Source organism: Cucumis melo, chromosome 2 (genome assembly GCF_025177605.1).
Source record: "Cucumis melo cultivar AY chromosome 2, USDA_Cmelo_AY_1.0, whole genome shotgun sequence".
Lineage (NCBI taxonomy): Eukaryota > Viridiplantae > Streptophyta > Magnoliopsida > Cucurbitales > Cucurbitaceae > Cucumis > Cucumis melo.
Window position 1 is genome coordinate 11,095,980 of NC_066858.1, and position 144,179 is coordinate 11,240,158.

At 33.8% G+C, this 144,179-nt stretch overlaps 6 protein-coding genes and 1 long non-coding RNA gene across 31 annotated transcripts; 4 read left to right on the forward strand and 3 right to left on the reverse strand.

Annotated features, from left to right (window-relative positions):
- The first annotated feature begins 27,879 nt into the window (after positions 1 to 27,879).
- Positions 27,880 to 40,228, forward strand: LOC103487238 (proteinaceous RNase P 1, chloroplastic/mitochondrial-like). 3 transcript variants are annotated; one of them, XM_051080653.1, is made up of 8 exons: positions 27,880 to 28,059; positions 28,769 to 30,070; positions 35,253 to 35,339; positions 35,451 to 35,632; positions 37,353 to 37,473; positions 39,515 to 39,583; positions 39,689 to 39,728; positions 39,935 to 40,228. In XM_051080653.1, the coding sequence occupies exons 2-8, from the start codon at positions 28,892 to 28,894 to the stop codon at positions 40,084 to 40,086; spliced, it is 1,830 nt and encodes a 609-aa protein (XP_050936610.1). In that variant the 5' UTR covers positions 27,880 to 28,059; positions 28,769 to 28,891; the 3' UTR covers positions 40,087 to 40,228. The 3 variants fall into 3 exon arrangements, with proteins under 3 accessions (XP_050936610.1, XP_008443714.2, XP_050936611.1); XM_008445492.3 differs by having other exon boundaries at positions 27,882 to 28,059; positions 39,689 to 39,813; positions 39,935 to 40,125; XM_051080654.1 differs by lacking the exon at positions 27,880 to 28,059 and adding an exon at positions 28,113 to 28,219.
- An 8,669-nt stretch (positions 40,229 to 48,897) lies between these two features.
- Positions 48,898 to 52,032, forward strand: LOC103487239 (receptor-like protein CLAVATA2). 2 transcript variants are annotated; one of them, XM_008445494.3, is made up of 2 exons: positions 48,898 to 49,338; positions 49,467 to 52,032. In XM_008445494.3, exon 2 carries the CDS (start codon positions 49,489 to 49,491, stop codon positions 51,751 to 51,753), a length of 2,265 nt encoding a protein of 754 aa, XP_008443716.1. In that variant the 5' UTR covers positions 48,898 to 49,338; positions 49,467 to 49,488; the 3' UTR covers positions 51,754 to 52,032. The 2 variants fall into 2 exon arrangements, with proteins under 2 accessions (XP_008443716.1, XP_008443715.1); XM_008445493.3 differs by having other exon boundaries at positions 48,899 to 49,338; positions 49,417 to 52,032.
- A 2,361-nt stretch (positions 52,033 to 54,393) lies between these two features.
- On the reverse strand, positions 54,394 to 73,403 carry LOC103487240 (protein TRIGALACTOSYLDIACYLGLYCEROL 3, chloroplastic). 2 transcript variants are annotated; one of them, XM_008445496.3, is made up of 10 exons: positions 72,712 to 73,403; positions 71,970 to 72,098; positions 64,243 to 64,338; positions 63,979 to 64,056; positions 58,425 to 58,486; positions 58,182 to 58,257; positions 57,839 to 57,946; positions 56,021 to 56,196; positions 55,835 to 55,919; positions 54,394 to 54,847 (listed from the first exon to the last, which is right to left on the reverse strand). In XM_008445496.3, exons 1-10 carry the CDS (start codon positions 72,907 to 72,909, stop codon positions 54,809 to 54,811), a joined length of 1,047 nt encoding a protein of 348 aa, XP_008443718.1. In that variant the 5' UTR covers positions 72,910 to 73,403; the 3' UTR covers positions 54,394 to 54,808. The 2 variants fall into 2 exon arrangements, with proteins under 2 accessions (XP_008443718.1, XP_008443719.1); XM_008445497.3 differs by lacking the exon at positions 71,970 to 72,098 and having other exon boundaries at positions 72,712 to 73,364.
- A 3,993-nt stretch (positions 73,404 to 77,396) lies between these two features.
- Positions 77,397 to 93,029, reverse strand: LOC103487241 (pentatricopeptide repeat-containing protein At4g32450, mitochondrial-like). Of its 20 annotated transcripts, none has more exons than XR_007819022.1 (5): positions 92,782 to 93,013; positions 89,899 to 92,173; positions 89,030 to 89,312; positions 86,021 to 86,115; positions 81,369 to 81,772 (listed from the first exon to the last, which is right to left on the reverse strand). XR_007819022.1 is itself a non-coding variant. In XM_051081466.1 (3 exons), the coding sequence occupies exon 2, from the start codon at positions 92,160 to 92,162 to the stop codon at positions 89,916 to 89,918; it is 2,247 nt and encodes a 748-aa protein (XP_050937423.1). In that variant the 5' UTR covers positions 92,163 to 92,173; positions 92,782 to 93,013; the 3' UTR covers positions 77,397 to 77,738; positions 89,899 to 89,915. The 20 variants fall into 20 exon arrangements, 9 of the variants coding, with proteins under 9 accessions (XP_050937423.1, XP_050937422.1, XP_050937425.1 ...); XR_007819019.1 differs by lacking the exon at positions 81,369 to 81,772 and adding an exon at positions 82,338 to 82,658; XR_007819020.1 differs by lacking the exon at positions 81,369 to 81,772 and adding an exon at positions 82,338 to 82,705.
- An 8,892-nt stretch (positions 93,030 to 101,921) lies between these two features.
- On the forward strand, positions 101,922 to 105,858 carry LOC103487243 (uncharacterized). 2 transcript variants are annotated; one of them, XM_051080796.1, is made up of 3 exons: positions 101,922 to 102,487; positions 103,614 to 103,993; positions 104,821 to 105,858. In XM_051080796.1, exons 2-3 carry the CDS (start codon positions 103,665 to 103,667, stop codon positions 105,473 to 105,475), a joined length of 984 nt encoding a protein of 327 aa, XP_050936753.1. In that variant the 5' UTR covers positions 101,922 to 102,487; positions 103,614 to 103,664; the 3' UTR covers positions 105,476 to 105,858. The 2 variants fall into 2 exon arrangements, with proteins under 2 accessions (XP_050936753.1, XP_008443725.1); XM_008445503.3 differs by having other exon boundaries at positions 103,652 to 103,993.
- A 15,390-nt stretch (positions 105,859 to 121,248) lies between these two features.
- On the reverse strand, positions 121,249 to 122,822 carry LOC127148152 (uncharacterized). The gene is made up of 2 exons (XR_007818908.1): positions 121,695 to 122,822; positions 121,249 to 121,567 (listed from the first exon to the last, which is right to left on the reverse strand). It is a non-coding gene; the product is annotated as an uncharacterized LOC127148152 (long non-coding RNA).
- Positions 122,823 to 128,963: 6,141 nt separating this feature from the next.
- On the forward strand, positions 128,964 to 132,497 carry LOC103487244 (glucan endo-1,3-beta-glucosidase, basic isoform-like). Its single transcript, XM_008445504.3, has 2 exons — positions 128,964 to 129,115; positions 131,420 to 132,497. Exons 1-2 carry the CDS (start codon positions 129,043 to 129,045, stop codon positions 132,364 to 132,366), a joined length of 1,020 nt encoding a protein of 339 aa, XP_008443726.1. The 5' UTR covers positions 128,964 to 129,042; the 3' UTR covers positions 132,367 to 132,497.
- The last annotated feature ends 11,682 nt before the right edge of the window (positions 132,498 to 144,179 follow it).

Consider the following 144,179-nt stretch of genomic DNA (forward strand, 5'->3'; position numbering starts at 1 on the left):
TCATGTTTATTGCTTCATCAAGTCTATCACAATAGACCACTCAAAAACTGAACTATGAAGACTTCACATCTAGTCTATCCCAAGACCAACTTCATCAAGTCTATCAAATACAAACTACTAAAAAACTAAACTATGAAAATTTTACAGCTATCCATCAAGTTCATACCAAAACCATCCAAAGAAAGGGCTATGGTATTCTAAAGGTTTTAGTTCTCCATAAAGTCCATATTAGGACCATCCAAATAAAGGGTTGTAGACCATCAAGTCTATCATAATAAACCACCCAGATAAATGGCTACAGACCATTTTAAAGGTTTGAGTTTCATACTTGTTGAAAATTCTAGAATTGATCTTCTTATTAGGCCTTAACTAAGAAGATCTGCTCAAGTCCTCTCAGATCTCACACATTTCAAGAAGATAATTCTCTCATTCAAAAGTTGTTTCATAGCTCCATGTCTTAGGCAAATAAGCCTTACTGTGCCATAACACACTGTTTTTGGCAATACCTCTGACAACATATGAAATCTAAATACATATTTACTTGTAGGAAAACAAATTAAGGGTAGATGCAACATAATTAACATAAATTTTTTTCTCTAACCCTTATAACGTAAACGAACCATGCAAAAATAATTAAATCATGAATAAACATACCTTTATGCCGAACTTATCTAGATCGAATTGCATCTGTTCTTGATAAGAACGATCCTCCAATTCGTATCACCAAAACGCTGCGAAATCACAAGCGTTCACTAACAGTATCCACACATAAACTGGAAATTTGACTCTTCGAATTTGGGTCTACTAGAACCTTATAAAGTGAGAATTTTGACTCTCTCTATTCTCTCTTTGTGTAGAACAAATTTTATGTCTTTTCTTGGATGTAAAATAGGATGCCTAAAGTCTTATTTATAGGCTTCCTGGGTTTCCTAATAAGCTTCCAATTTTCCAATTGGGCTTATTAAGTAAGTTTCCTAATAAGTTTCCAATGCTTTAATTGAATTTATTAATTACCTAGCCCAAACACAAATTCGACCCAGTTATTTTGTGTGTGACCCATTAGGTTAATTTAATATGGCAATGGACCCATAACTCGTTTTAGCAAGTCATAACTGGTCTCTAGCAAGACATTATGGCTACCCATATTAAATTAAGTTAGTGATCCAACATAACCTACTATTGTTTTAACCCTTTTATCATGCGATATCTATAATTGAATATAAGGCATGTACAAAGTCACCTTATCTAATTCAATTGCTTTCTCTATCAATAAGTATATTGAAATAATAAATGACATTAATGTCCTTATTAATTCATTTATAGTACGACCATGCATTTTCATAGTCACGCTTAATCAAGGAGCCCAAAGATATCTCTCCATAACAAGAGGGATAAATTCCATCTTGATTAATCATTGTCAACTACGTAATTCATAACATATTCGAGTACAACCTTTATAATTATCCGGTTAAAGATAACATTTAATTGCATCAGAATAGATTAATTTTTATGTTTGACACTATGATAATCTCAGGTCTAAGGATCAAAACAATCAATTATTTGAGATTATTTATGACACAATTTGAATATTATTATACAATAACATGCAAATGAATAATAACAAGAATAATAACTTTTATTAAATAATTAAACAATAAATCAATTATCCATAAAATTATTATAGAGCGCAATAAAAAATCAACAATACTGGTATAGAAGCCCCCGTAGTAGTACATCTCCTCATTAGATTTCTAAGTCATTCTTACCGATGCCTCACAACGATACATCACCCATAAGAACACATATCTACTAGTAAAGCTTACTTCGTCATTCTATGTTACCCGATTTGTATACATTACCCCTCTAAAATATGGCAGAAAGTTATTAACATGCAAACTTTTACCTTAATATACATTGCACTAGAAGAAATCTGGGCTTTAATGTTGGTTGGAAAAAATGAAAAATGAACATTAATGTCGATTTTGAAAAGGCGGATGTTGTTTAATGTCAGTTTAAAACCGACATTGAATGTCCTCCTTTTCAAAACTGACATCAATGCTCCTTTTTAATTTTAATTTTAATTATTTTTATTTTGTAAAAAGTAACTCTTTCTCTCTCATACTTTACTCTTTCTCAATGTGCACAATTTTTTCTCCCAATTTCTTCTTCTCCTCTCAATCACATCTCACTCTTTCCCTTTCTTCTTCGAATAACCATCGCTCCTTTCTTCTCCGAATAACCATCGCCATCACTATTTTGCTTGTCGCCACCATTGTGCTCGCCACCACCACTGTCGCTATGCTTGCCACCACCTTCTAAATAAACTCGCCCACGTCTCCCTCTCACATTCTCACCCGAGACTATTAATGTCGCTCCTACCTGAAACAGTCACAAGGTTTGCACCTACCTTCTAAACAAACTCGCCTACATCTCCCTCCCTCTCACATTCTCACCTCTTCGTGAAATCACAGTTACAAAGAACTTGTGAAATAAGGTTACAAAAAAACGTTCTCTTGATACTATAATGAATGAATCTCACAATAAGATTGGTTACATTTTTATCCTTGAAGGTGGGGCTATATCTTGGAAATCTTCCAAACAAACATGTGTAGCACGACCCACAATGAAAATCTGAATTTATAGCTTTAGATAAGGATGAAGAAGAAGTAGAATAACTTCGAATTTTTTTCGAAGATATTCCCAATTGGTTTCAATCAGTGCCTGCAATATGTATACATAGTGATAGCCAGACAACTATTGGAAGGGCACGAAATATTATGATAATGGTAAGTCTCGACATATACAACGGTGACATAATACAATCAAACAACTACTCTCTAGTGGAATTATCACAATTGACTTTGTGAGGTCAAAAGATAATATTGCGGATCCACTTACTAAAGGCCTAACTAGGGAGTTGGTTGAAAGTTCATAAAAAAAGAATGGGATTAAAGCCTATATTATGAAGTTACCCAGAGAGGCATCCGAACCTAGTTGACTAGAGATCCCAAGATTTAGGTTCAATGAAAAAATCGATCTCTAGATAACATAATGAGCACTGCATTAAAATCTTTCACCATGAGGTAGGGCTAGTATGGTTTTAGGGTAAACATCATGCTTTTAATAATTTCTGTAAGTAATAATTATTAATAAAAAAAGAGCATATACGATGTTCTATACAAGAATCACCTATGTGAGTGTGGTGAGAAGGGCCCGCTTATGTGAGAATTTTAAGGCGAATTCTCTAAAACACTCATGAGACCAGATGGTGTTCAAGGTCAAAATGAACACAATCATGAGAATAAACTTTATTATAATGAGAAGCTGTGTGATATCTGTGTTGTTTTAGTTTACTCTAGAACGGTTGACAGTTCAAGGCATCATGTCCACTGATTAACCAAGTAAACTCGATTGATGTTCACTAGGGAAAGTTCAAAGTTTATACTACTTATCCTCATGCAGGTTCTCCATTGGAAAATATCGAATGCTTATTTTCTTCCATTTGTCAACTTACCATTTATGGGGGGTTGTTGGAATAAATGGTTATTGTTTGTGTTTTTCATGAATGGATGCATCATGAGTTGATGCATCACTTCATGAAAACTAATAACTATTTGTGTTTCTTCATGAATGGATGCATCGTGAGTGGATGCATCACTTCATGAAAAGTACTATAGAAAAAGGACACAAACTTTTCGAATGACCACGGATAAGTCTATAAATACGGTCATTTTCTATTTGGTTGAAAGAGAGATCTATTTCCATAATCCTTTGTCTTCTTCCAAAAGATTTTCTCTCCATTATCCACAATCTTGACGTTCGGTAGATTCATAAAGTTTGTTCGCTCATCTTCTAGACGAGGTGCTACTCTTAAAAGAAAGGTGATATGTTCTATCATGAGAGACATTACTCTAAAAACTCAAGCATTAGGGTAGTAAATTTGTCTTAAGGAGATAGCGTGAATTCGTTGGGATCAGGTCTATGGTACATATATGTTTTCCTGTTTTCTAGTGTTGATAATTTTCATAACGTTTCCAACTTATGCGTACGCTCGTTGGAATAAGGAATGGAATCAAAGGAATTGTGCTTAGATAAAATTAAAAGTTTGGAAAAGAAGGAAAACCCCCGACACCAAAAAGATATTTTTAGTTCTAAATTTAATTTTAAATCTATAACGGCTAGCATATTAAAAACATAACATTATAACCATAAAGCGATTACAATATTTATAACCATCAAAATAATTATTATTATTAGTCTTATTATCATATTTTCAATTGTTGTAAATCATTATAATGATTGTCATTCTCAACAAAACTTCGAAAACAAAATCAAATTTCTAAAAAATACTTTCTTTTTTTAGTTTTTCAAAACTTATTTTGATTTAAACCATCACTAAACTTATTAAATGATAAATAACAAATCATGAAATTTCGAGGTGGAAGGGATTCAAAACATTTTTCTTATGATAGAAAGGTGGAAATGCTTACCCTTTCTCGTTACAAACGAATATTATAAGTAAATTTATATTTTAATATTATATTTTCCAAATTCAAACTAAATAGAGAAAACAAGGTCAAATTTGGATAGAAAAAAGAAAAATTGCCAACAATTTTTAAATATAGCAAAATGAATTAAAATATTTATAAACTATACCAAAATCTTTAGATTCTATCCATGATAAATAATGATAGACTTATATACACCGATAGAATTATATCATTGTCTATCACATTGGTTTTTTTTTTATTTGATATTTTGAGCATTCAAGTCAACTTACATACACCTCGACTAATCTTACGAGATAACTCGTTTGACCCTACAATATTTGGGTGTCAAGGAAGCTCGTAGGAAATTAGTTCCTAGGTACATGGACACCATAAATTGAACTCATGATCTAGTTATAGCTATATTGAGATTATGTCACCCTTTTTACCGCTAGGCCAACCCATATGATGGTTATATTTGGTAATTTTATTTATCAGTTTTTCATTTACAATAATTTCCTAATATTATTATTATTACTAGTAGTAAGACAACCGTCTAGATAGATATGATTGAACATTTCACCTATAAGATGAAGATGGTATCCAATATTATTAAACTAAACTCACCTTGAACATCTCTATTAATGAGCTTATAAAAATATATTTGAAGCACAAGGAGGATATAAATATAAAAATAATTAGATTTTTACATTATTTCGTATAGTTATTGACAAATTAAAACTTGCATTTGAATAATTTATTTCCCATTTTCTACGCGTTTTGTTGGCACAATGCTTTCAATAATTCAATGCGTAGAAAATTAAACAAAAGATATAATAATAAAAATTCAGAAAAAGTAAATTAAATGTGTTAGCAAAAATATATAAGTATATAATAATAATAATAATAATAATAATAATAATAATAATAATAATAATAATAATAATAATAATAATAATAATAATAATAATAATAATAATAATAATAATAATAATAATAATAATAATAATAATAATAATAATAATAAATAGATGCATTATAATGAGTCAAAACCTAACGGGCTCGCCCACCAAAAACATTAATATAATTCAAAAATAATTAATATATTGTAAGTTCTAAAACACAATCACTGCTGTCTTTTTATGATTTATTTATCAGTGGATACGTGCATATCACACACTAAATTGTATTTTGGTCGCAATCAACCGCAGATGTATGCAGGGGCAAACAAGATACATGCCTTCTCAAAATTATCGATTTTTATAGTTTAATATTAATTTTGAAGTATTATTTTATAATATATATCATAAAATGTGTCTTTTAAATCAATATTGTACATTAGAGTAGTGGTTGTGTTCCACTCTTCCAACACTCGAGATGTTTTGAATCTTATTACCCATGTAAAGGGCTCGAGGACATGTGTCTATAGTAGGATTGTTCTTTGTATAGATCCATACATTACATTCAACAAAATGATTGTTTGATTCATTGTTGTGAGGTCACACTTGAAAATATGGTATTTTTAACAAAATTATCATTTATCGTGTTTTCGGAGAATTTTTCCTCTAAAATTTTAAAAAGTTTTCAAACTTAGTTTCTCAACAACATTTTATTAAATAGGTGACCATATTTAGCATAATTTTCTATTGATATTAAAATTACGTTGTTATCAATGATATAAATTATAACATTTTGTAACCCAGAGGAAAGATTTTTTTTCCTTATATATAATTGTGCCTCCCCTCAACTTAGATTTCTAGATTTGCCATAAGTTGCAATCGTATATTTTTTTAGAATGTATCACTCATTGCCTTGTTTAACTAATTTTGGGTTGATTATAAGGTATATTTTAAGAATATAGAGTTTTTATAGTCTTCTTTAGTACCTTTTTGTAATGGTAGAGAAGGCATGGAAATGTAATACTACTCTATTATTATTACTATTATTAGAAAATTGAATATATAACACTAACTTTATCATTCATAATATCGTAGTTTATATATATAAGTAATAACCTGTAGTTAATGTAAGGTTACTTGGAGTTTTGATTTGAAAGAGTTCTGGACCACATAGATATATATATATATATATATATATATATATTGCATGCCCCTTGCTGGTCTGATGTTTTTCCAAATTAAGATCGGAACAAAAGCAAAGTCACTGAAGCATTAGCTATTAGGTGAAGGTCATCTTTGTATTTCCTCTATCATGTTCAACTTGTAATTATTGTTGAGTCAAATTGTTTGGAAGTTGTTAATTTGCTTAATACATGGGTTCTCTCAGGAAAGACTGCAAAGACTTGTTCTTGTTGTCAATTGAATCTTATTGAAGTCTTGTTCTTCATCAATGAAGCTAAGAAGCTAAGGCTCATACCCATACTAGGGCAACATTTCTTTTATCCATGTTTGTTGAATGAATAATGTCTTGGGCCATTCGTTGGCTTCTAGGTGTGGTTTCACTTTCTTCTTTTTTTTTGATATAATCCAAAAAAAAAAAAAAATTAAAAGCCAAAACGAACAAAACTTATGTTGATTGAAAAATTTGTTTGAAAAATTATATTAATACTTTATTTCAAGCTAACATTCCCAAGTTGTCAAAATTGCAATGTGGAAGTTCTTTTATATATCCATGTTTTAGGGTTTGAAGATATTTTGGATTTGTTGATATCTCCAACACACTGCTGTTCGTTCAGTCAAACTGGTGAGATTTTACATATACATACATACATATATATACATACATACATACATATACATACATACATACATACATATATATATATACACACACACACACATATATATATATATATCGACATTAAAGACCAGTTTTGTACTAGTATCGAGAGAAGGAATCAAGCGCTAATCGCCAATTGCTCGAGAAAGTAAGTAGCGAAGACCTTGCTAAACATGAGTAGAAGGGAGTTTGGAAACAAACTTCATTCTGGCATTTTTCCTCCAATCATTTGTGTCTCGAAAGGAGAACAAATGTGGTGTTTAAGCACTGATAGGTTGCTCGCCTTAAATAGAGAGGGAAAGTGAAGCTTATGAACAAGGAAACCTATATATATATATATATATCATTTGATTTATCTTTACCATTTGCGTCCCAAAAGGAGAACAAGTGTGGTGTTTAGACGTCGAGAGGTTGATCACCTTAAATATAAGATGGTTAAACGATCTATTTTGCATCAAGATGCATCTCACATGGCTTAAAGCACCTACAATGCAAAGATTGAAGGGATAAGAGCCCTACGCAGTGGAAAATTTAACATAGATCTTTAACTCAAATAAATTGGGAACTAAAAATGCCAATACATTGGAAATATTACATAAACAAATTTCTAAGGTTAAGCCTGCTATATAAAAAAAATTACAGAGTAGAGGAAAGAAGTACTCATTCTTGGTGTCGACTTTGTACCTGTCAATCACCAAATTAGGACCCACCACTTGGAAACCTTTCTATTCTCTAAGCGAGAGATCTTGGTTTGTAAGAACCAAAAATTGAAAGGAAAATTTTCTTTTGAGAGAAATCGCAAAGGCAAAGGTAGAGTATCAAAGAGAAAGCTCTGTCGATCTTTGCTATACTAATGACTCCCTTTTCTTGGAAGTTAGAGAAAATATGGGATCGTGGGAAAACCACTCAAGCTTCCTATTAATTTAATAAATTAAATTAATAGTATTGTTAAAATAAATAAATAAAGAAAACAATAGTTAAATTAATAATTAATTAAATCATATTAAATTAATATTTCATTTAAATCATATTTAAATGAATATTTCTTATATAAGGGGTTCTTTCAAAAATATAAAAAGGCGGCAAAGTATTTAAACTGTACAGAGTAATTCCGAAAATGGAAAAAGCCTAGAGACCCAACGTGTAAAATATCAAAAATGCCCCATCAACAATGTGCGTAATATATTTGGTAACGCGATTTAGTACACGGTCGTTTAGATTTGACTAATTTGTTACACGATCGTTTAATTAATTGGGTTACACAATCGTTTAGATATGGCTACACGATCGTTTAGATTTGGCTACCCAAATCTAAACCATTTTTTTTTCAAAATTTGGTATACGATCGTTTAGATTTGGCTACATGATCGTTTAGATTTGATGTTCCAAATCTAAACGATTTTTTTTTCAAAATTTGGTATACAATCGTTTAGATTTGGTATAAACGATTTTTTTGAATATTCTTTATACACAATCTTTTAGTTTTGGTTACCTAATTTAAATGTCTAACCAATTTTTTCAAGATTCTTATACACCATCAAATTTAGTTACCTAGTCTAAACGTTAAAAAAGAAAAGAAGAAAGACGATACAATGTATGCAGTGAATGAAAAAAAAAAAAAGAGGAAGAAAGACATGCACACATCTAAAAAAGAGAAATAAACAAGAAAGACGATAGAAAGAAGTAGATTTGGTTACCCAAATCTGAAAACAAAAAAAATGGAAGAAATTGCAGCTAAAAAGAAGAGTACAGAGGAAAAAAAAGATGGAAAGACAAATCTGGAATATTTAAAAAATGGCTAACTTTATGGGCTTTGTTACACGGGCCGTAAATATTTCAATAGTTTGTTATATTTAGAAAAGTTTCCTCTCATATAACCTATAGTTTTAATTTAATAAAATAAAGGAAATTTTCATAAATATAATAAACTGACTAAATATTTACGACCTGTGTAATAAAAGGAAAAAACTCATGAAGGTGGCCATTTTTTTAAATATTCCAGGTTTGCTCTTCTTTTTTATCGTCTTTCTTCTCTTCTTCCTCTGCGATTTTTTTTCTTTCCATCATCTTTTTTCTCTTCATCTTCTTGTTCTTTCAAACTGTTATTTGGTTCAATATCGTATATCAAGTATAAAATATCTATTTTTTTTATTTTCTTTTCAAACTATTATTTGGTTGTTCAAGATCGTGTAATAAATATGATATTGAAAAAAAACATCGTTTAGATTTGGGTAGTCAAATCTAAATGATCGTGTATCAAAGAATTTTTAAAAAATAGTTTAGATTTGAATAGTCAAATCTAAATGATTGTGTACAAAAAAAATAAACGATCATGTAGTTAAATCTAAACGAACGTGTACCAAAGAATCTTGAAAAAAATCGTTTAGATTTGGTTACCCAAATATAAACGATCAAATCTAAATGATCGTGTACCAAATCTAAACAATTAGGTACTAAATTAAACGATTGTGTATAAAGAATGTTGAAAAAAATCTTTTAGATTTGGGTATCCAAATCTAAACGATCAAATTTAAATGATCGTGTGCCAAAAAATAACCAAATCTAAACGATCGTATACCAAATACATTAAGCGCGTTATTGATAAGTCATTTTTTGAATTTTTCATTGTTCTATACAGTATAAATATTTTGCCGCTTTGTTATATTTTTTAAAAGAGCTCTAAAATTAAACTAAACTATTAATTAATTAATTGCTAAATTAAATATCTAGGTAAATTTTCATAAATATAACAAACAACCAAAATATTTACGGCCCTTGTAACAAACTGAAAAAGCTCATGAAGATTGCCATTTTTAAAATATTCTAGGTTTGTTCTTCCTTTTCATCGTCTTTCTTCTCTTCATGTTTTATGATTTTTTTCTTTTTATTGTCTTTCTTCTTTTCTTTTTCTTCTTTTTTTTCTCCAATTTTTTCCAAACTGTTATTTGGTTCAAGATCATGTACCAAATATAAAAGATCTATATTTTTTTTTTCAAACTATTACTAAAAACGTTGTTTAGATTTTGGGTAGCCAAATCTAAATGACCGCGTACAAAAATAGCCAAATATAAACGATCATGTACAAAAAATAGACAAATATAAACGATCGTGTACCAAATAATCTTAAAAAAAATCGTTTAGATTTGGGTAGCCAAATCTAAACAATCGTGTAGCCAAATGTAAATGATTATATACCAAAGGAATCTTGAAAAAAATTGTTTAGATAAATCTAAACGATCGAGCCAAATTTAAACGATCTAAAGAATCTAAACGATCGTGTACAAAGAAACTTAAAAAAATATTATTTACATTTAGCTACCTAAATCTAAACCATCAAATCTAAACGATCGTGTACAAAGAATCTTGAAAAAAATTATTTAGATTTGGGTTCTAAAAGATCAAATCTAAACGATCGTGTACCAAACAATAGCCAAATCTAAACGATCGTGTATCAAATATATACGCACGTTGTTGATGGGAGCATTTTTGGTATTTTTCATTGTGGGTTTGTGGGCTTTTTTTGTTTTCAAAATTGTTCTATAGAATGTAAATATTTTACCGCTTTGTTATATTTTTTAAAACATCCCTTTAATTTAATCCAAATTTCAATCATATTGAAATATAAATTTCTCACATAACCTATAGTTTTAATTGTATCATATACACATTAAATTTTAACCTATAGTTTTAATATGAATTTAATTTACATTAAATTAATATTTGGACTCATTCAAATATTTTATTCTTTGATAAATTAATTTTGAATCATATTCAAAATTAAATTTATATAATAAAGTTAATTAAAATATAAACTTTATATTGTAATGTATTACCATACATTATATTAATTCTCAAAGTAAATTTGAACATTTCAAATTACAACTGATACAAATAAATCTCATTACCCTTTACGAGCTAGGATGGGGACCTAATGAACTTACAAATTAGAAGTTACAATGATATGATATTAATTGGTTAAACTTAAAAACCACATTAATCAATATTTGTTAATTATGTGTACACTCTACTAAAAACTCACAGCTGAACTCTTCTCACTGTAGATACATTTTTGTGTCCACGAATATAGATCAATAATAATAAGTTAGTCATGTTCGTAGCACGAGCTGGGTCAAATTACCGTTTTACCTCTAGGTTACTTCTAGTCCTTAAATACCAGTGCTCTTTTATTAAATAACCTATTTATGGTCCAACCACTAATTAAACAGAAATCTCTCTCGTGCCATAAAGACGGTAGGACCCTTTGTTCAAGTTTCGAAGATACCATTTAAGGAAACACTCATCTAATTACCCTAAAGTCGGGAAGGAGTGAATTCCATCTTATGTGATTATGTTCCCAACTCCCTATTCAATCTTGTCCTCAAAATGATAAGCATGTAGAGATTCGATATCTGGCCACTCTCACTCATACAAATTAAAAGAAAATCTCTCGCAAACAGGAGTTCATAATACTCACGATTAAGACTAAGTTACATAGGTCATCCTAATGAAGTAAAAACTCATTTAATTAACAAAGTTACATCTATTGGTTACTATGCAAATTCATTGCATAGGATATCCTCACTTGTATATTACCTACACGAATGCGTTGGATCATTGCGTTTGTATCAAACACAAAGTGAGTCGTATCCATAGTGTTACCAGGATAAGATACCAACTTTATCTCTATACTATAGACCCTTTAAGCTGATCTCGAACATTGATCCCTGTATATCTCTATATACTGTTCAAGACTTATCAAATAACTTAGGATGTTAATTCGTTGGATTTAGGTTATTAAGACAAAACTAATAATATAATCAATAACGTTTATTAAAATTATAATAATAACACTTTATTAATAACGATCAATGGATTATATTTATTATCTACAAGTTTTAGAACATAAAACCCAATGAGACATCCTTTCATCTTTCTTAATAAAAGTTAGTTCACACTCCATGATTATCCCATTCCATCTTCTACAGAATCCTATGTGTAAATAGTAGGAATAGTATACTTTTACTTTTATACTTTATAGAATTATACCACCTGGAATTAGAAGTAGTCATTATCACTAAGTTTGATAGAAATTCTCTGAGTTCGACACTGGACTTACCAGCAAACTTTTTTCTCTGCTTACACTTGGGCGTGAAAGAGGAAAACTTATGTTTTAATCATATATCATGAAGTTAGCAACGCATATGTAGGACATGTATCTTTTACCGCATAACCCTAACCTCAATGCCGATTTAGTTGTATAATTAGAACCTTTCATGATACATCAACAAATGAATTTTGTAATGCAGAGTATGTAACAGAGCACAAGCATGCTTTTGACATTACATTGCACGAAACTACAAGACCAGTTTGTGGGCTTTTTCTTTTTTCAAAATTGTTCTATACGGTGTAAATATTTTTGCGCTTTGTTCTAATTTTGAAAAAAACCTCTTTATATATCATAAAACTAGTCTTACTTATCTACTAAGATTTAATTGACAATAAGCTATTATTAATTTATTTATAAATATAACTTATATTTAAAATTTTGATTAAATTGAAATTTTCATTTTTACAGTTTGAAAAATGTTAGAGTTTAACCTATAATTTAATAAAACCTCATATATAATCCTTATGATTTGTCAACCTTTATAAAATAGTTCTTACGAACGAGACTATTTCCTATAATTTTATCAAATCAAAAGAACTAAATTCTAGTTATAAACTATAAACGAAATTCTGTCGTTTTAAAACCATATGGTAAAGATATTACATGGTGACACAGTTGAATTGTATGTCTTGATTCCAAGATTCTTTGATAAATTGGTTGAATCTAATCCAGATATTATCAGTTTTGTATATCAAATTTAAATTGATTTGCAAATAGATGTGGTTAGACTAATATCACAGTCTATCTAGGTAGATCAATATTTGCATCTTTCATATTCTTTCTGTTCTTTTTTGTTTGTGCCGATAGAAATGTGTTTTTAATTATTATAGGTACATGCACTGCTTTAGAAATGGATGATAGTGGTAATTTCAAGTTTTGCTTTATGACTTTTGGTGCATCAATTGAGGGGTGGAAATATTGTAGACCTATTATTTCTGTTGATGGGACATTTTCGAAGTGTAAGTTTGGTAGCATTCTATTAACAGCCTCATCATAAGATGGTAACAATCAAATCTTTCCTCTTGCTTTTGCCATTATAGATTCTGAAAATGACGTATCATGGACATGGTTTTTTGAGAAGATATGAGGTAGTTTTTCAGAGCGAACTAATTTAGTCATTATTTCTGATAGATATCTTAGCATGATCCCCAAAGAAGTTTTAAGAGTATTTCCTTATGTTGAGTATTGTGTGTGCACAAAACATCTTTTAAATAACTTGAAACTCCATTTTAAGGATCCACTACTTGATAAGTATTTCTTTAGCTGTGCTTATGCCTACACTATTGAAGAATTTGAGTACCACATGAGATGCATGGAGTTTGTTTGTTCAAATATTAGAGATTATCTTAGTAGTGTTGGTTTTGAGAAGTGGTCTCGGGCATATTCACGTAGACAAAGGTATAGAATGATGACATCAAATTGTGCAAAAAGTGTAAATTCAGTGTTTAAAGATCTTAGAGAACTACCTGTGGCTACGATGCTTTGTTCAATTAGGGATGTATTGCAAAAGTGGTTTTATGAACGAAGTAAAGCTCCTTCTACAATGAAGAGTCGTTTGACTTCTTGGGATGAGAACGTTCTGCGTTTAGAACATGAAAAGTCGAGAAGATTATTGGTAAGATTTTTTTTTTATCTTGGACAATTAGAGATAGATTGCTATCTTAGTCTATCTAATAGATAAAGATATCAATTTATCTGTTCCTGCCTCAGATAGGCACTGACAGATTGATATCTATATATATATATATATCTAATGTATACAAAGATTGAAATCTATTTCTTCTTATTTTATTAATTGTTCTTATTTGTGTTATGTATTAGGTTGATCCAATAAGTACAACTTAATACCAAGTAACGGATGGAAATCAACAGTTTATTATGAAGTTAAATGTAAGATGATGTAGTTGCCGAGTATAGAATGTTGAAGAAATTCCTTGTGCACATGCTTTTGCTGTTCTACGAATGCTTAATTTAGATACCTATTCTTATGTATCTGAGTTTTATTATAGAGAAACATTATTAGCAACATACAATGGTTGTATTCAACCTGTTGGATCTCATTTTGATTGAAGAGTTGTAGATTACGTCATGAAAATATTACCTTCTGTCTTTAAACGACAGGCTGGAAGACCAAGAAAACAAAGAATTCCATTTGTTGGCGAATTTAGTAGTTCAATCAGATGTTTCAATTGTAATCGTAAAGGACATAATAGTAGGACTTGTAAGCAAGGCAAGGTTTGAACAATTAATGAAAATGTGTACTCTTTCTCATTCATTATTATGTATACACGTTTGATATTAAATTTGATGGAGAGTTGATATCGTTTAGACATTAGATATATAAACGATCACTTAATATTGTTTATGTGTATTAAGAAGATCATTTAGACTTTACTAAACGATCGCTTAAAAATATATGCATGATCTTTTACATTAGTGTGATATATATAAACGATTGCTTAATATTCTTCACATGTACGTTTAGGAAATCGCTTAATATTCTTTAGATATTAGTGTGGTTTATATAAATGATCGCTTAATATTGTTTATGTGTATTAAGAAGATCGTTTAGACTTTACTAAACGATCACTTAAAGATATATGCACGATGAACATTTCTCTACACGAATGTTTTTATATTTTTATACAATTTTTTTGTGATATCTATCAAAACGAATACAAACATTCAATCAAAAGTACAAGAACCAAATATATATTTATTTACTAAAAGTATTTATTTGCCCAAAGTTCCAGTACTTACTGTTGTCTAAACAATTTCATGTTTTCTACAGTTAGACAACCATGGTCAGCATTTGTTACAAGGCATTTAATAAATTTTGAACAAAAAATGCCACAATCTAATGAACACCCTTTTTGTAATGTTGTATTCGATCTGACTACTAGCCAAGGGCTATACTTAAAACGTTTTGAATAGAGATTCATTCCAATTGCAATTGCGAGAGAGGGGATGTATCGTAGAGGCATTTCAAGAGCTTTATCAATAAGTTTTTTCTCAACATATTTTGGCATTGAGTCGAACACGTAGATCTTGCATTTCCTCATATTAGCTGCAATAACCAACCAGTGTTCTCTTATGTTGATGCAACCAATCAAATAGTTGACATCTCCCCACCTTCTTTTTCTTGGAAATCACCAAGAGTTGTATTAAAATAGTATTCAAATCTAATTTTGTCCATAGCTCTAAGTGTGCTGTTGTGTCTGTCCATTCAGCTTTCTTATTGTTTGCTGTCAGCACATGATTATCAAAAAGTCGTTGTTTAACTATGCAGTGTAGTTTATTGATTCCAGTCTTAAAAAACAAGTAAAAAAATTTAGTCAAAATATAATTATGCAGTTTAACTTCTAAAGAAAAAAAAAATAAAGAATAACAACTTACTATAAATGTCGAATCTATTACTCTAAAAGTATACTTGCAAAGTTGCTTCATATGCAACATTTTTTTCTACAAGTGGGACAATAGCAAATCCATGGTCTACAAAAAAAATAACTAAGCGATCGTTTAGTGAATAAAAATGATAGTTTAAGCGACCGTTTAGCAAATACAAGTGATCATTTACTTACTAAGTGATTGTGTAATATATATAAACAATCGTTTAGTGAATAGAAGCGATACTTTAAGCGATCGTTTAGCAAATACAAGTGATCGTTTACAATATTCTTTTCCTTACTAAGCGATCGTTTAATATATATAAACGATCATTTGGTTAGATAAAGTATGTTGTACTCGATCGTGTAGTTTTATATATAAAATGAAATTTGGAAAGAGTACTTACGTCTCCTAGTATCCATGTGTTTTCTTCAAGCTTTTTGAAAAATTCTTTCTTTTTGGTTGTGGACACTACTTTCCTTTCTTCATGAGTTATTTTTTCGATCTTTTCCAAGATAAGTATGCCTTCCATAATTTTGGATCCACTTGCCACATGGGATCATATCTATCTACATCTCTGATTTCGACATCTAGGACAGGTATTGTAGGTTCTGATATGATCTCATAGATGTTGTGGGTGGAAAAACTTATTGATCTTGATCAGGTACCTTTTTATTTGTCATTTTACATAGTTTCCTTCTCTTCATTGGTTTTTGTTGTTCATTTATTCCCTATAATGTACAATGTTGTTAACTAAGAAAAAAATAAAAAATAATAATAATTGATGCAAAGTACTCCAGAGTTCTTTTATATACATATCAATATAGATTCAAAATCAATTGTATAACTTTCTTTCTCCGTAACTGCTTCATCATTTTTTTGAATCTCAACCTGTTGTTTTGGTCTTTCCTGTAATGTATGATATTAAACAAGTAACAAACTATTGATTTAAAGGACTACACATTTTGTTGTGTATACATACCAGTTGAGATTCTATTTTTTCAGTTGAGGTAGATTGTTGTACATTTTAAATTTTTTGATCCTCAATTACTTGTTCATTTTCATTTTATATCTCAACCAAAGTAACTGCTTGATCATTTTTTTTTTGTATTTCTTACAATGCATAATATTAAATAAGAAACAAACTCTTAATTCAAAAGACTACATAGTTGTTGTGTATACATACCAGTTGACATTCTTCATTTACAATTAAAATTGATGGTGACACTTCATGAATTTGTACAGTTTGATGCAATTAAGCCATTGCAAGTTGTTTGAGAGTACTACTTGATGATGGTAGTATCTCACAAAGTGGAAGAAGTTGGCTCATAAGTGGAAGGGTAGTAATCATTTCTGGCAAGTCTTTTTCTTTCTGACTTTGACCATTTATATTATCTGATAAATGTCTTATAGTCAAATAGAGCATCCATGTCGTCTATGCTAATATCACTACCTGATTCCTCTTAATGTTCCAGAAACAAAAAGAGAAAATAATGAGAATAAAAAAAATACAGTTACTTATTTAGAATGTAAGCAATTTTCAACAATATAAAGCAGTAAACAATGAATGAAATGTTAACCTTTGGGTTTCCTCTTGATCTTTAGTATGTTGTTCTTCAACATATGGTTGGTCATTGGTGATCATATCTTCTCTATTCTGCTGATCATCATTGTCATTCTAATGAGTATGATCATTCCCTTGATTTTGATTTCGATTCTAATAAACAAATAAAAACAAAAATAAAATTTAAAAAAACGGATTGTTAAACGATCGTTTATATAAAAGTAAACGATGATGTATCCTATTTAAACAATCGTGTAACTTTGATAAACGATCATTGAAATTTGATAAGCGATCGAATATTTTAGTTAAACAATCGTTTATTTAAACAACTGATAAACAAAATGCTTTTTAAAAACAAAGTTTACTTGGATCAATCTCTCCAGCATCAGCTTCATTTCAGACAGCTCTAATGACTGCTTTCTAATTGTGTCATCCATCCTAGAGACTATAGAAGTCAGTGTGAATAAATCCTTACGAACTTCTTTTGTTTCCTTCTTCAGTTTTTTGTAGGATTTCGAATGACTTTATTATTCTTTGTCATTGGACTTCTTTGATCTGCAACGTTTCTTGTTGGTGATTGGATGCATTTTAAACTGGTCAGCCACTATTTGACTTTGTTTTCTTCGTGGTGACAGTTGTGGAGATGAGTCTGATTGCTCCAATGGTTGATTGTTCATTGCATCATCAGGAGTATTGGTTTCACTGTTGTTAATATCTGGAATGGATTCATCATCCTCCAATTCCATGTTCTTATCCCCTCGAATTCGGCTCTCCATGAAAGCTTTCTCTTGGGTTGATAGCTTCAATTTAGGTTTAACAACAATTTGCAATGTTACAATCAAAGAATTGTTAATATAAACGATCATTTATAAAATAAAATGATACTATATATGGTATTCAATATAAACGATATTGTATTAAGCTAAACGATCGTATATGTTAAAATGTAAATGATCGTGTCATTGTATTAAACGATCGCTGACAAGTTTTACTTACATTTTTGTTGTCGAATATGTTCTTCTACAACATTCTGTAAGATGGAGCTTGTGTACAATTCCATCTTAATATCCCTTACTGTTTTTTTGTAGTCAGGTGCTCACTTGCAGTTGAGAGTACTTTATAAGCCCACACCTAAAAGATTTAAATATGTTAAACTTTGATGTTTAGTTTGTATTTAATTAAAGTATATAAATAAATAAAAATCACCTGAAAAGCAATTACGTAGCCTTTGATGATGTAGTATGCTACTGCTTTAGAACTTTTTGTCTTCTTTAACTCGTATGCTTCTTTTTTCCCTTGTAAACTTATATTTAAACTGTTAAGCAGACGAGTGTAGAAGAAAGTTGACCAATCAAAGTTCTTAAAAACTTCATCATCGTCAACTCTTCCCAAAATATCCATATCAAACTGTGTTTTCTTATCCTTTTCGACTATCATAGTTGCAATAAAGACGGCCAAGGCGAATTTCACAGCATCATGATCATTTGTAAACTCAAAATTCTTGAAAATTTCCTTAACTTCCAAGCATGTTATTATTTTCTGATCCGAATAGAAGGCTTTGTAGACGCTTATTATCATAATCTTTCTCCAAAGTTACATTTGTTGGCCACAATCCAGTTATGATGTTGAATTCCTTTTGGGTGAAACAAACGTTTTTCCCCAAAAGTGAAAAATAGATTCCATTTGTGTTGGCTTCTTCAGGTATCTGTCTCAACAAGAAATGATGGATCAACTGGCCGTTGAAGACATGTTGACATTCAGCAATGGGCCAAACATTATTTTGTCGAACATCTACAGCTGTTCCGTGGTCAGTTTATCCTTAATAAGATTGCCAATCTTGTGCACTTGGCATGAGATAGTGGCAGGGAAGTACTTGTCACTAGGTACAACCATCTTGAAAATAATGATCATAATATACTTTCATTATGTACACGATCGTTTATAAAACACTAAACCATAAACCCTAAAATTAAATTATTGTTTACTTGATCTAACAGATCGTTTAATCCAAACAGATAGACATTCATAATATAATTAATCGACAAGTAATGATAAATTGAAACATTTAACAATCTCTAGAATAGAAGTTTAAACAAATCTGAAAACCTAAATGCTTGAGAATAAGAATTTAAGAATAGAACGATAGTTTTCAAGACAAAAGTTGAAACGTTTGAAATATAAAGAAGACAAAGTGTAACGTTATAGTATGAAAAGTTCAACAAAATACCTTTGACGTTGAAGAGAAAAATGGAATAGGAAATCTTTGAGACGAAAAGCTGAGTGATCAATGCATTTGTGTATTGCAAAGTGACAGAAAACGAAGAAGGCGGTATGTATATATTGGTTGTTTTTACTAAATGGGAAATATTGTAAATTCGCGTGTTTTTTTTAAAATGTTGAATCGCATTCCTTACTGTTTAATATATATATATAAATGATCGTGTAATTAAATCAAAACGATCTTTTAAAAGATGTAATTGATCGCATTGTTAAACAATGGAAAAAACATATAAATGTTAAATGATGATGTTGTACAACTAAACGATCGTGTAGGATATCATTTATAAGATGTTGTTAAACGATGATATTGTACAATTTACACGATCGTGGAGTATATTATTTAAGCGACTATATATTTATATGATTAAATGATGGTATTGTTGAATATAAACGATCGTGGTAATAAATGTAATTGATCTCTTTATACATTTTACAAGATAGTGTAGGATATAAAGAGTGAAATGGAATACAGATTTCTCTAGATTAAAATAAAGAAATTTTCGAAAGTTAAATTTAAAGATTTGAAGCTTTACAAACACTATAAATCATCTCTAAAATATTGAGAAATTTGTAGGTCGAAGGATGGAGCAGTATCAATGTATTCTTTAGTTGACATTCTTCTTTCGTTTCTCTTACTGCTTTTTTCTATTGAGACTTTTGTCTTTTTTTGCTGACTAACATTATTTTCCTTTTGCATTTCTTTAATTTCTCTCTTGTTTCCTTTTGTTTCAACTTCTTGATGCATGCTCTTGACTGCTATCAGTGTCAATTTCTTCTTCCGTTTCAGTTTCAGTTTCATTATTATCAACCTTATCCTCTTCAATCAACTTTTGTTTTCCTTTTGTTGTATATTTTATATTTTCTTCCCCTTGTTTTTCTATTTTTTTCTTCAACGATTACAATATTTCTCAATTGAATCTGGCTTTGTTTTGTTTTGTCTTGTTGTCTCTTATTTTCAACTTCTTTTTGTTTTTCTCCATCTTTAAGTTCAATTATCTGATTGTAAAAAGATAATGTGCTGTCAAAATGATTGTGCAAGAAAATATAGACAGTCGTGCAATATAAAGATCGTTTAATATAATTAAACAATCGTGAAACCAGTTATATTAAACAAATTAAAACCTGTGTCAATACGTGTCTTTTTGGTGTTCTTAAACGAATAAACCAGTTGTTCTTTTCGTCTTCTTCATCTATCTACAAGCACATAAAGTAAGAATGTTCAGAGACATCATGAAGAAAACACATCCAGACAGATAAATTATATCTGTCTATACGAGTTATATTTTGGAATAGAGTTAAACCTGCGACAATATTTGTGTTTTGGGTGTTTCTAAATCTATAGTTTCTATTGTTTCTAAACTATTTTGTGTTTCCAAAACGGCAGTTTCCTGTAAAGAAAAAGAAACAACATAATCGTGATTTATTTGGAAATTGAGGAACATTAAACAAAACAAAGGAGTACATAATGAATAGGGCACTAACCGTAGGGCAATGCATTGTTGCATACTTCACCATTGTATTAACTTGTTCATCATCATCAAGAAGATCAAGGCTACAAGTAGGTGGTCTATTTTTCTCCACGACTTTTGTATATGCAATTTCTTTCTCATTCTATTGTTGTTGAAGTTTGGCTGATGGTGGTGAAACATTCAAGCTTGTCATAACCATTGTCAGCATGCTTTTTATTTCTTTTATTCCTTGCCTTAATAGTATTTGTTCTATTTCTATTTTTTCTTGATTTTTTCTGATTTCACTTATTTCATTTAAGATTTTATTTGTTTTATTGTTTTTTCCATTTCTTTCTCTCTTTTTTTTCCTGTTGCTTTGCTTTTTCTTTTCTTTCCCGCTTCTCAATATTTTTGAAATATCTCAAAATTGTTTGAGACTCTTCTTCTGATAAGTCTAGAGGTGTCATGGAGAACTACAAATAAAATGATATTAGATTATTAGTAAAAAAGTAGCAAAGGTATTGATAAACAGTGGTAGATTTATATCATCATTTATTCAAGATAGACATGGATAGAAAATCTTTCATGCTCTAAGTTTATTATGTCATATATAAAGCATGCTCTAAATTTACTTACATTCATGCTCTAGATAGACATATATAAAGCATGCTCTAAGTTTACTTACATTCTCAAATTAAAAAAATGTCGATGTTTAGAGTCCTTCAGTCACTTGTTTTCAAACATTCCCATGTTACAATTGGTGGCCCTTCTATTGCAAGCTTTCTTCCAAACCCAACATCTAAATTGGAAAATCTTGGTATTTTCTCAAGAGCCCAATAGACTAAAGCTAGGGGAAACCCTTGAAGGTATACAACATCCTTGTCATTGTAGGATGCTTTTTTCAAGAACTGATATGTTAGGATGTATGATAACCTTCCCCATGGATAGCCTTTGAAGATTTCTTCATTATTCAATATGTCTAGATGTAGGAGATTTATGTGGTTGTGTTGCAGCTTGTCATTGTAGGATGCTTTTTTCAAGAACTGATATGTTAGGATGTATGATAACTGTAACGACCCAACTTTCCGGACTAAGCTGAGGTCACTACCAAATACCAAAACTCGACCATTCGACATAAAATTTAAAACGGACCAGTTACGATTCATTAAAAGCATTAGAATCATTACAAAAAGACAGTTTCGGGCCCTATTTTAAATCAATCATAAAAGTCTCAAAAAAAAAACCCAAGTTATCAGTTCAAAACCACAAGTCAAATATTCTGACAAAATACATAGCGGAAGCGATAAGAAAACCAGACGCGTCCATATGGCCTTCACGCGTCCTTCCTGCCTTTCGTCGGTCTGCCCCTCGCCGTGCCCTTACCTGAAAAGTTTAAGAAGAGAAAAGGGTGAGTATAAACATACCCAGTAAGGGACCCACTACTGGGCCCGTTAGGGGACAACAGTTAACTTCCTATTCGGGGGTACCCTACATAACAGTCTAGTGGTCCCGTAGAACGCACATATCAGTCTAGTGCTCCCGAAGGATGCACATATCAGTCTAGTGCTCCCGAAGGTTGCACATATCAGTCTAGTGCTCCCGAAGGATGCACACATCAGTCTAGTGCTCCCGAAGGATGCACATATCAGTCTAGTGCTCCCGAAGGATGCACACACCAGTCTAGTGCTCCCGAAGGATGCACATATCAGTAAGGCACACTACCCCATAGATGAAGCTAACCGTTACCCCTCGGTCTATACTAAATCGTCTACCACAGTCATACCACAATCATCGATCATTTTACATTTTCCCTAAAGGCTTTACTGGCCAGGTAGTATAGGCTTAAACCATTACACCCTCAGTTGCTATACGCGTCAACTATTCGTATACCATTATGGAAGAGCCCCAAGACTCAAACAGCTAAATAACCAACTGAACTCACTGTCCTTCCCCGTCTAATCCCATGATCAACGTCCATCAATCTAAAATCTCAATCTACAATTAGCGGTTGCAGTTCAGTTACATCAGACAGAAACATAATAACAGTGCTCATCAGTCAACACAGATACACTTATTCAGTATAGTCACTAACGTGTAATCCCCTGTGGATTACTACGTTTCCGGCCTCGACCCGAGGTCCAGTAGTAGGAAAACCCTTACCTGATACTCGGTTATGCCCCTCGATCGAATCCACGCTCAACAGATCCACCTAAACGAAACACGAAGGTTTTAGTTGATGACTTTAGTAGAAGTCGTTTTAAAAGGTCAGAAGCGACATCCGTTGACTTACCCAAGGAAAGGAAAACTACCTCCAAACAAGCCTACCGCAAGACCCGAGAACTCAAGCGTCAACTCTGTACTACCTTCAAGGGAGAAAAGTAGGGCCATATCTTATTCCAATATTCAAACTCTAATCGGATGTAGCAACATTAGGGAATTCATCGAAAACAATCCTTACCGAAGACTCACCGTGACCCGGAGCGGAGGAAGGAAGGCTTAGGTGGCTTGGGGAAACAAGGAGCTCGGCTCGGCTTGAAGGCGTTCGGCTCGGCTCGGCTCGGCTCGGCTCCACCTCGGCTCGGCTCGGCTTGGCCTCGGCTCACAGCTCGACTTGTGGCTCGGCTCAACTCGGCTCGCGGCTCGGCTCAACTCGGCTCGCGGCTCGGTTCAGTGCGGCTCGCGGCTCGGCTCGCGGCTCGGCTCACTCGGCTCGCGGCTCGGCTCGTGGCTCGGCTCACTCGGCTCACTCGGCTCGGCTCACTCGGCTCACTCGGCTCGGCTCACCCGGCTCGGCTCACCCGGCTCGGCTCGGCTCACCCGGCTCACTCGGCTCCAGCCCGCGGCTTGCTCGAATCGGATCCGTGGCTCGGATCTGGTTTTTGCTCCACCCGACAACGCTCGAGTGAGAGACGTCGACGGCGGACGTGGGTGGCTCTCCTCGGCGTTCAGGGCTGCGTCGGGAACACAGACTGAAGTGGGGCCGTCGACGGTGACAGAGACGGAGGAAGAGGGAGAGCTATCGGCTGCCGGCGGTTGGAAGCGAATCGGAAATGGATGGGGAGCCGCGGCGGACGAACACGATGAAGCTGATGACGCTGGAGGCGGAAGGGAGACGGAACGTGGCGGGGCAGGTAGAGACGCGGCGTGCACGGAGAAGGGATGGTGGACGGCGGCGCTGAACGGAATAGAGAGAGAGAGATGGCTGCGGCGCGCGAGGATGGTGAAGACGAAAAGAAGAAGGGGGCTCGCGAGGGTTTCCCTTCTTTTTCTTTTTTTTTTTTCTTTTTTTTAAATATATATATATAAATTAAATAATAATAATAATTATTAAAAATAAAATATTAATATAATAATAATATATTAAATGAAATTAATTAAAGTTTATATTAAAATATTACTATTAAATAATTAATTATTAAATAATAATATTAGTATTTTAAATAAATAAGAAATAATAAATAAAATAAAAAAATTATCAATATTAAAATAAAATGATAAATTACCTAATGATAATAATATAAATAAATATTATATTATTATTTTATCGCTTACAAAAAAATCCTAAATTCCCGAAAAATTCACATAAAATACTAAAATTTTACCTCGATCTTCGGGGCGTTACATTAACCCTTGAAGGTATACAACATCCTTGTCATTGTAGGATGCTTTTTTCAAGAACTGATATGTTAGGATGTATGATAACCTTCCCCATGGATAGCCTTTGAAGATTTCTTCATTATTCAATATGTCTAGATGTAGGAGATTTATGTGGTTGTGTTGCAGCTTGTCATTGTAGGATGCTTTTTTCAAGAACTGATATGTTAGGATGTATGATAACCTTCCCCATGGATAGCCTTTGAAGATTTCTTCATTATTCAATATGTCTAGATGTAGGAGATTTATGTGGTTGTGTTGCAGCTTGGGAATTAAAAATGCTTCTAAGATATAGAGGTTAACTAGTTTTTCTTTCAATGAATCTTACTCGTTGCACAACGCTTTGAAAGTTCTTTCTACATCTCTTCTTGTTATAAAGTCATCATAACGGAAAAGTGCATTTTTCAGACCATTTTCTTTTCTTTCTCGTAGATTTAACTCAGGGAATTTGTGATCTTTTAATCCAGTCATAAAACAAAAGTCTTTCAGCCCAAATTCTGCTATATGTCCATTGAAGTTGAAAGCAAGGACATTAGTTTTTTTTTTGTATGACATTGTTTTCTTAATAGAAAATTTAGGAATTGTGTTGGTATTTTGGCCATTTTAATGTTAAGGAACTGGCCAAAAGGACTGTTTGTCAAAACTTGAGAAAGAATTCTTTTGATTATTTTTTACTTGATCTGATTCAATGTTTCTAAACTATAGTATACAGTAATTCTAAGGTTTTTTTTTCATCTTCCATAATAATATCATTTGGATAGTGTTTCACCTGTTGAATGACATAATAAATAATATGTTTCAAACAAATGTAAGTTTTAACAAATTTACAAATGCAGAGTGCTATAAAGAAAAAGATACATAAATATACAACGCTATACAGACAGATATTCATATTCTAGTTTGTTACCTTTACTCCTTTTTCTTTCTTCATTTTTCTTTCTTCTGTCTTTGCTTTACACCTTATTGATTTGCTACACGATGCTTGTTGGCTCTTGATCACCATCTATTTGTAAAAAAGAAGACTAATATAAATTATATTCAATGAAATATATACAATCAGTAAAGAAACAGACGTCTTTGTATGTGGGATAGATCGTGATAGATAATAGATTGATCGAAATTAATATAGATTAAGACCTCTTTGTATGCGATATAGATCGTGGTAGATATATGTAGATGATGGAGATAGATCGAAATGAATATAGACTCATACCTCGTATATGCGACATAAATCGTGGTAGATATATGTAGATGATGGAGATAGATCGAAATGAACATAGATTCAAACCTTTTTTTATGCAAGTCAGATCGTCGATCACGACAGTTCTGTTGAAGTAGTTACTAGGATATAAACGATTGACAAGGAAGATGATGAACGAAAAAGTTTGAGCAAGTTCCTTCACCTTTTTATAGCCCCTTCATTTTGATGGCATTTTTGTAATTATGAGTTATTGGAGTTTCTGTAAATGTTCGTTTATACTTATATAAATGATCGTTGAAATTTCTCTACATGATCGTGTATAATTAAACTTTTTCGTCATATTTTACTGTTTATTACCTTATCGTTTATATATATGATTATCGTTTATATAATCTGCAGAATCGTGTATTATTATCGTTTATATTTTCAATCATGATTAGACGCACATATGAGATAATTGTTAAAGATAATTTACGCGATCGTTAAAGATAATCGTTAAAGTATTTTATTATCATTTAGCTTTTATTTTTTATCGTTTATGTATTTTGTAATTTACAAGATCGTGTATCAATTTTATATTATTCTACACGATGCCGTCTAATAATCATTTATTAACATTAGTCGAGCGCGTGCGGACGATTAATCATGTGTTTATTGGGGTATTTTTGGTATTTCGCATTGTGGGCCTATAGGCTTTTTCCGTTTCTGAAATTGTTCTATAGAGCGTAAATAACTTGCCGCTTTGTTATATTATTGAAAAAACTCCTTTTTGATAAGTGAATTACAATTTATTAAGAGTCTTTTCAAAAATATAAAAAAGCGGCAAAATATTTACACTCTATAAAACAATTCCAAAAACGAAAAAAGCGCAGAGACCCACCGTGTAAAATACCAAAAATGCCCCATCAACCACGCGTCAACAACGCACGCGTAATATATTTGCGATCGTTTAGATTTGGTTATTATTTGATAAATGATCATCTTGGCTACAATTTATATGCGATTGTTTATATATGACTACAATTTATACGCAATCGTTTAGATATGGTTACAATTTATCTTTTCAATTCTATCGTTTAATTTTGTTACACAATCATTTAATTTGGTTACACGATCGTTTAGATTTGATCGTTTAGATTTAGGGACCCAAATCTAAAAGATTTTTTTTTAAAAAAAATTTGGTACACGATTTTTTTAATTCTTTTGGTACACGATCGTTTAGATTTCTTTATACGATCGTTTACTTTTTCTACATGATTGTTTATTTTTTTTTACATGATCGTTTACATTTGACTACTCCAATCTAAATGAATTTTTTTTCAAGATTATTTATATACAATCTTTTATTTTTTTACACGATCATCTACTCCAATCTAAATGATTTTTTTTAAGATTCTTTATACACAATCTTTTATTTTTTTACATGATTGTTTACTTTTTTACACAATAGTTTACATTTGGCTACTCCAATCTAAATGATTTTTTTTCAAGATTCTTTATACACGACTTAAAAAAGATAAAGAAGAAAGACGATGAAAAGAAATCGTAGAAGAAAGACGATGAAAAGAAATCGTAGCAAAAAAAGAAGAAAAAAAGTAGAAAGATGATGGAAAAGTGGAAAAAAAAGAGGCAAAGAAGAAAAACGATGAAAATATTAAACGACGTAAATAAAGAATTGAAAAATAAGAAAGATGATGGAAAGAAATTGCAGAGGAAAGAAGAAAGATGAAATCGCAAGAGGAAGACTATGAAAGAAATAGTAGGAGAAAGACGACGAAAGAAATAAGAGAAAGACGAATCATAAAGAAGAAAAAAGAGATGAAAGGGCAGACCTGAAATATTTAAAATAGTTTGGCGTTTTATTAAGTTTACAAAAATTTCCCATTTTATTATCTCAACGACTGAATTAAGCATTCCCTAAACGTTCTATACAAAAGTGTAAAATTTTGAAAAAAAATAAAATGCCACTTCTCCGAAAAAAAAAAAAATTATTTGTTTCCCTCCGCACTTTTGCTCGCTCCTTCTTCGCTGCTGCCGCATAACACCGGCAGTTCAAAATTTGTGTGTGTTTTTTTTTCCGACTCTCCAATTGTGAAGATTTTTTTTTCGTCTAAGTTTCTGAAGTTAAATATGTGAGTTCAGAAATTGGCTTTCCTGTTTCTCTGCCCACCTCATGATTTTTAGATGGTTTTCTATCTCTCTCTTTTCTCCTGTGAACTGGGTGTTGTACTTTTTGTCCATATGGATTCAGTATTGACATAATGGGTCAATGGAATGTAAAATATGGACCAGGTGTTCGTATTTGCATTTCAATTAATTTTTTTTATGATAGTGCTGCTCATATTTATATTTAAATTCTCGCTTTTGGAACTTGATATGATACCCTTGGATGAAATGCTAATATGCGAATGCTATGCTTCCTCAATTGGTTTTTCTTTTAAGCTTTTATATTCTGTTTTCTGCTGTGTGTGATTAGAGGAGGCTTTAAGTACATATAGCTTAGCTGTTTCTTGTAAACAAAGATTAAGTTTTGCAACGCAACAGTTTTGCAATTTCTTCTTTCATTTGCTTGTGGCTTTCTACAGTTTTTCGATTATGTTCACCTGTATAGTAATAGATTTATTTTATGATTTTACTATATATCTATCTGGCGGCCTGCATTACAAGATGAACTTTAGTTTTGTTATTTTATTAAAAGGTTGCTAGCTTACATTCTAAGTTTTTTTTCAAATTGTTTGTATAAGCCAACTGGAAATTCTGCAAATTAATTTGTATTTGTAATGTTCTATTTAAGGTATTGGGAGATTAATGATTATGCTTACCAGATTTTTATTTTGTTAGATTTTCAGATGAGCTTGGGCTATTCATCTGTTCTCGTTGATTCTAGTTATCAATTGTGAAGGAAAGTTCCATAAGAAATTTCTGGACTGCCGTATTTGAGTGACAATCTTAGCAAGTTCACTTATGTCTTCACTTGTTAAGACTTCTCCCTTCTTTTTATATTTCACTAAAATTCCGTGGGTATTTCCCTGCCAGAACACCCTTCGAGCTAGCCTCCAAACATATAGCTGCCGGTCTATTGTGTTTTCAAAAAATATACTGAAATACAGTTGCAACAGTTACTTCCCGATACACACAGTTCGATATTTATGTAATGTTGCTTCGGCTGCCACTTCATCTGTTCATGCATCCTCAACACCTTCTTCCAATAAAGGCTCCTACAAATTAAGGAAGAAATTAATGAAGAAAGACTCCAGGGATGCACCAGAGAATGTGCTTAGATATAAATTAGATATGTGCTCAAAATATGGACAAGTTGTCAAAGCACTTGAGCTTTATGATGAGGCACGAAGTGATGGCGTCCAGCTTATCCTACATCACTATAATGTATTGCTCTATTTGTGCTCTTCCCCTAGTTTGCTTGAAACAAGTGGGGCTAACAACTTATTAAGTGTGGTCCTCAGCAGGGGTCTTGAGATATATCAGCAAATGATTACTGATAAAGTATCCCCAAACGAGGCTACATTTACTAGTCTTGCAAGAATTGCAGGTGCAATGGATGATCCAGAAATGGCATTTTCTTTGGTGAAGCAGATGGAGGATTATCATATTGCACCAAGATTGAGGTCATATGGACCAGCGCTGTTTGGTTTCTGTAGGAAGCTAATGCCCGAAGGAGCTTATGAAGTTGATTCTCACATGCTTGCATCTGCGGTAGAACCTGAAGAACCTGAGCTTTCTGCTCTTCTAAAACTCAGTTCTGATGTGAAGAGGGCTGATAAAGTCTATGAGTTGTTGCATCGGTTAAGAAGAACAGTGAGGCAGGTTTCTGAACCTACTGCCAAAGTTATTGAAGATTGGTTCAATTCTGAAAGTGCATCAGAAGTTGGAAAGAAACATTGGGATGTGGACAAGGTTAGGGAAGGTATCGTTAGACGTGGTGGAGGGTGGCATGGAGAAGGTTGGCTGGGTAGTGGTAAGTGGAGGCTGGTGAGAACTGGAATTGATGATAATGGTGTTTGTCATTCATGTGCTCAAAAACTTGTTTGCATTGATATTGATCCAAAAGAAACTGAAGACTTTGCTTCCTCATTGACCAAGTTGGCTAACCAAAGAGTTAAAGATAATTTTGGTAAATTCCGGGTATGATATTTCTTTTGCCATCCCCAAAATCTATGATGTGAAGTTCATGGAGTGAATATTTTGCAATAGTTACCTGTTTGGGAACTTTTATGTAGCGCAATTAAGTATATATCTGAAATATTTGAGTGGGTAGATCAATTTTTTAAAATATTTTTAAATTTAACATTTTATTTTCGTGGAAAAAATTGATTTACCAATTTCTTGGAGCTACAAGGTATCTAACAGTGAGCTACAAGGTCTCAATTTTCGTTTCTTCTTCAACGGTTTTGTTGTCCACCATCAAGAGTCTCAACTCCTTGCTTTTGCACTTGTGTCCCACAATGAACTTCTCATCACATTTGAGATACAATGCATGTGCTCTTTCCTTAATTGGAGTTTAACGTGTGTCAACTCTTTGTAGGGATATTCTTTTAGAAAATTTTGATAATGACCTGCTAGTGTGATGGTTAGGATGAGATTGACTTCTACGGCCTTGGGCTGGTCCTTAACTAAACTATTAAGCCAAAATGTCAGCTGGCTGTTTTTTGGTGGCTTGATTGGGCCAGGGCTTGACTTTGATGCCACAGTCAGATTTATGCCTTCCACTTTTTGGTTTGCTTTCATAATCTGGCTGAAGCCCACCCGTTCAAGGCATACTCATTACTTTTGCTATCACATCTACGTCAAGGCCATTTAGAAACGTGCTCTCTAAGACTTCTTCTAACAAATGTGGAAGAGGTGCTGCCAGAGCCTTAAATCTGTCCATGAATTCTACTAATATCTGCTTTTGCAGCAGATGGAATCAGGTTCACATTTTCTCTTTCAAGTCAAACCATCCTTGAATGGGTAAAGGTGATCACTGCCATGGTCACTTTTTTGGTCTTCGAGAATTGATGGATACCAAAATAAATTTATGCCCTACGCAACCACGCGTCCAATTGCTCCCCTCAGTTGTTCTATGTTAAATTTCTAATGTTGCCTTTCTCTCCCTTCTCTTTCTTTATTATCCAACAAAGCTAGTTGCTCGTCTTGAGTCTTCCTTCTGTGTCCATTGCCTTGGTTATCTTTTAAGTGAATACGAACATTGCGAGCCATTTGGTTCTCTTCCATTATCTGTTGCGGATTTTCCATTTTTTCAAATATGCGTTCAATATGCTTTGCCATTTGCGCTATTGAGTTTTATAACTCTGTTATCTTTTACACGCCTTCTTTAACTTCTGCTAGATGCCTTTATGGAACTTCCGCCTTTCTTTGCATCTTTTTGGACATTTTCCTTGACTTTCCCATAACAATGGCTTTGGTATGAGTGTGGTATTTCATTCACAATATAATAAATTAACAAAGATACAAAGATATAGATACATAATACATCATTCCCATTAAGCTTTGGCTTCTGTTTTGCTTTGAAGGAATTAAACGCTTGTTACCGGTGGCATAGAGGTAATCACATGGTACTCTAGGATCTGAGGTCCTTGGGAATGACAAGTATAAACTTGGAACAAGGGCTATTGGGTCATCAGGGGGTATTCTAATTATGTGGAGCACGAGATTGTGTGTGGCCATGGAGGTGGTTAGGGGAAGTCACTATATTACTATCTCTTTTTTGTATAGTTAGAGTGAAGAATTTTGGGCCACAGGGGTGTATGGCCCCCCTAAGGATTAGGGGTAGGGATGCCTTTTGGGAAGAGTTGGGGGACCTCTGTGGTTATTGTGGTCCAAGATGGTGCGTGGTTGGGGATTTTAATGTTCGATCTTAGAAGAGATGGTGCGAGGTGGTAGAATCGCTAGGTCCATGAGAACGTTTAACAAATTCATTGATGGCAGTGATTTGTTTGAATCTCTTTAGTTGTTGGCAAATTCACTTAGGCCAACTGCAGGGTGGCTTTTAGAATCAATAAATTCTTACAGATCGAGGCTTGGATTGATCAATTTGGAAGTTCGAGGTAGGTGAGATCCTAGAGTTACTTCAGATCACTGCCCCATTTTTCTGACTTTAGGCTTATTGAACTGGGGTCCGAATCCTTTCCATTTGGGGAATATGTGGCTTGAACATCCCTCTTCTAAAGCTAATATTTCGTTCGGGTGGAATAGAGTGGTCCAAGGAAGGTGGGAAGGTTATCAGTTAATGGAAAAGTTGAGAGCTTTAAAAGGCAACATCAAAGTTTTGAATGGAGAAGTTTTTGGAGATATTCGCATAAAAAAGAAGGAAATCATTGCTAGGATTGACACTTTGGAGTTAGAAGTCCCTCTAGATATGGCTTTGAAAGGAGAAAGCGATAACTTAAAATGGGCTTTTGCTGATATCTAAGAAGCAAAGACACTTCATTGTTAGACACTTGGGGGACACAGATTCGTCCGGACATGTTGGGGACACGTGCCCAATATGCCAAATTCCGTGTGATTTTTTATTTTTATTTTTTTAATGCTGGACACGTCTTAGGCACGCTGAACACTAGTATTAGACACGTTGAAATTGTTGTTCAGAAAAATTTGTATTTTGATGGCCTCAAAATCTCAGCCAAAGCCCCCTTACTTTCTTATTAATAAAATATAAAAATATTAACACATTAAAAATCGAATCTTTCCTTGTCGTGCACTTCACAAAAAGCCCCTTCATCTCTCACTCACTTATTTCATCTCCATTTTGTTCAACTCTAACGGTAAAGACCCACACCCAAGTTCTCACCCACTCCTCGTCGGCCACCGTCAGATATCGGAGCCATCACCGGGATTTCATTTCTCGCTCACAGCTATTGCTTGCCTGCAATATTACACCAAATCAACTATCAAGTAGAAGTTATCCTTGCAAATTAGCAAAAGGAAAGAATCACAAAGAATACAAGAATGAATGCAAAAGACAGGTAAAAATATAACGCATAGAAAAAAGGGAAATTTGTACTTAAGTAAATAATTGAAACAAACAAGGGCATGTATAAAATTACAAAAGAGCAAAAATAATGGAACATACAAAAGGTAGGAAGACACCTGTGGTTGGAGTGGTGGGAATGGTGTTTCCAAGTTCGATGGGATGATAAGAGCTGGTACTTGTTGAACGAACATTGCGTGGTGTATTCCATTGAAGCTCGGAATTGCCTATCATGTCGCGCCCCTATTTGTCGCATCATCTTTGACTATGCAGGGACCTATGAAGTGAGATTTGAGACTGCGGATGACAATTGTTCTTGACCTGTCGCCATTGTGTCCAACTTCCCTTACTATTGGACTATTATCGTTTTGAGTTCAGTGTTTGCGGCTTGCAACTTTTCTACAATTTTGTTCGTCACCTCCAGTTGCTCGCTTTGAAACTTTTGCACAACCAGAACTTCTTCTAGATAATCAAATGTGGGCTTGCAAATAGTTGTAGATATCATTGCCATCGTTTTGCGCTATGGATTCTTGAGGTTCATCATGATGCGGCACAACGGAGCTTGCCTCGCTAGCTACTTTAGAGACTAGGTTGTTTTCTTTTGGGGAGTGGGTCATCAACATTAACTCCCTTCTCAATTTGTTGTTGCGACTTGTTCATGGTTGCCGCTTCCAATCGCATGCTGACCCCTTATGATATAACTACTATAGGGATGTCCTTCGCGCCCTTCGCAGAGGGAGGAATCACTTCATTGTTAGTAGCCTTTGGATAAGATAAAGGCTTGTTTAAGTCATGGCACAGTAGGTCTAGGTTATTATTGGGCGATATATGGGTTGGGGAATTGAGGACAGACGACTACAGAACTTCGTTGCCCTGGGGAGATGGTTGGAAGAGGTGGAATTTCTTCTTGGAAGAGGAGGGAATTAGATGGAGATGATTGACAGTACATATACACCTTGGGGTTACACTGTCTAGGCGAGATAGGGGAGTGAGTGGTAATGGGTAGAGGGGGATCATTTTAAGGTGGAGGAGGTGGAGTTCTTTCTTTTGGAGGAGGAGGAGTTTTATCTTTGTGAGGAGGGGAGGGGGATTTTTCTTTTGGATCAAGGGGAGGTGAAAGACTATCCTCGTGAGGTGGTTGTTGAGTGACCTTTATGTGAGGAGATTTCCCTGGGTAAAGTCTTTGGTCGTGTCAACCTTAGGTTTCTTTTTGGGTTGCATCGAGGTTGATGCAACCTTTCTTTTCGGGCGTGAGTGGAGGTATCTCTTAATTTTCCATTCCTTTGGGGTTTCTATCTTGACCCACAAAGTTATTTTGGTGAAGGGTTATGACTCTGTTCAACCCCGTCTGAGTGCACACCCCACATCGGATATCTTGTTGGGGGGGGGGGGGGGTACCTTGCTAGAGACGGAATGAATCGCAAACATAGTTTCTCCGCTGTTGAAGGGAAAGGCATGGCTCCTTTTGGAGTTTCCATCCATGCAAGCATGACACCTTTGATAATCTCGCCCAAAATTGATCGCCTTCTTCGTCATAATATAGTACAGTGTCATCGCATAATCCACTGAAACTGTACTATCATGTCGCATGGGGAGGATCTTCTTCTTTTTAAAAAGAACCACACATTCACCTCAGTAGTTCGCTGATGTGGGTATAACTGATATCTCCCCGTTGGCGTCACGTCCCATTCCGTGCCGAGCCATGCTATCACTTTCAACGCCTCCTTGGCTTGCCCCTTTGTTGGTTTTGTAATCCAGTGTTTGAAGCATATTAAATTCAAGATATTAGCCTTAATTGGCCGACGTTCTTATATGATTAGACGTTCTTAGTTTGTAGTTCTTATTTTGTTTTGGGGTATTTTGTTGTATTTTCAGACTCTAAGATCATATCATTGTTTTGTTTTGTTTTTTGCTTCTAGATGTATTGTTCCAACTGTATTTGATTGGATTTGGGTTTTCTTTTCTATCTAAGTCGGGATGTGATGAGACTGCTATAAGGGTTTCAACCTATAGTTGAGATGTCTGGTTGCACTTACTAATTTCATAGGCTTAGATCTCGTCTCTTTATTGTTCCCAGCATTACGTTGTGTATTTATTTTCTTAATGAAGAGGCTTGTTTCCTTAAAAGAAAAAAAGTATTTTGGTCTTTATTTATTCTCCAATGTAAAAGGTTATTATGTACTTTTGATTTATTTAATATATTATATAAAATTCTCAAGGAAGCTTCTCAACACGTTATACATTTCTCAGTCTTATCTTACATCTTTGCCTTAGTCATGTAGCATGTTAATTTGTATTAGGCAAAAATTTGACTGGTTTGAAGGTGAAATAATTCAGGTGTGGCTTGAAAAGCATGGTCCTTTTGATGCTGTAATTGATGGTGCCAATGTTGGTATAGAAAATGATCACTTCAGCTTTATCCAGGTGATATGTCTTTTTAATAAATTCATAGACAATGAGTTTCTTAGAGAGATTATTTTTTCTATGTTTGTTCATTAATGTGATTGGTACTGAAATGCTATCTTTTAATTGCAGCTCAAAAGGGCTGTATATCGAATGCGTGAACTGAGCCCTTCAAAAAAAATGCCACTCATAATTTTGCATACAAGACGTGTTACTGAAGGTCCTGCACGTTATCCTAATAATATGAAATTAATAGAGATATGGAAAAATTGTGGTGCACTCTATGCTACTCCTTATACGTCCAATGATGACTGGTATTTCATCTTTCTTGCAGTAATTGAGTTATTTGCTTGAATATTTGAAAACATCTCAAGGTTTCTGTAAGGCCCTGAGGTCAGCAACTAATAGGATTATTAGGAGAACATTAGTATGGTTATTACTTATTAGAAAGGGCATATTAGTAATTAAATAGGAAGTTTGTTAGAGCTTTTAGTTTAGAGGGAGTGGGATTTCCTTTGGAGATTTGGGAGAGGATTCTTAGGCCTCTTTTTTGTGTATACAACCACATCAGATCACTATTAGACGTAATATGAGAGAACTCATCATCATTCTATACATTGGAATTCAACATATGTAGGCATACATGGAAACCCTAAACTGAAAACAGTAGATTACAATAAAGGATATAAGGCTAATAATCTCCCATAGTTACATATATACTATAACACTCCCCCTCAAGTTGGATCATATGTGTTAGTCTTGCGTAGCTTGTTACATAAGTACTCTATATGAACTCCATTTAAAGCTTTCTTGAAAATATTGGCTAATTGTTTTCTTGTCTTCACATATTCAGTAGACACCAAACGATGTACTTTATTACGTGAACGAAATGACAATCAATTACATTTAAAGCTTCCTTTTTTATTTTTACCTTCATTTTTGTTTCAAAACTCGAGGACGAGTTTTTTTTTTTTTTTTTTATAGAATAGAATGACGTAGGATTATGGTATTATGGTCAAATTCCTAATTTATTAGGATTAGGATTAGGATTAGTTTCTTTGGTTTATTAGGATTAGGCTTAGTTTTTTTATTAATTAGGATTAGGATTAGTTTGCTTTTGCTACACATAGAGGACTTGTCTTCTTGTATTCACAACCTTTAAAACATTAATAAAATTATCTCGTTTGGTTTACATTGAGAACTAAGATTATCTTACTTTACACAAAAAATTGAAGCATTCTCCTTCCAAGAAATCAGTCTTAGTTGGGGCCCTCATTTTTCCTGATCATTAGCAGCCACCCATTTTTCCTGATCATTAGCTGCCACCTTTTTCATGGCTCGTGTTTTTGCAGCCATTGTTGAAAGTTTTTTGTCTTCGCTTGTTCAGATCATTCTTGACTCATTTGTGCTGTTTTTCTTGTTTCTTATTTTATTTGCTGTACAGTCACTGCTTGTTGTATTCTTGTTAGTCTTTATTATGTATCTTGGGTTGCATTTTTATTGGATATGATGAGAGCACTAAAGGGGTATCAACCTAGTTTAGATTGATCCTTTAGTCTCTTTTTGTTTCGGTCTTTGTATAAACCTTTTGTACTTTGAACTTTATTATTATTATCAATAAAGAGGTTGGTTTTCTTTTTTTAAAAGGACTAAGATTATCTTGCATCAGTTGGTTTTCGCCGATGGTGGCTAAGGTTACGTCACCACTCTTTAATACCATGTTTGACGCTAAAAAGATAACACTAGGTTGGAAAACCCTAGAATAAGGAAAAAAAACCATGGTAGAGAGTCACTTTTATTATTTTCACACACTAAAAGTTATAAGAGAAGACAACTTTATAGGCTCTAGCAAGCCCTAATACATAAAAGGAGATAAATTTAAGGTAAATTAAAATACTAAAAAATCCTTGGGGCTATAAACTATCAACAAAGCCCCTTATTTCGAACAATATATCCTGTTACGAGGATGAAACTGCAGACCTCCTTCTATAATGCCAAGGCATAAAGGAACCAGTGACTATTCTTTGTCTCCAGGTACTGGTTATATGCTGCTGTACGCTTTAAATGTTTGCTGCTGACAAACGATGAAATGAGGGACCACTTGTTTCAATTGCTTGGTAACACATTTTTTCCACAGTGGAAGGAAAAGCATCAGGTATTTTCGTCACTCTCTCTCCTCTTTCCATAGGCTTGGCATGTCTCTCTCTCACACATATGCATGTGCTAGTGTGGTATCATATAAACTGGTTTTCAAAAACAAACTTTTGAGGAATGGGGGAAATATGGATCCAGAACTTGGGTCTAATTTGGATCTTCTCTTGAGATTTGTTTGGCCTTCAATTGTGAATGCACATGCTATTTTTACTATCAGGTTAGTGGGATGTGGGTAGGTTGGTATATACGAGTAGTCAAGTAGGTTATTTTGGCAATAGAATAATGTTTCTAGGTTAGCCAACCTGAACATAGGTCTGCTGTTTTAGACATGTACCTTCAACCAAGAGGCTAGAAGTTTGAATCAACTTCAGATGTTGAACTAAAATTGTGTGTTTCTAAGGTGATGAGTTTACAAGCCCATGTTTGGTTTGTGTTTCCTTATGCTGTAATCATTGCTCTATTTCAGTGTAATAAAGAGTACGGTAGAATCCTTGCTTGCTTTTGGATACTTTCCATCCGTTCCATGATGTTTTGTGTGGAAGTAGACAAGAAAAATGGGCACGTTCTTTGAAATTGTTGATGTTTACAGATTAGGAACTCTCATTTTGGATGTATTTTCGAAACAAGGTTCTTTCCCGTAAATATACAGTGAAAAGGTAACACTCAAGGATTTATATTAATGTGGGAGTGGTTAGAAAAATATTTTAAAGTGACCTCTAAGAAGAGCATACGAAATAGCCAAGCCAAGTAAAATTTTTCAGCTCCTTCTCTTTTGCATCAATCACACTCTGATTTCTTCAGGTCAAACCCTCCATAAATCCTTGATTTAACTAGTCCAAAGAATTTTTGCTATCCTGCTCAAATTTTAACCACAAAAGAGCTGTTCTAAATTATGTAGGACTACTCCATACAAGTAGGGATTTGCATGATAGACTGAAAAATTGAGTTGACCAACCGAAACTAAAGATGGTCAGTCAAAGAAGAGGTAAGGCTTGGTTGGTGCTGGTTTGGAAAAAATCCAAACCGACAATTAAAAAAAAAAAAAAATCAAAGAACCGACAAAATCAGACTTGTACTCCTCGATGGTTTTGAGCATTTACTAAGCTGACCAAAGTCGGTTCGGTGATGGTTTGGTTGGAAAACCGACTCTAATAGACTGCTGCACACCCATACATACAAGAACTTAACTACAGCTAAGTGTTCAAAATGAGGCAAACTGACATTTCTGACCATATAAAACACACCAGTTTTGGTTGAGAATGAAATAGATAATTTTAATTGAACTTCTTTTTACTTGTATTGATTCCGTGAGGACATGATCCAAGTCAAAAGCTTAACTTTCTTTGGATCCCTTGGCAGATACTCTTATTAGATATTTCAAAAATAGGAAGTCAAAAAAAAAAAAAATAATTCACATGAACAGCGTAACCACCTTCTGGTATCTCTTCAATTTGCTTGTGCACTTCGTTAATTTCCCTTGCATCATTATGGCTTTTCGACTCTCCTCTTTGCAAAGGTTTCGCCTTGCATTTTAGAAGTAGAGGCTCCAAGCTGTCTGTTAAGGCCTTAGCCACAATTTTATTTATCAACTGTAAGGGAAGGATTTGAGAGCTCCCAATATCTCCACATTTCTCTAATGAGAGTTCTATACGAAAATCATTTAGCAAAAAGATACCCACCCCTCATCATTCAAGATACCTAAATAGGCAAATACTAAGAAAATTAACAAAATACTTGGTCCCACTCTAACAATCACTCCTAAGGGCCCACACAGAGAAAATTACTAACCAACTCTCAATCATTCTTTCTTCTTCCTACTTTTATCCCTACGTGAATACACCTTTACTATGGGGTCTATCACTGTCGTTTGAGATTTCTATAACTATGCTAAAGCTTTATTAGAAATTTATAAAAAAAGAATTATGATTTATTGTGATATCCCCCAATTTATCATTGATATTCAAATGTCAATCTAGAAGTGATCAAACGTCCTTGATTATATCAACCAGTCTCACTGTAAACCTCCATCCAATGTTTGGCAGGTTCGATGGTCGATATCGAGAAATGGATTGAAACTCCACATGCCTCCCCCTTATTCAATTGTCATTCAGGTGAGATGATTAACATGCTAAATCGTTCATTATCGAGTGAAAGCACAAATACGAACATTCAGATATTATTGTTTAGATTTTTTATGAATGTTGTATCTGTTACAGGAATCTGAAAATGGAAGTTTACACATTCCAACAACTACAGGTGATGATATAGAGACTCCAAAGCAATGGTTATGTGTCACCAGACCTACTAATACATCTAAGAGTGGTTTTGAATAATCATCATTGTAGGTCTCCATTCATTCACATGGAAAAAAGAACCTTTTCTTCCCCCCTTAGTAAACCATCTTGTTAATATCTATTGTTTCATGTCAAAACTGAAATTTAACCTTTTTAATTCATTGGCAGGCATCATTAAAACCCAAGCATCTGGAGCCCTATTAAAGCTCAGATTCATTGGAAGGCTAGCACTTTCAGAATTTGTTGTATTTGTAATTTTAGAAGCTTGTATGTCAAGTTTGTGTAAAAGTGAGAATAATCAAGGGATATCATTTTGTTAGTATTGACATATATGCTCTTTGTAGGATCGATTGAAGAAATCAATGGAAATGTTGAGTTCTTTTTTTTAAAAAAAGGAAATTATGAGAGGACGAGTGCGTCTCTTCCAAAAATATAAACAAAAAATCCACCATTTTTATCTAATTTGTTTTAAAACACTCCTTTTTCCTATTTTTGTTTTTTCAAAAGTGCCCTATTATCCAATTAACCCTTTGTATTTATTAAGTGATTATAAGCATATTTGTTTGTTTTTATATATTTAATTAATAATATTAGGTTATAACTTTATTAATAACTATCCATAGGTGAGACATGTTAATGATAAATTTTGATTACTAGATTAATGACAAAATTGCATGTAATGAAGTTCGGGCAAATTATAAGTTTAAGTATGTCTCGAATTAAAATTGAGGACAAAATAATTTGATCTAATTTGACGTTATTATTTGGGTTGAAAGTTCAATTGGGCCTAAAAAATAGGTTTAGCTTAATCCAAATGTCAAATAGGTTTCATGTTCAACTAATTGGGTCGTTAAGTTCTCAAAGTCTACTTGAGAACTCTATAAACAAGGGAGTGCTCTTTTCATTTGAAGGGTCAAGAAATACTCTACAATCAAGACTCCTCAATCCTAGAAGTTGATCACACTCGAAGACTTAAGTGTAAGTTACAATCATTCTTCTAATGCTTCTAAGATTTCAACTTCAAAATCATGCGTTTTGCCTTCTCAAATCAAGTGTATGCATTCAAGCAAGAAGAATAAAAGGATCAAGTACTATAAATTGAACTACTTCGTATCAAAATCAACATCAACACAAGTTTAACTTCATGAATCACGTTTTTTAGAAATCTCCTGCTAACTTTGAAATTCTTAGTTTTATTTTAGCTCACAAGAAAATCAAATGTTTAAAGGATTTTTATTAATGTTTGAATTGAATAGTTGTAAAAATTAAATAGGCAAAACATGAGCTTTTGAAATTTTAAAGGATAAATAACTTGTTTCTCTTTTGTTAAATGGCGATGATGTCTACTGTGTAGATGATACACGCATGAATGATGTCATTTGTTTGTATGACTTTATTTTTTATTGAATAGTTGTAATGAAGTAAAAGTTGTAACTATCCCTTTAAATATATTTTTACGGACTAAAAGGATGTGTTATTCATTCAATCGTATTAACACCATTCTTGAAATTTTGAATTTTGAGTTTAGTTATTTCTTAGTCAAAGTTTAAACAAAAAAGTCTAATAAACGTAACAAATAAAGAAATTTTTGGATAGAAGTTAGTATTTATAAGTTTAATTTTTAAAATTCGAAAAAGAAATAAAAAAATCTATCAAATAGGATATTTAGCCTTTAAATTTCTCTTTTTCTCTAAAAAGTTTACGTGCAAGGCCTTAATAATAAGCACATTATTCCTAATTCTCTTACCATCAAGGTTTGCATTTGGTTTTGTTTTTCTTTTCAAAACATTAAAATGGTTTTTTCTTATAAATATTATAACAATTGTGCTACATAGATGTTCATGATTAGTGTTCCAAATACATGTGTCATTTAACAAAAGGTTTATCTTAAGAAAATGTATCTTTATTGTCCACTTTCTTGCATTACATGCTTGTCAAATTACTAATAAGCAGTCGCGTTATGTGTATGGATCTTGTATTCGCACATTAATGAGAGAAAAGAAACAAATGATTGGTGAAATTTTAAAAAGTCTTTTTTTTTTATGAAAATTTGAAGCAAGAGGTTATTTATATGAACTTTTGTAAGTAAATTCCAACATCCAACCTAATTTCAACTCATCGTCATCTCTTTATACAAAGATTTCATGCAAAGCAATGTTATCAACCAACTGATAACTATATGATTGCGTTTGAGTGAGATTTTTGACATGTTCTGGTTCCAACATGAGACTTAAGCAATCCATGTAAATACATTAACCAATTTAAAATCGATGGATTTCCTAAATTCATTTATTAGATTAATTTTATAAGATCAATATAAATTAATTTTAAATAAAACTCATTTAATAAATTTAATTAAATGAACTCATTTAATATCAAATATTAAATCATTATTTTTTCTAACGAATCCCTACTTCTTTCAATCGCGATCATTTGTATACAATCCCTATTCATATAATCAATATTTAAATTAAATTTAAATATTTCCGATGCTCCTAATCATTCAGTACACAATTAAACAATCTTATGTTTATTATATTATATAAAATCAATTCTTACTCTCTAAAGTGACATTTCATCACACCGTACTAAGATTTATTTCGTCATAAGCTAGTAAGAGGTTTAATGACCCTAGAGATCAAGAGCTACAACTATATGAGACTATCTGTTTAAACTCTTTGACATAGTTAACCAGAATTTGTTAACTACCGAGACACTCAACTAAAACCCAATATCTACACTCTCTTCACTATAGATATATTTTTGTCCATAGATATAACAATGATTTGTAAGTCGATTATTTACATGTTGTTTGTAATTACATTTGGGTCAAAATTATCCTATTAGCCCCAAAATGACTTCTTGTACCTTAAGTTTCACTAATCCTCTAATGAACAATTTATTTGGTCCAACCACCAAACTGATAGTTCCTCTCGAGTCAATGAGAGAGTGAGGCCCTTTGTTTAAAGCCTGAGTCAGCACTTAAGGGAACAACTGTTCTTGTTCTATATATGTTCTTCTCTTCGCAGATCGCACGTGAGTTGGAGCATGCAAATTGGTTATCGCGGCTCTTATTCGCTTAATTATATTTTCTTTGATCTGATAGTTAAAGGTTCTACTACTGTGATTTGCAATGCGAGGAGACAAAGTTAGGGGATAAAAGGTGCTAACTTTGCGTCTAGGCGAGGATCAACATGCTATAATAGGTACACATCCTCGCCATATGTAGCTACTTCTCTAAGTTTGCGTTGAGTACAAGTTTTCCTCTTACTTGTCCAAGTGTAAGCGAACCGAGAGGTTTCCTGGATAAGCTAGGGTTGAACATAGGGAATTTCTTATCAATCTTATTTATAATACCTACTTTAACTTCAAGCAATATAAATCTATATAGTATAAAAGTAAAAGTATGCTAATTTTATTATTTACACTGAGAGTTTCTGTAGAAGATGGAATGGAATGGAATGATTATGGAATGTGAACTAAGTTGAATTATGAAAGATGTAGGAAAGTTTCTGCATTGTATATGATTTAGGCCATGTGAGATTCCCTTGATGCGACATAAATCGTTTAACCATCTTGTAATTAAGGCAGACAACCTCTCGGCTCCTAAACACCGTACTTGTACTCCTTTTGAGACATAAATATTAAAGATAAATCACGCGATTTATATCCAGGTTTTCTTTCTTATAAGCATCACATTTTCTCTCTAATTAAGGCGAGCAATCTCTCGCGGCTAAACATTACACTTGTTCTCCTATCGATACACAAATGATGGAGACAAAATACTAGAATGAAATTTTATTTCCAAACTTCTTTCCGTGCATGTTTAGCGAGGTCTTTGCTACTTTCTCTCTAGAGTAGTTGGTGAGCAATTCTTTATTCCTTCTCTCAAAGAGACTTAGGTGGTAGGATTAAGCTTAAACTAAACACGATGAGACTTACTTAAATAACCCTTATCAAGTTTACAACATAGGCTTAAACTACTTATAACACTTTAACAAGAGGAATGGTAAAGAGATGAGAAAATGGCAGTGAATAAATATTAATTGTATAGATTAATGTAGGCCTCTCAATCATGAGAATAATAACAGCCAAAGAATCCATTAAAAGATACAAAAATAGAAAGTAAAGAAGAGTGTCAAGTCGCTGAATGCATTGTTGTATATTCCTTGGCTCTTTTACAAGTTAGGGGAATGGTTGGTGAGTTTGTCCCTTTAATCTCTCTCTAAGCTCTCACTCAGAAGTTGATTGAAGAAGAGGTGAAGGTAGAGGAACTTCTATAGTTGGGAAATGATTATAAAACTTTCCTTCCGTTGGCCTTGGAAAAGGGTCCCCTTTGATTCTTTTACATGGTGAAGTGGAAGATATTTATAGGCATATTTGGGCGACAAAATATTGATGCTCTATTGCACAACTGTCCTTATCCTTTGCAAATGTTAGCGAGAAAGTAGCAGTGTCATGTCATATAAACTCCACCTACCACTTTTGTCTTTTGGCGAATCACCACGCATTATGAATTGTTGTCAGAATGCTACACGATGTGAATCCCAAGAAGCTTCTTATCACTAAGACTTTGAGTGCGTTCTTCTACGATTCGCTACTTCTCTTCTTTTCATCATCATGTGTATAAAAACACGTAAAAACATAGTTAATCAGGTGTTATGACTTATGTAAGCTACATTCTCTTAACCTTATAATTTTCTAATAAAAGCTATGCATTTTAGTCATTTATCTTGTACTTTGACTCTATTGTTTTACCTAAAAGGTCACAACAACTTGTACTTCTACAAGTTATCAACAACCTCTCCACTATTCCTAAAAACAGGTAGGAGTGAATTTCCTCTTTTGCACCCTATTTCCCCAGCCATCTACTTAGTCTTTGCTTGTTTCTTTATATGCAATGAGTTCTAAGCTATCATGGATATTGAATTCTGGTTCTAATTGTGCAGCTAGACTAGGCGAGTAAGCTAGGTCATGCAATAAAAGGGGTTAACGCCTAGTTATATGCGTTGATTAGGTCTAAGGATTTGTCAATTGCGTACAAGTTTTCCTTTTTCTTTTCCAAGTGTAAGCGAAAAGAGAGGTTTCCTAGATAAGCCAAGGTCGAACACAGGGAATTTATGCTACTCATGGTTATAACACGTAAGTTAATTTCATGCAGTGATTATATAATATTGATGTATTCACAGTATAAATTATTCTAAGTCTAACTATACTACATGTAAGGGGAACAAGATGGATGTGGATATGGTGGTTATGCATGATGTGAATTAAGTTCTATTTAGGCGAGATGGAGAAAGGAATGTCGGTGCAATTTTGATGTGTTACAAAGCTAAATAGTTGATTGAGGCGATACAAATTATTTTTTAATTTTAAATTTAGGATGAGCCTCCTCTCGGCATCTTTCCCATACTTGCTTACCTTTCGGAATGCAAATACTCAAAATCACCACACGCACTTGCATTTTTGATATATATGTTAAAAGAGAAATTTATTGACAAGATTGTATCTTCACAGTCTCTTTACCACATGTTTAATGAGGTCTAAGTCATTACTCTTTTGAGTGATTACACCCAATATTTCATTCTTTCTTTCAAATAGAATGATGTATTAAGTACAACACCTAACTAAGCAAGATAGATAATACCATCATCTAGATTCTTTCCTAACTATTCATACTTTACATTTTATCATGATTACAAAGAATGAATACTATTGAAAGGTAAAGAGATGAATGAGTGAAAGTAGTAATTCGATCTTGTTCAATCGAGAGAAAAGGCAGAGAAAGACCGGTCACTCTCACCCATACAAATCAAAGGACAATCCCTCGTGAAGAGAAGTTCATAACACACTTAGTATTAAGACTAAGTATTAAGACTAAGTTACCTAGGTCATCCTAATGAAATAGACACTTAACTAGTTAACGAAGTTACATCTAATGGTTACTATTTCACAATCTGGTCTTATGCAAACTCATTGCATAAGATATCCTCACTTGCATGTCACCTACACGAACACGTTGGATCATTGCGTTTGTATCAAATACAAAGTGAGTCGTATCTACAGTGTTAGCAGGATAAGGTACCCAGTCTTATCCCTATACTATAGACTCTTTAAGTTGATCTTGAACATTAATCTCTGTATGTCTCTACATACTGTTCAAGACTCATCAAACAACTTATGATGTTAGTTTATTGGATTTGGATTATTAAGACTAAACTAATAATATAATCAATAAAACTTATTGAAATTATAATAATAACACTTTATTAATAATAGCCAATGAATTATATTTACTATTTATGAGTTTTAAGACATAAAACCCAACAAATACAAGCTAGGGGGAGATGGGAATGAAATCTTCTTCACTCAAACCTCAAGCTCTCACTCTTAGATTGACCGAAGAAGATGAAATACTTTACAGACAGTGGAAAGATTATTCCTTCCAACCACTATCTAGGGTTCAATCCATTCAAGTTGGCTTTTAGTCTATTTGGGCCTCATTGGGTCCATTCAGACCTCTCCTTTTCCTTGATGGTGATGGAGTCCTTTATATAGGCAGATTTAGGTAGAAAATCTAATCTTCTGAGCATGTCAGCGTTGAAAGCTGCTTCTATGTTAAGTCATATCAACTTTATCTGTCACTTTTGTCTTCTAACGAATCTCTTCTCGCCTACTGATATGGTCTTCTCTCTTGGTATTCTCATGATCAGTTCCTCTATGTTCGTTAGTTTCTTTTTTTATTCATAATCCTGCTCTTTGACAGTAAAAATAGGGTGAAACAAGCATGAAAGCTTATGTAAAGTATGTTTCCAAATACTTGTGAATTTTTCATATACGCTACGCGTTTTGACACATTTGTTTTGCATTTTAATAACATTATTCTATCTAAAAGGCTAAAATAACTTGTATTTCCACAAGTTATCAATAAGCAATTTAGAATCGCATCGTTTTTATTAAATATAACGTGAGTTGTATCCATAGTGTCCGTAGAATAAGACACCTAACCTTATTCATATGTTATAGACCGTTTAAGCTATTGACTTGAAGTTGATCCACTTTTATGTCACTCATAAAGTTCAAGTATACATATAATAGTAACAAGATCTTAGTTTAATGGATTAAAAGTTATAAGGAGAAAATCACTAATTGAATAATAATATTGTCACACCCCGTCCCGAGCACCTCCTCTCTAAGCCCGAGCAACGGTGTGAAGCCAACTGATATTGCTCTCCTCATGAACGACACTAGCTAACCCTTCAACTTCTAACCTTTAGCTAAAAAAGCAAACGAAAGCTAGAGACAAAAAACTTAGACATGAAACTTAAAACACAACTCTACTGATAACTAAGATTTAAAAAAAAAAAAACAGACTTTAACTCTAACCCTTGAACAACTTTAATCAAATTGGCCTCGCAACAATAAGCCTAGCATCTCGAGTAGCACAACCTATACCTGGAAAGTGAAAAATATTTTGAAGAGTGTGAGCTAAACGAGCCATGTGAGTGATGAGTTTTCGTAAACGTTTCATAGACTGTTTTAAAGACAGTAACTTAATTCATAAATCCTTTTATAACAATAATGTAAACAATTACTAGAAATATTCAATAACAGTAAACTAAAATCTTGTTTTTCTTAAACATAAACAATAACAATAACACTTTAAACTTGATAAGCATTTAAGAAACACTAAGTCAAATCCTTGATATTTTATCACTCACCACTTTTGGCTAAGTTCTTGGCTTAGTTCCATTTCTTCTTGCCCTGACAATAACAAGGAAACTCAAGTTAAAAACTTGGTCTTAGCCATGATAAAATCTCTTTAACTTCTTCCTTTATCCTTCTTTCTTCTCAAGGAAACCCCTTTTTAACTCACTTTGAACTCTTTTGAAGTCTCGACAACCTTGACTTGCTTAGAACTACTTATACCAAGCTTGTCCTAGCTCCAACGAACTCCTAATCAAATTTAGAGTCTAGGTCAACAAACTAGAACTTGTAAGCTTGCTCTAAACCTTCTTAAACAAGAAAAAAGACTTTTAACTTACTTGGATCTAAACCTTAGGCTCTTAACCCTTCCTATTTTGCTTTAACTCACTAAAGACAACAACTTCTCAAATGCCTCTTGCTCGAATATCCAAACTGATGCTTGGTCGAACTACTCTCTGATGTGGCTTCCAAACTTCCAAGAATACTAAACTTTCACCACACTTCTCTCTACTCTTCTCTCTTGAGCTGAACATGGTGAGAAATGAGAGAAATATGGGTTTACTACCTTTAAAAACTCCCATTCTATCCGAAATGCTAATCTTGGGCGTTAAATTTTTTGTGAAAACGTATGTCACGTGTCCAATAAGTGATCTCGATTGAGATTCACCAAGATTTGCTCCTTTCTCGAAAGGGCAAGCATCGAAAACTTCCCTGAGAACCTTAAAATGTCATTCTTTGCTTCCAGTTCTGAGTGAACAAAGTCCTGAGATGGCCCGAGTTTCCTTCACCTTTTGCTTCGAACTTTCAATCTCGGTCGAACACGTCCCCAAGATTTTAAACTCTTAAGCTTTTGTCCTTCATCTTAGCTGAACAAGCACCGAGATTGCCTCGAGATTCCTTTGCCAATACACTTACCTTTTCTAATAACCAACTTTTTTTATCAACTTATCTTGCTATCAGCTCAACACAACTCCAACTTCAACACTTAACTTGAACCAAATCTTTTAAAGTTTCTCTTTCCTTTACCAAAGCTTAACAAGTCCTAATGGTCATAGAAATTTGGGGTTTCACAAATATATTGAACAATATCTCAATAACACCTTTATTGAATAATAAAACAAGTTTATCATTTACAATCTACAGATTTTAAGACATAAAACCCAACACTGCATTGATTTTTTTCTTCTCACCAGGTTGGTAGATACTCTACCCCTCATATTATTGTTGAGTCAGATTGTTGTGAGCTCATTGATGTCTAGCGTTACTGGAATGCTGAGCTTAATCACCTTGTTAGTGTGAGCTTGCCTTTAGGTGTTAATGTCGAGGTCTTGTCTTTTGTCAGGTGTGTACGCTCTGTGAATGGGGTAGTCACAGCCTTGCTGGGAGTCTTTTGGGTTTTGTTTTATAAACCTTTGTTCTTCTCTCTCTCTCTCCAAAGAAGTTGGTTGGGTGGCGACTTATTTGCCTTTTTGGTTCTCCTCGGCTATGTATGAGGAGCCTTTTACTAAAAATTCTCATTTAATTGATGTTTCCTAAAAAAAAATTAATGGTTTTGGTGGGAGGACGAGGAGGATATGGCTCTTCTCCATTAGAGTGCCCAAAAGACTTGAGGCACGAAAAATAAAATAGAGAGTGGACACACAGGGAACAAGCTCACTAACACTTTCACTTTCAATCTCTACCGTCCCTAACCAAAGTTCCCCTTTTTTCCCTTTAATGGCTCTTCTTTTTCCCTTTCATAAAGAATATGAAGACATGTAAATTAGAGAATCTCTATTCTCCTGCGACCTCCAATAAACGATAACCCAAAATACAAAAACCTCATTTGCTGCTGCTTCCTATCTCTCTCCATTTCCACTCGTAAAGTAAGTCTCTCTTTCTCATTCTATATTCTTAGTCTCATTGATGCTTGCTTTTTAGAGCTTTCTCTCTTGTTTGGGCAGATGGGGTTATAGGAATTTTGATTCTTCTGGCTGTTACTTTGGGGTTTTAGGAAATTGGTTTGTTTCTTAGTGATGGACCTGAGATGGCTTTTGGGGAAGTTGATTCCATTTTCTTGTTTGAGGGTTTGTTGGGTTCGTTCTTCAGTTCCAGGCCGGAAATGGATTTCTTCTTTCTTTTCATCTAAGTCTCTTGACTACCATGCTCTGTTGCTCTCGTTCTTGTTGATTTTTTGCTTGAACCCTTCTCAATCAGCGGAGCTTGACCCTGAAGATGAGGCCTCTCTTTTGGCGTTCAAATCATCGATTCAAGACCCTAATAAGAATTTGTCAAGCTGGGTGGGTTCAAATTGTTCAGATTGGGCTGGAATTGCTTGTGAAAACAAGACTGGGAGAGTGGTTTCCATTAAACTCACTGATATGAACTTGTCTGGCCAAATTAACTCTGGATTCTGTAACCTCTCGTTTCTTGAGCACTTGGTTTTGTCTCAGAACAACTTTTCTTGCTCGATACCTTCGTGTTTGGGCAATTTAATTCGCCTTCGTACTGTTGATTTGAGTCGTAATCGGTTTCGAGGTGTTGTGCCTGAGACATTGATGAAACTAGAGAACTTGGAGGAGCTTATTTTGGTCGGTAACCAAGACTTGGGGGGTCCTATTCCTTCTTGGATTGGGAACTTCTCGACAAAGCTGCAGAAACTTGATCTGGGTTTCAACTCTTTTAGTGGTGAAATGCCTGAGAGTTTGTTGAACTCGACCTCTCTAAAGCATTTGGATCTTCAAAATAACTATTTGAAGGGGAATGTATATGATTTCCTTCAGCCTTTAGTTTCACTCAATCTCATGTCGAATCGATTTTCTGGAACTCTACCTTGTTTTTCAGCTTGCACACGGTCTCTCACAGTTCTTAATTTGGCTAACAATTCTATTTTTGGAGGAGTGCCCACGTGTATTGCGTCACTTCGTGCTTTGGTTCAGTTGAATCTATCATCCAATCATTTGACTTACAAGATGTCGCCTAGACTCCTGTTTGCAGAGCAGCTACTTGTGTTGGACTTGAGTAACAATGATCTATATGGCCCTCTTCCGAGCATGATTGTGGAGACGATAGAAAAATCAGGGCTTGTTCTCCTTGACTTGTCTCACAATCGATTTTCAGGTGGAATTCCATCAAAGATCACAGAACTGAGAAGTTTGCAGGCATTGTTCCTTTCACACAATCTCCTTGTGGGGGAAATTCCTGCAAGGATTGGGAATCTGACTTATCTCCAAGTCATTGATCTCTCATATAACTACTTATCGGGCTCAATTCCATTGAACATTGTGGGATGCTTTCAACTACTTGCTTTGATACTTAACAACAATAATCTTTCTGGTGAGATTCAACCTGAGCTTGATGCATTGGATAGTCTGAAGATATTAGACATTAGCAACAACATGATTTCTGGTGAAGTCCCACTGACTCTGGCGGGATGTAAATCATTAGAAATTGTTGATTTCAGCTCCAACAATCTCTCGGGAAATTTGAACGATGCGATAACAAAATGGTCGAACCTGCGATATCTCTCACTCGCTCGCAACAAATTCATAGGTAACCTTCCCAGTTGGTTGTTTGCCTTTGAAGTAATTCAGCTGATGGACTTCTCAAGCAACAAATTCTCTGGCCCCATACCCGATGTTAACTTCAACATTAGCTCAAATTTTAACAGTGGCGACATTAGTAGGCCATCAAATGAACCATTCGCAGCAAAGAAAGTTGTGAATTTCAAAGTTTCTACAGTTGTCGATGTTGGCAGTGAATTACAATTCAACTACGATCTGTCTTCGGCTGTTGGAATCGATTTGTCGAATAACTTACTACATGGGTCGATCCCAGAAGGTCTATATTCACTAGAGGGTCTTCAATACTTGAATTTATCATATAACTCTCTTGAAGGACAGGTTCCTGGGTTAGAGAAAATGCAGAGTGTAAGAGCCTTAGATTTGTCCCACAATTATCTGTCTGGTGAGATCCCAGGAAATATATCCATCCTTGAGGATTTAACTCTTCTCGATCTGTCCTATAACTGCTTCTCGGGTTTGGTTTCGGAGAAGCAAGGATTCGGGCGGTTTCCAGGTGCATTTGCTGGGAATCCAGACCTGTGTGTGGAGTCTTCGGGTGAAGGGTGTCGCTCCAGCGGTATTCCAACAGTTCCGGGGAAGATATCAGATGGCGAAACAGAGGGGCCAATATCGGTTTGGATTTTCTGTTTGAGTGCCTTTATAAGTTTCTACTTTGGGACTGTTTCCCTCTTGTGTTCTGCTAGAGCAAGAAACTACTTTCTTCACACAAAAGCTTGATGAAGTGGAGGAATGAGTTTTGCAATATTGCTCTTTTGTATATTCCTTTTTTCTCTTGAGGCTTTTTTTTCCCTCCCTCTTTCTAATAGAAGGACGAGAAATCTTCCAATCAGATAATAACTCGGATCTTTGTAACCTTTTGTTGGACATATTTTAGAGTTTAGAATCAAAACTTTTGGTCCATAGGTTTTAGATTTGATTTATTTCAAAATATTATAAGCATCTTCATAGGTCCCGAAATATTATAATTTGATGATTGATCTTTGAGTTTTGCTTCAATTTTGTCTTCAGTTTTAAAATTCACCTTTTTATCTCAAATCTCAATAATTGAGCTCTTTTCATATGCAATGTTAGTCTACATAGTACTTTAAAATTAATTCACATGATTAAAATTTAAATTTTCACTTCAATATTAATTTTAATAAATTATTAGATATTAACACCAAAATAATGGAAGTACGGAGTATTGAAAGAAACTAAATGAGAACTAAATTCAAAATGTAGGAATCAAAATATCAAAATGTATTTTTGGTAATTTTTTTTTTTCTTTAGAGGAAGAAATAGTTGTTTGATAGTTGATGAATATGTAACTGTTTTTTCTTTTTTAAATTACAAAATGGAACCTGGAACCAAGGATATTGTTTAGTACATAAATTTGTACAAATTTCTTGAATTAACAAATGCAAAGTATATGGCTTTTTATAACTTCAAAATGAAAGGGATTGGATACAGATGACTCAAAGTTGCAGTATTTCCAAAGGTGGGAAAACATTCCAAGAGTAGGAAAGTTCATACTGTATGACCGTAATCAAATACAAACATAACCTAAAATGAAAGTAAAAAGTCTAACTGAAAATACACCAACAAAACATCATAAGTGTGAGAATAGGAGATTTCAATTAGCCACCAAGATTTTGACCAATAAATGAGTGCTGCACTTGAAAATATCATGAAGTCTTTGTTACATTAATGAAACCTTCATTCTTGCTTGTTAAATGATTCCTCCTAACTCTATTTATGAGAATCATGAACAAGCGATAAAGCGCACTTCATTCATATTACTAATGGTATAAGCTACGATGATACCTCTTTGAAGTGGATGTCTACTATTGGGTTGGAGTTTATAAATTTGTCCAATTCGAATTCTAAAAGTAAACAATTTATAGAAACCATGATTTATATCACACACAAAATTATTGGTTTAACATTTTTGAGATTTATTTTTAAAATTAAAATGTTTGGACATGTTTATTTTAAACAAATTTTACATCTTTTAAATAAAAATGACTATTTTGAAAAACATTTTCTTCTAACACACTCTATATAAATACCATTAACAAAATTATTGTTCTTACACACACATCGAATATAGGTGAACAAATAAATAAAAACTTGGGTGCCATTTGCAATTTGAATACCAATTGTTGTGTTTATCACAACTGATCAAGTTAGATTAGCCTTAGCGAACATAATTTTCATTTTTCTTGTGAGCCTTTCCATTTACAATGCAAATTATGTTTTGAAATCAAGGGAACATTATTATTTATTTTTTAAAAGAAAAAAAAAGCAATCAGGAAAGGAAAACATTTAGGAATAAATTAGTATGTTGTGATTAGGGCAACAACCACAAATAAAATAGACTTTCAAGCATGAAATTATCGGTCCTACAGATGAAACATAGGATTCCTTGAAGCAAAATTAGTTTCAAGGGAAATTATTAATTTAGACATTTAAAGTCGAAAGACATTTTTAAATATCGCAAAATGAATAAAAAATTATAGAATATAGCAAAATTTCATATTTTATCGATAAGGGACGATGATAAAAGACCATCAATGATAATTAGACCATCAATAAGATTAGATCTATTTATACTCTAATCTATTTATACTCTATCAAATTTCATTGGAAATTGGTGACCCAAATTGGAACAAGGGTCACGTAAACCATAATTTTGTGAATCCCAACTTCATAAATGAATCAATTTGAACTTCTAGGTACGGTCTCTCTTAGATCTATCTATGCTCTAATTCTAATTATCTATTTTGTTAATATGATATTTGAACAAATAGAGGTATAATTTGATGCATTGATCATTTTAAAAAATCATCTAAATAAATGATCATCCATTTGATTGAAATAATTTTAAGTATATGGAGATACGATATTTTCCAAAAGAAAATCTAAAACATGATTTAAATAATTGATACACACGAAAGCTACATTAATCTTTTCCATTTAAATTACAATTCAAGAATCTTACACTTTTACATTTTTTTCCATCTCGTATGATATGGCCAATAGAAAATATAAATTCATATTCCTTGCGTCAATCTCAAATTCATAAATTCATAGACACGTGACTCAAATATATTTTTCTTGATAAATAGAAAGTTAATCCAAAAATACCATAAATTTCTATCCTAAAAAAGATGATATAGATCAATTACCTATAAGTTTGACTCGCTTTAGCCATAGAGAAGAATACCCAAATGAAAATTAAACTCTTATCCGAGCTATTTTAAAATATAACAAAATGAATCACATATTTACAAAAATAACAAAATATAACCAATAGATACTGATAAACACCGAGATCTATCATCAATTAGGTAGACGTTTATAGGCACTAATGAGTAATAGGCTGTGAAATTTAGATAATATTTATAAATACTTTTGACAGTTTTGTGTTTCAAAATAATTTCCTTTCTTGCTGAGGAATAATAGAAAGAGGAAAAAGCTATCATCAATGGAGGAAAAGCAAGATTTTAGTTCTGAGATTCTCTGCTTGCTTTCGAGGAAAACTAAAAATAATCCCCACATAGCTTCTACATTTGCCTAATACTACAGAAACAATGGAAATACAAACGAAGAACACATTTCTAACAAAGGAAACAGAATTACAGAAATGAGCTTTAATGCTTGTTCTCTTTCTCAGCAATGTGTAAGAATTGGTCCATGTTAACTTTTCTGTCTTCTCCATAACTAAAGTCTGTTGTCTCCAAAGTAGGAACGCTGCTACATCTAATCTAAAAGTACATCGTTACTGAATCCACTAGTACCTAATCGGACCATCCAAGCTTCCCGATGCAAACTGAAAAACAGAAGAAACACTAACAGTAATCAGAATCGATGATATTTTTTCTTGAGAATATACAAATGAAGAAAATTATCCTTCCTTTTCAACCCTTTATATATTATTACTCTCGAAAAAACCGACATGAATATAATTCACCAACCTTCATGTATTATACATATTATTATTATTATTAAAAGAATTATTATAATTGACAAAAATATTAAAAATATTTACAATATGTAGCAAAATTTTGAACTCTATCTACCAATGCTATTAATATCATTGATAGACACTAATAGAAGTATTGCTGACAGACACCAATAGAAATCTATCAAATCTATCAATGTCTATCAGTGATGATAGATCTAAAATTTTGCTATTTTTTAAAATATTTTGGTTCGCTTTGCTATATTTGAAAATGTCTCACTACTACTACTATTATTACTATTATTATTATTATTAATATTGAGAACCAAGAGTGTATTGAAACCAAGTCCATAAAAAGGAGTCCACACCGCTAACTACGAAATACGATTTGAATATGAAAGAATCAAACCAAGCTCGTAAGCACCACTCCAGGCTTAATACCAAAGGAGACGGCCTGCAGCAAAGGAGACCGTCTCTGACTACGTCCAGCTCCTGGGTATTAAATCCTATGTATCTAATCTTCATGGATCTTGAAAGGTCAATGTGTCTAAAAATACATTTATGTTTCCATAACTTCAACTTCCAAGTTATTATTCAATGCTTGTGTACTTCAGCAACTTCATCTTGCGCCTTGACTACATGAGATATAAAATACACAATTATTTTACCTAAACAGACACAAAACACCCACACCATAGAGTCGACTTTTTTAGCAAAATTCTCGTGATTCTGGCATTCGGTGAAGCAGTTGAAAGGATAGTAGCAACCATTCTTGCTATAATTTTTGAATCAACATCCTTACCTCTAAACTTTAAGCCTCTAAAAACATGTCAATCAAAACCTCTTTTTCTTTACCTGTTGAACGATTGGATTTGTAGACGTTGTAAATTCACCGGTCATTCCTTGCCAGACAACCCTTCCCTCGTATAAAAATAATAACCTACAAAATACCAAATTTTGTGCTTTCAAGGACTTGCCAGGAGAATAATTTATTATCATATAAGCAGCAAGAGCTCGTAACACACGAATTAAAATTGTAACCTGTCAACAGCTCTCCTAATGGTACTGTGCTGGTGCGTGACTACAATATAAGATGCAATCTTTCCAGGCTTCCCACTAGCATCCTCACCCTTAATATGTACAGAACGTATAAGATCTTCAACAACAGTTGATGCAATTGGGTCAAGTCCAGCAGTAGGTTCATCGTACAAGAGCACCTGATTACATGTGATTGTAATCAGTCAGTGCATATGGCCACAAAACAAGGTGTTCGTGGAGTCTAAAAGTAAATTGAACACACAAGGCAGTCATACAGCTAGTAAACAAGCTTGTGGCTGTTCACCTCAACGAGAATAATAGTACTTGTCATGAAGGTTATTCTTAGTTTACGAAGTAATTCACAAAGGAAAGGTCCAATTAATACAGAAAGCATCCTATCATTTATTTATTTATTATTTTTCATTTTATAAACAACTGCTTTTATTGGAAAAACAAATATACGAACAAATACACGAGCAGTGTTTTAAAAGGCGCTCTGAGGCGCATGCCTAGGCGCAAGGCGCACATCTTGCGCTTATTTATGGAGAGGCGAGGCGCGGATGATGAGGCGCGCGCCTTCCTCCAGGCGCAAAAGGCCCAAAGGCGCGGGCTTTTACATTTGGGCTGGGCTTTAATTAAAAAAAAATTATTATACCTATTACGTGTTTTACCTATTGTTTTTTACCTATTACATGTAACTTGGGTGTGAAGAAACGAAATAACTCTTACGCATCTTCGTCCACGGCTCGACTTCTTCGACTTCAAATTTCAACTCTTCCGTTCCGCGTCCCTTTTCGCTTTTGCCTTCCATTCCTTTCCGTAGTTCTCTATTGTGTTTTGTTTTTTGGGTAGAAAACTAATATTATAATATTTTATACATTAGAGTTAATTCTCATTTCGTTGTTCCTTTCAGTTTTTTATATATATATATATATTTATTTATTTATTTATATAGTGCACCTCATGAAAAAAAGCCCGTGCCTTAGTGCGCCTTGAGCCTTTAAAAACACTGTACACGAGCGTAACAAAAAAAAAATCAAGCCCACTGGCCACAAAAAGAAGCATTCCCCTACAGGAAGGGCCACCAACTATACAAAATAACTCATATAAAATAGTTACAGAAGACCTTTGAAATCCAAGTTCAAAATGAAATAGCGACCAAGAGACCAAACTTCACAAGGGTCCCTATCCCTTTATAAATGCTTATAGACAAAAGGGCCTTAAATGTTATTCTAAAACGTTTTTAGAATTTTAAAAATCCCATTTGGTTAATACTATGAAAATTTTGAAGAGTTTTTTATATGGCAAACACTTTTCACCATCCAAAAGTCTTACCGAACCCGCCCAAAGAACCTTCAAATATTCTTACTATAACCCAGTGACGTTGAGACAGAGAAAATAGAGTGCATGCAATAGATAGGAGTAGGACAAAGGAGACAGAAGACAGGTGACCAGCAGACCAGGAGAGAGAAAATAGTGGGAGAATTCAATAAGATGATTACAACTTCTCTAACCAAGTCTGACTACAAATTAGATGAAGCCATAGAAAAGCATCCCAACACAAAATAAAGGAACCAGATTTATAATTATTCTGAGATTTCTAAACCAAGCCGGATTACCAATAATACTTCCTTCCTATTTGGCATCTCCCGCTAGTATATTTTATACAGCTAAATCTGCCAACCATTAGTATGACATCACCAGAAAAACTTGAATTGTCAGAAGATGTTTGTTTTCATCTTAACCAAAAGTTGGACCGGCATGCATAACGCATAATCCAATAACTTAATAATCAAAACCGTACAGAAATAAAGAAGATACCTCTGGCTCAATTTCTTTCCTTGTGTTATCAAAAATTATGGACCTAGCTAAAGCAACTCGTTTCTTCATTCCACCTGATAATTCAGAAGGTAAACGATCCTCAACTCCCTAACAAAATAAAAGGTTAAAATAGAAAATCAGAAAATTTTGGAAGCACTGCCTACAACCAAACGTATTAGAGAATTGAGGAAGTGTAAGCAAGATACGTCAGTTGGTTCCAGTGATGAGGATAGTTCTGTATGTGTCTTAGTAGGAAGTTTTCAATAGAAAGGAAATTTGGAGGCTACAAGATGACTATCATTTGCAAAGCATGCATCATCATATAAATAAATGTGAGGCCAACCTTTAGCCCAACAGCAGCTAAGTTCTCAGTTACCAATTCTGAAATTTGATCTTCAGACAAGCTTGAATTTTCATACCTATGCAGTTAACAAGAATACAAATAAGATGAAACCTTATTCTAAAACCACCTTTCAGGTGTTTATACTGAAAAACTTTACAGGCCCAGGCAGTAAGTTTATGAAAAGAATATACAACAAAATTTTGGCAACTGGCAAGAACATTTTAAAGAAAATAAGTATCTTACAAAAGGAAACCAACATTTTGTCGAACAGTTAATGAATCAAAAAGTGCCGCACTCTGAAAAACCTACAGGCAGACAAAAACGAACGGATGAACATTTTAATGAGTAAAAAGAAACTTAAGGACGTGATTCACTATCCAGCAACAAGCTTTTAGAGTCATGAGAAACAAGGAAATAAGGCTAAATATGAAACTTCTGCAAATCTAGAATTTTTAAATAACAAAGTAACTTAAAAGCTTAAAATGATAGGTTACAATAAATTTAATTTGCATCAATAATTTAACACTGCTCTTTATTTGTGAGCTTGGAAACTCATACAATTACTAATGAGTGGTTCTCAATTAAATAAAGGAGAATGACATAGATTTTTATTAGATGAAGAAACAATTTCATTATTTAGATTCTATTTTAGATATTATACCTATCTTTAGCCAAACCTAGTTTAGCCTAATCTGTATATTTAGAAGGCCATCTGGCTGTCTAAAGTAAATGAGAAAGTACCATTCGACTAGCAACCACAATCAACAATTCAAAGTGTTCCCAAAGCGACCAACGAGAAACAATTTGATCGTTGGTTAAGGGATTAGTGTCTTTCATGCTGTCTAAAAAAGTGAAGCTGAGATAAAGGTAAGGCAACTTTGAATGTTGGATATTATATTAAATTTACTCTCACCCATTAGCTTAAGCTTTTGGGTTGAATTGGTGATCTAAAACAACTATCTATCCCTTAAAATAACTTTCAAACCTTCAGCATCACACCATGTTCAGGCAAACCAACTAAAGGATTCTGGTCCCACCAATATCAACTATCTTACAAAATGTTGTTTTTTTAAAAAGGAAACAAATCTCATTTACTATAAAAAAATGAAGGAGAGCTCAAAGTACAAGAGGGTTATACATGAGTAATTAAAGAACTAGGGATCAGTAGACGTACCGGACATCTCAACTAGGTTGACACCCCCTTAGCGTCCTCATCATATCCGAATAATAGAGAAATGAAATGACATTGAGAAAGCAAATATAGTCCAAAACATAAGATCTTTACATCAACAGCCTATCATTAACAAAAGACTAAAAGAAAACTCTAAACCGAGCGGAAACAGGACCCTTGCCTAAATCTCCTTAGCTGGACTCAAAATGGCTAAACAATAAAAGCTTGCCAATTGAGGTGAATGTCATGTGGGGAGTAATCCTGAAATCCTTTGACCACGGAGCACCATGATGAAGCATTTAAACGAGTATACTAAAATCGATCAAACCATATTTCTACCAATAAGGCCTTGACTGCATTGCACCATAAAATTGATGAGGTTTTCTATAAATCTGGTCTAGAGAGAATTTGCAGCACATTACCACTAGAACTGCCATAAAAAACCCATCTGAAATTAAAAATTTGCAGCAATCCACACCAACAATTCACTGCATAAGGACACTCGAAAAAAAGGAGATAGGCAATGAGAGGGAAGCTCTTTTTTTGTAGTGAAGAGGCACAATTTAAATTCCCTTGAAGCATGCTTCACATGGATATGTTGACTCTTCTAGGGCTGTTAGATTTCAAAGCCCCTTGTATAAAGAAACATCAATTGGAGAAGCAAGTGATAGATGAGTAACCAAGGATTTAACAGGGAAGAAGCCATTTGGTTCTAGGGACCAAACTTTCTTATCTGGGATAGAGTTTACCATTTTCCCATTTAAAGAAATCATCAGTGACTAAAAGTCAACATCCTCCCTCTTCTTTCATTAATCTTCTAAAGTAAACCGTCTAGGAACTACTTTGGCTATCCCAATGCTCGAAAATTGATCCTTTAAGCAACAGGGAAGCATGAGATAATCTAGGGAACTTGCTATTTAGGGGAGTATTATACAGTCATGGATCAGTCCAAAAATACACTCTGCTGCCATTACCAATTATGATAGTAGCCAGTGCCTCAATCTTGCGTCATTCTCTTGAAATACTAATCCACAGGCTTCTCAAACTCAAATTCTCCTTTCCGCTAGTGAGCCAAACGAAGGAGTGGCCACCGTGAATACTTTTAACTACTTTGCACCACAAGCCATTATGTTCTAACATGAAACTCCATCCCCATTTTGATAAAAGAGCCATATTTCTTATTCTCAAATCTCTTAGGCCGAGGCCCCCATCTCTTTGGCTTTGGTGATTTTAGACCATTTAGCTAAGTGGTTCAGCTTTCCCCCTTATTACCTTCCCAGAAAAATTTTCTCATGATTTTCTCCAAAGTATTAAAAACTGAAATTGGCATAAGGAAACGTAGTAAGTAGGGAGATTGGAAAGGACTGATTTGCATAGTGTAATTTGTCCACCACGAGATAAGTGGTACCTCCTCCACTTGCTTAGTTTACCTTAAATTTTATCTATAATGGGCTGCCAAGATAAGGAGCTTTTAGGGTGACCTCCAAGCGGTAAACCAAGGTACATTAAGGGAAGATATGATTTTCATGCTTTCGCTTGTTTTGATTTATTTAGGAGGCCTCAGTGTTCCACGATATAATTTTCATGCTTTCGCTTATTCAAATTTTTCCTTAGATAAGATCAATTTCACAAGCAGCAATGAATGGGACTAATTCTGCAGGTAAGTTTTCTGCTGATTCTTTACAGCATGCCTTGGATTCAAGGGTGAGAAATAACTTAGGAAGATCTAGACCCAATGCATCAACCAAATTATTTGCCTCGTATTCAGCCAACACGTCGTCTCCCTCCTCTAAAATCCTTCTAATTCTTCACTGCTGGCACTAACTTCATCATCTAATTTTTCTTTTCCAGAATTCGTAATATTTGATACTGAATGCAAAGTACCTCACACAAGATTAATGCCGGAGTCTGGAATTTCTACAGGAGGCATTAAAATTTGAAGAGATGTGAATTTTATTCACTAACCTTCGCATTCTAACCCAGAAGTTTGAATTTTTACACAGCTTTCCTCAACTAAATCGGAATTCAGGTGGGTCGTTCAAGCATTTTGGAAGGAGGTTCTTCCTTTGATGTAGAATTTCTGGAGGTCCTTAACCACTGTTTGAACAGAGGATTTTCCGGTTGGTACTTTTTTTCTTTTAACCTTCTTTTTGTTTCTGTTGTCCAGAGAGATAGGCTGTTGGAATATTTCATCAGGGAAGAAGGAAAAACAGTTTAATATTTGTGGGCCCCATCTCCTCTTCCTCATTGCCATGCGTTCCTTTCCAAGCTGCTTTTGTGGGACCCATCAAGTTGGAGCCTTTCTTATTAGCAGCATTGAACTTGTTTAGGGGGCGGCTGACAGATGGAGATCTGTAAGAACAAAAGGCGCTTTATTGCCACTGCTTTTCTCTTCCCTCCATAAATTCCTTGCCTCTTTTCCCCACAAGCGGTTGTTGCTCTTCTCCTTCTAAATTTGAATTTTGGCGCATGTTCTTCTCTTTTGGAGAAAGCCGGCCGGTCAGAAAGTAAATCACCAGCCATACTTTTTTTCCTTCAAAAGGGTTTCTATTGATTGTCGGAACATGCTGCATATTTAGACTATTATCCACTAACGGGAGGTCCACTAAGATTTCTTCATCCAAGGCTACTGCATTTAATCTACATAAATCAATAGGATTAGTGAAGTCACTAAGTAAAAGATCTTTTTTAATCAATTGTGGAGCTTCAATCGACTCAATAAAATTAAGGAAGAAACTTTCTCTTAAACTGGTAGGAACCCACATAAATTTTTTCTCACCTGGATTTTGGCTTTAGAACAATCAATAAGGTTAAGGGTATCCAAAGCTATTTCTTCCAAACCTCCAAAATACTCACCAATTGCTTTGAAGACATCTTTCCTCCATAGGTTAAGGGGAAGGTTCTTAACTGAGAGCCACCCTTCAGACCCTGTAATATGTGTTGCTCTGCTATGCTTATCATCATCCCACTTTTCAAATAATAGATGAAATTTTCGATAGTTAAACCATTTTTCGGGTGTAATAATCAAATCTTCAACCTTTCCTTTTGTTACTTTGATAATGGCTTTATCGGCATATAACGGGTTAATGCTGATATTGATGTTGAACAAGTCTTCAAGATGGGAGACAATTAAACGTGATAACATCTAGAGGTTAGAAAAGTCTTCCTTAATGCAATCGTCAGATTTTCAGATCTAGTGCCTTTAGCATAATTTTTTCTTTTTTCCTCTACGATTGATTGAGATTTGCTTTGGGCACCCTTTACTTTATCTGCATAGATTAAACCCAAGAAGTTTGCTGGAGGAGGATGTGATCCCGTCTTAAGCGAGTCGTGTTGCTGGGAGGAATACCACTGTTCTTATTTATGAATCAACAAAAAGTCCTTGATCATATTAAGAAATGAAGACCAACCCTTCTTAGAATCACTTGAGAAGATGTGAATAAAGGAGAAGTAGCTGGGATCCCTTTCGTGCTACACAGCTCATGAACCAACTTGAAGGAGTTCAAAATTTAGTTAGTCTTCCTGATTCACATCCGTTGTTGCTATTTTCTAAAAAGAACTTCCATTCTAGTTCTTTCACTAGGTTCATAATAGCTACCATGAACCATTCAAGCTGGAGTTTAGAAACTTGAAGAATTTTTTAGAAATCTACATCTTCAATATAGAAATATCCTCTTTCAAACCATATGCAGTAAAATAAATCTTGGATTTTTTGCAGCTTTTCACCTCCATGTCTAAAACTACTTATCTCGCCGGAATTAGGGGATGCCGAAGCCGGGGAGAAGCCGGGGAGTGATTGGGGAGGAGTAGAGAGAAGAGAGGAGAGAGGACTTATCTATTCCGAACTTAACACCCATGACATTATAGCACAAAAAAGTTGTCATAAGCCAAGAATTTTGATAACGAAAAGGGCATGGGTCCCAGAAGATATCGCCAAAAGAAAGATCCAACAAGTGATGTCTGATGTGATTCTATTAACAGGAATTGGGGGAGAAAATAACATTACAAGTACTTGAAACTAAGACCTCCTTTGATCCTGTGTTGAATTACAACTATTTCTTAGTTGTCCGTAGAAGTATTCGGATGAAAGAGAATTATAGAAACGTCAACGAAAAGTAGACACTTTAGAGGAGGTGTGGTTGTTAACTAGGTTTAAGATATTTATTTGAGCTGTGGTAACGAATGATTTTTGTAGGTACCCTTTAAGAATTATTACGTTGAGTTGGAGGCTCCTTTTTGTACACCTAGGTGCTTGGCCTCTCTGCCGGGTTTTTCCTTTTTGTATGTAATGTCTTCTTTCATTTAACCTAAATGAAAGTTGGGTTTCTCAAAGAACAAATTCAAATCATTTATTTAGTCGGTTAATAATATCACATGTGCTTAGTAATGAATTCAGAAAAGAAAGTAATTCACTGAAAGAAAATGAAATTTGAAACACCATAAAGGTAACCTATTAATGCTTTCTACAATTCTTCAATTTGTATAATTGAACCTAATAACCTTTTCAAAACTTTTAGACTACGTCAGGTATATTCTCCGTTCTCACGGTATTATCACATATTTATGTAAAAAGAGTAATTTTTCATTTAACTTCTCGAATATATTCAAGTTAAAGACAGTTCTAACCAATCCAATTCGAAGACCAGATAGCTCTTCATCATCGATCAAACCAATTCGCTTTCTACCTCGAATATACACCTCTCCCTGTTCACAATACCAGAAATTCAATTAGGAGAACCATAAATACCTGGAAACCTGGAAAACACACACGCACGCCCATGTATATATGTATTTCTTTTCTTTTCTTTTCTTTTTTATAGAAACCTGGAAAATGTATGGTCCAACTCAACATTAGAAAAATGCAATGTGTAATTAAAGTCAGTTATGTACCTTGTCTGGAGAAAGAAGACCTGCGATGATCTTCAGTATTGTAGACTTCCCAGTACCAGAAGGCCCAATTACTCCCACAGCTTCTCCATGTCTAATCTATACGAATGAAAATGAGAAAGATAATAAAAATTACTGAATATAAAACCAGAGACAAAGCTGATAGAAGAGCTGTGAGAATCTTGGTATAGGGTGATTAGATTAGTATTCTTTTCTGTAGCATGGCAAAGGAATCTAAAGAATAGCTAGAAAACACTACAACACTCTATCATTACTGAGACGATTTAAAATTAAGACAGAAAAGGGAAACAACCGTGGAAATAACCACACATTAAACCCAAAATTTCCTTCTTAGTGCCAGGTGTATTTGAAGAGAATTCACATAAAAGAGAGAATGTATAATATCTATAGACACATACTTCCCCACTGACAACAAGCTGACTATTTATCCCGTTCCAAGGTTGCTTCTTCTTTAAAGTTGCTAAGCTGTCCAAAGTTAGCTAATGATGCTTTCTTTTTTTAATAAAGTAGGAACCACATTTTGTTGGAATAGAAAAGATGAAAGCCCTTGAAGTATTGGTATGGAGATTGCATGAAAATTTTACACGTTTGCAATGATCAAAGAAGTTATAGGACTGGAAAAAAAAACTGGATAGAAACAGAATCATGAAGCAAATGAGTACATCTCAAACATCTTCCAGCTGTTTTTCACATCCAACCATCGTTAAACAGTATTTAATTTCCTTCAATCAAAGTTTTCAAATGGAAAAAAAAAAAAAAAAAACCTACAAGATACAACAAAGCTTAATAAGTTTCCTTTACCCTTGATTTTATTTCATGTATTCCTCTAAACAAACTAAGAAGTGAGAACCATCAAACATATTCCAAAATATTTTCTTGTTCTTTTTTTCTTTTTTTGATAAAAGACCAACTTTTATTGAGAAGAAAGGATCAATATACAAAAAACTAAGCCTACGTGAGAGAGTCCCTTAGAAAAAATGTATCCAATCTAACGTCGGAGGAGCTCTCCGATCGACATCCCTCTAGGCCATGTTTCGTGGTTTACTGTGGTGAGTGCTTTGTTGTGGGATGTTCAGGAGGAGGGGAACGATAAGATGTTCAAAGGTTTAAAAATGATCTTAGCAATGTATGGTCCTTAGCGAGGTTTCATTTCTCGCTTTGGGCTTACATTTTAAAGGCCTTTTGTAATTATTCCCTATGCCCTTCCTTTAGAGAGGGTGCTTCTGTGAGCTTGTTTTTTCTTTTTTATGCCCTTGTCTTCTTTCATTTTTTACTCAATGAAAGTTGTTTTCATCTGAAAAAATCTAACAAAATTGGAAAACTCAACAAATGTTCTATGCACGTCTAATACATATGTTGTGCTAACAAGTGTTCAATAACTGTTGGAGTATCCAAATCTCTGGCACGTGTAGAACACAAACACACTAGCCAAACTACAGTATCCATGTTTCATAGTATTCCACCATAATCTCATAAAAGAGGTGCATGGAGGGAATAAGCAGTCAAAAAATGATAGACACCTATCATGAAAGTTTACACAAGAAAGAAAAAAAAGAAATCTTTTATTTTATTAGAATGATTAATGTGTTTCATACCAGAGGAGAAGACTCCTATTTATAGAGATCTATTACAATTGGGGGTAAAAAGGGAATTAACCTAGAATATTACCTAATTACCCAATTAACCCTTAGTTTTCTTACATCAATCTAGGCCCTTGTTGGGTGTCGGCGGAAGGAGTAGAGGCCGATCCTGAGGATGTGCGCACAATCTTAGAATGGCCCAACCAACCAACGTTAGGGAACTACGGAGCTTCCTTGGGTTAACTAGCTATTATTGTCCATTTGTCGTGGGATATGGACAGATAGCTCAACCATAACACCAAATGACAGGCAATGATGCATTTGTTTGGTCAGAAGAATCCGTAGAGGTCTTTAAGAGATTAAAATGAGTCATGATAACATTACTTGTCTTCGCTTTACCTGATTTTGCTAATCCTTTCATTATGGAAATAGATGCTTCAAGTACGGGAGTGGGAGCGATGTTGACCCAAGGGTAAAGACCAATTGCTCTTTTTAGTAAAATTGTCTCCTCAGGCACAAGCTAAATTTGTATACGAAAGGGAGCCATGGCTTAGTGATCCAGCGTTGGTGTTCTTATTTGTTGGGGCAGATGTTCATAGTGCACACCGATCAGCAATCCTTAACATATTCTAGAGCAAAAGGTGATCCAGCCCGAATTATCAGAATTGGGTGTCAAAGCTCCTTGGTTATGACTTTGAAGTTCAATATAAACCTAGCCTCCAAAACAACGTAGCAGATATATTGCCCCGCATGCCTCCTCAAGTACATTTGGTGAGCTTCACTGCGCCAGACATTTTAGATGTGGAAGTAGTGCGATGATCACTTCTGACGACTATCTCCATCAAATTCGTGATGACTTGGTGATCAACCTGGATAGCCACCCAAACTTTTCAATGGTTCAAGGGCACTTGATATATAAAGACAGGTTATTCTTGTTGGCCCACTTGTCGTTGATTCCCAACATCCTCCATACATATCACGATTCGGTCCTCAGAGGGCATTTCGAGTATCTGCGGACATACAAGAGGGAATCTGGTGAATTATATAGGCAAGTACAAAGAATCTAATTCAGCAGTATGTCTCTGAATGTGACATATGCCAACGAAACAAGTCCAGCGACTTAGCCCCTGTCGGCCTCCTACAACCACTGCCACTCAGTTACGATGAAGCACGACTTATCATCCCCAAACGGATGGCCAAACAGAGATCTCGAATAAGTTTGTTAAACATATTGGCGTAGTTTCTGCATAGAGAAGCCAAAGAGGTAGATAGATTGGTTACATTGGGCAGAGCATTGGTACAACACCTCATACCATGCTATCTTGAAGTCTATTCCTTACCAAGTTGTGTTTGGAGGTACCCTACCCGCTATCACTTTTTATGAGCCAGAAAACCGTCAACGCCACCCTAGATGATCAATTAATGGAGTGAAACAAGGTTTTACATGAACTGAAATTTCACTTAGAAAAGGCCCAAGAACGGATGAAACAGTATGCGGATCATCACCATCAGGAAGTAGAGTATTCGTGTGGGGATTGGGTTCACTTAAAATTACGATCCTATCAACAGCAAACTATGACGCAAAGGTATAGTGAAAAACTTTCTCCAAAATATTTTGGCCCTTATCAGATTGAGGAGAGAATTGGGACAGTGGCTTATAGGCTTGCCCTATCATCCTATGCTTCTATCCACCCGGTTTTTCATGTCTCACAGCTAAAACAAGCGTTAAGCAGTACCACATCTACCAAACCCACACTTCTGGATCTCACTAAAGATTTCGAATGTGAAGCCGTCCCCGAAGATGTCACTACCTACCGCGACAATCACTGCACCCGAGAATGGAAGCTCAGGATCCAATGAAAAGGACTACCGAAATATGAAGCCACCTAAGAAAGCTTGGAGTAGATCAAAGAGCAGTTCCTGACTTTCTCCCTTCAGGACAAGGAAGCTTTCGTCCCGAGGATATTGTTAGACCACCAATCATACATACATACGTGAGAAGGTGTAGTCCCAGGAATTCATACTTTCTCCCTTGGAGGGGTGACGTGTATTGTTATATATATATATATATATATATATATATATATATATATATATATATATATATATATATACATATTACTTTTTTGTGGTGGAAAAGGTTGTGTTTTTGTGTAATCTTCTTAGACTTGTACCGGAGGGAACTCCCTCTAGAAAGGAGCCCACTGTATTTTGTATTTTGTTAAGCAATCTGTTAGACCCCTTATCAAACAAGTGTATACAAGAAGAAAGAAATAGAATTTGTTCTAATGAGCACGTGTGGAAATAGATGTTTGTTAGTTTTAAAAAAGAAACAAAACACACGTGTGATTTAAGTAGGTCGGTGGGCGGGAAAATAGGAGGAATGACAGTTGTCTTTTGGGCGGGAAATAGTGTATAAAGTCAGTGTCGTGAGTAGGAAGTAGCGGACAAGTTTTTGGAGGGAAATTGTAAGAGATGTTTCTACATTCTTCTGGTTGAGAGAAGAACAGAAATTAGCATTGTAATCAAGGATTGTTACATCAACAATTCTTATTCTTGAACTGTAGTAATTCAATAAAGTCAGCAATTACCATTTGAATTTGGAGTTCCATCACAATCTAAGAGTTAAACTCTCAGTAGAGGGTTGTTACCAGTGTTTTTAAAGGCTCAAGGCGCACTAAGGCGCAATGGTCCTCTGGGGCCTAGGCGCAAGGCGCACAAAAAGGCGCAGGCTTTTTTTCATGAGGCGCACTATATAAATATATATATATATATATATATATACATACAAAATTGAAAGGAACAACAATGTATAAAATATAAGTAAATAACCAATGTGGAAATGAGAATTAACTCTAATGTATAAAATATTATAATATTAGTTTTCTACCCAATAAACAAAACACAATAGAAAACTAGTCAGAATTCAACAACAATCGAAATAAAAGTTCATTCCTAAAGATCAAACTCATCATCACTAAATTGATCCTCATCTTCATTCACTCCTTCGTTGGACTTATAACCATCGGTATCTTCTTCGTTGGACTTATAGCCATATGTAAAACACGTAATAGGTATAATAGTTTTTTTTTTTTTAATTACAGCCTAGCCCAAATAATAAAGCCCGCGCCTTTGGGGCTTTTGCGCCTACTGCGCCTGGAGGAAGGCGTGCGCCTCAGCCGCGCCTCTTCATCTGCACCTCGCCTCTCCGCAAATAAGTGCAAGGTGTGCGCCTTGCGCCTAGGCGCGCGCCTCAGCGCGCCTTTTAAAACACTGGTTGTTACATTAGATCCCTAGTTATCTTACTGATAGATAGTAAATTGTAAGATATCTTAGGCACATGTAACACATTCTGTAAAACGAGACCATCAAAAGGGGAAATATGACTCTTGCCGGCAATAGGAGCAAAGGACCCATCATCTACAATCCCAATTATTTCATTGCCAGCATAAGGGAGATATGATATAAAATGTTTTGAGGATCCAGTTAAATGGTGTGTAGCATTAAATTAAGTATCCAGAGTTCCTTCCCAACGATGCTGATAAGACTAAAGGATTGAGATGTACCTAATTGTGTAATGGCTCTAAGAGGAGTACCAAGATCACCTTGATTCCCCGCAGAGGTTCGGGTTTGTAAAGCTTCGGTTGATCCACTCATAAAAGCCCTACAAAAATTATGCTTGTCATTTAGCGGACGTTTCTAACCACTTGGTGATCGACCATGTAACTTCTACCAATTGTCTTTCATATGCAAAGGTTTCTTACAATGTTCACACACCGGGACAAACTTCCTACTTTGAGGTTGCATACTATTAATCAATGAAGACCAAAGAAGAGAGTTCTCTCCTTTCCAAATCTGTTCCTGAGGGTCTCCTAGTATAGGTCTCGGTACCTCACCTATTGATATCCAAATTTGTGACGCCCCTCAAGCGCCATCTTAATGGATTGAGACCATAAGAAATAATTTTGGCCATTCAATTTCTTCCCGCCATGTACTCCTATGGAGCCAGATAAATAATTTGTAGCAGTTAAGGTAAGGAAAAAGGTTACCGGGTTCTCCGAATACATCGGTAAGACAGAAGGAGTGGCAGAATTTGTGGAGTTTGTGGTAGCTCCTAGAGCTGCCCCGAGAGCAGCGATTTCTTGTTGAAAACTTGTCTGAAGATTAGCCAACTACTGTTGAACCTGTTAGACCCCCTATCAAGTTCTTCTAAAGTAGAAGAAAGAAATAAAAGTCACACGTTGCACACGAGTGAAATAGTAGTTAAGTCGGTTGGCTTTAAGTAAAAATAGAAGTCTGTTTAGGTGGGAAAGGTTGTTGAATTTTGTTAGTTGAGTTTGTGCTATTGTAACTTCCTGAAAGATAGAAGAACAAGTGAGCAGAGAGTTGAATTGAGATTTCCTCAATTCGCTACTATCGTAATCCATTTCCTATATGAATAAAGCTTGAATTTCCTCAAAGCTTGAAATTCTATCAGAACCATTATAGGAGATAAACCAACCAATCCTTGATGTTCATAACTAGGCGACGCATGATAAGGAAAACTCAATTATTGTGAAAAGCTTGTTGCCTCATTAGGGAATTTACATATGTGGTAGGCAGATGACTCACTAATCTTGTTTTCATGATATATGTTTCAATTAGGGTTTCCATCAAAGGGTTGTGGCAGCACTAGAGTTGGATGGATATGTAAGGACGGAAGATAACGATCAATGGCAGCTTGGACAACAGTGGCAATATCAGTAGCAGAAAAAATGGTGTCTTCGATGACTTCTCCGGTGATTGTTCCGACGGTGGCGACGGAAGTTGGCGACAGCAGCTGTGGCTGAGGTGGGGCTAGTGCAAAACTAAGGTCATCTTGCACCGTTTGGTTTTCGCTAATGGCAACTAAGGTTTTGTCACCACGCTCTAATAACATATTGAAAATAAGAAAACATATAGGTGGAAAGCCCTAGGGAGAAAAAACCAGGATAGAAACCACTCTTATTATTTTCAAATAATTAAAAGAGTACAAGAGAGGAGAATCTATATAGGCTATAACTAGCCCTAACAACAAAAGGAAATAAAACGAGGGTACAATAAATTACACAAATACCCTTGAGGCTACAAACACTCCACTAGCCCCTAATTTCCAACAATGACATACTATATTTCAAAATGTTTTTATGTGTATTTAACATAATTCTACTTTTTAAAATTTTAAATTCTCGATACAAATGAAAACATAACAAATTGTTTCAAAATTTGCACTATGTGTATCACAGAATCTGAAAACTTTCAAAAATAGAATCAAAATTATCTGTCAAACGCATATCTGCTGAACTCAATGAATCTGAAAACATAAAATAGAATCTGGATTTTCTATCCAAGAGGCCCTAATCATCCACAACCACTTGAAGCATTGTGTAAGTCTTTGTTACTGCATTTTTCATTAGCTGCCACACTATACAAACCAGGGAAGACATGGTTAAAAAGAAATGTTATACAACCTGTGTCATCCCAAAACCCTGTAAACAAAGACTTGAAAAATGACTAAACAACTAAAGCATTTCCAAAGCTATGTTCATTGACATGAATATTAAGAGACCAGATCAAAGAAGAATAGGAATTAGGAACATCCATGAAGGCTCAAAAGAAAGCTCACTTATAGCACAAAACTGTATTTGGAACTACAACAACCACCACAACCCTACCAAGAACCTACAAGGTTCCTTTTGATTACCACATTCTTAGGACAGAGAGGATAAGAATTATTTCACAGTTGTTTCATGAGATTAAAACTTATATCAAATGACAAAAATTCATTTGATAATCCGATGAAAAAACAGTAGAACACTTTCATTTCCCTAATAATGCAACTCAAAAACCACTAATAAAATTAATCGAAGACCATTAAAGTAGAATTGGAAGTTGCATTGAGACATATGTATAAGCTGAAAAGAACAGTAAATGATAACAGACGTCTACATGGAACACTTGTACTTAGATACCCCCTTTTACTCAAGAAAGAATCTCCCTCTAACACCTTATTTTCCGGCCCAAAAAAACTCGCTTATAGACATATATCAAAAGAAAAATTGCATAAAACTGAAAAAGGAAATGAACTAAAGATGCAGAAATGTGCATCACCTTGAAGCTCACACCTCTCAATATATGTTTTTCTCCAAAGGATTTGTGGACATTTCTACACTCGATGAGAACATCAGACTCATCCTTGTCCTCATTTTCTGAGCTCAAATGTTCTGATCTAAACGAGTCCTGATAATATAATCCTTGTTAAATACGAACCACAACATACAAATGATAAATACATAAAAAATATTAGAATTTGTATTCATTAAGAAGAGATTTATTTTCGGCAATGGACAAAAACAGGATACAATTATTAAACGAGTGAAGATTTCAACTAAAGTTAGGAAAAAAGATATACTCACTGAATACAAGTGCAACACAAAGCTAGAAAGCATTTATGTCTCAACGCTGATTATGGATGTTTAAATTGATAGCTAAGATGGCAATAAAATGAAAAACGCTATGAACAATCAGATATAAACTGGAGTTCTGAACCTATATAAACTGCGACCAACACGATCAGGTGCCACGGCAGAAGCAATCAAACAGGAAGAAAGTGTACGAAATGGGAAAATAATAGAGTTTCAAGACATACTAAAAATCGATAAAAAAAAATAAAAATAATAAAATAAAAAAACGAACAGCATCCCATTTCAATGACGCGTATGAACACAATCACAGCAATTAAAATTCAGCGACGAGACAATGCAATGAACAATCATAAGCACGAAAGTATCAATCAAATACACAGGGCTAGAAAAAACACAAAGACAAAAAATGAAAAAAGTGCTTAATGTACATTCGAATTTACGGCAGATGACTCATCACTCTTGAAGTACGGAGGAGGCGCAATGCAATTACAAGCAACAATCCTTCTCTGGTCCTTTATCTTACAACAAAACGAATTATGCGCATCAAGAACAGCAACTTTACGCGATCGAGAGGAACAATTGGGTACTGTTAATGGGAAGAATACCGAACCCGATATGGAAACCATGTTACCGGGATTGACCCGTTTAAGGGTAGATGAATTTTGAGATTGTGAAACTGACCCACGATTCAACCAGTCCAAAATCAGCCTCCTATTGAATTAGTAGTTTCAATGCAATCGAACCTCACAAATTTAAAGAAACCCAAACGGGGTTATGAGCAAAAAAAAAAAAAAACTCGATTTTATCCTGCAACTCAAGGTAAAGAAGGATAGTTTAAGGAGTTCTGCTTGAGAATGAAGTAGAAATGATACAGAACTCGCCCAGAAAAAGATTTAAAAAGATGAAGGAAAGAGATGGGAATGTGCAGAAACTTCGTAAATTAGAAGAAACCCACGTAGAGTTTTAATAAGAGACGTGATTGCTAATTAGTTCCCCGTCGTATGCCAACGGCGGTGACGTGACGAACTGGGTTTGTGATGAGACGCCAGCCGTCTTCCTCCTTTTGCTTTTTCTTATTTTCTTTTCTTTATTCTTTTTTTTTTTTTCGAGTTTTAACAATTTGCTTGCGTAATATTGGGATTGTTTTGGAGAAATGGTAAAAAATATAAATTTAGAAGAATATTTCAAAGCATTCTCCAAAAGAACGGAGAATTTGAACTAATTTTTACACCCTAGTCTTCTTAATCAATAATCAATATACATAAAACACTATAACTTCTCGTTATCGAAGGTCTCAAGTTCATTTAGTTTATCATGGTATCTATTTCTATAGTTATAGATGTCTGTTTCGATACATGTAGGAAATAGTATCAATGGCTTTCGACCTTGATTGCATGAGCACGTGCATAGACGAAATTTTGGTTTAAGATGTAATTATGATAAGAAAAAAAATGCATTTAGACACAACTATACTTATGAATGTTTTGACTTGTACTTGGTGTTATATTCATGGACAAATAATTTTTTATTTTTGTTGATGGAACTCAAGCACACATTCAATTATAACATGGTAAAAGGGTCAAGATCGAGAATTGTCTTCTGAAGGTCTAATATAAACTCCAATAAATTTCAGATAGGAAAAATATATCAAAATTGAAATAGCTTTAGAATTAGGATTCTCCAAGAAATTAGTTCATTTTAGTTCTAATGCTAAACGTTCTCAAGGATTCTAACGATGTAGTAGATTACATTGATACTTCAAAAAAAAGATAACCAAGTTGTGTGCTAATAAAAAAAATTATTGTTTATTTTTCCATGAGAACTCTGGTCCAGTAAATTAAAAAGATTTAACCCTCGCTAGGATCAAGTTGACCAGATCTATTCTCGTGCATATTATAAGAATACTCAATATATAGTATGATTATTTATTCTACTTATATATATTGAGTTCTTCGATAAATAGTATGATTAGATGCTTTGTCAAGCAAAAAGAGTTTTATGTCATTGGTTTTAATTTAATTATATATTTCTAATGTTTAAAAACTCAATCAAATAGCAATCACATGGTAATAAGAAGTCAATTAGAATGAGATAGATTGCATTTTAGTGGAATGGTTGATGGACTTATTTATTGCGTTACATGGAAGATACGTATAGTTTGAGATGTAAAATTCATCACAAAAGACTTTAATTTTCTCTTTGTTGCCATTTAATTACTATCTTATTTATGTATGATACTTCTATAACTACTAAACCTTTTCAAAAAAAATAAGGTTATTACTTAAATAAAAATGATATTTAAAGGTGGAAATTATTCAAAGTTTAATTCATTTTATTAAAGAAATAAATATGAAAACCTCATATAGAAAACGAAATGTTTAGAAACATAACTAAAGAAATAATTTATTTGGGCCCAAAATAAAATAATAAAAGAAATCATGAATTTAAAATAAAAATTAAATATTAACCGGCATATCATTCTAAAAACATCAAATCACACATAAGTTGGGGAAGTATCACTATAAAAAACTGAAGGTCTGCCGACACAGAAAGAGGCGTTGGAAAAAGGGACGTCGTAACAAAACATTTTTGCAACACCGTGAAGAAGGTGTCGACAGTAGGAAAGTATGGTGAGTCGCACAAATAACGTCAACAAAGGGTGCAACTTCCACGACGTCGAGCAAGGAGACGTCGTGAAAATGTTTAATTTAAATAATAATATAAAATTTTTACAATGTCTTGAATGTACGCGTCGTCGTCTCTCCCATAATTGTCGACGTTTCATACAACACGTCGTGAGAGGTCGACCTTTTGCTGACGTTTCTTTGATCGTGTTGGCAAAGATTGAACATTTAAAAATTCTGACCAACCATATCACAACGCCGAATTGCATTCATGAGAGGTTAAAACTCTACCGACGTGTGGTAGGTAATGTCGCAAGATGCATGACGTTTTGACTGCTTTTGATAGGATTCTCACGGCATCATAAGTGACTGCATTGGCAGTTCGTTACTAACTGACGACGTCGTAAGTGACGGTGTCGCGAGTTAGGAGATCTCCCGACATTTTCGTACTACGTCGGAAGATCCCCTGTCAATTTAGTTCTGCATTCACAGAACACAGATGCACGCGAAGAAGAAAATAGAAAAGAGCGAAGAGAAAGAAAGAAAAGAGAGGAGAGGATCGTTGTTGTCGCCTACTGTCGCCTACCATCCTCATGTCGTCGTTTATTCGGTTCGTCGTTTCTACCAGTAAAAACAGTGTATTTTATTCTTTTTTTTTCGTTTCACAAAAATATATATTAAATTGTATGTATAAACTATATATTGTATATTATATAAATTTTGTATGTGTATGTTAGGGAATAATGTATATTGTAGAATGTATAAAATTTAGTAAATTACATAAATAAATATCTTTGTAGTTTAAATTGTAAATGAAAATTGTTAGAGTTTTTTTAGTTATAATGTATATTTAATTGTTTAAGAACCAAATTCTACATGTGAATGAAATTTTACCAATCATAATATATTAAGGAATGATTATTATTGAAATTGTGATATTGATGAAAATTTTAAATGTATGATATCAATGAAATTGAAGAATTTGAATCTTTTTATTGATGTGTTGTGGCTATCCTACAGTTATAGTAACCTGTTTATTATTTGTGAACATGAGTTGTTTGTTAGAAGTAGGAGTGCGTTTGTTTAGTTAGAATTATGGTTGCCCTTAGTGCAAGATAATTACACGTATTTATGTTCTAGGTGTTTAACGATGGACAAGAGTTTGATGAACATTAGGAATAAGTTATCGATTGAGTATAGAGAGGGAGTTTTCAAATTCTTAGACATTATGAAGTATCACATCGATGAATGCGAACGGATAAGGTGTCCATGCAAGAGATGTATGAACCCTAATTAGGACTCATTAGAAGATATGGAAAGACATTTATTAACCATTTAAATGTGCCCCCTCCTACACATAATAGATGTACCAAGGAGAGCCAGTGAACTTGTATAAAGGTATAAAAAAAATTGAAGAAGGAACTAGTAGTGACCCTTTTTATGAATGAACTATCAGTGACCCCTTCCATATTGAAGGAACTAGTAGTAATCTGTTTTTTTAAGATAATGAAATGTTGGGAATGTTGCATGATTTACAAGAACCGATCGAACACGAAGAAGAAACAACGAAGAAAGTAGGTTTGAAGAATGACATGTCGTTCAATAGTGGTGTAGAAAAGGAGACGGCGAATATATTCGAGGAGTTATTAAACCAAGCTCGTCGTGAGACCTTGAGTGTTCGAAATTTTCATCCTCAACTTTTTGGTTACATTGATGCACATCAAGGTTCTTAACAGTTTGAGTAACAAGTCGTTTTACATGTTATTACAACTATTAAAACGTGCATTTTCAATGTGTAATACTATTATCCTTAGTTCTTTTTATAGTGCGGCAAGTTTAAGATCTCTATCACAAGAAGAGAAGCGCTAGATCCATTGGCACATATTGAACAATGTAAATAAAATTGCTGAGTACCACAAGTACGTATTTCCAATTCTAAATACTTCACTAGCGCTTTATGTTTTCTTAAGTTATAATCGTCACAAACTTCCAACAATGAACTTTAGGAAACACTTTAGGCTGATACATCGTCAGGCAAGCAGTGCTGTCGACTTTTCCAAAAGATATAAACAAGCGTTTCCTGATTGGTTTAAAGATCAGGTATGTATGTGGAGTACATAAAACTATTTAGAATTTCCCTAGTCTTATTTCACAAACATATATAGTGGTTAACAAAACAATTTCAAGTCATCAAAACGCATGAGAGGGACAACCTTTTGCATGATTTGTTTTCACTTGTGATGGGACCTTCACCTGACGTTCAATCCTACACTGGATGCATCATGGGTGAGGTATGATTTCACACAATAGATCACGATTTCCGACGCATAACACAAAATAGTGGAGTCATGGTAGTCGGTGAAAGTAATTCGAATTGAAGCAACGACAATAATTTTTACAGTATATTATAAGAAATTCTTTCCATGGCATATCAGATGGGCTACCGTGTTTGGCTATTGAACTGTAGATGGTTTGACACGAATAAGAACAAAAATCATAGAACACATGTGAAATTGAGGTACAAATCTATCAACACATCATGTTTTTTGTTTCCTAAAGAATTAGTCATTCTCACAATCTAGGCACATCAAGTTTTTTACTGATGGAAACTATACAATCGAAGCGGAATAAGGAACAAAACTTTACCCTAATTGCAACTAACTAATTAGTGATTAACATGCATAAACTTACCCTAATTAAATAAAATTAGCATTTATAGAAATCATACCTTTGTAGCTTTCGAAAATCTCGAAATCTCCTCACGAACTTGAACCAGGACCACCATTAGAATTGACTCGCTAATCTTTGGACTTACAACCGAGTTATGTGACCTGATCAGGTGATGGAAAAATGAAAGAGAGATGGAAATTTGAGGTGGTTGAGAGATTTTTTTAAATACTTTTGTAAAACAAAATTATTCAAGAGTGGCAAAAGTTTTTTCAAAATTGAAAAAGCACCTATTTATAAGCAAATTACATGAGAAAATGCATGTTATTAGTTTATAAAATCTCAACGCCTAATATTCCACTAACATTTTTACTGGAACTTAGTAGGTTATGTGTCTACATCTCATGTAGCCATTTATCCCACTAAGTGTTACTGAGATAATCCAACAATTTTGTTGGATTTTCCCACTAACTTAGTCTAAGGGCATTTTGGTCATTTGACCATTAAAGTCAAAGTCAAACTTTGATTTTTTAAGTCAAGCTTTGACTTTTTTAAGTCAAAAGTCCATAATTTGACTTTTTACTATTTTGAATATAAAGCCGATCAAAGTTTGACTTTTCAAAGTCAAAAGTCAACATTTTGACTTTTACAACTTTGATCATTTCCATCAATTTCGAGCTTTTGAATATGAATCCATATTCATATTTTTAATATTTAAGTCACATTTAAACATAAAGCTCTATCAAACATATATAACTGACGGCTATATCAAATATATTTATCGGTTTCTCTCTTTTTACCTAATTCGAACAATTCAAATCATTCCAACATATTATTCTAAGTTAATTCCGTATGAGCTAACAGGAGAATCTAATTGACATGTAGATCACGGACTCCAACAATCTGAGATTAACTGGTTTGACGTTTTTAGACCGAGTTAATCAACATTCGTTAACTAACAGGTCATTCCACTAAAGTCCCGTAGTTGCACTCTCCTCACCATAGATATATTTATGTCCATATGTTATAATCATAATCAGTAAGTTAATCCTTCATAGGTTATTCGTAACCTCGACTGGGTCAAAATACCGTTTTAGCCCTGAGATTACATTTTGTTCCTTAAGTCCTACTGTTCCACTATTAAACAATTGGTTTAAGGTTCAACCCATAAACCGGATCCCTCCTAGGCCAATGAGAGGATGGGGCCCTTTGTTCAAGATCTGGATTCAATCCTCAAGGGAACAACTTATCTACTAACCCTAAAGGTGGGTAGGAGTAGATTCCATCTTACATTTATGTCCCTAGCTATCCACCCGATCTTACCCCTGAAATGGAAGGCTTGTTGGCCAGCATCGTTGAACTGCTCTCACCCATGAAGATCTAAGAATAATATCGTTTGAACATAAGTTCATAGTTAGCTGAGGATTAAGATTAAATTACTTAGGTCATCAATAATCAAAATAGTCAGTTTTATATAGTCAACGGTGTTATAACTTAAAATGACTATTTCATGGTTCCAGTCTTATGTAAACTCTTTACATAGGATGCTTCCACTTTCATGTCTCTACATAAACGATTTAGGATCACATCGTTTGTACTAACTACAAAGTGGTTACATCCATGGCTTCCAAAATAAGGTGCACAACCTTATTAATACGCTATAAACTATTTGGGCTATATACTCAAACTTGATCCACGTTTATGTCTCTACATAAAGTTTAAGTCTACACTACATAGCCTCTCAACCTTAGTTTATTTGATTCAAGATTATTGTATTCTAATTTCACTAATAGGTCTTCAATAACCAATTTATTAAATAGAATATAATTTAATTACAAACTACGAGTTTTATGATATAAATTCCAACATTTACATCGACGATCCAAAAAATTGTGTCAATCGAAAAGTTGTTAATGTGGTCCAAAACAAATGAATATGGGATGTAACCGAAGTGGATGATGTTGAGGATCAACAACTAAGTGTACCTGAAATTGTTGTCCATCATCGTGTCACTGATCACGTTGAGAACGACACCCTGTGCAGAGTCGACGTTGATCTTATAGTGGTGAAAAGACCGATCGTGCGTCATGTCATTAACGACTTCATCTGGTTAGTCATGATTACATAAACAATTATTTATGCATAAGTCTTTTTGTTACGTTTATGAAATTATTCTATTTTCCTAAATGCCTCCTAACCTACTGCTCCCACTCCTAGGAAACGACAACACTTTAGGAACCTGGAGTTGGAAAGATATGTTACACAAAATGGGAAGATCCCCATATCTATCGCTCTAGGCCAGGACATGCCTATCTCGCCACACGCTGTTTGCTTTAATAATACCATCAACATGTTAACACGAGATACTTTTCCAATTTGCTTTCTTAAGTGGGCTGATGTGACACCAGAGTACATCGAGCTCGTTAAGGACAGTTTACAGGTAAATTTTTAAATCACCCGTACATATATGTTACCTATACGTATATACATATACTCAATCCTAATACACACGTACTTTTCTTTTACAACAATGGTTCGTAATGGATTTCACTGATCCAACACTTACTCGATTTGTTGAGCATCAAGTGCTCACCATGTGGAAGGAGTTCAGGGGGTAAAACTATTGCCATTTCAAGAAGTTTGATGATCCTGAACAGGCTCGTACCAACCCACCCCCCAGATTGAGCAATCAAGTGCAAGATTGACACTTCCTCTACGATCACTACCTCATTCGACAATTTCAGGTGATTTAGTACTTTTAATATTATCAAATGGTACTTCATTTGTTTTTTTATGTAACATTTTGATTGTTTGCATGTAGGAGCAATCGTCGATGAATAGAGCTGCTAGAGCAAGGCAGCCCTACAACCACAGTAGCAACGTCAAGTCGTTTCTACACAACCACAACACGAGCTTGCTGAACAACGAGGTCATCCGATCGACCGTGTGAAGTTATTAAGGGAAACACATGCTCGGGGTGGCTTGTTCGTTTCGCACGCAGCTGCAAATGCGCATGTAAGTTTATAAGCTATTATTTATCTTGTTTCACATAAAAGTTGATTTACATGTTTTACTTAATTAATAAAAAATTTACTTGCAGAATCAAATGTTGGAACTCCAATCTCAGCCTACTCTAGAGGGTTCTCAATCACTCTCTAGAGGCGAAATATGCGAAACCGTTTTGGGTAGACGACTAGACTATTCAAAAGGTCTTGGTTGAGGTCTCAAGCCAAAATTCTGACATGGTGCTGGCAGTTCTTCATCTACATCTGTCGAGCGAGAGCTGACCCACATCATGGAGGTTAATGAGTTGCTAAAAAATCGTCTTGAGGTTGTAGAAGAAGAGAGTAACAGGAAGCACGAAGAAAGTATTCGCTTGATAAAAGCACAGACTCGACAGATGAAAGAAATGAGGCAAATGATTGAAGACCTCTCCTAGGCTTCGAGAAAACCTTGATTTCATTGAGGTACGTAATTTTTAACTTTTACGCTCTTTAATTTCATATTATTGGTGATATATATTTAAACTTAATTTCGTATCATTGTAGGTTCGAAGGCGTAGGGAACTTTCATGGGACACTAGCATAGATTATGTGCTTAGTTTTCTACTTTTAGTTTAAGCTTTTCGTTTTCATTATGTATGTAATTTATAAACTACAAACGTGTATTTTTGAATCATTTTTAATATAAATTTCATTTGGTATTTCATTATATTTATGTTTATTGTTTTTAGTATTTGAATGAATTTAAATCGAATTCGATTTCAATTTGTAAAAAAAATATTAAAATTAAAGTTAAATAAAAGAAAATTTTTTAAAAAAATATTATAATAAAGATTTCACAACACATATTATGCGTTGCAATTGGTCTTTCTGACGACGCGGCATCGTTAGGTCTGCCGACGTTGCGTCGGTGGTTCATGTACGTAGACATACTTGACAACATCGACAGTAACCTATTTGCGACGTCGCTACTAAACATCGACAGTTCCCCAATGCCAACGTGTTGACCATGTCAGCAAACACTGCATCAGTAGTAACCCTTTGCCAACGCCAGCCTATTAGCGCATCAGAAGAGCCTCTCACAATGTTCTTGCCGGCATCCATTTCCACACGTCGACATAGCCTCTCCCGACACATTCTTGGCTTTTGCCAACGTATCTCTGCGTCGGCCTGCCCCCTTCTTGTAGTGTATCGACCTTGATAATATCAATGGCAAGGGATATTTTCAAAATATAGCAAATTTAATCAATTTATTTACAAATATAGCAAAATTTTACTTTCTAGGTTACGATAGACCTATATAACATCTATCTCTTTAGTGATTTAGTGATAAACATTGATAAATATCTATCTAGGTTTATAACAACCTATCACTAATAAAAAGAAAAAGTGTTTTATATTTTAAAATATTTTCGACCATTAGAAAATTTCTTAAAAATTAAGATAATTTGAACAAGGGAACAGATGATAAATATGACAGAATTATTTACAATAATAGAAAAAAAAATCTAATCATGTCTATTTCTCTTCCTTTTCAATGTTTCCAGTTGAATTAGCCTCTTTTTCATTGATCAACCAAGAAAGAAAGCACAAATTTTCCCACCAAAAGATTCTCCATCCGAAGCTGTATTGAACTGCTTGGAGGGATATAATGATAATCTGCATGATATGTTTTGTTCACTAACATATGTGTGGTTTTGACGGCTTTGGATCAATAGAAATTTGATAGAATCAATCCAGATAAATAAATGAAAACAGAACTAAATAGAATTGGACCAATATTATTGGGAAAAAAAATATAAATCTTTCGGTTCAACTTAGTTTAGTTTAGACTACTGGTTTGATTCAATTTTGTATAACCCTATTTCTCTTGCCAACTTCAACAACAAAATTGGAGAAATCCTAAAAGTTACTACATTACTAAGTAAATAAAGAGATGTCAAGAAATAATGGCCGCAATTTATGAAGAATAAATTAGCTTTTTATCAGATCTCTAAGCATAAGCCATCGGCGGTTTGTTCCATATATTCTCAAACATTCATCTCCTTCAAGTGTGGGTGACTTTGCCAGGGAATGGTGATTCTACAAGGCCAGAGGAAGGTGAGACACGTCAGAGACATGGAAAGTGCCTAATAAAACAGGTTGTGAACAAGAATGCATGTATTATAAACAAGATCAATGAGGTGATTATAAGGTTTAGGGACCACTATTTTGTTAATAAACTATGATCAACTTGAAGAGCATCTTTTAAACTTTTGTTAATAAACTATGATCAACTTGAAGAGCATCTTTTAAACTTTTATTTTGAAAAATAGTAAGATGTGTTTAGGTTAGGAAAAATAGCAAAACTAATTTAAATTTAATTAAGTACTAATTGTTAGATTAAAAAATGTCCCAAATTGTATCTACAATCAATTTATTAAAAAAATTATTTTTCAAAATGATCACCTAGAATTTTTTGTATTTAAAATGTTTATTCCAAGAAAATAAGATTCGACTCATATTTATCCTAAAAAGTTCTACTATTTCTCTATTCCAAATGCACCGCTAAATGGATCGAATAACACATCTCCCCAAAATGTTTCCCTTCAGATAAATTTTTTTGCTATTGAGCCCTTCAACTTCAAGCATCCAACTATCAATCTTGCTAGGAAGACAGAAATCCAAATTGAAAATTCTGAACAACAATGACCAACCTATCATAACAAAGTCACAATACAGGAATAAGTGGTCCAAGGTCTCCTTATTATTAAAACAAAGGCAACACAGATGGGCTGAGAGTAGTACGTTGAAACTTTCTTTGGAGCTTTATCATGAGTGCTAAGACTTCTATAAGCTAGGGACCATAAGAAGAATTTAACCTTTTTTGGGATTTTAATCTTCCAAATGGTGCACACCAAGGGTAAGCCAATAGTGGGAGATCTTTTAGTTAAGAAAGGTCGACTTCGTAGTGAAATTTCTAGAAGCATTGAGCTTTGAATTAAGACTATTGTGATCACCTATCATAACTCACGAATGAAGAAATTCCAAAATAGCAGCCACATTGCCAAATTCACTATCTGACACATTTCTTCTAAGACCCAAATTCCATGAATGACTAACGGTTCAGCAACAATCCGTAACAAAAGCATCCTTATTTAGAGATAAGGAGAAAATATTAGGAAATTTCTACGAAAGGGGTTGAGCCTTGCACCAACTATCCTTCCAAAATCTGATATTTTTCCCATCTCCTAGCAAAAGAGCCACAAATTTAAAGTCTCCTTATGTTTCAAAATACCAGCCCACGGTCTATTAGACCTTCCCTTGTTCAGCGCATTAGTAGACCAATCATTCTCCTCCAAGCTGTAAATGGCCACAATTATACACCTCAACATAATATTGTCTTCCTTACAGAACCTCCACAACCATTTTGTGAGAAGAACAATGTTCTTTTGTCGAAGGGACCCAAATCCATGACCACCGTAGCAGATTAGGCAGGAAGTAGTGCCCCACTTAACAAGGTGGGCAGCCGGCTTAATTGACCCCCAATCCAAACAAAATCCCTGGTCATCTTTTCCATTCTATTGATGAAGCCACTTGAGGCTTGCATAAGAAAGAACATGTAGCAAGGAAGGCTATTTAACACCGACTGTGCAAGGGTCAATCTACCACTTTTGGAGAGGAAAAGGCAAACTTCCTAGATTTTGTAGTTTCTAAACATGGAGTGGAAGTTGATTTTGAGAAGGTTAAAGCAATTAGGGTGTGACCTACACTTAAGAATGCGAATGAAATTAGAAGTTTTCATGGCTTAGCTGTCTTTTACAGGAGGTTCATTAGGGTTTTAGTTCCATAGCTACACCACTTAAACTTATTAAAAAGAACGTAAAGTTTGAGAAGGAGCAATCCCAAGAACATGCCTTCAATGATTTGAAAGATAAGATATGTAATGTGTCTTTACTTGTCTTACCTAATTTCGAACTAACATTTGAAATTAAGTGTGATGCCAATGGAATAGGAACTGAAGCTAATGCAGGATCAAAGCCTGTTGATGTACTTCAGTGAGAAGTTGAATAGGGTTGCCCTAAATTATCCTACATATGACAATGAACTTTATGCCTAGTGAGAGCACTACAAACTTGGCAACATTACTTGTAGCTAGAAGAATTTGTTATCCATACTGACCACTAGAGCTAACAACACCTAAAGGGCCAACAAAAGTTCAATCGGAGACATGCAAAATGGTTGAAGTTCATTGAAACTTTTCCTTACGTTATACGGTGTAAGAAAGGTAAAGAAAATGTAGTTGCAGAAATGCTATCTAGAAGGTATGTCTTACTAAACATCCTTCACACTAGGTTGTTTGGATTTGAACATATTAAAGTATTGTTTTCACAAGACACTTATTTTGCACCTATTGTTGAAAATCTCAAGCAAAAATGTGTTGTGCCTAATTATATGTTGTTTGATGGATTTCTATTTATGAAGACTAAGTTTTGTATTCTCAATTGTTCTATTCGAAAGTTTTTAGTTAAAAGGGCACATGAGAGCTTAAGGGATCGCTAAATCATATGACATGTTGAGTGAACCTTTTTATTGGCTTAGAATGAGACATGATGTACATAAGGTGTGTGAGAGATCTATTCCATGTTGAGAAGCTAAGTTTAAAGTCTAAACCACATGGATATGGTTAGGTATTTCAATAGATTTTGTGTTGGGTAACCTCGATTTAAGAGGGGAAGGATAGCATTTTTGTGATAGTTGACAAATTTAGCAAAATGGCTAATTTATTGCATCTAATAAAACTAATGAAGCTAAACATGTGCCCGACTTGCTCTTTAAAGATGTAGTTAAATTGCATGGCATTCCTAAAAGCATCGTTAGTGATAGAATGTGAAATTCTTCGGTCATTTTCTGAAAATACTTTGGGAAAAACTTGGTAGTAAGTTAGGCACTCCACTACATGTCATCCTTAGACTGATGAACAAATTGAAGTAGTCAATAGGACGAAGATGACTATACTTAGGGCTCTAATAGATAAAAATACCAAAACTTGGGAGGATGTTCTACCATTTATAAATTTTGCATACAACAGGGTTGTTTATATTGTCACTAAATGTTTACCGTTTGAGATTATGTATGGTTTTAACCCTTTAGTACCTATTGACTTGTTGCCTTTTCCTTCTAATGAGGTGGTAAATTTTCAAGCTGTTGAGAAGCCCAACACCATTTGAGAGCTCCATAAAGAGGTTAAGAAAAGGATTGAGAAACAAAATGCCAAGATTGGGGAGAAGATTAACCAACATCGAAAGCCCATTATATTTAAGGAAGGAGATTTGGTTTGGGTCCACCTTCGGATGGAAAGATTTCCACATCGACGAGATTCAAAGTTAAACCCAAAAGGAGGACCTTTTCAAGTGATGGAAAAAAATCGATCACAATGCCTACAAGATTGATTTTAAAGGTACCTTAACTCCTTTTGATGCAAATAACAAGCTTGATTTGAGGACGAATCCTTCGAAAAGGGGAGAAGATGATATGAACTAGAACGCCCTAGTGTTACCTCCGAGATCCATTACATGTTCAAGAGCCAAAAAAAAAACAATCAATTAGTAGTGAATTCTCATATTCAAGAGGAGGTTAATTCAATTGTGCTGATTTGAAAGCAGCAATTGATCAGAAGATTTATAATTGGAATCAATTGAAGCTACAAGATTGAACCAACTTAGCTTGGTAATTTATTTTCTTTGCAAAAACCTACTTAATTTTGGGCTTTTATTATTACCCATATATGTTTATTTGAGTTTTGCATTCATTTGATTTAGGGGTAGAATGGATTTTTTACGTCCTTTTTAGTGCAATGGGTTGAGTTTAAAGTAGAGAAACAAAATACAGCACATTAGTTTTTTATCTTTGAAGATTTAGGGTTTTCTATTGATAAAAATTCTCTAGTAGATGACGGAACCCCATCACTATTATTTTGCAATTTTAGACTCAAGGTTGCATGCCAAGAAAATTCAAATAAGTTTGATTGCGTTGCTTGTAGAGTTTTCGTATTTGGAGTGAGAAACTAGTTTTCCTTGTCTCTTGATTTTCAATCAAAGGGTAATCCAAATCTAATCCATTCCCTTGGGTTGTTGTCAAACTGATTGGGGGTTTTAGAATTTGATATAAGGGGTTCATCAATTGAGTTCTTAATTTTCAAATTCAAAGGTTTTCATATCAATTCTTCAACAACTTTCAAATCATCTTTCTAGTCTTCATCCAATTAAAAAAAAAACCATAAGGTCTGCTTCTAGAGACTCTGAAAGCGACATTCCCTCGTTTCCTTCCAAAATTTTCGCTACTCACACTAAAAGGAGAATCGAATGTTATCTTGCACTTCTTTTTGGATGGAATGGCTGGAGTATGGCATAAAGTGCTTCTCAAGAGTTTCACCTTTGAATTAGGCATTAGAAAACTAGAGTATTCAAAGGCATGAAGATTAAAGGATTGAGAATATGACCTTGAGAATCTAACCTATTAACTTGAGAGAGCTTGAATTTTAGCACAATTAGCTTCTAAGACATCAGGATTCTACTTAGGAATCAACTTCTTCTTAAGGAGTCTCCTTCCAGTGGTTTCCTTCTATATCTTTCTTCTAAACAAAATGCTTCTGAAAAGGCTCGAATAAGTGTGGGAAATTTCTCACTTTTGGTTGGCACTTGATACTTTTTCTAGATGCAACTCTGATCGAGGAAGAAGTTGAAGATGAAGTATTCAAAAGCAAGGAAGCAGACGAGGAACTCTTTGAATTTTTTCCATACAAAGGGCTGCAGAGTTTTGAAACATTAAGTATGGTATATACTAAAAGCTTAGAAGAAGCATGGGACAACTCTCTGCAAATGGAGGAACTTGGAAGGACTGTTGAGCTGCCTTTGATGATAAAAAAATAGATTGTCTCATTTAAATTTTCGTTTACAACAAAGTTAACTCTCAAACTCTTATTGGGCTCCAAATATGACTCAGTTGCCGTTTCATTAAAGACATGAATGAGTCTTGGAATTTCATTGGACAAAACAGTTGACACAACTGGAACTTTCTCTTTCTTCTTTAAAATCACCTTTTTGGTTTCCTCTTGTTTGTCGCCAACAGATTTGAATTTCTTTTCCAAATTTAGTGCAGCTGGCTGAACATTATATTTCCTCGTTAAGTGAACCTTATCAGAAACCTTAGACGTGTTCACATTAACCCCTAGAAATGCTTGATGCTTGGATATCTTCTCCAGCACTGTCGAAGATGCCAAAAGATGATCTATGATGCTTGGTACTTCAAAAGGATTTCTTCAGTAAGGTGGGAGGTGGGAGCGATTGGATTGAGTTTAAAAAATATTTAAAGAACGTATTTTCTTCATCGACCATAACATGATGTAGCCTCTGCAAACCGAGAGGATCAGAAAAATCTTTAAGGAATAAAATAACTTTTGTGATCTAAGGAGGCTCCATAACTTCAATGTCTCCATAATTTAGAAAAATGTTTCCTCTAGAGTAATCATTTATTTCTATCGTGGTAGGCATAAATCCACAAATATTCTCTTTGACTTTATCCTTGTTTCAGAGCAATTAATCCCATTAAGTGTTTCTAAGGTAATATCCTCCAATCCACCAAATTGATCTCCAATAGCTTCAAAAGTCTTCTTAATCCAGACCATCATGGGTTGGCCTAGTGGTAAAAGTTAAGACACATTCTCAATAAATAAGAAGTCGTGGGTTCAATCCAAGGTGGCGAGCACCTAGAAATTAATTTTCTATAAGTTTCCTTGACACCCAAATTAGATTAGTCGAAGTGCACGTAAACTGGCTCAAACACTCTTTAAGTTTATCCCATTTCTCAAACAAAAGATGGGAATGTGCAGAGCCTACCTCATCCATTTCCTGACTTGCTAAGGCACGTTTGAAGCTAGATTACTCTACCAAACCATATATCCACGTTTCATTTAAAAGCTTTTAATCATTTTAAGTAAGTTTAGCCAACCCTGCTTCGACTAGCCTAAAGAAACATGAACGAAATATCTCCCACCTTTCTTCGACCAAACAGTATATCTCATTATCCACCCTGCCTACGTTGAACTTTAGGAGGCTTGTTCTCCCGAACTTATCTCTACCATTTTGGAGAATGAACTCATTTTCAACTCTTCAAATAAGATCCACAATGGTTTCCATGAACGAAGTCAATTGAGACTTCCGTGTCTTCAAGATTCTCTGAACTTCAATGTCTTTAGCTAGAAAAAAAATCATTCTCGGACCAGATACAATAAGGGGAGTTAAGTATTCTAGAGCTTTCCACTTCCATTCGAGCAGTATGGTGAAGGAGAGAGGGAAACAGAAAATAGAACAAAGGTTTTGGAGGCCAGAGAAGATATCGGCCGGAGAAGGGAGGACAAAAGAAAGAATAGAGGAGAGGTAGGAGATAGGAGAGAGGAGAGAGATAAAACTTACCTTTTTAAATTGCTATTTTCTCAAGGCAAAGAACTAGCTTGTTTCAAGGAAACAGCTGGTTTTGTCTATTTGTTGTGTTGTTGGTTCCAAAAGTAGATGTTGCTCAAGTTGCAAAGTCTGAACCATTTTGGGAGAACCGGATTTGTGTGCCAAGGTTTTGCTCTCGGCAGTTTGTTTTGACTTCTGTGGGAGCTCAAAAGAAAGCTGCCGTTGGGAGTTTAAGATTTCGAAACGTTCAGTTGTTGACATCATAATGTGATGTTGTAGTCTTTGGTAACTTTTTCTGCACAATCAAGCGTTAGTATGGTTTGCTATAGTCAGCAGTAGGGGTTTATAAATTCACCTTGATGAAGCCTTTTAGAAGGACAAATCCACCCTAAATAAAATTTGAGAATCATCCCCTTTTCAGAAAAAGAAAAATAGAAAGAGAAAGAAGAAAGAGGTTTTTCAAAGTTTAGCAAAACTTTAAACATGGATTTCCTAACTTCTAATTGAAAAAGAAATATAGACTTCAATGAACAAGATATTATTTAAAGTTGAAGTCTAGCCAATCTTTGAACAAGATGCAAATACAACAATGAAATGAGAATTATTCTCTTCATTATATCAATGGAAGGTCTTGTTTTCTTTTTAAAAATGAAACAAGAATTAAGTCCATGAATTTAAATACGACTAAAATGAAGGCCAGCAAATATACAGGACAATTTTCATGACATTACAATATACAACATAAAATTCAACCGGAATGTCATTTGTTGTCATTAACGAGAAGAAGGTCTATAAACTAGAGCAATTTGTGAACATGTCCAAACCAGACGAAAACTTAAGTATTAAAAAGAAAAGCAAGTAGAGAAAAAAGATAGGCATACCTCAACTTCCATTTTCTTCACCAATAATCACGGCAGGAGCATAATCCATCTTTAAAATGGTGAAATCTCTTAGCATCGCGGATGATGAGTTCTCGACCCACAATTTTCGAAATTATCTTTAGTGCACTATGGCAATCACCACAAACACGAAGGTTCTTAATTACTCTTATGGGTGACCGGGCTGAGCTACTGATTAGACCATATGCAACAGCAAGTCTCTCACTATGACCAAGTAGAGCATCATTTTTGGCTTCCTGATCTATATCATGGAGTACAAAACGAGTCTCTGGTATGTAACCAGCCTCCTTCATTTGTTCCCTCAAACCCCTAAGCAAGGTATAGATCCTGTCATTCTCAGGATGAGAAGTATCTCCAGCTCGATATTCATGTACTCGGCTCCTCACTTCTAAAAGATTCCGATTAGCTAATTTTTTCTTCTCTCTCTCTTTTTCAAGGTCAGAAGCTTTTATAGGTAGAAGGCCAGCTTTTGACTGCTCATTTAAGCGAGAAGGATCAAGATGCTCAACAAGCTCAAAGCAACGATCACCAAGTTCCATCAACCCATGAGCTCTAGCGATATTCATCATTGTTTCCCAAATGTCTACCCCAGGCTCCAATGGCATCTTTTCAATGAACTCCAAAGCTTCATCTACAAATCCTGTACTTCCAAGCATGTCTACTATACTAACATAATGATGCATGGAAGGAGTAATGCCATAATTCTTTGTCATTGATTCGAAGTGCAACATCCCCTCATCAACATCTCCCAAGACACTACATGCAGAGAAAACTCCAATAAACATTTTTCCATCAGGCCTCAACCCAGCTTTTTTGAACTCGTAAAAAAGATCAATAGCATCTTCTCCTAGGCCATTCTTCGCAAGCCACGTAATCATAGTATCCCAAGATGTTATGTTGCGGCTAGGCATTTTATTGAATATCGTATATGCATCATCCATGGAACCACATTTAGAGTACATCTCCAAAATTTTGTTATAGGTGCTAACTTTTACATGGGTTTGAGATTTTATTACATAATTACAAACAGCTTTGGCTTCTTCTAGGGACCTCGCTTCCCCACATGCATTCATCAAATCTAAATACCGAGATAGATCAACAGGAATATGTTGTTTCTCTAACACTTCCAAAATTTCCACAGCCTCCTTCAAGTTACCTTCCTTGCAAAATTCGTCAAGCTTCTCAAGGGGACCACCCTGCTGGCGATCCCTAGTCTTTCCAATTTCCTCATTAGCATTAACGTTGTATAATACCTGATTACCGATCATGTAGTTCTGATTAGTATCTGGGTTTGGCTGATATTGTTCAACACTAGAACCTTGATGATATTGTCCCTGTGGATATTGCTGAGGAATAGAGTTTTGCTCATACTGTCTAGAGAGTGGTATGTGATTGTTTGGTCCTGACATAGGATTGTGATGTTTTAGGCCAGTGCCATGTAAATATTGTTTGGATTCTCTCCACGTGCCCCATGAATTCTGTCCAGAAATCCCATAAATGTTTTGCTGTGTTGCTTCATTGCTATATCCATATCCATTATATGCAGAAAAAATTTCTCTAGGCCCGAGTTGATTATTCGGAGACGTAGACCTATCAACTTCACGAACTACATTATTACTGATTTCAACAAAATTTCTTGGAGTATTTCCGTTGTAACTATTATGATCTTGAGCCACCACTCCATTATAGCCATTTTCAATAAAATTACCATTTGGAGCCACTGGGCTGGTATGGTGAGTATTTTGATAGGTTTCTCTACAAGCCTCATGATGGTTCTCATTAAAGCCACAAGAATTAGGAGGCATTCCACTATAGTGTTGTCCATAAGATCTACTAGCAATTTCATGCATATGAGAAGTATTTGCAAAACTGCTACCAGGTTTTTGCCTATAAGCCGAACTAGTGGATGGCCTGTCCGGCCCCTGCAAGGAGTTTCCTGTATAAAACCCATCTAAAATGTCTTGATGAGGCCTAGATTGCAAACTAGTACTTTGGGCATGATGCTGATAGTAGCCAGGGCTTTGGTTGTAACTGCTAACAGATCCACCATGGGTTTGGTAACTCCGCAAAGAATTATCTGCATGATATCCATTATCATCCTGACACTCCTCTCTTTCAGAAGCAATACTTAAATTTCTTACTAGATTGAGGGCTTTGTGAGAGACTGAAGAGCTACATGAAGATCGTGCAGTATATAGTGCTATTAAGGAGCGTCTAGCAAGAATTGCCGCTTTCTTCTTACACATTAATTGTTCTGCTGTTGAAGAGAACCAAGAATAGTGTATGAGAAACTGTAGAAGAGAAAATCCAAAAAGATAGCTTGATCTACCGTTATACAAACATAGGAACAGCCAAAGGCAACCCTGAATGTTAAAAATGAAGAGGGAAAATCCATAAAACATTACATAAACATTAAAACAGGAACGGCAACATTACTCTAACTTTCAACTAACAGAACAAAAAAATTTTTTAAAAATAACCAAAAAAAGTAAACAAATCGATTACAAATATGAATATCCAAAGAAGAAAAAATAAACCCGCTCGGATAACAAGAATAACACTTCAACAACGAAAATTACAAAATTAAGGGCAATATCTCAAACTTTTGAAACCAGAAAGTCCAGAAACAATACAAGTTACCCATACAATGATATTTGTAAGTATTGAGGACATCGGTTTCCCCTTTCTAGGTCGTTAGTTAGTTAATTCACTCCCAATGGAGTTGGTAATCCTTGGACAAAGTTTTTGCTCGGATAAAAAAAACTTATGCATCCAAATAAGGATCCTAAGAGCTAGAATGAAACCATAAGAGAGCCCAAATGAAAACAGATGGTAAACAAGAAAACAAAAAGGAAAGTTCAATACCGGAAACGTGGACGCGGCCGGAGAAGGCACCGGCGATTGTTAAAACGGTGAGAAAATGAGGAGGTAGGGCAGTAGAGAGATGGAAAGAGAGAGGGTTGAGTAGCCGTGAAGCTGGAGAGAAGGCCGAGGGCGGCGGTCGCCAGCGGGAAGTGCAGGGCGAACGTACGCAGAATGGAGTGGTAAAATAAGTTTGGGAAATATTACGAAAAAATAGTCGACAAATTGGGGTGTGAACTTATTGGTTTGGTTAATGGAGAATGTTTATACCAACCCGAATTTTACCAATAAGTTCTTCAATACACATTCAACCAAATTTTTAAAATTCAGGTTCCATTGTCTGGTTATTTATTTAATTTTAAGTATATTTATTATTAACTTAAAATACTTAAAATTATCTCGCAACGTATTAATAACTAAAATTTTATATATAAAATTCAAACGTTAAACATCAAAATCCAACATATTTATTATAAATTTAAAAAAACTTCATAACAATATGAATGAGTTATAATAATTATAAGTTATAATATAGGTTAATTTTTTATAAATGTAACAAAATCCCAAAATATTTACAGCTCGTATAAAAAAAATAAAAAATCCATGAAACCGACTATTTTTTTAAATATTTCAAGTTTCGCTTTTGAATTTCGCACAATTCCAATTTCTTCCTTTTTTTCCTTCTTCTTCGTAGCAGTGTTCTTCTCTTCTTCTTCAGCAATTCTTTTTTAATATTTTTTGAAATCATGATCATTGTTTTACAATTATTCTTATTCTTTTTCAATATACTTATGCTATTATTATCTTTGTTTTCAATCCATCATCAATATTGTATTATTTTTTTCAAATATATCGTGGACATGATCGTTTACCACAGGGCTTTTCAAAACCATCGTTTATCATGAACTACACGATCGTGCATCACGAACTACACGATTGTTTACTAGGACTTTTCAAAACTATCGTTTATCATAAACTACTTGATTATATATCATAAACTACACAATCGTGTATCATCATGTACATAATCGTTTACTAGGGGTTTTTCAAAATCATCGTTTATCATAAACTAACAATCGTGTATCATGAACTACGCGGTCATGTATCATTTCCTACGTAATCGTGTATCATTTCCTACATAATCGTGTATCATGATTGTTTAGCAGAAAAATTACATGTACGTGTGTGGTCGGTGTTAATACTACCTAATAAGCAAATAATTGGCATTGGTTAGTTAAAACATATAATGAGTAACTTTCAAGCTAAATTTTCAGCCTTTAATGACGAATTGGAAGGAACTTCAAGAGTCACTTGGACACCCAAAGGACATAATGAATCTAGAAATTCAAATTCATTCACATCTTTAATGCATTTTTAGTTTCATTCACATATTTATTATGTACTTATTAATATTATTTATTAGAGTAGTTGAAAATGTATAAAATTAAATGTTGTGTCATTTCATATAACATTTTAATTAGTATAAATAAGGATGTAGTTTCCACATTCTGGGCACAACTTGAATTTGAATGAAATTTCTCATAGAGTGTTATCTCTCAAGTTTTATGCTTTCCTTTGTATTCTTGTGTTAGAATACATGTTTAGGACTTTCAATCTAGTTTGATCAATTAGATTGTAGAGAGTTCGAAATCTTGAAGTTAGGAACAAATTCTCCTTTCTTTTTTATCTTTTATCAATCTTTCCAAGCCAAAATCTGTTTAGCTTTTTTGGAGTTGTTTAACTATTTGTTTAATCGGGGTTATTCTTACTATTGTTGTGATGGTTCACCTAGTATAAGGAGAGTTCTCAAACGTGATTGAGGTAGCTCTGTTTATCACTACCTACACGATCATGTATCATTTTCTACACAATCATGTATCATTTCCTACATGATCATGTATCATTTCCTACATGATCATGTATCATGATCGTTTAGAAGAAAAATTACATGTGCATGTGTGGTCGATTAATCGAGTGCTGACTGAGGAATTTTTGTTATTTCGCATTGTTGGCCTGTGAGTTTTTTTCATTTTCAAATTTGTTTTATATAGTGTAAATATTTTACCGGATTGTTAGTTTTTTTTTAAACTCCTATGATATATATATATATATATATATATATTAAGAATATTAGACATTCAGATTTATCCTAGATTATTAATATATTAATAATATTAGAAATTCAGGTTTATCCTAGATTTTTAAAAATGTAACATGAACCCAACCTAAAATAAAAACTAACTCAATCGGACCCTTACAATTTGGGTTGAGTAATCCGGGTTGTTCAGGTTATTTGAAACCCTTAAACTCTCTTACTATTTATTAGAATTATTAGTCACTCTTGAACAAGTTTTCATGTTATTCTAGTAAGTTTTTTTTAGGTTATAGATAATTATAGATAGTTCGAGTTTGTTCTCCTTTGTTCTTTTGTTGGTGAAACGTTTAAATCTTAAATATATAACCCAAAATCTATTTTATAATTGTTTTTAAGTGAATTAAGGTTGTTTCATACATGTTTAGAAAGTTTTTTGTTATTTTTTTTTCATCTTGCAAACATCTCACAACTTTATCTTCAAATGCACAATCCCAAATCAATCATATACTTGTTTTATGTAATTTAGAATGCTTGACACATGTTTTAAGAAGTTTTTAGCTATTGTTTTATATCTTGCAAACTAGCAACTTTCAAAATTTAAATGTTCAATCCCAAATCAATTTATATAGTTGTTTTATGTAATTTAGGATGCTTCTACACACGTTTTTATGAAGTTTTAGCTTGCAAACATCTTGCAACTTCCTATATTAAGGCAAGCAACCTCTTGATGCTTCCACCACACACACTCGCATTTCTGATATGTATGCTGAAGATAAGTTCGACGATAGGATTGCATTGCAACAACTTTTTTGCCACCTGTTTAGCTAAATCTAGGTCATCACACATCAAGTGATAACAATTAACACCTTATCTTTTCTTTCAAATAAGACAAGGCATTAATAGCTGCATTTAACTAAACAAGACAAATAATGCAGACTTCCACATTCTCTTGCATTAACTATTCCTTACATTATTTACCCATATTTACTTAGATGCAATCAAATATGTGAGATAAGAAAATGGGAGAACGAAAGTAGAAATGTATTGCATTTATAACTAAAGCTTTAGGCCTATCGACCATGGAGTTTACATTACAAATACAAGCAAAGAAATTGCAAATGAAGTCATAAGGAAATAAGGCGAGCCGCTAAGTATGATATCTCATACTCATTGGCTCTGATTTTTTCCTATACATTGAGGGGGATCGGAAGGGAAACTCTTTCATCTCTGTTCTAAGCTCTCACTTAAAACAAAAAAGGGAAATAGAGGTTGAAAGAGCTTGCTCTCCGATGGTTTTTCGCCACTTGTTCTTGAAAAAGCAACCTTTTATTTATAGGCAAGGATTGCCAAGACGTGTCAAAGTTTGGGTTTTATTAATTCTTTGAAAAAGTTGCTATTTGCCACAAACATTACGTTTGTCCTTTTCTGACATTCGCACAAACTCTTTTTGTCTGCTAGTGATATAAAATGCATAGCTCTATGCTTATGATGGCCTTGTTGGTCGTGTTGCCTCCTTGCCTAATTTTTGTCACCTGGATATTCTTCTCTTTTTTCCTAAAAACTTGCACAAGCGACATGGAAAACGCGATAAACAAGTATAAAGTTCTGTTTGTAATTTATAACGTTCGACCAAGTTATTTGATCTATTTTATTACGCGTTTTCTTCTTTTTTCATGTGTTAAGATTTCATTATTCTGCCTAAAGGCTACAATAACTTGTATTTCTACAAGTTATCAAAAACCTCTAAGGCATTGGGTGCTAGGTGATAACTTGTAGAAATATAAGTTATTGTAGCCTCTTTTATAGAATAACGAGGCCATAATGTAGAAGAAGTGTATCAAAATACCATAATTATGTTGAAAAAGCATAAGTATTTAGAAATACACTTTACATAAGCATCTATGTCAGTTTTACCACGTTTCAGTGTCTTAACGCAGGAATAAAAGCAAAAGAAGAGATTAGTGAATCATATAAGATATCGTGCAAGAGCAACACGAGAAGAGCCCGTCTGACGAAAACAAATGCTAGACAATGAGCTTCATCACTACGGGAGGACGATTCAGTAGAAGACAAGAATGGTAGTCGGGGATGATTTAACTTGACAATGGTGACTTTCGATGTTGAAATGATCAAAAGAATAGAAGTTTTTCGCCGAAAGTTACCTATATAAAGGACCCCATCACCATCAAGAAAAAGAGGCCTAGGCCAAAGAGAGTCGGTTGTGTGGAAAGTCATATGCTGATCTCTAGTTAAAATGCCTGAATGGGCTAAAACCTAAAGAGTGGCGAAAAAGAAGTAGCATTTTCGCCGTCTGTAAAAGTCATCATCTTATTCTTCGACCAAGCTGTGAGTGAGAGCTTAGAGTTTGAAAGAAAGGAAACTCATTTCCCACTTCCTCTAACTTGTAAACATTTTCCATTCTCTTTTCTTCCCATTTTTATTCTTTGTAATATATGTTGTTCATATTTGTACAATGGTTGAAGGCTTACATTCTTTAATATATCTTACATGTTTATATCTCTTCAATCCGTTCATCTCTTTATTGTTCATCTATTAATGTGTTATTTGTAGTTTAGTCTTGTGATAAGTTCTTGATAAGTTGCTTTGCTTATAACTCTTATCGTGTTAGTTGAGCTATTTTCATCACTTGGCTAGTGTATATTACCAACTACTCGAGAGGACAAGTAGCAAAGATATGACTAATGTGTGTTAGGAGGAGTTTGGACAAACTCCACCTCGGCGAGATAACTTCCATCATTTATACCCTGAAAGAAGAACAAGTGTGGGCAATAGGTGCCGAGAGGTTGCTATCCTTAATCGTGAAGCTCTATACATTTTGTAAGTGAATTCTTCTAGATATATCTCGCCTAAGTAGGTTAAGTCATTTGTACCACAAAAGGAGGATAAGTGTGGTGTATAAAGACTCTAAGAGGAGCTCGCCTTAATCATAGACTAGTTATGAGAGTCATATCTCATCAAAACTTTCATGGTCTAATCGCCTAGTGATGCATAGAAATTCCTTTACCCATTCTTTCATACAAGTTAGTTCGCATCCATCTAATTCCCCTTACATAATCTCTAGAGTACATGAGTAGTTTTAGTTCCACTTACATTCATTTATTCTTTTATCCCGCCTTATTGATGAGTAAATCCTATAATTAATCTTTGATATCAATTCCCTGTGTTTGACTCTGGATCATCCAGATAAACCTGTTGTTTTGCTTATACTTGGGCAAGCAACAGGAAAACTTATACACGACAATGACTTAGCTTGAATGTGGTGAATAGAGATATTGGGAGCATTTTGCGTGCAATGATCATGTTTGAATGCATAATGAAGAGTTTTAGAAGGAACATTTTTCATGCAATGATCTTGAATCAATGACACATTATAAAGAATAAAATATAGTTTACCTCACTAAGTCCAAACACACTAAGCACTAGGTGACCAAAGCTTGTGTTAGGCAAGCAAGAGTGTTCAGATAACCTTTAAAGGAGGAGGTTATGTAGACAGCAAGACATGTTAGGCATTGTGCTAGGAAAACCAAGGCTTGCTAAGCCTCTAAGTTAGGAGGTTTGGCTGCGTGAGAAGAGGTTGGGCAACCAAAGGCCTATGCAGTCAAGGGCTAGTTTCTAGATGACATGGTTTGTTAAAGGTTTCGTGAGATAGTTTAGAGATTAGGCAAGCAAGGGGGTGTCCTAGGCATTCTGAACTTAATCTAGGCGGTCAATTTCGACAAGGAAACCTCTATAAGATATGCAATAGGCAACCAAGAGTGTTCAAAGCATATGGGCCATGAGGTGAAGTGGAGTACAAGTGTCATGACATGCAAGACACTTAGGTTTTGTCAAGTAAGAGGTGTAAAGTGCTCAACATGAGGTGGAAAGTGACAAGTAGAATGTGTAAGAGGCAAGGAGAAGGTGTTACTAAGAAGCCATGTAAAGATCTCTATGTAAAGAAAACTTTTGGTGAACAATGTTCACAATCCACCCGTACCAATTAGAAAATTCCACTTGAAAAATCTCTTAAATTAAGTCTAATGTCAAGGGTAAGGATGCAAATAGAGAAGACACGAGGAAATGACGTGTTGAAGAGGAGAAAGCCACAAAGGTCATTTCGAAGAAAAACTGAATAATGTTGATTATTTTGGAGCTACAAAACTCAATACTTGGAATCTTTGGCCGAAATTTAAGATAGTTAGGACATTTCTTAACAAGTTTAGAAGGAAGTTTCTTGATTTGAGTTCTAGATTTTAAGTTCTTAAGTTCCATAGTCAAGTAAAGTTTCTTGATGAAAATCAAATTTCTGGGTAAGACCCAAGGGTGAATCAAGTGCCAAGATGACAAGGTAAGATAGGTGTGCAATTTTGAAAAAGGGAGGTTATTTTAGCCTTGAAGCATGTCTATCGCACAACTAGGGAATGTGAGGCACACACCTAAGCCGTGCGGGATGCCATGCATGCACAGATGAGGTCAGTCATGTGTAGTGTTACAATCGTAACTTTCAACCACGATTGTGCGACACTTGTTCTGCTCGGTCAACAAGTTAGTCGTTCAATATTCGAAACTCGCGGATAAACTTGCAGTATGATGTAGCCTCCCTCCACGTTCTCAGGAAAATGTTTTTATAAAATGGGAGAGAGAAAGTAAATAGTTGAAAACATCATAAAAGAAAGCATTGAAGACTGTCAATTGCAAAGAAAATAGCTTAGCTTGCAAAGAGTGCGACAAGGCTTGGACGAAGGTTGGACTACTCAAGTACCCCCTATAGTACATATTGAGATTTTTGGCCTTGGCAGGCTTGCATATGAAAAAGTTGAAATGTCACACTGTGGCTCGGCGACACGAAAACAAAAAAATTAACCTAGACTACTTTCAAGACATAAAGATAAAGCAATTTAGGGGTATTCGGGCATACGACCATAGGTAAATAATACCTTGGACAAGTATGCCCTTGACACGTAGCGCCTGACATGCAACACATTGAGCGTACAACCAATCTTGCGTGCAGACATATAGCTTATAGCGTGCAACCACAAGGTGCACACGATGTGCGAAAGGCTTGCGAGGTTAGAACGTGGCCAGGCCCTTAGGCCTGCACGCATGCGTGGAGCTTGCTATCCATGCTATGCATACCATCCCAGCTCGCATGTTAGTTTTAGGCTTTTTTGAGTATTATGGCAATTTTTGCTTGGAGTTTGGATGTTTTCTGAATTAAAGGGTCTTATTGAAGGATAAATATGATTATTTTAAAACAAGGAAGAAATTGGGCAAGTTTGCAAGTCAAGGATTTAGTTACCATCAGTGAGTGACATACGAATTTAATTAGTTTCTAAGAATATTTCAAGCTTGATTTATTATGCATGACTTTAAAGCTATTTACAAACATGTTTTCAAATAGATCATTTTGAACATGTTTGAGCTAGTTAGAAATGATTTATGAGTATGCTTTGAGATTTCTGAAATAAAATGGTTTATTGTGTTAGAAAGCTATTTGCAAAGCATGAGTTTGATGAATACAGTATTAGCGAAAAAACCATGTTCGTTCTATACATTGAGTTATCTATGGTCAATGTGCACAGATTATCATGAATATAGGGCTTTGTTGACCACTTAGCCAGCTACCATCGAGTTTAGGCATGCTAGTATCCATCCTACTCTACTATCTTGACTGAATTCAAGTAGGATAGTATCTATTTTACTCTACTATCTTGACTGAGTTCAGACATGATAATATCATGACCAAGTTTATCAGGCATGGTAATATTGAACTATGAAGCTAACGTGATCAAGTTTCATAATATATAATAAACAGATAATCGTTTTCTATGAAGCAGAGAATTATTTATTGAGAAGATTGATTTACAAAGTTGAAATGTTTTAGAAACCACATGTTATTTATATGGTGGTTTGCATATGTTAAAAAGCTAAACTTTGAGCTTAACTATTTTAAAAGCATGTTTTACAAAACTGTCATTCACTGGGATTTTTAGCTCATTCTTTCAAAATGTTTTCTCACTTTTCAAATGATAATCATGTTTTCCTAAGCTGAGCCTATTGCTACCATGCCAACTAGTTTGATAGGAAAGTTAGTAAAGTAATCATGTTCAAGGTAGTATACTAGATCAAAGTCAGTGGTGTTGTAATACAGAGAACTGATTTGTATTAAAAGTCTGGTCTTGTCATTGTAAGAATCATTTAAAAGTTTGTAAAATAAAATAGGCTGCACTTGAATTTTCTTTCTCCAAAATTTAGTTATATGCTTCCGTTCAGTTTTAATTAAAGGTTTAGAAGTTAAGATCAGCTAGTATCGTTGAGGAAAAGATGATATCGGTTGACTTCAAGTCGTCTCTTGAATCGAAAAAATGTGGTTTGAGAGGGGGTGTGATACTTAATATGTATGCTAAATTAATATGGACGTTTGAATTCTATTAGTGGATCATATAGGCTAATTAAGAGATTAATTAGTGTATTAGGGCGTTTAACTATTAGCTTTTAAGTAAACAAGTCAAGAATAAAATTAAGCGAGCAGCGATCTCTTAGTGTTTCTTAATGAGCAACCAACTAGATGAGTGGATTCTGATTTTTCCTAAGCTAGAACCCTTTAATTGAGTTTAAACCCCTTTTAATTGAGCTTTTACATTTCAATCATTTAAATTCATTTGCAATCAAAATTTACACAAACTCCCTCTTGACCATTTGAATTCAATTATTAGCTAAAAATGATGAGATTCTTCTTGGAGACGAATCTTACCGCTTATACTAAGTGTGGTTAACATAAGTTGGAGTTCAAAAATTTATTTGATTAACATGGTTTGAAACAACGACAAATTCATGTTAGTCAATTCTAACCTTGAGTCTAAAAACATCCCTAACAAATTATGTTTCATTTTACTCATCATTTAGAAATTAGAAAGGTAAAAAAAAAAAAAAAAAAAAGGAAGCTAGAGACTCCACGTAGAAAAAGAAAAGAAAACATGAATGGTTGAAAATCTAGTGGCCATGTAAAAAAATACAAACAAATATACTACAGATTAGACCCTACTTTCTAGGAAAATAGAAAAGGAAAGAAAAAGAGAGAAGGGAAAGGTAAAAGAAACCGTAGCCTCACAAGTCATTCGAGTTTCAGCCACAACGACCTCTGTAGAGTTTCTTCTCCGGCGATCCACCAGCTACTCCGGGAACGTTACCGCCCCTTTGCGGCCTCAAACGTCTGTGCACACCTAATCTGTGAACGCCAACGTCTCATCCTGGAACGCTCAACACCATGAGCTTCACGGCCACGTAGACCCACGCTTGAACACTGACCCACGTTGCGACGGGCTTCAGCGACCTTCTTCGGCCTACCACAAGCGTGGAAGGCGCGGGTTGATTTCTGCCGCAACGACGAGCACCCAGACGCGCGGCCCACTGGCAACGGCTCCTTCAGCAGCGGTGTGTCCGCTCGGCAAATACTCCAGCAATTCAGATCTGTAAACCCAACCTGTTTTTGTGATTGGATTTGTGACCCACAACCCGAAGGACCTCGAATCTGAACACCCATATCCTGTGGATCTGTGAGTTCGAACCTATTCGAACACAATCCGGCATAGACCCAAGCTATTTTTCTTTCCAGTAAGGATTAGTGGGCAACCGTTCGTCTACATTATTGTTGAATCCATTTAAATGTTCGAAATGTGTTTCTCTTTATTGGAATTCTTATGCATTTAGGTTAGGGTGATTGAAATTAAGTTTAAGGTCCACTTGGGTAAGAACTGAGTTTTAACCTTAGAATCTAGTTTTTTTTGTTTCAGGAGCTGATTGACTAGCTTAAGAGCGCTTTTAGAATGAAATGCTAACAGTTTTTGCTTCTTTACTCTGTTTGCTTAATGCTTTGTATGTTTCATGCTTGTTGTTTTGTTTGAAAAATGTGATTTAATATTCTATATGTTGTCATGAACTATTATGTGTTCTGATGTGTAAAGCATGTTGTGTTCTTAAGATTGTTTGAAGAAGTATAATGAGTATGTGAAAGTTTATGTTAATGTGGTCATTGGGCAAGCATGATCTAGAAAGAAGGGTTAGAAGGCCTTGAGTTTGTATGAAAGGAAGTAAGGAGGATTTTTGGGTCTTGGATATAAATGGCTTAGGCTGATGTTGTGTTAAGGAAAATAAGAAAAATATTAGGGCCTTGAGTATAAATGGTTGAGGGGTTGATATGTCATTATAAGGTTAGATCTTATATACCGTAGGGAGTTAGTAAGTCGACTTCAAGATCCCATTGAAAGAGATCAAGACTTTAAGAAATTTGAAAATTTCCTTAGTAAAAGCGTTAATAGGTTCTTGAACCTTTTTATATGTTTATAGGAGGTCCTCGAACTTTTAATCTCCATAATTAATAAGTCTAAAGTTCAATTTTTTTTTTAAAAAGTATGTTCTGGATATAGAATTGAATGGCATGTCAAATGTGATGTTAAGCTTCTAACTTTATCTATGGAGTTCATGATTTTTTAAAATGTTGAATAGTTCAATGACCTATATAACACAAAATTTAAGATTTAAGGACCTATTGGAGAAAGTTCAAGAATCTATTATTTTAAGTTATAAAGTTCATGTACTTATTAGACACTTTTAAAGTTCATGATCAAATAAACACAAGCTTTAAACTTCAGGGATTGCCTTGGTAATTTAACCTTATTATTGTTGTTATTTTATTATTATTTGAAATTAAGATTCTCACCTTACGAGAAGCCCATTATAGGAGGAAACACTTAGCCTGAAGCTTGCATTTTTTGTCAGTTGTACTCCGTTAATGGCGTTGTGGTCCTCATCATCGTCTCCAAAAGGGATTGTTGTCACCTTTCCAGTGCTCTTACTCACCGGCTTTGCTGTGATTCTCTTTTGCTTCTTCTTTATCTCCAATCTCTCCTCTTGTTCATGCCCTGTTACTCCCCGCATTGTTGTCTCCGGTACTGCAGCCAATAATGGAGTCCACATTGGTGAAGGGGTTCTAACGAACAAGGACGATGTTGAATGGGTGAAGGATCAAATCAAAGCTAATGGGCTGCAGATGCATGAAAATGTGCTTCGGAAAGGCATCAACCCTCGCACTAGGGCTCAACAGCTTGAAGATCTCAGACAGTGAGTATTTGTATTATAACTAATAGCTTTTCCTCTCGTTTGAGACAAACGTAATTTAACGAATTGAAATTAAACTTTTATGCTTTACCTAGTTGTCTTGCACCGTCCAATGATTACTAATCTCAAATTTGTGGTTTTATATAAGTCATTTGTGTTGACTGCCTAGAATTGAACCTGAAGTATAGATGATAATTTTTCTTAGGCCATCCTAAGATTGCTAGTGATAGTTATTTACTTAGGTTCTTTTGCATGTCAATTAGTTTATAACAGCATTGGAAGCTCTGCACTTTGTCTTCTCTGAAGTTGAATGGAAAAGAGGTAAAATTGGACATCACATCATTTTGTAATATTAATGAAAAAGGTGTAGTTTTCATGATAACGTATAAACTTGCTTGTATGCACTGTATAGAACTCCATCAAAGCTTGTTGATTGATGTTTGCGGATTTCGTTGGTCAAATTACTTATTTATTGATATAGTGTAACGTTGGTCAATTGTAACTTGGATATCTTTGTTTTTACGTGTTCATTGTTTATATCATTACGAAATATGAATGGAAATTTTAAATCATTTCTATGATATAAATTCAAACTTCCTTGAATGTTCTACCTAGAATGTCATCCAGTAATACTCCTTGAATGATTCTTATGATTTATGTCGGCCAAATTGCTTATTCATTGATCTATTGTAACTTTGGTATCTTTGTTTTGCTGCTGATTCATTGTTCATTTAAACTTGTTGCTCTTTCTACTCCTTGTGAACCGTGTATATTGTGCTTTATATGAATACTTCATCCATTATTGACATAGTTCGTAAAATTCATGATAGATTCAAGGGTATATCACATTATGAGGGACCAGAGGATCAGAACCGTACAGCATTTCCATGCCCTGGTGAGCTTCTGGTTGAAGAGCACCATAGTAACTATGGTGAACCGTGGGCAGGTGGGCGAGATGTGTTTGAATTCCTAGCCGAGTTCTCTCATATAACACCAGATGCACATGTTTTGGAGATTGGATGTGGCACTCTACGAGTTGGCTTGCATTTCATTCGATACCTTAGGCGTGGACATTACCATTGTCTCGAGAGGGATGAACTCTCTATGATGGCTGCCTTCAGGTACGAGCTTCCATCTCAAGGTCTCTTAAGCAAGCGTCCATTAATCGTGAAAGGGGAGGACATGAACTTCAGTAAATTTGGCTCTGAAGTTCATTATGATTTAATATATGCTAGTGCTGTGTTCCTTCACATGCCCGATAAGCTTGTATGGGTTGGACTAGAGAGGCTTTCCAACAAATTAAAGCCATATGATGGGCGAATTTTTGTGTCCCATAACATAAAGTTCTGTTCACGGTTGGGAGGTGAGGAATGTACGAAGCGTCTCACAAATTTAGGACTTGAATATCTAGGAAAGCGCACACATGATAGCTTGCTTTTTAATCACTACGAAATCTGGTTTGAGTTCAGACGATCAAAGCCTTAGTAGTAACAACACACTGTATCAATTCGGACCGGGTTCCCAAAATGTGAGATGAATATAGGAAGATATCAGCAGTTTATATTTCTAGTCTTGATGGCTGAGAATGCCCTTGACATTTCAACTTCTTGAATGGTTTGGCCAACCCCAAAGGTTCGTCACTAGAAAGAAGGAAATGGCTTTTTTTTTTTTTTTTTTTTTTTTTTTTTTTTTTTTTTTTTTTTGGTTATAGTGCTTACTTGGGCTCTTCTTCCGTGTGCTAAGATAGCCGAAGGCTTAGATTTCTTTTTTGTATGTAAGGCTCCCTTTGTTGTATGTTCGTTGTGTAATTTCTATTCAATAGTTTGGATTTTGGAGCATTTTTTTAATGCAAAAAAGTTTTTTTTTCATTAGTATTATTTTTTATAACAACTAGCTAGCTTAATGATAAATTTGGCTTGTCGAAACCCAAGTTTAATATTATTTTTTATTAAGAAAATTAGAAAAAGAAAATAGATGTAATTCATTGGGCGTTTGTAAGTGTGTATTCTACAAACTCTAACTATGTTGAATTCCTTATTTTTCATACTCAAAACCATTCCATAGACAAATTATTCACTCAATACATCACTCAACATGAGGGATTGAAATAAAGGCTATCCTCATTATCAATTGCATCGCTGGCAGCAAAATTTTATCTACATTATCGATTTATTGTTTCCTTATTAACATAATGAATAAAAATAATTAACATTGTTACTTGTTTTAAAAGTGTGAAGTATTTTTTTTATTAATCTAAATATACTTTTCTAAATAAAAATTAATTTTTTTAGAGTAATTGTAACGGGTAGATTTCAGAATAGATTAAATTAAAATTAATTTACATAAATGTAACAAAATCGAAAAAACAAAAAACAAAAGCCTATAAAGGAGGTAAATTTTTTTATAATTTTCATAATTTTCATATTTACCCTTGTATCATTTCTCTTTCTTCTTCTTTCTTCTTTGTGATTTCTTTTCTTTTAGATTATATCGTCTCCTTTTTTAGATTTTTTTATTCTATTTTTAAACGATTTATTTTTTTAAAATCTTTTATTTCTTTATTGTTTTTGGCAACATTCTTTGAATCTATTTCATGATTATTTTAATATTCTTCTTCATTTTTTTCACATTCGAGAATATCAAGATCGTTTAAATGTCATTCTAAATGATCAAAACGATTATCTATCATGGTCAACACGATAGTTTAAATTTGAAGTCTTTTTTTCATTGTTTAAAACGAACTATACGATCATGCTACCACTATCTAAACGATCTCTTACAGCACGATCCTTTACCATGGTTGTCACTATCGTTAGATTTGAAGTTTTTAACGATTATTTACATTTACTACACGATCGTTTACCATGATCAACTCAATTGTTTACTATGGTCAACATGATAACACATCATATAGAGTATATTAATTCACTGCACGATTGTCTATCCTTGTGATATATTTTAAACGATCGTGTAGTTATGGTAAACGATAGTGTGACCGATCGTGTATTAGTAAAGTATATTATTTAAAATGAACTATACGATTGTGTATCATGATTTAAACGATCGTAGATTATTCATTTAGACTCTTGTACACAATCATTTAGAAGACGATTACATCACGTGTTGGTTGAGGTATTTTTAGTATTTTACATTGTAGATCTGTAGGCTTTTTCCTTTCAAACATTATTCTATACGATGTAAATATTTTACTACTTTGTTCTATTTTTGAAAAAAATCACTTAAATAAAGGATATAACAATATTTAAAACTAATTGGAGAAATGACAAACTTCTATCAATAGCTTGATTTGTCTCACATTTATTCCTACAATACCCATGTAAAGATGTCAAAACTCAAGTCAAGCTTTCGAAGCTAAAAAAATAGTTTTTGTATTTAAAATTTAACTAATAATTCAATTTTTTTATGATATATTTGCAAAGAAAAAGAGGGGAAAACAAATTACATTAATTAGGCTCATGATTCACATTTTTATTGTTGGGTTGACTAGAAAAATAACAAAATTGAAGGCTTCCTTTGAATAAATAATAAAATTTAATTTAAATTGGTGAAACAGTAAAATCATACAAAAATAAAAAAAAATACTGCTGCACAAATGTGTTAAATACCCCTATTTTAGTGAAAAAACTTACCTCCAGAATATAATTATTCTAGAATCCTAAATAACTCATCTCCAAAAAAAACAATGATTACAACTATTCCTTAATTTTTTTCTCTACCAAAACAGTAAAATCAATTAAAACCCATAAAAAACCTCAATCTTCTCCCAGTTGCCCAATCTAGTGTCTCTTTTAATTTTTATCATTTAACATGGTATTAGAGAAGGTGATGAAACCCTAGCAATCATCGACAAAAACCAATTGGTGTAAGATAACCTTCATTTTGCACTAACCTTGCTTCCGTCACATTTACCACTAGAGTCGTCGATTTTTCGCTACTAACACTATTGCTGTTGTTGAAGCATACTTTGATCATTACCTTTAGTTTTTGCATGTTCGTCCAACTCTAGCGTCGTTTAGTTATGGAGATTAAGTTTCGGTTAGTCTATCTTTGCTAATGGTACATCAACAATTGGCTAATCTTTCGATAAGTTTTCAGCAACAAATCACTACTCTTAGAACAACCTTAAGTGCTCCCACAAACTTAAATTCCAGTACAGTAAATTCTGACATTTCTTTCGGTCAATCGATGTATCCAGTGAATTCAATATAACCTCTTTTCCTACTTTAACTACTATAAACTATTTGTCTGGCTCTATGTTAAATTTCACAAGGTTAATTGTAGGAGAAAAGTTGAATGGCCAGAATTATTTCTCTTGGTCTCAGTCCATTAAAATAGCATTTGAGGGGTGTCACAAGTTCAAATATCTAATTGGTGAGATACTAAGACCTAAACCTTTAGGTGCACGTTCGAAAATGAGAATACTCTCTCGTTTGATTGCTGCTGATTAATAATATGGAACCTAAGATAGGAAAATCATTGTTGTATGTTATGATTGCTTGGCATATCTGAGACGTAGTTCATAAGTTATATTATAAAAGATAGAATGTGTCTCACCTTTACTCTCAGTGTAAATGGGCTCACAAGTGGAAATAGGAGACGATGGTTGTCACTTCATACTTTAATAAATTGTTTTTAATCTTGTAAGAGATGGACTTATGTTAAAATTATTTGGGATTGTTTGTGTGGAGGTGTTCAGTATCCAAAAATTAAGGAAGTCGATCATGTTTATGATTTTCTAGCTGATTTTGAACTCCAAGTTCGATGTAATGCAAGACCTTGTATTGGGACAAAGGCTTAAACCTTCTCTTATGGATGTATGTTTTGAGGTGCGTCTAGAGAAAGATAATGGGGTTTGGATTTCTCTCAAAGACAATGGGGTTTGGATTTTTCTAAACTCTTCTCTAAGCTCTCACCTAAAGTAAAGAAGAGAGGTAAGGGATGAAGTTGAGCTTGTTCTTCATAAAATTTCACACACTTTATTTGGAGGAGATACCCTTGTATTTATAGGTGACGACTGATGGGACTTAACATAGTCTGGGCGTCATTAATTCTCTGACACTGCTGTACGACACTGATAACGTCTTTTTGTCCTTTTCTGACATCCATGCCAACCATTCTTGTCGTCTAGGCCATGCAGATCACCTAACATCTTTCTCTTGTTGCCTGGTTGATGTGCACCTTATCGCCTCATGTTTTTCGATTTGCTACTTCTTTGTCTTTCACTTAAAAACCTGCATTAAGACATGAAAACCGTGATAAATAAGAATTTTACTCTTTTGATGCTTGTAACGCGTAATTATCCTATTTTGTCCATTTTGCTTCGTGTTTTCTTCCTTATTCTACATTAAGACTTCATTATTCTACCTAAAAGTCTATAAAAACCTGTGTTTCTACAAGTTATCAGGTTGCTAAGGATGAAAAAAAATATAGGTTGGACAAAGAAAAGTTGAAGGAAACTAAGTTGAAACCGAGCCCATTATTGAGTTTTTTTTAGGTAAAGGGTAATAATTATTTATTTAATTAATTTAAATTTTAGACAAAATTTGTTAAAGAAAGTGTTAAGTGAGTAATAAGTTGGGAATTGAGAGTGGCTACTAAGTGGGAAGTGAAGTAGGAAGTAGAAGATAATAGGGTCAATGAATGAGAGGTTGTCGTCCATCCAAAGGAAAATGAAAGAAAATTGTTTATATTTATCGGTGCTTCCATTTTCACGAAGTTTTCATCAAACTTTCTATAGAAGAATTGCTTGAAGAAGAAGAACCTTCATTGCCATGGAGTGATCTGATCGGAAAGACGAAGAAGATTAAAGAAAAACATCAAGCTTGGAAAATTTTCTGGTTAAACTGTAGCAGCCTTGTATTTTAAAGATTTGAAGTGTAGAGAATGAATTAGAAGTTGTAACTTGGAGTTTAGAAATATAAAAGGCTTCTCTACATTTTTCATGAAGAAATGTAAGAGCTAATTCTTTCTCGAAATGGCTGAAATTTAAAGAAACTTAATATTGTACATGCTTTAAGTTGAATGTGAGAAATAGGGTTTTTGAGGTCGATCCCATATTCACAGGTTAGTTAGTTAAGACGTTTCTTATGAGTTTTATGAAATAAATTTGGGGTAATTTTGTTAAGAAATGAGGGAGATAAGCAAGCTTTTACGGGTGTTTGTTGCTACAAAAAAAAGTTATATACCGTGGAATGTTTGATTAACTCGAGGAGTTCTAAAGTGTTTCAGATGTCCAGATTTTGAGATAAACTTGTCCTAATTATGAGAATGATTTGTGAGCTTCTCTTTGTAATCTCTCTCTATCTCTCTCTAAGCTCACACTTAGAAGTTGATCGAAGAAAGGGTGAATATGAGGACAGGCATGGGGAAGGGGTCTAACACTTCCCTTCCACAAGTCTCTCGAAAGAGAGTTTTTACATGGTGAAGTTGGAGATATTTATGCGCATATTTGGTCGGCAAAATAATCATGCCCTGTTGCATATTGTTAGCGCAAAAAGTAGCTGTTTCATGTTACATCAACTCCAACTACTACTTTTGTCTTTTAGAAAATCACCATGCATTATGAATTGTTGTCAGAACGCGTCACAATTTGGATTGCTAGACAGCTTCTTGTTGCAAAGTCCTTGAACGCATTCTTCTGTGATTTGCTTCATTTCTTCTTTTCATAATCTTGCATTTAAAAATACTTAAAAACATAGTTAATCAGACGTGGTGACTTATGTAAGTTGCATTCTCCTAACTTTATAAATTTGCAATAAAAGTTACGCGTTTTGGTCATTTTATCTTTCGTCTTGACTCCATTGTTTTACCTAAAAGACTATAATAACTTCTATTTCTAAAAGTTATCATTGTCCTCGGTGAACTTATGTATTGTGTGTCTAGATAATTATGTAAGAGTTGTATGTGAGTTTGATACAATCAAGTTATTTATTTTTTTAAACTAGAGTTTTATTATAATACGAATTAAGATTTTCCATTGTATTATTTTTAAGAAATTTTATTTGTAATGTTGTTATACGTATTTGTTAAGTGAATTGTATTTTATAAGGTTAGTATGTGTTATAAGAGAGAGTCGATATACGCTGACTTCATACCTCTTCTTGTGGCTAGAGAAGTTGCTAGAGAGTAGGTGTGACATGTATCCCAAAAGGGAGAAAGTATGGTAAAAACATCGAGATCTTGCTCGCCTTAATTTTTAGTTAGTTACGTAAGTTATATCGCCTTAAGGAATTATAATCTTTCTTTGTATTGCATTGTAACACAAGGAGCTTTCCTTCAACACTCTTCGTCCTCGGCAGAATTAGTTTAACAACACGCATTACTTTCATATCCTTTCCCCTTTTATAACACACTTTTAGAGTAAATAATAATTAAGCAATTACATTATACAGTGAATTAATTTACTATATAGATACAACATGAAATTCTTATAGGCGTTATGATCCTAGTTTATCTAAAAATCCTTGTGGTCAACCTTGACTTATCTAGAAAACCTCTCTTTTTGCTTATACTTGAGCAAGATAGATAAATACTTGTACAAAACATTATAGATCATTAGAATTAAGCAATGAAAAAGGCTAAGTATGCCCCTTTTTATCACATGACCTTAGTCTTGTCCCCTAAATTTGTCGCACACTTAAACCCATATTGTTACATCCATGATAGAACTATAACATGTTTTACACATGAACAAGCTGTCTGAGAAGGAAATTTCTTTAGACCAATCTCACTACGTAGACATAATTATAAAGAAATACAATTACTTCAAATGTAAACCAACTTGTAATTCTTATGACCTTAGTGTCAAGTTGTTCAGAAACACTGGTAACAGTGTTAACCAATTTGAGTATGCGAGTATCATAGGCAAGCTTAGATATATTTTTGATTGCACTTGATCTGATTTAACTTATGTTGTAGGATTACTCTGGAGGTTTACAAGCAAACCTAGTATAGAGCATTGAAAAGTTGTAGAAAGGGTGATTAGGTACTTAAAGAAAACCCAGAACCTAAGATTACACTATATATCAAACGTTTCCTGCTATTCTCGAATGCTATAGTAATGTTAACTACTGGAACTTCCTCTTAGATGACTCAAAGGCTACCAGTGGCTATATCTTTAATATAGTAGGAAGAGCTATTTCTTGGAAGTCCAAGAAACAGACTATTTCGGATTGGGTAAGTTTTGTTGCCTGAATTTAATTTACCCTTGGTCTTTGAAGGTTAGACTGGAGTTTTTGGAAGATATTGATTTGTTGTCCAACATGTTTGAGATTGATTTCACTAAGGTTTAGGTATGCATTTAAGGTTTTATTGCCATTTGAGAATAATTGATGAAGATTTTTTTTTGTCGTGGTTATGATTTGGGTTATACTCTAAAGACTAAATTCTGGTTGGTTAATGTATAAGATTGGTTCAATATTTTCATAGACATTAGTTACTTGGATTTAACTCGAGGTAAGTGATTTTATATTACTAGAATGCGTTGAGCCAAATGCTCTAATAAAGTGATTAACTTAAATAGTCATACCTTGAAAGCATGCAAATGATTGATGCAATGTTTTCCTATGCTTTGTAATTTCAAGACTATGATGGAAATCTACGATTGTTAAGTGCACGATAGGAAAAGTGATGATCGGTAACTCTCCTGTGGCTATTTAGAACACCCCATGTTCATGAACCTTCAAATTCTCCACTTATGTTGTGATTTGTGACCCTTTGGGATCACTACCTATGTTCAATCTCGTCTTCCTTCAAGATCAAGTACTGTGTTCTTTTTGGACCACTACTTATATTATGATTGGTGGGTCTCTGGTTTAACTACTTTTGACTATGGTTACAATTATGTTAAAAAATGTGCATTTATGTCATCGAGTATTTTTAATTCTAGCTATTCTGAGAAAAAGATGGTTTTTACATCATTTATGAGAAATGTAGAGAAACCTTTTGTATTACTAACCTCCAAGTTTTAGCTTCTAATTCGTTCTTGAAGTGAAATCCCTTTGAGGAAAAAATTTCTAAGTGTAGGTTGCTAAGGACGAAAGAAAGGCTGGACAAAGAAAAGTTGAAGGAAACTAAGTTGAAACCAAGAACATTGATGAGTTTTTTTTAGGCAAAGGGTAATAATTATTTATTTAATTAAGTTAAGTTTTGGATAATTTTTTTTAAAAAAGTATTAAGTAAGTAATAAGTTGGGAATTGAGAGCGGTCACTAAGTGGAAAGTGAAGTGGGAGGTAGAAGATGTCACAGCCTCTCCCAGACGGCCCACTCTCAGCCTAAGAGATGACCTGAATCAAACAGATGTCGTTCTCCTTCTAACGGTACCTACTAACCCTACTAGAATTGAAACTCAACTTTAACATGAAACACAAGATATACTATACAATGGAAACTAAAACAAACTTTATATGATAATAATATGCAACCCATGTATACAACAAATGCAATAAGTCTGAAGTAGACATATACAAACTACAAATAAAAACAGATTATACAAAACAAACTCTCTCAGTAACCCACAACTAACAAACTCACACTAAACTCATGCATATAACTACATGTATAACTAGAGACAACACATACTAGTAGTAGCAAGCAGACATAGTCACACGTTAAGTCTATGATCTCTACCTAAAAAGTAAGAAAACATTTTGGAAAAAGTGAGTTAAAAATCCTAGTGGTGACTACTTTTAAACAAACCAGACTTTATAATTAACAAGTAAATGGGTCGTAAAATTTGTAAAAAAAGTTTCAGGCAAAGCAAAATAAATACGAGATGAAAATCTATGAGATGAAATTTCTCAAACTAAACAACTTTCTCAAACATTTCCCTTTTTTTGCTACACCTTAAACCTCTGTACATCTATGAGATGAAAATCTAGGCTTAATAAACCCTTGTGTAGAGATGTGAGAATTACGAGATGAAAATCTAGGCATCGGTAGTGCCCTATCTCGTGATAGCTATTATGAGATGAAAAATTTAGGTGTCCATAGAGGCCCTCATCTCTAACCTAGTCTCAATGATGGAAACTCTAGGTATCTACGAAATACTCTCATCAAAGGACTTTTGTGCATAGAAAAATCTCTCTCATAAAGTTTCTATATACGTTAGAATTATTGGAATTTATGTCCTAAAATTCATAGTTTGTAATCATATTCTATTCAATAAAGTCGTTAATGAGAAATTGAATACTATAATCTTAAAACCAATAAACTAAGGTTCAAAGACCTATTTTGAGTAAACTTGAACTTTATGTAGAGACATAAAAATGGATCAAGTTCGAGTAATAGCCTAAAACAATCTATAGTATATGAATAAAGGTTGAATACCTTATTCTGGGATACTATAGATGCGGTCCGCTTTGTAGTTAGTACAAACTATGTAATCCTGAATCATTCATATAGAGACATGAAAGTGGGGGCGTCCTATGTAAAGAGTTTAAATAAGACCGAACCATGAAATAGTCACTTTTATGTTATAACATCACTTACTGTTTAAAACTGACTATTTTGATTATTGATGATCTAGGTAACTTAATCTTAATCTTAAGCTAACTATGAACTTCTGTTCACATGAGATAATTGCATAGAATATGATTACAAACTACAAGTTTTAGGACATAAATTCCAACAAACTCCCACTTGGACGAAAAATCTTAATGGGATAAAATAACATTGAATTTAACCATGAGAGAGAATAATACATATGAGTACTATAAACATATGAATATATAAAAACTAGGGAAGATGCCCAATAAGAATATCTCAGGTATAGACTAAACATGCTAAAACATCTCTCATGCTTTCAAACAATATTCTTTTATATCTCAAACTCATTATGTTTCAATAACTCTTTGCATATGGTGTCACACTCTGTTCCGCATGTGCTTTAACCTCATTATGCAGCACATGATGCAACTTGAGCAGTTCCAATGCCTCAAGATAAAACACCAGAACACTCAACTTAAATCCTTGAACAAAACTTTGATTGTCTTGCTTCCAATCAATTAACTTAATACATACTTGATGCATAAACATTAGAAAGGAAGAGGGAAGTAGTGGTCCGTCGTGAGAAAAAGAAGGCGAGGAAGGAAAAGGCAGGAAAAAGAATTTGACTTTTCGAGAAGGAGTAGGCAAGGAAGAGTTTGGCTTTCCAAAAGGATAAAGTTTGCGGCTTGAGGGGATGCCTAATCTAAAGTTAACCGTCAAGCTTACATGTCAATTTTGATTTGGTTGTTTGGTAAGACAGGACTGTAAGGCGACATGTGTAAAGTGATAATTCAGAATTGGCGGGCAAAGAAAGTCACCGGTCCAAAGGATTAGTATAAATAGGAGTGAAGACTTAAGAAAAGTGTTGTTACTTTGGAAGTTTTGTTGAGAGAGTGTAAGGAGTTGAGTTATTGTTGAGAGAGTTCTAAGTGAGGAGAGACGTCTAGAGAAGAATGGAGACTAGAAGCTTCCGTGAGTGACCTTTTTAAACTAAACACTCTTGCGTGAGCGACTTTCTTAAACACTCGTGCGTGAGCAACTTTCTTAAACACTCTTGCGAGAGCGACTGTCTTAAACACTCATGCGTAAATGTCTTTCTTAAACATTCCTGCGTGGGTGATTTGTAAGATAAATGATTTGTAATCTTTTGTAAATAGATTTCTTCTGAATCTGAGTTATGCATAACATGTTTTGTATCTCTCTGTGTTATTGTTATTATTGTTGTCTGTTTAAAAAGAGAAAATTATTGCTTTCTTTGTGCTGATTTTGATGAATGCATGCAAACCATTAACCTTATTCCTATCAAGTGAGCTGTGCTTATGTGGTGTGCACATAATGTAAATGACGTCGTGTGGATGATCGATGCAACAAAAAAGAATGAATCAGGAAACATTCTAGATGCTGTGGATATCGTGAACACATTACAGTAGCTCACCACAAGATATTGGCGAGAGTGAATCATAGTAGGCTTGGCAAGGAGAAGGATTCATGTTCTGGGCAAAAAGGAATAATAGGAGCTAATGTGAGATTTCTGTGATTTATGAAATGAGGAGTTGGAAGACACATTTGAGAAATGAAAATAAACTTGTGCTTCACTTGTATTCAAAAGTTTTCCAAAAACTTCACTCATTAAGTATTTGACTTATACATTTAAATTTTTCTTCACTAGGTATTCAAAGGTGTTGAGGCGTTGAGGCCAAGTCAGGAAAGATAAGATGGATTGTGACACAGGAAAGTTAATTTAGTTATCTGTCTTCGGATGATTTAAAGTTATTACGTACAAGGAAGGCTGCATCCCAGTTTTGTGTGTGGGATGAGTCTTGTCTTTAAGATGGATTTCTAGGCGATCAAGGAGAAGGATAAGAAAGGGGTTGATATACTCTTGAACACCTTGATGTTCACCTTGGATTAGTCATCTTAAGGATGACTAATCCAAGTTAGGATTGATATAAATAGGAGAAGAGGTCATTAGAAAAGAAGGTTATGTTGAGTTCTTAGAGTCATTCTTCTGAAAAAAAAAAAAAGACTCATTAGGCGAGAAGAAGACTTTTAGAGGAACTAGGCATTTTGAAGGAAGGAAATTAGTTTGTGAGTGATTTTTCTAAAGTTGCTTAACGATTTTAAATGCTTTCATCAAATTTCTTGTTTTTTTGTAATGTTGTTCATATGTTAGTATTTATGAAAAGAATAATTTGTAAAGAAAACTTTGTGTTATGCTTTAAATTAAACTTCTATGTTTAATGATTGTATGCTATGCTTGTGAGTAAACCGTCAGTCTTATTCCTATCATTGAAGCTAACTATTATGTGCACATAAGGAGTAAAGGCAGCAATGTAGAAAAGGACTGCATGGTGGAGTGAAGTTGGCCAATGTGTAAAGGGAGTGTATTGAGCTTAGTGGCTTGAGCAACGGGAAGAGAATTGGGAAATTCTCCAAAGGATGCTGTTGATGAAAAGGACATCACATTAGTCTATGTGTGGAAATGGTTCATGTTCTTAGAAGCGAGGAATATGAGACTAATGTGTGATATCTGTTTTATGAAATAAGGCAATGAGAAGAATATTTATCAAAATGATTTCACATATATTGTATGCCCAAAAAGGTTTTCAAAAACTATCATTCACTAAGCTTTGAATTACGTTTTAAGTTTTTCCTTCCCCTAGGTAATCAAGCGTTAAGGCCAAGTTAGGTTGAGTAAGGTAAGTTACACATGTTGATGCTGAGTAAGGCATTTTAAATTTTACTTTATAGTTTATTATCTAGGGAAGTGAGTAATATGTATATTTGGAACGTGTGGAATAAAAGAAATCTTGTTATTAATATCTTGCATTATACATTTCTTATCGTGTAATGTGTGATGCCCTACCCCGCTGGCGACTTTATACGAACAAAAGGAGACATGTCGTCTAGACACCCAATGGGTACCTCTCCACGATATGACGAGTTGAACGCCAAGTAAGCAAAACTTCTCAAACTGTAGAGTTCCAACTTTGGACCCAACAGATCTTTACAACTCAAAGCAACGAAAAACACTTAAACGACAAACTTAGTTTAATCACCTAGCCTTCAACACTTAAACTCTTTATGTCACACCCCGTCCTACACGCGTCCTTACTAGTCATGTGAAACTCGGTATGACTTTGAGTATCTTGACGCATTAAGCGCCAAAACACTCAGCTCGAGGTCTTTTGCTTAATCGTATAACAATTTATCCTTAAATTAAAACACAAACTTAAGGCGATAAACAACTTAACTCAAAGAGGTAACCAAACTCAAACTTTTATTACTTAAGTTATGCGATTACAACACTTTACAAGAATACATAAATCAACACTTTAAATCTAAAGTTGATCGTTCGACAGTTCTTCTTGCCTAGCAAGCTTCTCACGCTTTCTTATGTTGGTTTTAACGCCTGACACCTAGAAGGTAAAACTCTAAAACATAAGCCAAAAGACTTAGTGAGGTTTTAAGAAATCCTTTTTGTGAAATACATTTTGTCAACATCATTATTCACATCATATCACAATAACAACATTTCACATAAACACACATTAGTCCACAACCATTCCTTTCGCCAAGAACTCGAATCATTCTCTATGCAAAGACTCATCATCTCACGTTTAGACTACTAGGATGGCCTTCTCATCACCAGCATTCGAGAATACCCTATTTCGTTTCTTGTTGCTCATAACAAAGTGCAATACACATCTTTTATGCATTGACCCGTCTCATTTCACCATGCACATCTTTTAAATATGGTTGCCTTTACTCTTTATGTGCACATAACAGTTAGCTCTCTGATAGAAAAAGACTAATGATCTGAATATCATTTTACAAGTCATTTAAACACATATATCATTCTTTAAACATAACATAAGCTTTTATTCAAAATTCCTTTAGAAACACTTGTGTTGAAATCATTATTTGAAATCAGAATAACTTTTAAAGAAAGCTTTTATCATATAAACATTTTGAAAGAAAACACTCATAAACTTGGAAACTCAGACTCCAATTGCTTCTCTTCTTCTTCTTCTCGCGTAAGCACTTTAGCAACACATCAACGCATTTCTCTTCGAACTTTCAGAAAATCAACCCTTAATAATTTGATTGAAGACCTCTATTTATACTAGTCTCAAATGAACTTAGTCACCCTTAAAATTTCCCATAGCTCCTACTCTAAGTGGTGCATATGTAAACTCAAGATTTAACTTAATCATGATTAGTTTAATCTTTTATACGTGGCTCATTAAGCATCCTTAGAAAATTTTCGAAATTTCCTTACTCCTTCTCGCCTAGTCTTCCCTCTCTCGAAGAATTCTTAATTGCCTAGCTATATTTAAACGCTGAAACTCTTATCGCGTAACCTTTCCTCGCGAACTACTCAAATACCAACTTCTTATCGTGTAGTTTGCTCAAGTTAAATTTTGACCTCTTAACTTGGGTATGGGTCTTACACTTTAGCTACTAACCAATAACACAATAGAGGTACAAATATAACACGGCGGAAAATAGAAAAACACAATTGTGCTTCTATTACTTGATCTAATACTTTTACAGTCACATCTCTTTTATCTCAAGGCACAAAAGTAATAAAACGTAAGATCTAAGCTCTGTGCCTTCCTTCACCCACTAGATTGCCAACTCTTACTTAAAATACAACATGTGTAAGCTTAACATTTTTCTTATCCATGCTTAGCTCAAGTTCTTACACGTAACCCATTATTAAGCATGATTAGGAAATTTTCCAAAATTTTCCTAACTCCTAACGCCTAGTCTCATCTCGCATTGAAAATTAAAACACCTATTGTATCTTACTCCCAACTTGCATTCCTCACGTCGCCTTGCTTCAACGCAATCATCAACTTAGTACACCTAACTTTAAAATCCTTTACTCACTCTTATTTCTAAAATTTTCCTTCTATTCAGATACGAGTCTCACATAAGTAATCTCTATACTTTAGTAAATTAGCTTTGCCAAAACATTCTTTAAACTCAAGTACTTTAGAAATTAGTATTATCATGCTTGCTTATAAATTCATCGGTAAACTCATTAATTATGCTTAAAACTTTTCCGAACATTTCTAATCTTCAAATGCATGTTTTTTAAATCAGTATATAAATCAAGTGTAACTCAAACATTTAACTCATAGCATGCTTTAAACATCAACTCAGTAAAACAAGTTTAGAAGATCAGTTTGAAACTCATTTTTGTCACTTACAGGTGGTAGCTAACTCCTTGGCCTATAAACTTTCTTAATCTCCCTTTTCCCTAAAATTAGAGAAATCAAGTTCAATTTTAATCATTTAAAGTCAGAAAATATCAAAACTTAGCTAAAAGTTATAAAAAACACCAAAATAACAAAAAAAAAATGATGTCATAACACAACTAGGCATTAAGTAGGCAGCACACGCGCGTGCACATGCCCTCAATGTGTCTGGCCATGTGCACTAGGCATGTCACACGCCTCATGGACATGTGACAAGTGCTATGCTCCCCTCTGTGCGTGCATCCAAACGTCCTATGTGCACATGGCCTGTCACATGGCTTAGACGTGTGAGAATTATGCCTGAAATAGAAGGGTCAAATGGAAATAAGAGTTTTTTTTAGAAGATTTTTAAAGGAGGAGTTTTAAGAAGAGTGTTTTGAAGTAGGCATTCTAAGTAGTAGATGTCGTCGAAGATAGCCAAGGTGAGGAGGAAGGAAGACGTTTTGAAGCAAGGTGTTTAAAGGCTAGGCGTTGATAGTTAAGAAATTTTCTAAGAAATTTTCTAATTGTGCTTAATTAATCGGCCATGTGTAAGAGTTTAAGCTAAGCATGGTCAGTAAATTTATTAAGCTTACATGTATATATGTCTTCGAGTAGGAGCTGTTGGTTTACGATAGTTTAAAGGGTGACTAATCCAGCTTTTAATTTAGTATAAAAGGAAGATTAGGAAAGAATAAAAGGAGTGTTACTTTGAGAATTTGTTAAAAGAGCTAGTGTTGAGCTGCTACTAAACGAGAAGAGTAGATTTGAAGCTAGGCATTCTAAAGAAGGGAGTTTAGTTAGCGAGTGATTTTCCAAAACATTTAAAGTCTTCAAAGCTTTCTTCTAAGTTTCTTGTTAAATTGTAATGTTGTTTATATCTTAATGTTTATGGAAAGAATGATTTCTAAAGAAAGCTTCGTGTTATGCTTAAACTAAATTTTATGTTTGATGAATGTATGCTTTGCTTGCGAATAAACCATTAGTCTTATTCCTATAATTGAAGCTAACTATTATGTCCACATAAGGAGTAAAGGCAGTCATATAGAAAATGACTGCATGATGGAGTGAAGCTTGCCAATGTGTAAAAGAGCGTAATGAGCTTAGCGGCTTGAGCAATGGGAAGTGAACCAGGAAATTATATAGGTGATGCTATTGATGAAAAGGAGATCATAATAGTTTATCCTTGTGAATGATTCTTATTCTTGGAAGAAAGGAATATGATAGACCAATGAGTGATTTCTATTTTATGAAATGAGGTGATGAAAGCCATGTTATGAAAATGATTTAATATATTTTATGCTTGAAAAGGTTTTCAAAACCTATCACTCACTAAGTTTTTACTTATCATTTTAAGTTTTTTCGTGCCCCAGATCACCGAGCATTAAGGCCAAGTTGGGCTAAGTAAGGCGAACTACAAGCGCTGAAGCTGGATCAGGCGTTTAAAGCTTTATTTTGCAATTTATGTACTTAAGGAAACATGTAAATTGTATTTGGATCTCATATTAACAAAAGAGATGTTGTTTGTTATTATTCTGTTACATTGTATCATTCTTATCGCTTAGTAGTTAAAGGAGTTAAGTTGAACTAGGCGATAAAGCCAAATTTCAATGACTTAAGTTGGGCTGCTCAAGTTGCGTCACGTGCCGTATAGTAAGATTTAAAATGCGTACGGGGCAGGGCGTGACAAGGTGTCTGCCCCACTCTGCCTGGCTGTGCGTTGGCCATGCCATGTCTGTGCTAACAAGGCCAAGAAAACCTTTTTACCTTCAAGATGCGGCACACGCTAAGCTCTACGTCCTGATGCTCGATCAACCATCAACCCTTGCCAAAAAATTGAAAAGTTTATAGAAAACTTCATTCAACTTTTAGATCTTATAACTTTTAATCTAGCCATCAAAATGAAACGCTATTGCCTCAAACTTGCTTAGAATTGTCTTAACTAGCTTACCTCCAAATTTCTATTTCAAATTTGAAGAGATACATTATGTAGCCTTCAAAAAATTCACACTACTCAGAGACCCATGACTCCCTTCCTCTTCCTTCAAGTCGATGAAGATCTTCCTCGCGTCTCCCTTATAGCCTCACCTCACACAGTACACTTTTATAGTGAGCTTTTGAGAAAAACATTAAAAAACCCACGAGGGAAATGAGAGCAACCTTCGTTTGAAAATGGCCTATTTATAGGGCTCTCTACATGGCCAACCTTGCCACCTTCTACTTGCCGAAATTTGAAATCTTGCATGTTATGGACACTTGTTCTCCACTCAACTGACTCCCCTTGAACACTTAAGGGTCATCCAAAATGCCTTGCACATTAACACACCTAATTAAGCCTAACACAAGCCTTGTCGCATGCCTTTGACACTTTTGCCACCTAACTAACCTCTCTTGCCTTGGCCGCACAGCTTAACTTGCATGCTCAACTCGCGTGGCACCTCAACTCCTTGCAAAATGCCAAGTCTTGCTTGCCTTGCCTTCCAAAATGCCTAAAACATGCCCTTAGAGGTTCACATGCCACCTTTTGCAGCCTAGTTATGTCCAAAATACCTAGGACAATGCAAAACATGTAATCCCCAACCATTCTTTCTTTCACTTAGCTGCCAACCTTTCAAGTCTCAACACTTGGGATTTTCTTCAACTCCTCTTTCCACTAGGCAACGTAAACACAACAAAACAACAATTTTCCTTCAACTTTCACTAAACTTAGCTCTTCTTTCAAGTAAGGTTAGGGTTATGGTTTACAGAAGATAATAGGGTGAAGGAAAGAGAGGTTGTTGGCCATCCAAAAGAGTTAAAGGAAAGCAAATTGTTTATTTTGATAAGTGCTCCCATTTCTACTAAGTTTTTCATCAAACTTTCTACCGAAGAATCGGAGAGAATTGCTTGAAGAAGAAGAACCTTGGCTGCCATGGAGCAATCTAATCGAGAAGATGAAGATTGGAGAAAAACATCAAACTTGGTGGATTTTTGGGTTAATTTGTAGTAGTCTGGTATTTTGAAGATCCTGAAGTGTAGAGAACGAAATAGAAGCTAAAACTTGAAGGTTGGTAATATAGAACGCTTGTCTACATTTTTCAAGAAGGATGCAAGAGTTTATACTTTCTGATAATTGCTGGAGTTAATTTATATATATGTATGATCTTGATAGTGGATCATTTACCGAGTATTTTTAATATTGACCATTTCTTATGACAGGCTTTTAGGTAAGGGGAAGGATAATTATGTTATTTTCCCAGTTATGTTTCTAATTTTGGTATTGTAAGTTGTAGTGTCTGCCCTGCCCTGCCCTTTGAGCGTAATATATTAAGACCTTTTATCTTCTGATTTTTTTCTTCTATCATTTTTTAAAAAATAAAATAAAAATAAAAATACAGACATATATCAATCAAAATGTGAAATAAACACTAAAAGAGTTGTTCATTTCTTTTTTGTCCTATCGTAGAGACAAGTTAAGTAAATAGAGTCGAAGAAGAGATGAAAATCAACTTTGAAAAGTAAAAGAAAGTGATGCAAAAAAATTAAACTCTATACCAATTAAAATTCAAAGTACCTGTTTTATTTAGGACTATAATTATTTATTCTCTTATTTCTCATATCAAATAGAAATTTATTTTTAAAATTTTAAATTATCAATTTAACACTAAACTACTAAACTACCGTCATATCAATTTAAGCTTTAAACTTTCGTAAATATATTAATTTAAATTTATTATAGGTGACTTGCAACATTATCAAATAAATCTCTAAGCTTACGTAAAAGAGTCAATTTGAACTCTATTTTTTTATATTTTTTTGAAAACTTGCTATTTCAATTATAGTTGTAAATTTTGTTAATTTGACACTTGTAGATATTTACACACGCATAATTGACCATTTAGAAATATAATCATAATAAACAATCAAATTAAAGTAACTCACTTGTAACGATTTATAAGTTAAATTGAAAAAATGAAACTTTATGATGATCTACTTATAAAAGTATATGGTTAACTTAAATTGATACAATTATTTGTTTAGAATTTGTTTGATAGAATTCCAAAGTTTAAGGTTAAACTTATATATTAGGTCAGAGTTTAAATTGATGTATTTCAAACATAATTAAATGATCTAAAAGTTCTACAAAATAAAGCAAATTTCCATACTCTATCAATGATGGATTCTAAGATATAATGATAGGTTTTTATCTTTGTCTAAATCTATTAGTGACATTAATAGGAATTGATAGAAGTTTATCAATATCTATTAACATCTATAGGATCTGAAATTTTACTATAATTGGTAAATAATTTTAATATTTAGTCATTCATAAAAATTTTCCTACAAAAGTTTGTAAAAGTTGATATTTTTGCCCTAATTTTTAAATACAACTTTGCACTTTACTCACGTTTTACCTAAAATCAAAATAAAATTTAAAACTAGATAGTATAATATTAGTGGCAAAACAAAACGTGAAATTTTATATAAAGTATATGTTTAGTATTGAACTGCTTAATTAGCTAATTAATTTATTTATCATTGTTGCTTGAGAAATTATTGAAATGTTAGCTGATGGAAGTATTTATTTTTTGATTTTTTAATCACAATCTGTTTGTCCTGTCTTTCACGCTTTTTAAACTCTTTCAATTATAGTTTGTGTCGGAGTAACTTTCAATTCTTACTCAATTCTTCGAGAGATAAATAATCGTAAATAATAAAATTGATGATAATATTTATAAAATATAGTAAAATTTTAGACTTTATTCATGATATAGATATTGTCAAACTTTTATTATTGCTATATTTTATAAATATTTTGATTTATTATGCTATATTTGAAAAATAGTAAGTTTTAACGTAAATTGAAATAATTATTATTATTAAACAGAATATAAAATAAAAATGCTTAATAAAATAATAGTTGATGGTCAACCATTTTTTGTTTTTTAAAATTCAGTACTTAATATATAAGGAGTATTTATAAGAAATCATAAAACAAAACGGGAGAAATATATTGTTATGTAACATTGTTCTTTTTTAAAATTGTATATAAAATAAGTGAAGTTTCTATTAAATAAAAAGATGGATTCATAATATATAAAAAATTTAGTGAACGGTCTAAGATTTCGAGAGTTAAAGAAGACTGATATTTTGGGAGTTTTGTAAAGAAAAGTCTTTTTAATTGACTCAGCAAATGAAGAGTAGAAGTTTGATAAGAAAAAAAGTTAAATGAATACAAAATTAATGGTGGCCTTGGACTAAAAATAGTTTCCTACCATCATCTATCAAAATCATCATTAGGTTGAGTTTTCAAATTCATGCATGTAGATATTAAATATTTGGAATTTGAATGTATCTATTTTTAGTGTTTGAAATAATTAATGTTTGTATTTGAATGTTCAAAATAATTAAGATATGCAATTTAAATATTTTTGTTTAATTAAATAATTCGTAGAGAATAAAATTAAATAAGGAGTTTTTTAAAAAATATAACAAACCGATAAAATATTTACACTGTATAGAACAATTCTGAAAATAAAAAAAGTTCAAGGCCCATAATAGAAAATATAAAAAATGTTCCAGTCAACATGCGATTAATTGACCACGCACGTGCATGAATAATTTTCTTCTAAATGATCGTCTATAGTCTAAACGAATAATCTACATACTATTGTTTAGCTCATGATATACGATCGTACAATTTTTTTTAACGATGGGAAAAAAGGCTTCAAAATTTAAACGATCATGTTCACCGTACTAAACAATCGTGTTGACCATGATAAACGATTGTGTTGACAAAGGAAAATACTAAAAATACCATAGTCAACACGCGATTAATCGACCACACGCGCATGAGAGTGTAATCTTCTTCTAATGATCGTGTATAGTCTAAACGAATTATCTACGATGGCTTAGGTCATAATACACGATCGTGCAGTTTTTTTTAACGATGAAAAAAAAGACTTCAAATTTAAATGATCGTGTTGACCATGAAAAACGATCGTGTTGATCATGGAAAGCGATCGTGTTGATTATGATAAGCGATTGTGTAGTTCAATGTAAATGATCGTTAAAAACTTCAAATCTAACAATCGTGTTGACCATGCTAATTAATTGATCGTGTCGACTATGGTAAATGATCATTTAGATCATGTCAAAACGATCGTGTAGTTGTTTTGAACGATGAAAAAAACTTTAAATTTAAATGATCATGTTGACCATTGGTGATTGTGTTGACAATTAAAACAATCATGTTGATCATGTCAACACGATCGTGTAGTTCATTGTAAACAATGGAAAAAAGACTTCAAATTTAAACGATCGTGTTGATCCTTTAAAATGATATTCAAACGATATTGATATTCTTGAATACGAGGAAGATGAAGAAGAATAGTGAAACAATTGTAAAATAGATTTAAAGAATCTTGTTGAAATAGGAGATTTAAACAGAAGAATAAATCATTTACAAATAAAAGAAAAAAAATTTGGAAGAGGAGATTAAGAAACCTCGAAGAGAAGAAATTGTAAAGATGGAAGAAAAAGAAAGAGCAGTGGCGAATCATCTGCAATATTTAAGGGCAAATACGAAAACTATGAAAATATTTTACCGACTTCACAATTTTTTGCTTTTTGTTACATTGACCGTAAATATTTTTCAGTTTTGTTACATTTATGCAAGTTATCCTTTATAAATTACTTAAGCTTTATTTTTATTGTTATATCTCCCGAACATAAAAATCTCACACTTTTATAGGGTATTGAAAAACCTATGTCATATGAGTTTTAAAGTCCCTTGAATAATAATATCTTGGGTTTTAATACTGAAGTTTGGTGAAAATTCATTAATATTAAGGTCTTTTTGGTTCGCAATCCATATTCTATTTTATGTTTTGATCAGATTTACTGAATTCAAAGAATATTTGTTCGACAGACAATTCTGATTTTATTTCTGAAAACAATTTTTGGATTTTGTGATTAAATAATATAAATTCTAAAAACTAACATTTTTATATTTGTATTGTATCTAAAATTTGAATTTCAAAATTTAAAATGGAGAATTATATTAAATAAATATAAAAACATTTCGAAATATAACCGGTGATAAACTCAATTCAACTTTTTTATAAAAAAATTTGAAATATGTATGATGAAATTATTATAAGTCATATTAAAAGGGTTTTTTCAAAAATATAAAAAAATGGCAAAATATTTACACTCTATAGAACAATTCCGAAAATGGAAAAAGCCCAGAGGCCCACCGTCTAAAATACCAAAAATGCCCTACCAACCACGTCGTCAACAATGCACGCCTAATATATTTGCGATTGTTTAGATTTGGTTATTGATTGTTTAGATATGACTACAATTTATACGCGATCGTTTAGATATGACTACAATGCGATCGTTTAGATATGGCTACAATTTATACACGATCGTTTAGATATGACTACAATTTATACGCGATCGTTTAGGTATGGGTACAACTTATCTTTTCAATTCCATCGTTTAATTTTGTTACGATTTGGGGACCCAAATCTAAATGATTTTTTAAAAAATTTGGTACAATATTTTTTTAATTCTTTTGGTACACGATCGTTTATATTTCTTTACACGATCGTTTACTTTTTTTACACGATCGTTTACATTTGGCTACTCCAATCAAAATGATTTTTTTCAAGATTTTTTATACACAATCTTTTATTTTTTTTACACGATCGTTTACTTTTTTAAACGATCGTTTACTTTTTTAAACGATCGTTTACATTTGGCTACTCCAATCTAAATGATTTTTTTTCAAGATTCTTTATACACAGTCGTTTAGATTTGGTTACCCAAATGTAAACGCTTAAAAAAAATAAAAGAAAAGAAAAAAGACGATGGAAAGAAATCACAACGAAAAAAAGAAGAGGACAAGTAGAATGACAATGGAAAGAAATCGAAGCGAAAAAAAAAACGAAGAGGAAAAAGAAGAAAAACGATGGAAATATTAAACGACATAAATAAAGAATTGAAAAATAAAAAAGACGATGGAAAGAAATCGCAGAAAAGAAAAAGAGAAAAGAAGGAAGACGAAATCGCAGGGGAAGACGGGGAAGACAAATTAGAGGAGGAAGACGAATCACGAGGAAGAAAAGAAAAATGGAAGGGCAAACTTGAAATATTTAAAAAATAGCTAACTTTACAGTTTTGTTACATCTATGTAAGTCTCCCTATATTAAATTCCAAATTTCATCCCTATAGTTTAGATGAAGTTAAAAGTTAGTTCATGTATGGTTTTAAAAGTTTAGAATTTAGTTTATATGATTTGATATAATTTCATATATAGTCTTCATGGTTTGTTAAATCCTCTTAAAGAGTCTCTAACATTGGGACTACTTATGAAGTTCTTATCAAACCAATAGAGGTAAATTGTAATTATAAATCCTAACTAAATTTTAACTTCTTACTAACCATAGGGACAAAAGTTACAAATTATTCTATACATTATATGATAATACAAATAATAATTCATACAATTTTTTTAGTATAAAATCATGTTCATAGAAAAATAATCACTAGTCTATTGTCAACTACTATTTAGTGAGCAACTACAACTAGTTTGCAATTATTTAAATTAGAATTTAATTTTCTGAATTTTGATACCAAACATAAATATATATGAAAACATGAAATACCACTATGTTTTCATTTAATCCATTATTTTCAAATTTTCATTTTTAAATTTTCTATCAAACAAGTCCTAAACGTATGTATGAAATCTCACGAAAAAACACTTCGAAACAAATATCGCCTAACAAATCTCATTATCCCTCCCTCTCAAAATTGGTTCAAAACATTTATGAAAATTACATATTTTGTACACTTATCCTTGCATGAATCTCAAGTAAAATTTTTGGAAACTTTTAAAAACAAATTAAAATCTCAAAGTTGTAATGTAATATATCAACAATTTATGTTGTATATTATTATCGAATAAAAATTACAAATTCACTAAATTAATTAATGAATTAAATTTGAGAAATAGAGAATAGTATTTTTCTCTTCCCATAGAAAATTAAGTTAGGTATTCTTCTTTGAATTATTATATTGAAGTTTTAGGCAGGTTGGCAATTAGGAATTTAGGATTTACAACTGTGAGTTTTATTGACTTTTCCAAGCTTAATTAAGTCCCTAAGCAGCGGAAGTCTTTTGTTTGTTTTTTTTTTCTTTATTTTTTTATGTTGATGAAAGTATTTCTTTTGCCTATAAAAAGGGGAAGCTACTAAGCAAATATTATCATCAAAAGATACAAAACCACAATTTCTTTTCTTACTTATCCAATGGCAAATTTTAGTTGGACGATGATTTGCTTATGCCTTCTTGGTCTTCTTGTGCAAAACCTACATTTAACAAGTATATCTCTTCTCCTCTCTCATGCATGCATCATTATATTGTATTGTCGTATTTCCATTTTTTTTTTTGTCTTTTTACTATTCTTGTCGTTCTTCTTTTTCGAATGCTTTTGAACTTTTTCTTTTTGTACAAGATGATCTAGAATCAACAAAATAATTTTCGTATATAATCAAAAATATATAATCCATACTAGTACTACCACTAAATTTCTTCCATATTTGGGCTCTAGAGTATGTAGTCTGTGGTCCATCAACTTTATTGCTTCTTTAGTAAAAAAAAAAAAAGAACAATATAAAAGCTAGCATGCAAAAAAGTATGGATTCATTTGATAACATTCTAGTTTTTTATTTTTGTTTCATATTTTTGTCATTTAAGATAAATGACAACAATCATTCAAGTCATTTGTCTTAAATGATGTTGAGTCAAATTCAACTTAGTTATATTATTATGTAAATGTTGTGGTCGAAAAATATTAAAGTTAAACTAAATGAATTTTTTAGTCAACAAAATTTACGTATGGTAAAATTCTAACCACGATTTCAAATATACTAAAAACATTATAATTAAAATAATTTATAAAAAATGTATATTGCAAAATTTAAGACATAATTATTATGCATGTTGAAAATTAAAATAATATCTAAATCTAAATATTTAAAAATTTAAAATTTCAAAATTAAAATTAAATATAAAATATAAATATAGCTAAATTATTTCAAGGAAAACTTACACAAATGTAACAAAATACAAACTATTTACGACCTGTATAACAAAACTCATAAAATTAGCAATTTTTTAAATATTCCAAGTTTGCTCTTCCATTTTTCTTTTGTGATTCGTCTTCCTTCTCCTATTTCTTTCATCCTCTTCCTCCTGCGATTTTGTCTTTCTTCTTTTTTATTTTTTTTCTGCAATTTCTTTCCATCATCTTTCTTATTTTTCAATTTTTTATTTACATCGTTTAATCTTTCTATCGTTTTTCTTATTTTCCTTCTTTTTTTTTGCTTTTCCATCATCTTTCTACTTTTCTTCTTCTGCGATTTCTTTCCATCGTCTTTCTTCTTTTTTTTTACGGTATAAAAAATAGAAAAATATAAAAGATTGTGTATAAAGAGTCTTGCAAAAAACCATTTAGATAAGAGTAGCCAAATGTAAACGATCGTATTAAAAAAAATAAAAGATTGTGTGTATAAAGAATCTTGAAAAAAAATCATTTAGATTGGGGTAGCCAAATGTAGACGATCGTTTTTTAAAAAAGTAAACAATCGTATAACAAAAAAAAAAAAGTCGTGTATGAAGAATCTTGGAAAAAATCATTTGGATTGGAGTAGCCAAATGTAAACGATCGTGTAAAAAAGTAAACAATCGTGTAAAGAAATCTAAACGATCGTGTACCAAAAGAATTAAAAAAGTCGTGTACCAAATTTTCAAAAAAAAAAAAAAAAATCATTTAGATTTGGGTTTTCAATTCTAAACGATCGTGTAACCAAATTTAAATCCAACCAAATTAAACGATCGTGTAGCAAAATTAAACGATAGAATTGAAAAAATAAATTGTAGCCATATCTAAATGATCGCGTATAAATTGTAGCCATATTTAAACGATCGCATATAAATTGTAGCCATATCTAAACGATCGCATATAAATTGTAGCCATATCTAAACGATCGCATATAAATTGTAGCCATATCTAAACGATCGCATATAAATTGTAGCCATATCTAAACGATCGCATATAAATTGTAGTCATATCTAAACGCTCGCGTAAGCCATATCTAAACGATCGTGTATAAATTATAACAATATTTAAACAATCGCATATCAACCAATAAACAAATCTAAACGATCGTAAATATATTATGCGCGCATTATTGACGGCGTGGTTGACGGGACATTTTTGGTATTTTACACAGTGGGCCTTTAGGCTTTTTCCATTTTGGAATTGTTCTATAGGGTGTAAATATTTTGTGGCTATTTTATATTTTTGAAAAGATCCCTTATTTCAAATATTTTAAAAAATAAATGTTGTATAATTTTGGACTTAAGCTCACGAATTGTGAAATTATAATAATATTAAATGATGTTTTGGTGAATACAAATTATATTGTAAAATTTTAACTAGTTTAAAAGGTGGATCCGTTTGAATTGACTTAAGAATTTTTTTTTTGAAGAAATTCATTTTCTTTTAAACTTTTTTCCTAAATTTTATTTAAAATACACCTAAAAATCAATTTTTGGTGGTTTACAAATGCTTTAGCCTTTCTTAGAATAACTTAATTTATAAAAATAACTTTTTGGCTTAAGGTGCGCAAATTGGAGTTTGCTATGGACAGATGGGAAACAACCTTCCACCCCAAAGAGAAGTGGTGACTCTCTACAACCAAAACAACATCAAAAGAATGAGACTCTATGATCCAAATAGAGGTTCACTTGATGCTCTTAGAGGCTCCACCATTGAGCTCATGCTCGGCCTTCCCAACCCCGACCTCCAAAGAATTGCTTCGAGCCAGGCTGAAGCCAATGCGTGGGTTCAAAACAATATCAAAAACTACCAAAACGTGAGATTCAAGTACATCGCCGTTGGCAATGAAGTCCAACCCTCTAGTTCTGCTGCCTCATTCGTTGTCCCAGCAATGCGAAACATCCAAACTGCACTTAACAATGCTGGCTTGGTTAATCGAATCAAAGTTTCCACTGCCATTGACACTAGTATTTTGGCCATGTCCTACCCTCCGTCTAGTGGCACAATAAAAAACGAAGACATGCCATTTATGAGCTCCGTCATTAGATTTCTAAAAGACAATGGGTCCCCGTTGCTTGTCAACTTGTATCCTTATTTTAGCTACATTGGCAACCCAAGGGACATTCGTTTGGACTATGCCCTCTTCACAGCTCCGTCAACTGTGGTCAATGATGGCCAATTTCGTTACCAGAATTTATTTGATGCAATTCTTGATGCAGTTTACGCAGCGTTGGAAAAGGTTGGTGGAGGAAATTTAGAGATCGTGATATCAGAGAGTGGGTGGCCGTCAGCGGGAGGAACGGCTGCATCAATCGATAATGCAAGGACTTATATTAATAATTTAATCCAACATGTTAAGAGAGGAACTCCTAGACGCCCTGGTGGAAGGCCAATTGAGACTTATATTTTTGCCATGTTTGATGAAAATCAGAAAAATCCTGAATTCGAGAAGCATTTTGGCCTCTTCTTTCCAAACAAACAATCTAAATATCCAGTCAACTTCAATTGATTCAGATAGAATCCATATAGATATAAGAAGAAATTAAAGCTTTTAGAATAATCTCTTAGAGCTTGTAATGTTGAAAATCACTCCTAATTATCTATTAAATAAAGAGAAATTTTTAAATATAGTAAAATAAACTAAAATATTTTCAAAACATATACAACATTTTGGATTCTGTCAATGATAGACATAAACTCCTATTATTGTCATACATTTGAAATTTTGCTTTATTTTGTAAATATTTTGTCCATTTTTTATGATTCCCCTTAAATAAAATCAACCATTAATATGCCATCTTATTCAAATATATATCTCTATTATATTATAAAATTTTAATATTTTATTTTTATTCATTGAAAGTTAACTTTATATTATAATGTATTATACATTATATTTATTATATCTCATACAATTAGATTATATTCTCTTAAGTTGAACAGTTCAAAATAATCTAAAACAAAACGACTCTTGTGTTTATACTAAGTGAGCTAGCCAAGGGGCTTAATACACCAAGTTCAAATGATACAAGGTTAAGTAACTAAACTCTTTAATTAAATTAATCATATCATTCATTTATTGTGAGTGATGCATTGGATTTCTCGCCAATCTAGATAAAATAATCATTAAATCGGATCAATCTACAAGAGCTAATCCTAATGGTATGATTGAATTGAACACACTAATTAGCACGATAGATTTCTCAAGCAAATAGTTAACAACACGAGGGTAACCAATTAGGGGGGTTTGAGATTATTTTCTAATGAAAGAAATAAAATAGAAAAATAGATTGAGTTCAATAATCAAAGGAACCTAGCTTGGCTCAAAACAAATTTTCTCTATTCAAAGTACTTATTCATCATCAAACTTAATGTATACTCTCGCGTAATGGCCAATCTACTAAAAAAATCTAATTAGTTTAGCCTAAGTGCCAAATTACTCTAATTACCCAAGAACATGAAAAGTATGCTCGTTCAAATTATGTAAATTGCATTAAGATCTAGGATGTGTTGAGCTAAACAATTAACTTTCAAGCATCAAGCTAATCATTCAATTTGTCTAATTCTAAGTCAATTAGATCAATGCACAACTAATTCAATCGACAAGCTAACCTAACTTAGTGCATCTTGTATTAAACATGCAATCGAGTGTCACATATCACATGATAACTAAAAGCAATAACCACATACATCCACAAGCATACGACAATATGATTTTAATTCATTAAAACAAGAATTGAAACTAACAAAGCCATAATGTTTGATTCAAATTCTTATAAATACATGAAAAAGGGAAGAGATCCTAGAGACTCAAGCTAGTCTTAGCCTCTCATCCACATGTTCAATGATGGGGAAAAGGTAAAATGCATAAAACCAATGCAAAGAACTTAAAATGAAGTGAGGAAGCTATCCCAACAATGGTTGAAATCCTCGGTTCTTTAACCAAGGTGGTAGAGACAACTTTTTATAAGATCATGACGGCAAGTGCCATGACTCTCTATGAAAATAATGCTTGGATGAATGTCGAACCACCGCAACGCACTATGGCAGGGCTAGCGTTGTGTGCTTCTTCTAGGCTTCCGAGGTGTTGGTCTATTTGTCATGATTTTTAGTGTCTAACTCTCCCTTCATCGCTCCACATATTCACTAAATTTAGCTTTTTGTAGAGAACAATAAACTAGACATTATAACAGGTTCAACACAATAAAACATCACTTAAAATGGAGTTAAAATGACCAAAATGGCCTGAAACGAGCTCTAGAGGCAGTTTGGTAATTTTTCAAAGAGGCACACCACCCCAGTGCCATGGAGCGTCACAAAATGACGCTTGAAGATAGAGGCATGCAAAGGCTAAAGCACCATGACGCCAACGTAAAATATGGGCAAGCATTGTGGCACTCAAGCCAAGGGCCACGATGCTTCAAGGATTTTGACTCAAATTGAGGCGCACGTCTCCACACATCTTTGCCAAATAACTTTCTCATATTAACATTTATTTTCTTATTTCCTATAAAGATATGAAAATAATGAATAAATGCTTGCAGAGGAGTAAATTTAGGTAGTAAATTGTATGGTCTATTATAGCCATAACGAAATACCCCCTACTTTAGCTTTGATCGTCTCGAGCAAACAGAAAATATTTTTAACACACATTCATACAACATGCAAGGGATTCACACATAAGCAAAAAGTAAGTTTCATCCAATCATGCACAAGATTTTTTATGTTCTAAAAAGTTTAGCTAGGTTTCCTACTCTTGCCTTAACTATTTAGCGAAACAAAAGTAAAAAATCATTTAAAGGTTCAAAAGATGCAAGTAATCAGTTGAGGTACGATTTTAATGAAATTTGTCTGAAACATGTAATCAGTTGAGGTACAATTTTAATGAAATTTGTCCGGTGAAATCATGTTTCAGAAAAATTCAAAACCTTGCTACTCCTACTCACTAGACATGTTTGAAAGGACTAAAAACGAACCCATTTTTCATGCTTATAAACAAACCCCGTGGTATGCTGATATTGTCAACTATTTGGTAATGAGTAATCTTCTTTTCGATCTCTCTTTTGCTCAGATAAAAAATATGTAGTGATGGAAAATATTACTTGTGAAAACGTCCTCATTTATGGAAATATTGCTCTGACCAATTAATTAGGAGGTGTGTTCCCAAATATGAGCATGAGTTTATCGTATTCCTTTGTCATGAGCAAGCATGTGGTGATCACTTTAGTTATAAACGAACCGCCAGAAAAATTTTAGATAGTGGGTTAGTTTGGAAAATCTTATTTATCAATTTATATTTTTTTTGTAAATCTTGTGCTAAATGCCAATATCGGAATTATTGTCTAGGGGGAAGAAAATACCTTTACAATCTATATTACCATGTGAAGTTTTTGATATTTCGGAAATGGATTTTATAGGCCATTCCCTTCCTTTTGTGGATATTTATATATTCTTCTAGCAGTTGATTAAGTTTCAAAGTGAGTCGAAGCTATCCCCACAAGAACTATTTGTGCTTCTAGTCTCTAACATCTTTTCTAGATTTTGACATACCAAGGGCGATGATTAGTGATCAAGGGACCCATTCTTACAACCGTATGGTAGAAGTATTGAAGAGGAACTATGGTATCCAACAATGAATCTCCACTCCTTATCATCCTCAAACAACAGGCTAGCCGAGATATCAAACAGAGAGGTAATAAAATATATTCTGGAAAAGACCATGAATCCAAGGAGGAAAGATTAATGTCTTCGCCTCAATGATGCTTTGTGTGCATATTGAACGACATTCAGAACTCCAATTGGCACAATACCTTTCAAGCTTGTTGTTAACTTGTAGAAATACAAGTTATTATAGCCTTTTAAGTAGAATAACGAAGCCTTAATGTATAAAATTGGAAGAAAACATGTAGGAAGTAAGGAAATTGAGTAAGTTGTGCATTGCGGATTACAAAAGAGCCTTATGCCTGTTTATCGTGTTTTAGTGTTTTATTTCAGGATTTTAGGTGAGATGAAGAGTAGGTCGACGAGATAATGTTAGACGAGAAGGATTTACACGAACCAACCTGGCGACCATTATAGCAAGATTAGGTGAGATAAAGCACTAGCAAACAAAAGAGCGGTTGGCGCTAAAACCTACAGAAGACGAGAATATCTATAAAGTTGATAAAGGAATTATATAGCATCGACTCAACTTTATTATAATTAATAAGAGCCCATGCTCCCTACTACCTATACCATCTTGTCATATCACTTTTTGCCTATAAATAAGAGGTTTCTTCTTCATTGGGCGTGTGCGAATTTTGGTAAACTTTGTTACAGAGAGTAAGGGCTTTTTCCCTCCATTCCTTTCTCTATTTTAGGTGATAGTCTGAAAAAGAGAGAGAGATTACCCTCTTCCATTTCCCCTTCGTGTAAAGGCTAACCCAAAGCCAAAGAGTATGAATACTCATACTCTACGACTTGCTTCACTTTTCTCTATTTCATTTGTGTATTTTGTAACATTTATTTGTAATATTAACTCCATGGTCGAGAGGTCTAAATCTTCATTTATAATATCGATGTTTTCTTTCTATCATTCTTCCATATTTCTTTATCTTTTCATTTATTGCATGTTTAGTTAAATGTTTGCACAATGTAAGTTGTTTTAACACTTGAGATTATGCTTGAATGCATTATAAGCCTTGCTTAGCCAAATACAGTCATCAATAGCTTATCTTCTTCAAGAGAAAAGATAAAGTAGTGACTGTTATCACTTGACGCATGATGACCTGTGTTTTACTAACCATAAGGCGAGGAGATTGCAGCAATACAATCTTGTCGCCGAATTTGTTTATTGCATATATCTCAAAGATGAATGATCATATGTGTGGTGAGGCACTGAGAGGTTGCTCGCCTTAATAAAGACAAATTACTTATACTTGAAACAAAAAGAATAGATATAAATCATAAATTAACTTCAAGTATTTGGATTCCGAAAGACGAGCAAGTATGGCAAAAGCAACAAAAGGTTGCTCGCCTTAATTCTGAAGTTAATAGATGGTTTGTATTGCCTCGAAATGTTAAACTCTTATGTTTTACATATGATTAATTAAATTTTCCTTCAGTTCCACGCCAAAGCACTGAGTTCATGTTTTTTTGTACTTCGTCGCTTATCACCTTGCTGCTCTTATCCGCACCATTAGGATAAATAGTTAGGAACAATATACTATGCATATTTCATACAATATACTTACCATATAAGGTTTTGATACGAGATAGATCCATTTAGGAAGCTAGTTCCCTGTGTTCAACCTTGAACTTAACAGGAAACTTCTTTCGCCGCTTGCACTTAAGTGAGAAATAGGAAAACTTATACTAACATTTTATTATCATGCATTTAGTAATGCATAAGTAGGGCATGCACCTTATATTGCATAACCCTAACCTAGACACCATGTTCAGTTGCATTATTAGAGCTTTACATGACAAATTCATAAGTTAACTTTGCACATATTGCATAGTACATACTTCACACGGGTAAAATTTATATGCAAACAAAAAAGATGTATCAAATTTTTTATGCTGTTATCGGGAAATTAGAAAATTTTCTTTTTTGATTTAATCATTGCTCTCAATCTTATGCAGAACTTCTATTTCAGCTGAATTGCACGTTTTTGTCAAAGATCATGTAAACAAGTTTATGAGTGACGTTGACCAACTGACATTCGAATTTGACTCTAAAATAGGACGAACCTTTTCGAGGAATAAAATAAGAAGACAAAGAAGACAACAAGCTAACATGATGAACAACCAAAATAACCAAGGTGTCCTTGTCAATCAAGCTGCCCAAAAGCTTATCCGACTTATTTGGCTCACAATATAGACAAACTAATAAGGTCTTATGCTTTACCAAGTCTCTATGACTTCAACCTTGGGATCATCTAGCTTGAGTTTGGTAAAAATACGCAGTTTTAAATCAAGCTCGTAATGTTGTAGATGATTCAGAACATCAGACAATTTAACGGTCATCCAGGTGAAGATCCACACGATCATATATGTAGCTTTTACTATTTTTGAGCATCATTTCATATGTCTGGCATATCAAGGGATGAATTGCGACCTACCCTCTTCCCATTTAAACTGAGGGATGAGGCAAAAAGATGGACCCACTCCCTAGAACATGGGGAAGTGACTACTTGGAAAGTCTTAATTGAAAAATTTATGAAGAAGTTCTTCCCGCTTGTCGAAAATGCAAAAAGAAGTTAAACCTGATACTTTTCAAGCAAAGGGATAAAGAGACATACAGAGTAGATTCAAAAGAATGGTGAAAGCTTGCCCCCACCATGGTATTCTTGAATGCGTGTTGATGAAGGGGTTCTATTTTGGGCTGTGTAAGGATACATAATAATCAACTGATACTTTATTCGTAGGAGGAATGTTGAGAAGCTCCTACAACTAGATTAAAGCTACACTGGAATTTGTGGCCAACAATAGTCAAGAGTGGGATGACATTGACATTGATTCTTGCCAAAGAGGAAAAATTGAAAAAGGAGGAAATAGAAATGCCATAGTAGCATTGCAAGATCAGACACTAAAAGAAATATGTTCTTTAATGTTAGTTGAAAAAAGGAAAACAGACCTTTAATGTTGCTTTTAAAAATGTGGATGTTTAGTTCCGATTTGAAACTGACATGAAAGAGGGAGCTTTAAATGTCAATTTAAAACTGACATTAAAGGTATGGTTAATTTATTTTTATTTTTTTATTTTGTAAAATTAAGTATCCCCTCATTTACTCTCACGTTTTTCCTTCCTCATCTCATGATTTCTTCTCTCTCATTTTACTCTTACTTTCTTCCCTCTCTTTTCAATCTTACTTTACTCCACCATCGAACCACCATCGCTGTGTCGTCCCAGATCTTAAAAGATCTGCCATCTGCTGTTAAACCATCCCAAATCTTTAAAGATCTGCTGAGCACGGTTGTGTATTTGTCTCGCACCACCATTACACCTCTATATCTGTCTCACCACCATCGTCGCGTGTCTATCTCGTAAGCTCAGATCTACTGTGCTCGTGGGTCAGGTCTGTTGCACTAGTGTTTGATCTATTTGTGTTTTTGCCCAAATTCGTTGTACTCAAATCGTGTTCGGGTAAGATTTGTTAACTCTAAGATCTGCTGCTGAATATTTTCGCACGATGATGAGATCTATTGTTGAATATTTCTGCACGATGATGAAGTTTTAACTTATTAGGAATGTGTTAAGAAATGAATTATTCTACCTTATTGGTTGGTAAATGGTATATGTTGTTAGTATTTAGGCATGCCTGGAAGGCTTTTTAACACACCTCGAGTTGTTAGTAAAAGAAAATCAAAATAATTACTTCATTCTTTTGGAATTATATGTCATAATGATGGTTAGAAGTTTGTGTTTTGGTCTTTGTGGATGGTTTTAATTTGAGATTTGTTTGTTTGTGGATAGTTTTAACTTGAGATTTGCTTGTTTGTGGATGATTTTAATTTGAGATTTGCTTGTTAGTTGATTGAGTGATACGATTGTGAGTTTATAGAACTCTTTGGTTGTTTGGGTGTATATAGAACTTGTTAGTTTTTGGAATGTGGGTAATAATTTATTTCTTTTTTCATATGTGCTTCTTTGATAGTCTTGTTTTGTTCTAATTGTTTGGTTGTTTGGATGTATATTGAACCTTTTATTGCTTATATATAGTCTTCAACTTTTTACGTATTATTGTTGATTATAGTAAGTTCACAAGTTTAAGTTTACTTAATTATTCCTTGTTGTTTCTTGACTTCTTTTGAAGATTAAGTTGCATCCCATAAAATATGGATAAGTCATAGATGAAAAAGAATAGAATATCAACTGATTATACTTTCAGTGTTGAGACATGTTTAAACATTCGAAGACGTTGAACGTCATGACTTGTCGTTGTTTATAGTGCGTAAATACAAAGACTTTAGATGTGAGTACAATTAGAGATTACTTACTTTTTAACGACATTGATCAGAGTTATCAAGTATGGATTTTTCATGGTGAATCACTACCAATGAAAAGAAACAATGGAAGTGTCTTTAGTAGTGCAAGAGAAGAAATTGATGAGGACAATGTTGATGACATAATTGGAATGTTTGAGATTGCATACAATTATTTTAATGACAAGTCAAAAATTTTTGAGGAACTACTAGATGATGCCAAGAAACCATTATATCTTAATTGTAAAAATTTTACCAAAATTTCTACATTTATAAATTTATATAATTTGAAAGCCAAATTTAGATGGAGCGATAAGAGTTTCACAGAGTTGTTATAATTAATTTATGACATCTTACTTACGCCAAATGAATCCCTACTTCTACTTATGAAGGAAAAAAGAATTTTTGCACTCTTGGAATGAAGTACGAGAAGATTCATGTATGTAGGAATAATTGTTACTTGTTTAGGAAAGAACTCTCTGATGCAAATGTATGCCCCTCTTGTGGTATGTCAAGATGGAAGATTTCTAAAAATTAAAAGAAGGAGGTTAAGAAAGTTCTAGTGAAAGTCATGTGGTATTTCTCCCCAATTCCAAGATTTAAAAGAAGTTTCAGAGCAAAGAAACATCAAGATCATTGATGTGACATGCTAGAAAAAGAGAAGTGAATGATTTATTACAACATTCAAAAGATGCATTAACGTGGAAAAAAGTAGACAATTTATGGCTAGATTTTGGGTTAGAACCTAGAAATCTACATAATGCTCTTTCCATAGATGGGGTCACTCCGTATGGAGATCTAAGTAGTAGATATAGTTGTTGGCCAGTGATGTTAGTGACATACAACCTACCTTCATGGTTGTGTACGAAGCGAAAATTGTTTATGTTGACTACACTAATATCTGGTCCCAAACAACTGAAAAATGAAATAGATATTTATTTAGCTTTGATAGTTGATGATTTGAAAAAACTTTTGCATGTTGGGGTGGAATGTTACGATGCATATCAAGATCAATGTTTTATGCTTAAAGCTATTTTATTTTCGACCACTAATGATTTTTCTGCTTATGGAAACTTGTATGGTTGTACGGTCAAAGGATATCATGCATGTCCAATTTGTGGGGAGAAAATTTCATCAATTTATTTTTCGAAAGGAAGAAAGATGACATATATTGGACATTGCAAGTTTCTACCACCTCATCATCCATATAGGGAACAAAAGAAAGATTTCAAAGATGCACAAGAATTATAATGCGCTCGAGAACCATTGAGTGGAGAAGAAATTTTTGTACAAATAAATAAGTACGAACATTCATTTGGTAAGAGAACTATCAAGGAAAAGAACAATGAAGCGAGTTCTTTAGTATCTTATTGGAAGAAAAAAACCATTTTTTCGAGATAGAATATTGGAAGTACCTTGATGTGTAGCATTGTTTAGACGTGATGCATATTAAAAAGAATGTGTGTGCAAACCTCATTGGCACATTGCTTGATATTCCCTGTAAAATGAAAGATGGAATAAAAAGTCGATTAGATTTAGTGGAACTGAACATTAGATCAGAGTTAGTCCCTCAAGTAGGAGAAGTTGAGTTTTTGTAAGACACTATCAGAACTTAAAGTACCTAAAGGCTATTCATTAAACATTCAAAGTTTAGTGTCACTCACAATTTGAAACTTTACGGACATAAGTCACATGACCGTCACGTTCTTATGTAACAATTGTTACCTGTGACAATTTGTGGTATTTTATCCAAACATGTAAGACTTATAATTATTCGACTATGCTTCTTCTTTAATGCGCTATGTAACAAGACATTTAAAAGAAATGCAAGAAGATGTAGTTGTCACTTTATGCCTATTAGAGAAGTAATTTCCACCATCATTTTTCACTATAATGATCCACCTTGTAGTGCATCTCATAAGAGAAATTGAGTTTTGTGGACCTGTTCATCTGAGGTGGATGTATCCTTTTTAATAATATATAAAAGTTTTGAAGAGGCTATAGAGTTCTATTCCGAGTTTATAGTTGGAGTTAGTTCTATTGGACTTAACTCATTGGTAATAAAAAAGGATTCAAACATGGATAGAGCATTGTCAGCTTCTTCTTTTATCAGACTGAGTAAGGAGTAGTTAGTTCAAGCTCATCTTTATGTTATTCAAAATATAAATGATGTTCTACTATATGTCGAGTATGTTCTAAACCCTATCCATTCACATACTACGTAAGTTAGTTGTGTAATTACATAATAACTTGTCATTCACGACAGACAACATTTGAATAGTTTGCGTAAGATTAACTATGGTAAAGCTAGAAGTAAAAATGGATTCAAGAAGAGCATAATCACACATTTAGTCGGTGGTTGTCCACACAGGTAATCGCTAGAATTAACCTCTTTCATGTATGTTTAAATCTAACTAACCAGATCCAAACTATTTTGTAGGTTTTCAGTTGCTCTTAAAGTTTCCAAAAACTCCATCACGCCTTCTTTAAGATGGATAACTTATAGATCTTCTCCAAATGTGACCACTTATTGTAGTTACGTGATTAATGGTTATTACTATCACACAAAAAGACGTGATGATATTAGAAGAGTTCAAAATAGTGGAGTTGGTATAACAACCACTACAATGCAAGTTTCTAGTTCTAAAGACAAAAACTCTATCATGTTAGATATGACCGTTTATGGAATACAAGAAATTTTGGAGATTGATTACCATCACTTATCTTTTACTTTATTCAAGTGTGATTGGATTGATAATAGAGATGAAGTAAAAGTGGATGAGCTTGGGTTTACCATTGTGGATCTCAAACGTATTGGACATAAATCAGACCCATTTATTTTAGCCTCCCAAGAAAAACAAGTATTCTATGTCAAAAATTCTTCAAATCCTGAATGGTTAGTGGTTTTAACATTTCCACAAAAAACTATTGAAGAAGATTTCTTTAAAGATGAAATAGGAGATGTGCTTCTAGAGTGTGGTTATGGAGTCATTCAAAGGATGCCCATTGTTGATACACCTAACAAGATTTATGATACAACTTCAACATATATTAGACATGATTGTGAGGGTGGATGGGTAGATAAGTAATGATTGTGATAAATGTTTGGTATTTCATTACTTTGCTGAAAATGTATGTAAGTTGAGAGTTCGTAATTACTATGCTTATAGTATGTCATTACGTTGGTTACTAATGTATTTATGCTAAGAGTTTGTAATTACTATCCTTATTGTATGTCATTACTTTGCTTACTAATGTATTTATGTTTTTTTGCAGATTCACAGATGGATCATTCAAGTATTAGCAACAAAGATGAAAGATAAATGCTTACAGAAGAAAGAACAAGATCTTTTTTTCCACTTGGCCTAACTACTATGCCTGAGTTGGCATCAGCAAGAACTTCTGGGCAATGGTTGCACATTCAATTTAATGAACACAGGCAACCTATTAGAGCCATTTCTGAGAAATTGCAAAGTTACTTTGGTGTATGTGTTCGACAACAGATTCCTTTGACATATAAATCTTGGAAAGAAGTTTCGAACGAGTTGAAATCTTTGATTGTATATTGGTATGGATTCTATAATTACGTTTTTCATACATTGTAGCTTGATTTACGCCCTAAGTCCAAACGTGCTTTTCTTTTTTATTGTGTAGATGTCGTTTAATGTACACCCTGATGCCAAATATTCTATACATATATTTGTATCAAGAAAGTTTCAGACTTTCAGGACCATGTTGACTTAGAAGTACATACTTCTGTTTAAGAATCAACCATCACTCTGGCAGTTTTCTCCTAAAATCTATTCTCATATAAATCAGGAACATTGGGAATCATCTGTAGGTGCTAGACTAAGTGAAGGATTTGAGGTAAATAATTTTGCTTACATGTTAAATTTAATATTGTTTTGGTATGTAAGTACAAACTAATGCGTTGTATAGGAATATAGTCGTACTCAAAAGGAAAGAAGGTTGAAATGTGTATACAATCACCACATGTCTAGTAAGGGATATGTGAATCTTGTTGATGCATTAGTGAGTCTTTCTAATTAAATTAAAATATTTATCTTAATGTTTATGCTAATTAAATATATATCTTTGGTTGCAGAACATAACGAGTGATGTTTTCCATCGTTCAACTCTTCGAAATGAAGCACGGAAAGGAAAAATAATGATTATTTTGATGATGCTATTTGAGAATATGCCTCCCGGATTGTAAGTTTACTTATGATTTACTTATATACAATATATAATCTTTTGTTACCTTACCTATGGTGACTTCACTTGTATTGTTTTATAGGATGAATTAGTTGCAACATATAAGGGTGATGATATCTTGACTGAAGCATTAAGTTCTAA

Bases quoted from the DNA above. Each gene is read 5' to 3' on its own strand.
- LOC103487238 (XM_051080653.1), top strand. From the start codon at position 28,892: ATGTCTTCACTTGTTAAGACTTCTCCCTTCTTTTTATATTTCACTAAA. The intron at 30,071-35,252 runs GTATGATATTTC...GAAATAATTCAG, and splicing joins ATAATTTTGGTAAATTCCGG to GTGTGGCTTGAAAAGCATGG. The intron at 35,633-37,352 runs GTATTTCATCTT...CTTTGTCTCCAG, and splicing joins TATACGTCCAATGATGACTG to GTACTGGTTATATGCTGCTG.
- LOC103487239 (XM_008445494.3), top strand. From the start codon at position 49,489: ATGGACCTGAGATGGCTTTTGGGGAAGTTGATTCCATTTTCTTGTTTG.
- LOC103487240 (XM_008445496.3), bottom strand. From the start codon at position 72,909: ATGGTTTCCATATCGGGTTCGGTATTCTTCCCATTAACAGTACCCAAT. The intron at 72,099-72,711 runs GTACATTAAGCA...TTATATTATCAG, and splicing joins CATCTGCCGTAAATTCGAAT to GACTCGTTTAGATCAGAACA. The intron at 58,487-63,978 runs GTTAGAACTGTC...GTCTGCCTGTAG, and splicing joins CTGGTCTTCGAATTGGATTG to GTTTTTCAGAGTGCGGCACT.
- LOC103487241 (XM_051081466.1), bottom strand. From the start codon at position 92,162: ATGTGTAAGAAGAAAGCGGCAATTCTTGCTAGACGCTCCTTAATAGCA.
- LOC103487243 (XM_051080796.1), top strand. From the start codon at position 103,665: ATGGCGTTGTGGTCCTCATCATCGTCTCCAAAAGGGATTGTTGTCACC. The intron at 103,994-104,820 runs GTGAGTATTTGT...AATTCATGATAG, and splicing joins CAGCTTGAAGATCTCAGACA to ATTCAAGGGTATATCACATT.
- LOC103487244 (XM_008445504.3), top strand. From the start codon at position 129,043: ATGGCAAATTTTAGTTGGACGATGATTTGCTTATGCCTTCTTGGTCTT. The intron at 129,116-131,419 runs GTATATCTCTTC...TTTTGGCTTAAG, and splicing joins GCAAAACCTACATTTAACAA to GTGCGCAAATTGGAGTTTGC.